General features: G+C 32.9%; 10 protein-coding genes and 1 long non-coding RNA gene across 18 annotated transcripts; 7 read left to right on the top strand and 4 right to left on the bottom strand.

Moving 5' to 3' along the window:
• Window positions 1–235: 235 nt before the first annotated feature.
• Window positions 236–1,219, top strand: DCTN6-p27 (dynactin subunit 6). The gene is made up of 4 exons (XM_069036908.1): window positions 236–418; window positions 471–641; window positions 696–966; window positions 1,015–1,219. Exons 1-4 carry the CDS (start codon window positions 405–407, stop codon window positions 1,093–1,095), a joined length of 537 nt encoding a protein of 178 aa, XP_068893009.1. The 5' UTR covers window positions 236–404; the 3' UTR covers window positions 1,096–1,219.
• Window positions 1,220–27,328: 26,109 nt separating this feature from the next.
• LOC138124699 (homeobox protein unplugged-like) lies at window positions 27,329–44,713 on the top strand. The gene is made up of 2 exons (XM_069039846.1): window positions 27,329–27,999; window positions 43,749–44,713. Exons 1-2 carry the CDS (start codon window positions 27,753–27,755, stop codon window positions 44,222–44,224), a joined length of 723 nt encoding a protein of 240 aa, XP_068895947.1. The 5' UTR covers window positions 27,329–27,752; the 3' UTR covers window positions 44,225–44,713.
• A 6,550-nt stretch (window positions 44,714–51,263) lies between these two features.
• On the top strand, window positions 51,264–52,058 carry LOC138125080 (uncharacterized). The gene is made up of 2 exons (XR_011157336.1): window positions 51,264–51,570; window positions 51,629–52,058. It is a non-coding gene; the product is annotated as an uncharacterized lncRNA (long non-coding RNA).
• Window positions 52,059–78,675: 26,617 nt separating this feature from the next.
• Window positions 78,676–83,622, top strand: LOC138122640 (proton-coupled zinc antiporter SLC30A2-like). Of its 2 annotated transcripts, none has more exons than XM_069036897.1 (5): window positions 78,676–79,445; window positions 79,508–79,609; window positions 79,665–79,981; window positions 80,034–80,443; window positions 80,502–83,622. In XM_069036897.1, exons 1-5 carry the CDS (start codon window positions 79,188–79,190, stop codon window positions 80,648–80,650), a joined length of 1,236 nt encoding a protein of 411 aa, XP_068892998.1. In that variant the 5' UTR covers window positions 78,676–79,187; the 3' UTR covers window positions 80,651–83,622. The 2 variants fall into 2 exon arrangements, with proteins under 2 accessions (XP_068892998.1, XP_068892997.1); XM_069036896.1 differs by having other exon boundaries at window positions 78,684–79,445; window positions 79,496–79,609.
• Window positions 80,682–82,574, bottom strand: Stlk (Ste20-like kinase). 2 transcript variants are annotated; one of them, XM_069036902.1, is made up of 7 exons: window positions 82,404–82,574; window positions 82,116–82,348; window positions 81,883–82,064; window positions 81,657–81,836; window positions 81,089–81,304; window positions 80,957–81,037; window positions 80,682–80,896 (listed from the first exon to the last, which is right to left on the bottom strand). In XM_069036902.1, exons 1-6 carry the CDS (start codon window positions 82,572–82,574, stop codon window positions 80,964–80,966), a joined length of 1,056 nt encoding a protein of 351 aa, XP_068893003.1. In that variant the 3' UTR covers window positions 80,682–80,896; window positions 80,957–80,963. The 2 variants fall into 2 exon arrangements, with proteins under 2 accessions (XP_068893003.1, XP_068893002.1); XM_069036901.1 differs by having other exon boundaries at window positions 80,682–81,037.
• sel (canopy family protein seele) lies at window positions 82,796–86,080 on the bottom strand. The gene is made up of 4 exons (XM_069036909.1): window positions 85,977–86,080; window positions 83,452–83,567; window positions 83,071–83,393; window positions 82,796–83,021 (listed from the first exon to the last, which is right to left on the bottom strand). The coding sequence occupies exons 2-4, from the start codon at window positions 83,540–83,542 to the stop codon at window positions 82,872–82,874; spliced, it is 564 nt and encodes a 187-aa protein (XP_068893010.1). The 5' UTR covers window positions 83,543–83,567; window positions 85,977–86,080; the 3' UTR covers window positions 82,796–82,871.
• Sin3A (SIN3 transcription regulator family member A) lies at window positions 84,091–99,023 on the top strand. Of its 2 annotated transcripts, none has more exons than XM_069036886.1 (8): window positions 84,091–84,519; window positions 87,599–88,614; window positions 93,191–93,670; window positions 94,981–95,856; window positions 95,918–96,155; window positions 97,201–97,385; window positions 97,442–98,497; window positions 98,683–99,023. In XM_069036886.1, the coding sequence occupies exons 2-8, from the start codon at window positions 87,619–87,621 to the stop codon at window positions 98,917–98,919; spliced, it is 4,068 nt and encodes a 1,355-aa protein (XP_068892987.1). In that variant the 5' UTR covers window positions 84,091–84,519; window positions 87,599–87,618; the 3' UTR covers window positions 98,920–99,023. The 2 variants fall into 2 exon arrangements, with proteins under 2 accessions (XP_068892987.1, XP_068892988.1); XM_069036887.1 differs by lacking the exon at window positions 84,091–84,519 and adding an exon at window positions 85,302–85,493.
• Window positions 99,024–99,690: 667 nt separating this feature from the next.
• LOC138122646 (methionine aminopeptidase 1D, mitochondrial) lies at window positions 99,691–103,723 on the bottom strand. Of its 4 annotated transcripts, none has more exons than XM_069036907.1 (7): window positions 102,750–103,723; window positions 102,572–102,687; window positions 102,448–102,519; window positions 102,185–102,401; window positions 100,608–100,799; window positions 100,296–100,557; window positions 99,691–100,243 (listed from the first exon to the last, which is right to left on the bottom strand). In XM_069036907.1, the coding sequence occupies exons 3-7, from the start codon at window positions 102,456–102,458 to the stop codon at window positions 100,044–100,046; spliced, it is 882 nt and encodes a 293-aa protein (XP_068893008.1). In that variant the 5' UTR covers window positions 102,459–102,519; window positions 102,572–102,687; window positions 102,750–103,723; the 3' UTR covers window positions 99,691–100,043. The 4 variants fall into 4 exon arrangements, with proteins under 4 accessions (XP_068893008.1, XP_068893006.1, XP_068893007.1 ...); XM_069036905.1 differs by having other exon boundaries at window positions 102,576–102,687; XM_069036906.1 differs by having other exon boundaries at window positions 102,572–103,723.
• A 261-nt stretch (window positions 103,724–103,984) lies between these two features.
• On the top strand, window positions 103,985–118,089 carry wit (wishful thinking). The gene is made up of 6 exons (XM_069036888.1): window positions 103,985–104,481; window positions 104,872–105,141; window positions 110,443–110,826; window positions 110,881–111,342; window positions 112,618–112,937; window positions 113,479–118,089. The coding sequence occupies exons 2-6, from the start codon at window positions 104,895–104,897 to the stop codon at window positions 114,496–114,498; spliced, it is 2,433 nt and encodes an 810-aa protein (XP_068892989.1). The 5' UTR covers window positions 103,985–104,481; window positions 104,872–104,894; the 3' UTR covers window positions 114,499–118,089.
• On the bottom strand, window positions 117,420–119,714 carry LOC138122639 (uncharacterized). Its single transcript, XM_069036895.1, has 5 exons — window positions 119,558–119,714; window positions 119,373–119,505; window positions 118,854–119,323; window positions 118,686–118,805; window positions 117,420–118,630 (listed from the first exon to the last, which is right to left on the bottom strand). The coding sequence occupies exons 1-5, from the start codon at window positions 119,605–119,607 to the stop codon at window positions 118,108–118,110; spliced, it is 1,296 nt and encodes a 431-aa protein (XP_068892996.1). The 5' UTR covers window positions 119,608–119,714; the 3' UTR covers window positions 117,420–118,107.
• Window positions 119,715–119,793: 79 nt separating this feature from the next.
• Window positions 119,794–141,039, top strand: vlc (vulcan). 2 transcript variants are annotated; one of them, XM_069036893.1, is made up of 6 exons: window positions 119,794–119,971; window positions 136,657–137,063; window positions 139,035–139,970; window positions 140,292–140,503; window positions 140,556–140,687; window positions 140,740–141,039. In XM_069036893.1, the coding sequence occupies exons 2-6, from the start codon at window positions 136,997–136,999 to the stop codon at window positions 140,947–140,949; spliced, it is 1,557 nt and encodes a 518-aa protein (XP_068892994.1). In that variant the 5' UTR covers window positions 119,794–119,971; window positions 136,657–136,996; the 3' UTR covers window positions 140,950–141,039. The 2 variants fall into 2 exon arrangements, with proteins under 2 accessions (XP_068892994.1, XP_068892993.1); XM_069036892.1 differs by lacking the exon at window positions 119,794–119,971 and adding an exon at window positions 133,690–133,913.
• The last annotated feature ends 3,140 nt before the right edge of the window (window positions 141,040–144,179 follow it).

Below are 144,179 nucleotides of genomic sequence, written 5' to 3'. Positions count from 1 at the left end.
CAAATAACTCAAAACAATTTATGCGAGTCCGGACCTGAACCTCGGGTTCACATGTTGTAAATGCGGACCTGATATTCTACTCTATAATAATGGCTGCCGCTGGCTGACTGAGATCAAAGGCGATTTTGCCGACTTTGCCTTCTGATTGATTCTATTCTGTGACCTTAGTTCCTTAGTTGGTGATTATGTCTATGGGTGGTTGGTGCCACTGCTCCCTCTACAGTTGTAAACCATAACTACTCACCGTCGCTTGTTCCCATATCTTGTTCCGCTCATCCGTAGCGCTTACAGCCAACAGCTGTCAAAAATCAAAATGACAGATAACTTATAAGACGCCTATAAGTGAAGTACGGTTATGTTTGTACTGAAACTCTCAAATAATTTTCTTACTTGCACAAGACGCAATGGCCAGAAACAGGTAAAGTTAGAAACATTTATTACTTTTGCAAATACATAACTGATGTCTGTAGCATAAAAATTTTACCTGGAGCCTTAGTATGTGAAGAATCGAAATTACGAGGTGATATTACCATAGGATCAGGTACAATTATTCACCCAAGCGCTACAATCTTGGCTGAGGCCGGACCCATTATCATTGGAGAATGTTGCCTAATTGAAGAACAAGTAAAAATAATTCATCGGTGTGCATTTTCAATTCAATGAAATGACCCGACATTTAATATTTTCTGTTACAGGCTGCCCTTTGACCAACAGGATAAAGAAAACACCCCTGTATTAATAATAGGCAATCATAATGTTTTTGAAGTTGACTGTCACATTGAATCACCAAAAATTGGGAATTGCAATGTTTTTGAATCAAAATGCTTTGTGGGAAACAAAGTAACAGTTACTAATGGCTGTATTATTGGTGCAGGTTGTAAAGTTACACAGGAACAAATATTAAAAGAAAATGTTATTATTTATGGTGAAAAATGTCAAATGAGAGAAGGACTGGATAGACCAGGGGTAAATTAAATTATTTAACCAATTAAAATATTAATTAAGGGCTTTCAGCTTCAAACTCTGCAAATGGAAACACTTTCAAAGATGTTACCAAATTATCATCATATTCGGAAACCAAATAAAAAAAATTAAATAATATAAGCTCTGAGGTATAATAACTGATAGATCAACATATATACCTATATATTAATATAATTAAATATAACTATAATATTATGCATTTGTATTTAATAAATTAAATGTACAAGCTTTAGAACTAGTAATGGGTGTTCAAACCTGGTATGTCTGAAGTTGTTTGTGATTGAGGTATTCTTATTGGTATTTGGTACATAACCTTGTGAATTAAACTTGCAAATATGAACAAAACCTCATCTGTGTCTTAAACAAGCATACCTTAATTAGTTCTGAACGCAAGTATTTAGATTGTTCAGCTATAATTTTATTATAGCGTAGGTATGATCAAAAAGTCTTTGGATCAGGGTTGCCGTGTAATTAACGAGCTATCTATGAAATTATTTATTTCATTATTTTTGACATTTACTTGGCAACTTTGAAGTTAGCAGGTTATAATTCAAAATGTTCCAAAAAAGAACAACAGATGTTTTCCAACAAAGAGGTATTTATTTATTAGACTGCAGTTGTAAATCTTGATCATTTTTCGTTACTAATGTTAAAATTGGAATAATTCAAAAACTAATCCTTTTCTTTTGATGCGAATTTCATAAATATGTTCTTTGAATCAATTGTGAATTATGAGTGTGCACGGATATTTTTTTTTTTTTGTCAAAATCGATTTTTTTAAATTTTATGGCTCTGAATGAAGTGATACGGGAAAATTGATTGCACACGTTTGAAGCTAATTACTAATTTTTTAATAGGGTTAATCGTGCGGGAGGTAAAACTTGAATCACCCTGTACAGGGTCATTATAAATGATTGTCCCATCGCAGTTGGCGTTGAAAACCCACACAAATTTGGGATGTGCCGCTAGCTTCGCAACGTTAGACAAATTAGTAGACAAATTTACACTACCGCCAGCAGCGCTACCTATCGGCGATGCTAGTCTCACTCATGTTATAAAGCTTGCGGCACATTCAAGTACGTCACCAGCGCCTACTGCGATGAGACAATCATTTATAATGACCCCGTATAAATGTTCCAACTGGGATTCCGCAAGGATCACATCTAGGCCCCATATTATTCTTACTATATGTTAATGACAGACGTAATTACTAATAATGAATAGTCTTATACTCTTGTTTGCAGATGATTTTAAACTTTACAGAGTGGTGATGAATAATGATGACACTATTTTATTACAAAACGATCTAAATGCCGTTGTATTCTGGCGTAAAAACAACGGATTAGAACTGAATGTTCTTGTTTCTTCTATTCGATATTATTCAATTAAACTAGGTACTTCTTAATGTTGATCGTATTTGAGGTTTAGATGTGACTCTTGACCGTCGGTTAACTTATAATTATCATATCGACGAAATTATTTGCAAAACTAATCGAATGTTTGGATTCGTCCCACGTCAGGCTTCCGAATTTTCAAACATTCGAGCTATGATGGTGTTATACTCTTCATTTGTATGTTCTGTCCTGGAATATGGTACAGTAGAGTTTGGTCTCCTTATTATATCACTCATATTAACAGATTAGAAAAAGTTCAAAGAAAATTTGTCAAGAGAATTTGTTTTAAATTTTACGCCGCACATTTTTTCATCTGTGCTTGTTTAAAATTTTGCCAAATGTTATTGACTGTGTTGACTTTTGTTATATACTAATCAAAACGAAAAAGGGGCCACTTTTATGAAGGTGAATATTTTTTTACTGGAATAATTTATTGTGATAAATTGTTGTTATTGCATTATAGGAGACTGTTTTCTAAAAATTGCTAATAATAATCTATTGTAGTCTGTTTGTGATGTACACTGTACCGTTTCTGGTAGGTAGGTAACGGTTGGTTCTATCTTCTTCGATATCTAATGAATTCTCATCTTCAGAGTACAAATTCATTTTGTGAATTAATTTTGTTGCAAATTTCAATTTAATGGGGTATAAAAACATTTCATTGTTCTTTAGATTTGACATCATTTGCATAGGAATCGACCGTAGGTAAGCTATTAAAGGAAATTAAACTTAAAATTAATAAAATATATTTTATGTTTGTAATGCTTCCGATCGTATCCTTGATACTTAATACTAAGTATATTTATTACACTACAAGGAGTACAAGGTGTAATATACCTACACATTACATACTAGAGGTCCAATTTTTTTTAATCGATCTATTATGAGCACTTTTTTTGAATTATCGATTTTACAACACAATACAGTGTTCATTGCATTTTAAACTTTTTTTCTCTTATAATTATTATTATTAATAAGAGGCCCTTGTACCTACCCGTTATAATCCATAACAGATCTGCTGTTATCAATAACAATTCTGTTATTTTGTTGTTCCCATAAGAGCCAGCACAGACTCGGTAAGTTGATCTTATTGTGTCTGTTAAGGAAGCTAGAAACGAGTGAAAATAGGTGGCTGGCGTAAAATAATTACTTACAGGTCGCAAAACGTAGCTTCATACTTGGGAAATGGATGCATAGTGAAATTGTGGGAAGTAATGGGGAGAGATCCGCTGTAAATGAAGCCGTCGGAGGATTTTCGGTCTTTCTTGCAAGTCGCATTTTTCATTCTATCTGCGCATCTCAAGTATCAAGCTACGTTTTGCGACCTGTACATTCCCAGATGCGTAACTAAACTTTTCAGCCAAGGATACAAGACAAGGCCGAGGCGGATGACCAAGGCCGTTAAAGGTCTCCGAAGCGAAGAAAAAGGCTTACGCATCATCGATTGTACCTATTAATTTTTTCCTTCTCTCTACGTATTAATATTTATTTGACAATACGAGTAATGAAAAATAAAACTAAAATCGCGGCTGAAAATTATACAAGGTGGCTGATTATAAGAACCTAGCCACCCGTTAAAATTTTTCAACAACAAACTTCCTATAATTTTGTGAAGAAACATTATTTTCATCGAAAATGAGGGCAATTGAAGAGGCTTATGTGTGGTTCGTTGTTGCCTACCAAATCGAAAGAACGATAATGATATTGCAAGATGGAATATTTAAAGGCGTCTATCAAGAGAAAAAATGATATTATTAATGTTATTAACTCCGAAAGTGACGCTTCTAATGAAATTTATTTGATAAAGAAAGTGGTAGCAATTTTTGGGGTGGTTGGAGCATGCCGATTTGATGAGCTTTATAATTTGGAGACACAGGACCTGGACTATAAGAATAATATCAGTGGTTCAGATCTTTTCGACAAAAAACAATGTAAGTACGAAGAAAATTCGTAATAATAACAAATGATCAAAAAATTGGACAACATTGGTTAACTTGCAACTTCGACCTAAACGTGTACAACTGTACAGGATTCACGGTTCTTCTATCAACGTGGCAGATGCGTAAACCAAGTATTTGGCAAGCACACAATCTCCAAGATTCCTTATGAAATAGCGAAATTTATACAATTTCCAAACCAAATTCAATACACTGGTCATTTGTTTTGAAGAACATCGTCTACATTATTGGCAAATGTACCAGGTGTGAATATATTGGACTTGGAGCGACATGGGGCTGGAAAGCATCTTCGTGTGCAGAAAGGTACATATCATATCTCTGAGCAATAAAATCGAAGTGGCTGATAAAATCCTACACGAAATTCCGTCCATATGATGTAGAAAACGAGAAAATTCCAAGAAACTGGTGCTATTGGCATCACTGTTGTAGAAACCGAAAAAGGAAGGAAAATATCAAGCCCAATTCAATTTATGGAGCAAGAAATAGTATATTAAAGAACGAGTTTTATAAGGGTTGATTTGGCGCACGAGTCCCAGGTGTAGAAAACGACCCGTAGGGGCCCCAATACCTTTATAAAACCAGTTTTTTATGTTATTTTTTAGAATTTGCACCCTTGTTTTAATTTTTAAATAAAAAATAAATTTCCAAATTCTAGGGAATTTCGTATTAATTGGTAATTCAAGGTAACGGATGCAACTATATCTGCAACAGATGTTAAAATAGTATATTAAAGAACGAGTTTTATAAGGGTTGATTTGGCGCACGAGTCCTAAGTGTAGAAAACGACCCGTAGGGGAGTTTTGTATGGGACGAGTGCGCCAATGCCCTTATAAAAACGAGTTTTTTATGTTATTTTTTAAAATTTGCACCCTTGTTTTAATTTTTAAATAAAAAAATTAAATTTTCAAATTCTAGGGAATTTTGTATTAATTGGTAATTCAAGGTAACAGATGCAACTACATCTGCAACAGATGTTAAAAAATAGAGTTTGAATATTAATATTGGAAGTTTTTTGGTGTAAATGACAATAATACACTGAAATATTAATAAAAATTTTCTTAGAGATCTATTAAACTACGAGTGCTTTAAGAGATAGCCATAAACGACTCCAAATTGAAATTGAACAATAATAGACCTATTAGAGACGCAGATTCTAAAAAGTAGTTTGAACATTAATATTGGAAGTTTTTTGGTGTAATACACTGAAATATTGATAAAAATTTCATTAAAGTACAGTGTATTTTTATAAAGCCATAAACGACTCCTACTGACTGACGTTTATAGACGTATTATAAACGCAAATTCTAAAAATAATGAAAATGCTCCCTTAAATATTTCCGGAAATTACACAAATTGTAATTTTAAATTCAATATGAATTTAAATAAGTACGAGCAATTTTTGCTAGAAAAAGATCTTTAGTTTCAAAATTGTGCAGAATTTCATTGCCACCATATTTTCATTTATAAAAATCGATATCTCTCGAATCATCACTCTCATATCTACATCGTGGTACAATCGCGGCCATCCAAAAGTGATTTTTTTTTTAATAGTTTGATTTTTACTTTAAATCATAGGCGTCCTAAAATGTTACAGTTTGACACTAGCGTTAAAAAAATTATTGAAAGTATTTTTTTAAAATGCAACGACATCTCACTCTGATTCAGATAGCTAGGGCCACTGCAAAGCTAGAATAAAATTGGTCGTTGGCTGCTGTGGCGTGAGATTCATTTTTATTAAAAATTAATTAGAACTTTTTATTATTAAAATAGCAACTCCTGCTGCACGAACGCCAATGAATACAGCCTAATTTAATCTAACGAAAAATACGGAAATTTTCGCAAGGTATCGTTCACTTTTGGATAGCCGCGATTGTACATTAGAATTTGATAATGTATCCAAATATGTATTCCAAATCTGCAAAAAAGTGGGAGACGCCATTTAAAAAAATTAACTAAAATTACCTGAAAATTTTTCTTTTAAAAAATTAAAAGCCACTGGTCTGAGCTTCTTTCAAAAAACAAACAGGACGAAAATATTTCCATTATTCCAAATTTTTGACGCGCGCTTTATATTTCATAATTTACTTATATGCACTTAAAATTTAATTTTAAAAGTATTAAAAGTCAATTTCACAGTTTCCAATAAACAAATTAGCTAAAACTACTGTTTAATGCTAAATCAAGCGAATCAAAAATTATACTGTTTATAGAGCGAAACAGTATGATTTTTGGTATATTGGTAGATTTTAGTAATTATTACACAAGTAAAATAACGTGCAAAATATTTTTTGATATTACATATTTATTTTATGTTCGACTGTACAGTGGCCAGCAAAAAAAGTTAGATCATTTAAATGTCAGTGTCACTAAAGCATTAACTACACATTTGGATTTTGATGTGACAGAAAAGTGATGGATGGTTTTTATTGCCCGCTATTGTATTATAATTCATGCTTTATGATATTGTTTATCGTCCGTAAACTAGCTCTTTATGGACGGTGTCCATAATGAAAGTAAAACAGACGCTTGTCAATTTTGGGTATTACTTCAAAATTAATGTCAAAATAACTAAATTTCATAATTTTATTTAAATCAGGAAAAAATAGAATTAATATAAAACTTTACAGTAAAGATTCTTTGGCTTTTGCTGCATTTTCACTTACTTTCACTTACAACCAGAAATAAAGACGATTTTAGCTCGTATTTCAAAAATAAACACTGTTATTTTTCAAATAAATAGTAATAAACAACTTCGTAACCACAGCAAAAAGAAATTTAACTTTACAATAGAAAATAAAGCTTCATATCTAATTCGTACATAATTAGGCTTTGTAAACTCGCCCTATTTACTGGCCTCGCTCGCAAGCTTGCTCAATTCGTCCACAAAGACCTATATTATGTATTTATTACATAAATAGCTATTATAAAATGCTGTTATTTTGAACGAATTCTGAAATAGTTATTGTTATTTTACTAAAGTTGCTCCCATATTATTATTGAGTCTTATTGATTTTCTACGTACCAACAAAGTGTTTAATAGGTAATAAACTAATAAAAGAAATGTTACGAACTTGTAGGTACAGTTTTGTGAGTATTAACTCTATTAAAATCATCTTAAAGTGCGGATTTCATTTATAATTATAACTGAAAAATCAAAATTGCAAATTAAGACATCAAGTTTCTTACACCTCAATAAACTCAGTTATTTTTACTAGGAATTGAATTTTCCCGGTATATTCGTTATTTTTATAAAGTTTATTACCACAGTAGGTACTGACCATGTTTAGAACTTTTTTTATCTTTCTGTTTCGAAATGCGATAAATTAAAATTCGTGATGTGCCCTCCATTAATCAAGTATTGAAACGTCGAATGTTGTCATGAATTAGCTGTCAGCAGTTTGTTTATTCCCCTCCTGGCGGACAATAAATAAAAGCGGACGTCTTCCGTGAGAAGTTGATTTTGAAAGTGAACAATAAAGGTGAAAAACCTCTGATATCATCCAACAAATTCCAGTGAAACCACTAGTTCACAAATTTGTCAATTAACTAAAGCACAGGCAAATTCGTTCTTATTTTTAAAACCGCCGCATTAAACTTGACAGTTTTTCGCGTGAGTTGCCACAAGCGGCGGCTCAAAGTGATCTCTTCTCAGCCGTGACTCCCGGAGCCGCCGTTTCGTCACATGTGTGCTGGAATTTTCTCCTAACTACTCTGATTTATAAGTCTACATTCTGTACAGGCGCAGACAAATGACACAATTTATGAACGTTACAGTAACCAACCGTATCCCGATCTCGACGTGATGCTTCAGGCTCACTTCAAAAGTTAACAGTTTAGTGGAACAATGGTATTCCTAGTCTTTATCGCTTAACCCGTTATTAACCTTAAATAATTGGAAATATGTTAGGTATGTTGCATACAGATTGACAATATGTAGTCTTTACAGGTTACAAAGTTATATTATGTAATGTATGTAACGCAGGCAACCACAAAGCGTAAATCCTAATTGGCGTTGAAGAGTCGATTGTGAACGCACCACGCATTACAACTCGGATAAATCTGTTTAAATCTAACCTCATTTTTGCGTTGTTTGTGTTTTTAATCTGCAAGTTGATGACAGACTGACGAATGATGCGTTCACAATCGACTTTTCAACGCCAACTTTGACGAGATATTTTAATAAACACCCGATATAACAGTACTCTGAAAATTTTTAAATCTTAAGACATATTTAGATATACTTAATGTATGTAGATATAATTATATGGCAAGGCACAAGGGACTAAAGTGCCTCTTTTCATTGAGTTTAAGTTTATTGTACAAATCTAAATAGGACAGAAAAGAAATCATTAACATACCTACTATTCCGGACACGGAATCTTGGCCAACATTTTTTTGACATGTCTAAAAAAAATTATGTAAACCTATCATTAGTGTCATTAAAAAATGACAATTATTAAAAATCACTTTGAAGTTTTTCTTGTGACATCAAAAAAGCATGGAAATGGCATTATCGAGTCAAAAGTTGGGTTATATTCAATAAAGACCAGTTTACACATATTTGACAGTTAAATGTCAGTTGTGGCCAAGATTCCATGTCCGGAATAGTACATAACAAAAAAAAAATCAAAGAATTTTATTACAATTCTAAAACAATTACTAAAAAAGTTGTCTTCTTTTGTGATTGAAATGTAGGGTGGTATTTAAATTTTTGAAGTGGGGGGGCTAGCTCTGCAGCCCACAAGCATGGTAAACCACGTCCTGAGCGAATCGAAAACGTTTACAACCCTAAGAACGTGTTTTGGAGTTGTACTAAAAGCACAACAATTGTATTTGTATTTGGAACCCGATAATTTATTGCACAAACCTCGATTTTGTGAACGGGTTCGCAAAAATAAACGAGTAGCATAATGTTTTATTAATTGTGTTAGCAACTGGTGACACTCAATTTACCAGAGAAGGAATTTTCAATATGTGCCACACAGATATCTAACCAACATCCTCAAGCTGTTAGGGAATGCAATTTTCATCACTACTTTTCACTTAATGTTTGGGCCGGAATTATAATGGGCGATTTTTTGAACCTCACATTATGCCACTTTTGAAGTGACTTTCAGAAGAACAGAAGAATGGCCATGAAAGCACTTTTTGGCCAAGGTGTACATTACATTTTTTAGGCAACCGCACGCAAAAAACGTCATTGGAAAAATTACAAATTTATTTTGTAAGTACATACATATCTACTTTTTCAAATAAATAACATTTATTAATACATATTAACAGTTTTTTTATAATATTTTTTATCAGCTTGCTAACAAAACGAGAAATTTACTATTTGCAATACAATTACCGAAAAAGTGCGTTCGAAAAAGAGTTACTTTTCGTCCGCATGGGAGTAGGTAAAATTACCTGTTTCATTAAGGATGCTTTAAAGGGTCTAGGCCAACTCGACACCAAACCTTAGAAGCAATAAACATTGACCGGCCAACTCGACACCAAAAAAAGCAGGTAGTTTTCAAAGACACCCCAAGAGATAGGCCAACTCGACACTAAGCGCCCACTCACTACCTATCTATGTGATGCCCCCTAGTAGAGGGTATTTCCTGAAGGGCAGGCGTCTTTTCCGCATCAACCATTGCTTATAACACCCTCATAACCGCAGGTACAATTTTGGTGTACTGTACACTAGGAGTTCGAGAAATTGCACTTAAGTTCTTAAGGGGTGCGTTAGCGGCTTTGGTTATAGACACTTCATAATTTTTGTTTGCTACGCACTATTTTATTTTAAATCGTTCTACCTTACGCACCCAAATATTAATATTTTTGTAAAAATTAGAGTATTAGAACGCAAATAATTGTAAAAACCAAAAAAGTAAAAGAAGCGGAGAAATTTGTATCTCAGAAAATATTTGAATATGATAATTGTCAAATATCAGAATATGATTATGTAAAATCTATTTCATATAGATAAATAGATATAAGATTAATAATTAATTAGTAGTCTTGTAGTTAATATTTAATTGTAAATGTCCTATAAAAATAACATTATATTTGTATATTATAAAAAAAAGTATTTCCTCATCTCATTTTATAATCACTGATATATTCCCGCAAGAACTCTGATCACTGGTTGGGATATTAAAGAGGGACCGTCCCAGGTAGACAGTGCCGAGTTGGCTTGACCGCGGTGCCGAGTTGGCCGGTTATCCATGGGCTACCGGTGCCGAGATGGCCTGTTGTACTTTATTGCAAATTTTACCTAGGTATAATAAAGTGCCGAGTTGGCGTCCGCCCCCTCAGGGTGGGGGGCGATGTTCCCATAAGGTCTGCGACATCTTAAAATAATGCTATGAGGTTTACTCTCTTGTTTTTGTAAAAAACCCTTAACACTAAGCACCCACTTACTACCTGTCTATATGATGCTTCCTAGTAGAGGGTATTTCCTGAAGGGCAGGCGTGTTTTCCGCATCAACCATTGCTTATAACACCCCTATAACCGTAAGTACAATTTTGGTGTACTGTTTTTCCGCACTAGGAGTTCGAGAAATTGCACTTTGTTTGCTATTTTATTTTAAATCGACTGGTTCATTTAAACTTTGTTTTTTTATACAGTGTGCCCACGAAAGTATTAGAACGCAAATAATTGTAAAAACAAAAAAGTAAAAGAAGCGGAGAAATTTGTATCTCAGAAAATATTTTAATATGATAATTGTCAAATATCAGAATATGATTATGTAAAATCTATTTCATATACTGGGTGCCCCAAAATTCGCGGAACAACTCAATGAGGCAATGTCAATTCATGTTAGAAAATAACGAGAAAAATTATTAAAAAATTCTATACCTCTTAGATTTGAAGATATAGGGGCCCAAAAGGTGCAGCTTTGATCTCATTTATTTTAAATAATAAAAAAGATTTTGACTATTTGTCTTTTACTAGCCAGTGGCCTAATAATTTTGAACGATTGTGATCAGGTTTGCAATTATTTTCTTCATTATTTCCAGCATTTCCAAGTAGTAATTTTATGTTCGTTTTACCTCAAATAGCGTACGGCAACACGGCTTTGATTTTTCCCTCTCATTTCCAAGGATACAACAAAAAATGAAATATTTGCAGACTATTGGGATGCATAGAATGTTTTTAAATGTTGCCACATTTAGTGTAACGAATAGGTCCATATCTTCTACAAAAAAGAAGATTGATTTTTTTAAACATTTTTACCTGTTCTCTTAATGATTACGTAACAACGTACTACTACGTTGTTCCGCGAATTTTGGGGCACCCAGTAGATATAAGATTAATAATAATTAGTAGTCTTGTAGTTAATATTTAATTGTAAATGTCCTATAAAAATAACATTATATTTGTATATTATAAAAAAAAGTATTTCCTCATCTCATTTTATAATCCCTGATATATTCCCCCAAGAACTCTAGTCCCAGGTAGACAGTGCCGAATTGGCTTGACCGCGGTGCCGAGTTGGCCGGTTATCCATGGGCTACCGGTGCCGAGATGGCCTGTTGTACTTTATTGCAAATTTTACCTAGGTATAATAAAGTGCCGAGTTGGCGTCCGCCCGCTTTAAAAATTATTTTTTTAACCTTTAGATTTTTACGGTGGATCCCATTGTTAGAATAATTTTAGGGAACTATTTCAACTAATGCTTGCAACACAGTTGCAGATTTTCCTTGCACTGAACAACTTGAGTCAACAGAATACAATTAAGACACTCAAGAATACTGAATTTCATATTGCCAACATATTATAATAATGTTGTCTAAAAACGTCACGAGCTTTCATTACTACAATAAGAGGATCTACAGTTAATTTCAAAATTATAGAGTACACCTCAAAAATCAAGAAGTCGATTTATTACAGTTTTTTCCCCATGTAAAGATGCCTTTTTGAAATTTGACGGTCATATTTTTTATATAGGTTAGGTAAAGTTTGACAACATAAAATGTCGCTGATATTTTTGAAGACCATAATATTGTCTGTTTTATCCCCTGCACGGGGCTCTTCGCGATGTTATAATACTGGGCTACCCTCTGGATCGACCACCCTTCCTTTAATTTGGAAAAAATGTGCACTTTCACGGTTTAGGTTAAATTAGGCATTTTGTTTGTCAAAATTGACACTGATCATTGACAAGAAATGTAAGTGTATTTTACATTGTAGAAAATTAGGTGTACAAAGTGCAAATTTCAATTATCATCCATCAGAACAATGCTTCTTTTACACGTGATGCTGACAAAGTAGGATCTTACACAGTACGAGTATAAAGTCTGGAACAAATTCCACACAATCGGAATTGTTTTTTTTTAATGGTTGGACAAATAAACCATTTTTTCTATTTCGATGTCACAATGAGCATTTTGTGACACTGAAAACAGTTTCACAATGATCAATTTTATAGCATCGTTTTTAGTAATTATTGAATATGGGGTTGGTATTGGTAGTAAATGTCAGTGTTAAATGTGATGTCATTTGAACCTGAATCCATGTTGTGGGATCAAAATAAATTATTAAGGGGGTAGATTATAACAACAACATTTGAGAGACAATGTGAAATATAATTTTCAATGAAATCAATACTAACCCAATTCCATTAAAATAAAAGTCATTAGATAATTATTTTATATTTTTTTAAATCAAATTAATGAAGCCATAATAGAAAAAATAGCATGTTACACTCGTTTCACAACACATTTTGTTGAACTAGTTCCTTTAGAGCACTCTTCGCTGCGCTCGCCATGCCCTAAACCCTTTCATTCGACAATGACTGTCTTGTGCAACACGTAGATATAACAATATATGTACATACTATTTTGAATGCAGCTTTTCTGCGTAGTTTTCCGCTTTTCTGCAGAATTAGAAAAATTGAATAATTTCTATTTTATCGAACTGATCCCAGATTCACACTCATACTATATCGTGATCTTAATTATAAATTTAGTTCTAAAATTTTGTAAATATTATAAGTTTCTAAGCAATATTTTAATACTGTATTAATTTCAATAAATAATCACCTTATGCAATATGCAAACGAAACGTCAAGTAACTGCAAGGGGTGGCGTCCTGGGATTAAAATACTTGCGGTTAAGCGATTTTCGGTGTAGTCATCAGCAGTGCATTGTGCCCTCAATTAGCTGCTGCTTAAATTCGCTATTTATTTTCACCCCAGTTTGCCTCTTTATCATAAATGCTGTCCCTAGTTTATACACTCTTTCAATTTCAAAGTGAATAGACATCACTTTCAAATGAAATAAACAATGAACTCATAAATAAATTACACAAAATGTACAACTGCACATCGTTATAACCTATTTTATAAATTGTTTATAAAGTGAGGTGATTTTCAGGTTCTGCATTTGCGTCACAATTAGAATTAGTAATAGTTTTTAGTCGATTCGTTGCACAAAGCTGCTGCTAATGCAATAAGCGTCGGTCTGATAGCGACATCAGCGCGTAGCATTGTGAAGCTGTCACTCTGTCAAGCTATTGTTGCTTTGTCAATCATATACGCCGCTCACTTGCCAGACACATCAAAAATGACTGCAGAATGCCCAAAGCAAAAATTATTGAAAATAATTGTAGCGTGATAAATTGCTTGCATGCTTTGTTTCAGTCATATAATTGTTTGTTCAAAGTTGTTCAACCCTTAAAAAATTACTGTTAAGATTTTGGTAAAAATTAACTAAATAAACACAATACATACTACATACACAGTGTGGAACAAAATGATTTTCATCAGTTTGCTTTGGAATTTTTGCACATGTAAATATTCCTGCACAGCTCTACTTTTTTTTCGAAGTGCCGAACTATTAATTGACAATTGTTACAACTTACAAAATTGAATTAACAAACGTTGGTGGCCACTTTCAACATTACCTGTGACTTGCTTTTATTAGCTCCTTTTTAATTTCAACCTCAACTTTGCATTCATATCATCCCTTCGCAATAAATCACATTTGGAACTTGGATATATATTTTGAGGTTAGGCTTTCTTTTTTTGTGGCATTTCGTAGTTTTACAAGGGTAACTAGATGAAAATCATTTTATTCCACACTGTATAAATATTGTATTACAGAATTTGTTTTTCAAATTAAAGCATGTAATTAAAAAGGATTTCATTTAGAAACTGAATACCAATGTATTCGTGTTCATTTGATTGGTATTGTTTATCTAAAGATAAGAAATGAAACATGCATACATTTATGAAATCAAATTTCTTTTATTAACAAAAAAATATATGATAATGTATATTCCATTCTTTATCTTAGTGAGTGGTCAATGCGATCAAGCAAGCCATGTGTAGCTTTGTAAATTTTACTTTTTCCACCAAATTTTTGTGTGGTGTAAATCAAATATTAACTGTCATCGTTGTCATTCAGATTCAGAATCTTCGTCAAGCATTCATGTCCAAATCTCGCGATCTTATGTCGCGAAAAGTAAATATAATATAAGTCGTACACATCGATTCTTAAATTTAACCGTTCCCGGTCTGAAAATCATCGCCGTCCTTCGTCGGTCAATCCGACCGAAAATTATGCCCGTGTCGGGTAGATAATATTGCAAAGAAGTTTAAGTTTGAAAAATTAACCTGATTCTTAAACTATACCTAAACCGGACCTAATTTGACCGGAAAGTGTGTGTTGAAATTCCCAAGTAAGTTATTAAAATTTTAGAGAAGGATGCGATGTGAAGATGACTCGGTGCATGTGAATCATGCGCATTTTAACTTGGAAAATAATAAATAGAAAGACTTTGCGGCGTCTCTGTAAGTACAATCGCGGCCATCCAAAAGTGAACGTTTTTATTTAATAGTTTAATTTTTACCTTAAATCATAATAGGCCTCCTAAAGTGTTACAGTTTGATACTAGCGTTAAAAAATTATTGAAAGTATTTTTTTTAAATCCCATGACATCTCACTCCGATTCAGACAGCTAGGGATATTGCAAAGTTAGAAGAAACTTGATCGTTCGGAAGCTATCGTTCACTTTTGGATGGCCGCGATAGTACATTATTTTAATATTCGAATATTTTTTAACAACTACCAACGCACTTTTCCATGGGAACTTTCAAAAATCCCTAAATTCAACTTGACGGCTGAAAATTTCCCTAAGACCACTCACCAAGATAAAGAATAGAGTTATGTAGATTTTTTAAAAATGTTTGTTGTTTCCGAACGAGTAATTTTCTTGTGCAATAATGCTGCTTCTGGTATTGCTAAACTCTAAAATAGTAATTTATTATACGAGTTTTATGAGACACCATTTTGTCGCACGCGTTTTTTAGAGCACGAGGAGCGCAGCGACGAGTGCTATAAAGCAAACAAGTGCAACAAAATGGCTTATAAAACGAGTATAATAAATTACTATTTTAGAGTTTAGCAATACCAGAATCAGCATTATTGCACAAGAAAATTAATTTTTTTCAAATCCTCTTCCACACTGTTTATCCATCTCCTCCCTGGTTTTCCTTTTCTTCTCATTCCTGCTGATTCTCTGTTTAGAACTAAGTTTGGCAATCTCTCTCTGGAAAATCTTTGTTATTCTTTCATTTCCTTAAATTTTTCTTAAACAATTCTCTAATTTTAAATTTATGTAAATTATTCGAACAAATATTACTAAATAATTGGTGTAAAAGGTAAAAGTGTTTTAATGGTATAGCATGTAATGTACCTAATAAAAAAAACGGTATTTATTTTAATCAAAATACATACATATTTTGAATATTTAAAATAATCTCTTTTTTCTGTGCTAAGTTTACTCTTACCAACTGCTCTACAATTTGCACTAAACTTAAGATTGTCACGTTATGAACTAAACTGTTGCCGTCATTGTTTATTGATAATAATAAGTTACAACTGACAGTAACAAAAACTAAATGTATGTCATCAAATCTGCATACCTGAAATAATTGCAAAATTATATGTAATGTAATAATATGTAAATCTCTTATTATGAAATAATATTTTATATTTTATGTTATTCTGTCCTCAACTCTCACGTTACTAATTACTCATTAACATAATGTAGGTACAACGAAAATATAATTTCATAATAAATCTCTTTACAGAAATTACAATGCCAGTAAAATCAATTCTTGAATAAAGAATACTAATCTAAAGCCGGCTTCACACATGTGCTGAAGAATATTCGTTTCACAAATGTTCATGTACATATACAAGGGCGTAGCAATGATTTTTTGCTGGGGTGGGCCAGATTTTAAACCACAGACAAATGATAGATAGATATTGCAGATGTATCTTGTTTTTAATGTGTTTTACTTTTATTCTGGGGTGGGCCAGAAGGATTCTGGGGTGGGCCGGGCCCACCTGGCCCCCCCCTTTGCTACGCCCTTGTACATATATATAATAATTATTTAAGTAGGTACGTCCAAACCCACTGATCGAGCAAAAGCGAACAAGAATGATCAGATTTGATCTTCAAGTTTTTAATGTGCATGGGGCCTTCAAAATTCCACGAGTTAAAAAGATAGTAATTCTACTTTCTAATTACTACATTTAAATTAATTAAAACATCAATTTAATTGAATACCTAAATGACTATCAGTGATATGGCATACAAATATTTTGGAATGATTTTATGTCAACTTGAACACCCTAAAATATTTCATAAACTGCAAATAAAAATCTATAGGTACTATCGGCGCCATCGAAATGTGAACGCCAAATTTTCCTAGTGTGTGTTGTAGCATCAATCATAGGCGTGCGTTAATGTGTCAGATTTGTGATAATTTTCACAAACATAATTTGTCAACAGATTTAATTTATTTTTAAACAATATACATGCCACGACACTTGACCGATATGGGAAAAGCGAGGGCTGTTGCCAAACTCGAGGAAAATTGTAAAATTGTAATAGAAAGTTATAGGTAATATGTAGAAATCTTTTCTTAACTTTCATACATATAGTACGCCACTGAACAAAGTTTTATTTAATGTAGAACAAAACAGAAGACGTTTCTATGGCACCAGAAATTCGTTCACATTTCGTTGGCGCCGATAGTACATATATATTTTTATTTGAACAAGCTATAAAATGTAGGTATAACTACCTATCGGTCCTAATAACTGTTATAAATAAATAACTGTTGAGTTATAAAAATTGAAATACATATTTGTTTCCTTATATTTTTAAGAAGTAGGTACATAGTACAGTGTTTCAAAAAATGTCCAGTCAAGCCGCTCTCTTAGAACCGCTTCTAAGTAATAAAAAACTTATGACTTAACTTGAATCATCCAACCGTAAATCTCATTATTAGGTACACACTGCCCCAAAAAAGTAAGGATATTCTCGATATGTGAATGATAACGCTCGTCTGGGGCAGGGCCGGATTGCGGCGATGGTCAACTTTTAAATCTCCCGTTTAAAATGTACCTGGAAAGGTGATGGCCGGATTGCAGCAGTGATGGCATTCGGGTAAAAGGGGCAGGGCCGGATTGCGGCGATGGACTCTTCCGTTTAAAATGCACCTCAAAAAGTGATAAAACTTTTCGCCTTGCGTTTACATAGATTTTGACATTGCAGCTCTTCAATGTGCAACATCAGTTCACATCTTGATTGGTAGTACTTTTTTCAGAGTATGTATTTAAAAGCCTCCAAAAGAAAGAACTCTTCACCACGTTTACTAAATATCACTTCCATCTTCACTTCCCCACTTGTGTGGTTAACTAATATCGTTTTTTTTTCACCTCATAGTAGGCGTTGAAGAGTCGATTGTGAACGCACTCTACAGGTTACGGATCACGGATTAGCTGTTTAAATCTTATGTTTTACACGAGTGGTGCGTCCACAATCGACTTTTCAACGCCTACTGTGAAGTGAAATTTAAAAAACACCCGATATAAGACTAACCATAGTTTTGAAAAGCTGGATATTTATAACAGGGCTTTTATGCTAAGTGATAGACGTTTTCGGATTAAATAAAAAGATGCATAGTAATTTCGCTGACCGGCCGCAATTCGGCCCCTACCTTTTCAGGTACAATTTCAAATCCGCCGCAAAACGGCCATCCATGTACAGGTAAGTATGACCATAGCCGCAATCCGGCCACACCGTTCGTCTGCACAGGTTACGATTGGTTTTGGAAACCTTAGATTTGCAGGAAATTCAACATTTTCAGCTACCTGCACCATCTCCGGACTTCAACCCCATTGAACCCGCCTGAGATCATGGAAACACTCTCGCAGACTATTTGCCTTATCCAGAGAATATTCGGGAATTGAGTGACTTGTTCCCTATTTTGTGGGAACAGATCCCCGAGAAAGAGATTGACAACTTAATTCGTCGTATTATTAGAGTTACACGGGTACGAGGACGAAATACCGATTATTTGAAATTAAAACAAACATTATTTAATTTAATTTTATTTAATTTCAAAGGTTTTACTTTTTTTTTAGTTCCATTCTGTATTGATTTGGCTGAAAATGAATGGAATTACACATATGTCTCGATTATGATCCCTGTTCTTCCTTTCTTGTTCACAAACATCATAGAATTTAAAAAATATTTATATATTTGGCAATATACTCTTATATTCATTATGAAAACGGCAACAGCATACCCTCTTCTTGTTGCAATCGTTTGTTCGAACAATAATGCCATTAATAGGCGTAGTCGGTCTGGAAAAGGGCCAATTTGAACTCGAGCACAGGATCAATTTGCATAGGAAATTAACTTAATAGCATGTCATTACGCTATAAACACCACGGAAACACACAACTGACATTGTTCCGTTGCCTTCAGCATAAAACTTACATTTAATATTTAACATATTTACCGAAAGACGCTCCTTACATATTTATCTTTAATACAAATTAACCGCTAAATATAATACACACTTTGTATTTTTTTATACGTATACAACAAACATATGTGTAAAATTACCCATTTACGTACCTTTTGTGCATACTGAAAAGGGAGAAGCCACAAATTCACCGTAAACAGGAAGGTTGCTATGAATTAAATGATGAATTATGACCCAGCTCTCAATCAAGAAAATATTATTGGAACGATTTTTATTTAGGTGTGTGATTAAGAAGTTCTTCCTGTTCTACTTTGAAGTTGAAGAATAACGTCTCTATATTTATACATGTATCACTGCAGTCAATTTGTTTTTTAATTACTCCGGTCAGTAAATTTTAAGTTTGAATTTATTTCTTTGAAGAATTTTTTTTTTATTGATGTTTCAACCACTCTAAGTTCAGAAAGAAGGGTTAAAAAAGTAATTAGCTCTAATTTGGAGTTCATGCGGTGACTTTCCTTTATTACGGCATCACTATCACGGGGGAATTTGATCTTAAGGTAGCTGAAACCTGGTCCTTTCAATTCATGGCCTTGACAAAGTTTTTAAAATTCTCAATTTTGTATTACACACAGAGAAGGTAACAGATTTTTTCTAACGTCATCATCTAAAGGATTATTTTGGACTTTTTTGACTCCAGGAGATAATTTTGCTGTTGACCAGTGTTGCAGTGTTATTATTATTAACTCACTTATCTAATCAAGATGTTTATTTCTGCTGCTAAATAATATTAATTAAATGTAATTAAGAGTAACTATTAATTTCTTGAGAGGAATTTATTGCATTAATCAGTTTGTCGGTATGGGAGTAACTTAACAGAAATTAACGTAATTAGAGTCTAGAAACAAAAAACGGTTTTTCACTTCGTTAATGGCCCTGTTAATCAAATAGCCGCAGACAAATTATAATTAGTGTCTACATGATGAGAGTGAGACCGCCCCCGAAGAGGATATAAATATCTTTAACATACGATGAGGCTTTTTGCACTTGGCGATGATCTGGCATGCTCTCATAATTCAGGGATTCCAGCCATGACGATGATGGAAAAAATATACCACAAATGTTTGGATTCGTACCTACGTGATTAACAAATCGGAAAAAATGTGCACCCATTACGTATTTATAATTTAAATTTCTTTTGCGAGTGGAAGTAATATTATCGGTTGAGTGCACATAAAAGTTTCAATAATTATTATTCGAGAAAAAATAGGGGCAGTGACGAGGGCGAAATTTGCTTCTCCCTCGTACGGTTCTAGAAAGATATACAATAATTACCATGAATGATTGATATCTGAAACGAGCATGCGATGTCATCAATTTACTATAAGTAAACTTGTAATTATTTCATTAATTGAACGCTCGTTTACAGAACAAACAACTAATTACCGTTGAAACCGGGAACAAGTATTTAATGATTATTAAATAAAGTGATTAAAACTGTAATAAGACGACGTGAGTTTTATGGGATAGTTTTCAAATATTAATGAATGGAAGTAATTTTCTTGTGTCGTTAGTGAACTACGAGTATATTTATTATATGTAGTAGAGTTCACCTTCGTAGTTAGGATTGTTAATTTAAAGATTCATAAAATCTTTTAATACTGTTGGTATTTATTTTTAAGTACGAAATTTTTATCCAACTTATTATTTTAAATAATAAATTGATGAGTTACTTATTGACGACTGTTGTTAGATACACCTAACAATGTGCTTTTTGAAGATCGTTATTTATTGAACTTTATAATTTAATGCTTTAGATCCAATTTTGTAATTAAACATTTTAGAATACTCACTAAATATTCTTGTACGAGTATGGTTTTGTATTTTTTATTTAGTAAGTATTTTTAAACACTTGAATATTTGCTATATTCTCTTCTCATTTCTTCATTCCTACTACGTGATTTACAATTTTTCCGATATGGCATTTCTTGTGAGCCGAAGTTATTTTGATGGAACCTCATTTCAATTTGTTCCTTTTTTTCTTCACTACATCGTGTAGGGAATTTGGAAATAAATTTAACCTAATAACTCTCTGCTGTATAATACCTAAATTTCACTCCGACGCGACGTGTCTATTATGGAGAAGGAGAACTATAGAATCGTACTCGTACATCAAATTAAACTTTTCTGGTACCTATTGCACCAGTTTTGGGGTATTCGGTACCTAATGTATGTTTACAAGATGCCCCGCTAAATTGAAAATTCCTGGACTAGTTCTGAGCAACTTTATAACGGGTGAATATTAAAATTTTCACTTAGGGTTGGCTATGATTCATTCTTTGTTTTCCGTTGCACCTTAGACACTGACAAGTTTGACAGTTCAATAAATGTTTTTTCTCTTAATTTGGTTATGTTTCAATCGTACTGACTGACATTTGTCGTTCGTTCTTGCGTGTGTCTAAAGTAACAGAAAAAATAAAAACTCGTTCAAAGCCAACTCCAAGTGAAAATTTTAATAGTCACGCGTTATTATGTGAAGTGGAGATTCGCTTAATACGAGGGCAGATGAAAAGTTGTGTTCCTCCGAACTGTCATTTATTAACATTAATACAGGCTGTTTGATAAAAAACGCCTCAACCCATAACTTTTTTATTTATTATCCGATTTCAATGAACAAAAAAACCGAAGATATGGTTTTTCATGTGCTACGAAGCAGGCATAAAATAATTATTTTTGGCGTTATTTTCAGTAACTTACGATAGTCAACTTTTTTTTTTTAATGGTCACATGTAGTTTTTTAGGCTCAGTCTGATAAAGTTTTTTTTTCTGAATCTAACGATGCATTAAAAGTAATCGTTTGGTCCATAGCTGACTGAAAAAAAAAATAAAACAATTTTTAATTGTGGTTCAGTTTATTATGAAATTTTCAAGTGTGCCGGGAAAAACAATTGGAATACAAATAGCAACAAATGTCAAGTGTGAGTTTGAATATTTTCAGGTGCAATCTTGAAGAGTTTTATTATTATTTTCTTGGAAAACATAAATAATAATAATAATAATTATTATTTTTTCTATTAACTTTTTGTTTTTGACTAATTACGATTTTTATTACACTCGAACATAAAATAATAGTCAAATGACTGCTATCCTGCATGACTGACAATGTTATTTTATACTTATTTATACTTACATAAAAAAATGTTAAAAAAGCAGATGAAAACTTCTAAGCTGACGTTTAGATGACATTTATCGTACTTTGTATTCCGATTGTTTTTCACGGCACTCTTAAAAATTTTATATTAAGCTGAACCACAAAAAAATGTTTTATTTTTTTTTCAGTTAGCTATGGACCAAATGATAACTTTTAATACATCATTAGATTCAGAAAAAAAAACTTTACCAGACTGAGCCAAAAAAACTACATGTGTCCATTTTAAAAAAAAAGTTGACTATCGTTAGCTATTAAAGATAACGCCAAAAAAAAACATTTTATGACTGTTTTGTAGCGCTTGAAAAACCATATCTTTGATTTTTTTGTTCATTGAAATCGGGTAATAAATAACAAAGTTATGGGTTGAGGCGTTTTTCATCAAACAGCCTGTTTACGTCAAGTTACGTTAATTTGTTAAAAACTGTTACAGTTAATTCCGTCGTAGTGTTCGCGATTTTTAAAAAATGAATAAAATTGAAACAAGAGCCTTAGCTCTTTATCTTAATAAAATACCTCTGTAAAAAGGACTTATCGCTCCAACATAATAATACATTAATATATATAATTATAAGGATACGTTGGAAGTGTTGGGTGACTCCACGCCTTCGTATAAACTTACAAAGAACTAGTCTCGAGATTTCAAATTGGAAAGAGAGTCTTGTGATCACGCACCAGTTGCTGGTGAGCCGAAAACAGTCGTTACGAAAGAAAATATGTATTGATTTAGTCTATGATATGGTTCTTACTGATCAAAGAGTTACTGTCAGCTTTATAGCGGAAAGATTGTGGTATTGTGGCACTTTGGGTACCACAAATGTTAACGGCGCGTCAGAGATGTCACCGTTGCGTTGAGACAAATTGGGCGTTAATTATTAATAGAGACCCAGATGAATTTTTGAAAACATTTTTCACGGTAAATGAAACTTGTGTCAATCACTATGATCCAGAATCAAAATGCCGAAGTATAGAATGAAAGCACAAAGGCTCAGTGCCCTCTCGAAAATTTCGCGTCACCACCTCAGCCAGCAAGATCATGGAAACACTTTTTGGGATTTTGAAGGAGTATTTCTTGTTGATTATTTACCACGTGGGCACACCATAACTGGTAAATATTTAAAAAATTAATACCAAAGGTTCGCTAGGCAATAGAGGAAAGAAAACGAGGAAAATTGAGACGCACAAAGTTTTAGATGACATGAATCGTTTCTGAAAATATCCTGCGATCGAAAAAAGATTGAGTAAATCATGAGTAGGTATTACTGTTGACAGTGCTAATTTAAATACATATTGCTGTTGTGGAAGAAACATATTTTTCTAATTTTGACATATAAAGTGACACTTTTCAAAATTAATTGACGTTGGGAAACGTCACTCTTTTCGTAACTGGTTACGAAAAGTAAAATCTTTCCTAACTGGTTAGGAAAAATTTATTGTATCATCAATTTGACACTGTCATATTTTTTGTTTTTAAACAAAGTAACCGTGCCTACTTACCTACTTGATATTTTAACACAATAATAATTTATTATTAATGAAATTCATTACTTCGTTTAACGTTTGAAGAAACTTTTTTTTGTCAAAATTAGAAAAAATCTTGTATGTAACACGTTAGGAAATGCAATTTTGTGTAACTCGTGTGATTTTGCGGGATCTCGCTGCGCTAGTCCCGCAAATATTCCACTCGTTACACAAAATAACGCATTTCCTAACTGGTTACATAAATAGCTATTAACTCCTCTTACCTAAAATAAAAAACGGTTATCAAATACAGCAGAGTTTAAACCAGAGCGGTCAACTGAATAATAATAATATGTAGTTAAGCTTATGACTCGATTAATTTTTTCGATCACACGTTCATTATGTAGTCTACACCTGTGTTTCTCGACCTTTTTCACGATTGAGTGTTTAGTGATGTGAAATAAGGTTTCTTTCAAAATAAATTAGACAATTGTTCAGGGTCTTCATTAAATTATTCGTCCATCAATTATAATAAATTTGTCCATCAAGGGTTTTTTACAAAAACAAGAGAGTAAACCTCATAGCATTATTTTAAGATGTCGCAGACCTTATGGGAACATCGTCCCCCACCCTGAGGGGGCGGACGCCAACTCGGCACTTTATTATACCTAGGTAAAATTTGCAATAAAGTACAACAGGCCATCTCGGCACCGGTAGCCCATGGATAACCGGCCAACTCGGCACCGCGGTCAAGCCAACTCGGCACTGTCTACCTGGGACGGTCCCTCTTTAATATCCCAACCAGTGATCAGAGTTCTTGCGGGAATATATAAGTGATTATAAAATGAGATGAGGAAATACTTTTTTTTATAATATACAAATATAATGTTATTTTTATAGGACATTTACAATTAAATATTAACTACAAGACTACTAATTAATTATTAATCTTATATCTATTTATCTATATGAAATAGATTTTACATAATCATATTCTGATATTTGACAATTATCATATTCAAATATTTTCTGAGATACAAATTTCTCCGCTTCTTTTACTTTTTTGGTTTTTACAATTATTTGCGTTCTAATACTCTAATTTTTACAAAAATATTAATATTTGGGTGCGTAAGGTAGAACGATTTAAAATAAAATAGTGCGTAGCAAACAAAAATTATGAAGTGTCTATAACCAAAGCCGCTAACGCACCCCTTAAGAACTTAAGTGCAATTTCCCGAACTCCTAGTGCGGAAAAGCAGTACACCAAAATTGTACCTGCGGTTATGAGGGTGTTATAAGCAATGGTTGATGCGGAAAAGACGCCTTCCCTTCAGGAAATACCCTCTACTAGGGGGCATCACATAGATAGGTAGTGAGTGGGCGCTTAGTGTCGAGTTGGCCTATCTCTTGGGGTGTCTTTGAAAACTACCTGCTTTTTTTGGTGTCGAGTTGGCCGGTCAATGTTTATTGCTTCTAAGGTTTGGTGTCGAGTTGGCCTAGACCCCTGAGGTGCGCGGACTATAGGTTAAAAACCGCTGGTCGATTCTTTAAAGGGGGGTTTGTTATTTGGTAATGAATGTAAGTCTTTTATGTGAAATTTAAAATTTGTGCAAATACACAACTTGATCAAAATAAGTTATATTAGCTAAGTAACGTCAAAATCATCAATATAGTAAGTATGTTGATCCTGTGTTTTGCTGAGATATTTTTATTTTTATTTTTATTATAAAATTCTACTGTATGTCCTATTATAGATACTTCAAATGAATGTTACATTCATTTGTTGTGATAAATGAGAAATTGAAGTTTCAGCTTGATTTTCTATTATGTACCTACATATTTCCCTAACTCCTTCAACTGCTCTTGGCGTAGGTAGATACGTATTAATGGTCGTCTGCTTCCAATTGTTCGTGCTATACTTCCTGCTTTAGAATAGTATATTAAAACATAAGTTTTATAAAACTTTATGTTAAGACACGAGTCAGATTTGCAGCACGACTGCCGCAGGCAGGAGTGCCTGTAAATGACGAGTGCTCTTATGTTTTATAAAACGAGTTTTTTATGCTATTTTTTCTAATTTGCATATTAAATACATATTTTTTACAAATAAAATCGATTTTGGTAATTTAGGAAATTTTGTGACAGTTGGTGACACATTTATTTCATGGTTAACATTTAAAGTAAAATTCTAAATTTGAATCTAGACTAAACATAATTGTCATTTTTCGCAAGTGAAATTGTAATTAAAGATGAATTAGCCAGAAATGGGGCAAATAGCAGAGTCAATTTGTTGCCGGCAATGTGTGTTATCAACTGAAAAATGTTCCTAGATTTCCGATGTGTTAATACATAGCTTATTAACGCATTCAAAACGAATGCGTTATAACAGCTTTGTTAAAACAGCAAATTAGAAAATAAATATTCGACAGCTAATGAAGTTACACCAATACTTACACTATTATACCGGGTGGGGCATCGTATACGCGCACGCGAGAAATCGTGACTTCTAATTAAATAAAATTGGGAAAATTTTATACACCTGACTAATTATTGATAAGGTATATTTGAGATTTTTTTTTTAAATTTTTGTTAATAAATAAGGCCGTAACAGTTTTATTAGTTATTCTGAAATTAACTATTAATTTACCTATAAAGTTTTTACACTAAATGAATCTGTATCTGCAAGCTCATCAAACCCTGGTGGCACAATTACAAATTTTGACTTGGTTAGCTAAATAATTCGCTTTTTTATTTAAACGTAAACCAGACGGGTGATTTACGGCACAATGGTATAATTTCCCAACAAAGGTATAGCCGACCGTTTTAAACCTTTTTGCCATAAAATTGACAGTTTCCATTGTCACCTAAATTTACGACAGCACAAGTAGCAGGTCATAAATAAAAATGATTTTGAAAGTTGAAATGTAAAACTGCGTTTAATTCAAAATCTAATTGGTATTTTTTTCCGTAGATTTCGTAAATAATTATAGGAAGTGAATCTGGGTAGGTTAGTATAAAAATCAGAATTTGACTTTTTGGTTGAAATTTACATTTTAATTTTTTTTGGCTTTGTTTATAAGTGAAAAATTATCAAAAAATTATGAAATGTACCTTACCAATAGCCAGGTAAGTCTGAAAAATTTCGACAATTTTATTTAATTAGAAGTCGCGATTTCTCGCGTGCGCGTATACGATGCCCCACCCGGTACGTTACTCACCTTTCCTTTTACCTACCTACCTAACAGTAATAATTATAATATGTAATAGATTTTTAGTTTTGATTATTATAGGTACAATATGTTTTATCATACCATACTTACTATTATTAATTATATTTAGTTACTTAAGTATAAAGTAATAAAATAAACATGACTTACTTATTTATAAAAAGTAAATTTTAGTATTAAGCCGTAGGTATCTACTAAATATCTAAGGAGAAGTAGCTACTTATCTGGAATGCAAAAAAATGTTAAAATGCATCCTCCAATTATTATTATATTAATTGATTTTAATAACAATAACTGTTGTCTGGAGTGATTAACCTACTTTCAATGTAGGCGAAGCGAAAATTCCAAGTAATGTTTCAACCAAAATACGTAAATTTAAATTTAATTTCAAGGAACCGTTAAATTAGAGCATAAAATATTCCCTCTTAACTTCCGTAATTAATATTGCTAACAGATCTAGTAGTTACATTGATTGAACAAACGCGATTGGACAAACTGGAACCAACAGACTAACTAGGGAGGAGTTTAACACAAGAATACGCCCAATTCATCTCTTCACCCCCTTAGAGGAGTTGGTAAACGTCGTAGTAGTTTCAGCGATCAGTGTTACTTTAACTTTTTATACGAGAGCACTGAAACGTCTTATGATCCTGCAATAATTTAAATTAAATAAACGGTGGTCGAAAGTTGTCTATCAGTTTAAATGGTTGTGATTTAAGAGATTCGATTAAAGTTTTTGGTTAATAATGGAACTGCCTTCAGACGAAGCAATGATTAAACCTATATCAACAATTAGTGAAACATTGACTAAACCAGTGCCCAGGCCTTTTTCAATAGAGGCTTTAATGAGTGATAGTGGTCCTAAAAGAAACAGTGGCATTGCTTGGAATTTAACCCTACCCCAGCAGTACCAAATTAACAGAGATACAGATTCCGATGGAAGTTTGGACATGGAACTTGCTCAGGATTTGTCTAGAAGAAGTCTAAAAGACGGTAAGTATATTTTTAACCATTTTAACATTACATACCTACTCGTAATTCTATTTTAGTTTTGCATAAAACTACTAGCTAGATACTTAGATGAAAACATATCTTAAAATTCTTATAAGTATTATTTATACCTACTTAGTTCCAGATATTTTTCAAAACTCACATATTTCGATTTTAAATTACATATTAAATACCTACCTGCTATTCAAGCGCTTTATTTGACAGATATTGTGCATAAGGTGCATTTACATTTAGATCATTTAAATTAGGTATAGTGGCAGATTTAAAAGTACCTAATACATACAGGGTGATTTACGAGGAATAATGAGCCCGATCGAATAGAAAATGCAACCCACAATACATTGGAATAAAAAGCCGGACCTCGAAGCGGTAAATGGCCGGGTTTTTCTCCTGATGAATTGCGGGTTGCATTTTCTATTCCATCGGGCTCATTATTCCTCGTAAATCACCCTGTATAGGTATAATAATATATTTAGTTTTATTAAATTTATAATCAGTAAAACATATTAGGTAGAGATATTTTCATATTTGATGGCGGAAACAAAAGACTGAGAAATGTCACAAATTTGTATTGTCAGTGTCAAATTTCTCAAAGATGTTCGTGATTTCGACAGAAATGCAGCAAATTGGCCATAAGAAAGTTATTCATCGTCGAATTAGAGAAAAAATGTGTAATCCGTTGATTATATGAGAATAACTTTTCCTTTTGAACCACTGACAAGAATTGGTTTCCTTAGAATTTATTTTTTCAATCAATTTAGCGAAAGTTTAAATTTACCTAGACATTCCTTTTTACGGCGTTTATGACAAATTTGACACTGACAATACATTTTTGTGACATTTCTCAATCTTTTGTTTCCGCCACCAAATATGAAAATACCTCTAAAGTCCATTCAATAAACATCTGGACTGTCAAAATCAAAATTGCAGTTGTTAGGTTGGTTAAATCACTAGTTATTTTCATATTGCCCAGTTGTTATCTATGATTTTTTAATTTTTCACACTATTCATTTGTTTAAATTGACATTGTCAAATAAATTGCAAAATTATTTAAGTGTATTTTGTAAAAAGGTTCAAATGGAAAGTTCAAAACGAACTAGGGTGGTTCTATTGGCGCGAGAGAAGAGGGCCATAAGAAATTATTATGAGGAACAAACAAAAAAGTGATACCTACCAACGGAAAGAAATTTGTGCCAAAGCCGCTCCAGTATTGTTAACTAAGAACTGGTGTTCGTTCTTGTGATTCACAAATCAAAATTTTGGAGAGATAAGTGTTAATCAAGTGTTAAATAGTTTTCTTCTGAATAAATGAAACAGGTTAGTTTATTTTGGATGATTTTGGTTGTTGTTTAATTTGTTACCTGTTTTCAGTCTGTCGCGTGTTTTTTATAAACTTTATTAAATTGTTCTAATTCATTTAGTTGCTGCATTTCACTTCAAGTGTTCGAAGCAATGAATGATTCAAAACATTTTTAGTTCAATGATTAAAAACATAACCTAAATATATTTTGTAACTAGATTTTGATGTCGGTACACTCTAGCGAAAATTTTTTATATCCAAATACAGTCAAAACAAGCATTTTATTTAAAATTTAATTTTGACAGTCCAGGAGTTTTTTGAATTTACTATATGTATCTATCAATTTATGTATAAATTAATATTATTGTGAATGAACGTAAAATTTATAACATCACTGTTGTAGGGGGTACATAATAAATCTATAGATAGATATTCACAATAATTTTATTATAGGTATAGTTTGTCCAGCGAGAGATTGGTTGGCATAAAAATCACTAAATTCTACGCAGAGAAAGTACTACCTAGCGTAAATGAAGTATTTATTTATTTACCTTCAAGCAGTAACATTTTTTGCCCTGAAGTTATGCTCTAATTAATGTATTGTAGTGCATTTTGTAGTGTTGGGGTTAGAAATCTACAATTTAAAATCTCCCAATCTCTCGCTGAACCAACTGAACCTACCTATCGTTGGTGTTTTGATTTTTCATATTAAGTCTCCTCGTGGTGATATCTCAAGAGATTTTAAGTTGACGTACATTTATTTTTCATATAGGCAACTACATTCCTAGTTTCTCCATATTTTCTTAATATTATTTTCACCTGACTAGATAAAAAAAAGTTAATACAACACGTGTACAATTTTTGCATGAATTTGCCAAAAATTGATAGATGTTTTTGTTAGTTCGAAATGAATCCACACCACCACACCTGTAACTATACGAATATAACATACATGCATAGGTATACGTGGCTTTTTAAGTAATAATCACATTGTTTATTTTTTTATTAGGTACATAACTTTTAATTGATTTATTTATTTATTTCTTCAAGATGTGTAACAAGGGTTATTTAGTTCATAATTTAAATAATAAAAAATACTCATTACTCACTAGAGCAAAATTCAAATCTGGTGGCGAAAAAAAAAATTATACATATCATAAAAATGAGTTACCAGTGTCAGTAAAAACATAGGTGTCGGAATAAGTTGGAGAAAGTCCAGAGAAAAAGATGATGATAATTAAATTTACAACTTTATTCTAAATACATCAATATCACTATACGTAATTGCAGACCTTATTGTAATACACACAGTGTGTCGCACTGTGGGGGAGCCACCCCGAGAGGTTTTCGTTATCAGTGCAGCTTTAAATTTTTGTACTGTCATAGAACTTTATGAGGTGCGTCCTTTTTATTAATTTATTTCATACTGTCCGGTAGATGCTCGATTGCATCATCAATTTGAGTCCGGTAGGTGAGTTATAATAGTTTCAGAGCCGGAAAGTGTCACTTAGCAACACCTACCGGACTGTTTTCCTTTTATACATCAAATCTAACATTGAAAAGTGAAAAAGTCAAAAAATATTCGATCTAGGAAAACAATAGCAACGGCCGTTGCCACAGGAAAAAAGGTGATGCTATTTTCACAATATAATGTGATTTTTTAATTTTTGAAATAAAATGATGATGCACAAGAAAGAGATTTCCAGTATGAAATAAAATACATTACGATATACATCCGTTTAGACATTCTAGACTCGGCTCCTAACGTCGCCTCGTCCATAATGTCTAACTCGTACTGTAAATTACTATTTCAATAGTTCATAGAGTTTTTGTGTTCCAATATGTGTTTGCATTTTCCTTGAATAAAGAATAGGTAAATGATCGCATCAAAGAAAATATCGAGAATTGGTACTATTTGCGCGATCGAAGTTGGTTGAGTTTAGTTGAAATTAACTGAAAAGATGCTACCCATGAAGTTCTACAATTGTGCAAAAATTCAAATCACTATTCCTGTAGATAACGACCGATGCGTTACTCTATACAACGACACACTGTTTTTCTTTTGGTTTTCCTCTTTTGTCAAGTGTATTTCACTATTTCTCAAAACTATTTCATATTTAACTTTAACTTTTGATAGAGATAGGAAATAGTTTTGAGAAATAGTGAAATACCAAACCAAACCAAAAGAAAAACACTGTAATAATTTAATTAATTTGAGATTTTTAACCTAAGTATATAATTATTAAGCAATATACAGGGTGTTTTCGAAGTTGAGGTCTTCCTTTTAACCTGTGATAGTATGCGTTGTTCTGAAGAGTTTTAGCCAAAGTCACCTTAGTAAAATGTGTACGGCAATGAAGATACAATAAGTTATTTTTTTTTGAAATTTTTGAAACCGCTCCTGCTCAAATTTGCGCTGATTTGTTAGAAATTAGAATTGACAAAAAAAAAATCAAAAGAGCATGGACGTTAATCAAAAATGCTGTCAGAGTAATTAGTCGGAATGGCTTTATCATTACGAAAATAATGAGCTCACAGATATGTTGCTAATGCATGGGCAATGTTATCACGTTATCAGAATGCAGCTGCGGCGTCCAGACAGTACGCAGAGCGATTTCCAGAAAGACACCATCCTGGGCCATGTCAGTTATTAATCTAGGACAGCGGAGAAATAGACAGGACCTAACTCAAAATTTTAGAAAACAATAAAAATAATCAATCAATTATCTCCCTTAATACAAACATTTTACTAAAAAGATTTAGGCTAAAATTCTTAAGAATAATGTATAGTATCTCGTGTTACAAGGATCCCCTCAACTTCGAAAACATATATTTTTATTCTTCGTGTGATTTTTCATTTGTAGGCACAAGTAGAAATAGGACAACATACTAATAGCAACCAATTTACATTTAAAATTTTGTTTTAAGTTATTTAATCTTAAAGATTACTCAAATTGTCATTTTATAGCTTATATAATTTTGGATTTTTTGGGGAGATTCTAGAAGAGAAATTCCATTGTTAACTAAAACTGAATCTTTTCGTCTCCTTAATATTCTTTCTCCGCGTTGACACTTTAGTGAAATTAGACACACGTTCCTTTACTTTAGTTAAATTTTAATTGGAAAGTATTGATAAATTATATCTATTATACAGGGTTATTCTAAATGATTGTAGTCGAAGTAGGCGTGAAAACTCAATGTAAAATTTATGGTTGCCGCTCCACATAAAAAAACATCAAAATGATGTGAATAAGTGAGTACACACAGTAGTTAAAACAACTCAATATTTCAGGATTCAATCGTTAATTTAACAAAAATAAATAAAAACCTCGTCAGAGCACTTTTCACCTAAAAAATGACAGTGATAGCGACAAAACTGACAGTTCACATGAAAGCGGCAAAAATGTAATAACATGGGTATGGCCTACTTCGACTACAATCATTTAGAATAACTCTGTATTAAACAAATGAACTTCACGTGTCTGATTGTAAACACTTCAGTTCTCAAATTGGTGGACATTGACAACTTAATAATTTTATGACATTAAACAACTTGTTTCGCCACCAAAATTTAATGAACTGAATTTTACTCTAATACCTTATACATATTATTTTTTTCTATATTCATACCTATTTTGATGTCACTTTTAAGAGTATCCATTAGACATTTTCTTGTTAAGACAATCTAGCTGGAAGTAGAAGTAGAACAGTAATAACTGTTTCCATGACACTTCATAATTTCAGTTTTTTTACTACTTACAAGTCGCGTTAACATGCTGAGTAAAATAATGATGTAAATGTCAGATTTCTTTTTGAATTTGATTTGTATCTTGAGGTGTGACAGCCAATGTTATAATTTATACAATGAACATGTACCTACATCATTTTTCGAATGTATCCCGAAAATGTTCAGTTTGTTGTTTAATCAATGTGAGAAATTAACGCAATAGGATTTTAGTGAAACTAAATTTCAACCGCTATATGTTCACTTTCATAATGTAAAATCAAATAACAATAAGATGGATGTAATTGACCTGCTTTTCATTTTATCATTAACAGACTGTCCACTCTTAATACTGAAATAATTTAACTACTGATTAACATTCAGGAGCTTTACGATATTGTTGCCATAAAATGTAGCGACACACAAACTAAGTGTTTGGAGAATGTTGAAACAAATTTTTAAAATTTAGAGAAAGTGTCTAGAAATCTACATAGATATGTATAAATAATTTGGCTATTATTCAAATGTTTCTTATTGAGAGTCCGAAGTTTTACGAATCCGTCAAAATAAATTTATGGTTTGATGAGAATAATAATAATAACTAATAGGCATGTGTCTACTGCGTAGTTATGCAATAGACAATACGTCCTACAATACCTATTACATATCTAGTTATCAAATCAAATTCAACTTCAACTTTAATAAAAACATTTTCTACTAAAACTAAACTGATATACTTTGTATTTTATAAATACAGTCAATGAACCATAGAGATTTACATGGTATAAACTTTATTTCTTCTGCTAATTTCAGAATTATTTTTCGCACACTTTTAGCTTACTTAATTTTTTCTGTTCTGATAGTTTTTTCAAATGTTATTACATTACACTAGTAACTTAATTATTTTAATCCATTTTAAAATTCCATTAAAGTTAGTAGGCTGTGTCCACTGACATTGAAATAAATTACCACACTCTAAAACTGAAAACCAAACATTTTAATCCTTATTATTAAAAGATTTCTCAATTCAAAAGATAAAAAAAGGACCCTGGAAAACAATTTTATTTAATGATACATTTACGACAATTAAAAATTATAGCTTTTCGATATACATTATCTTATTGTTTCTTTAACATTTCAACATAATTTTGCATTTGTGCTAGAAATAAAACCGTTACCGTTGTTTTATTACTATAGAATTTGAAAATTTTATTTTACCAAAGTGAACTGCTCATTAGAACCTATTTAAAATTAAATAAAATACAATACCAAACATATTTTGCTTGTTAGAATCATTAGCATAAATGATTCACTTTGCTGTATGTCAGTGTTCTGTTGTAACGGATAATGCTAAATTAATAATTTATTCTTTAGAGCGATTCAAAATGCATAAACGCGCGGTTCATGTGAACCATTCAAAATGCAGGATGTATCGTCCGCAAGGTACTAAGAATTGGTTCCTTTATAATTTCGTGTTTACAACGTTATTTCTATGTAAATTGAATAAACAGCCGTCGCGTAAACATCATTTTTGGCATATTTTCTAAAGGTGTCCACGCTATTTGTTTGTAAAGAGCGATCAAACGATCAAATTAATTTGTAATTGAGTTATCCATGAATCGGAATTCGTGTGTCGTTACTTGAACTCCAGGCTCCAATAAACACATCTGCAAAATTACACAATAAAAGAAAACCACAGAAGTTGATCTATGGTCTTAAAAACGTTTTATGTACCTACTTTATCCAATACTAGCTGTTGATGCTAAAATGCTACTGGAAAATATAATGATGATTCTAACCTCAACATCTTGTATTCACCTGCAGAAAGATGATTCGTTTTTACTAGGAAGTAGTGGTTCAGTACAAGACATTTTAATAATTTGCAACATTATTAACATAATTTATTTTGTAAAATTACAATTACAATACAGAAATTATTTGGTTACTGTCAGCTTTAGTACTTCCGAGTTGGACGTCAATATATTGTACTAGTGCTTCTGTTATGGTTATATTCGCTATTGGTGGTTATACTGGAAGTAACTGCTAAAAATTCAAGTAGGTGAAAACATTGTTGAAATTTGTGACAACTCACCAACTGTTTGAGCTGTGACTGCAACACAGTACATTTTTAATTAACTTTGTCCCATACCACTGTTTTTAATGGTTATTTAAGATATAAGTGTAGAAAGTTATCCTTTATTCCACGAACGGGTTTAAATACGACCGAGGTACGAGGGAGTATTTTAAAGGATGTGAGTGCAACAAAAGAACATTTTATACGTATGTCTTACAACATTTTATATACGATCGTGAGATCATCGGTGCAACGGTTTCAACATAAATTTGTATAAAATAATTGTTATTGATTCAATATTTTGCGAATAACCAAAGTCGTTTGAGAACCACATCGTTTAGTAACCTACTTCTAAACAATGTTTCCAACAAATTGTATTGTTGTATTCTGACAGTTCTGTACCATAAAAGCGTGCACTAAAAGTTTTGATTTTAAAAAAATTTAGTATTTTGGTTAGCCGAAAAGTCTAATACAAATGTCGTAGAGGAGGTATTTTCCGGCGTCCCAATTAATCAACCACTTGGCTGCGCCATCGTGGCTGAAACTAGATAGTTGTCGCGTCGGAAAATTCACCTCTCGTACTCTAATGTAAATAACTATTTTGCTCCTCATAACATAATATACTATTTTCCCATCATACTTTTCGAAAAGAATTTTGACACCAATAGTAACAACAAATTAAAAGAATGTCTAAAATGCACATTTTTGAAAGCAATAAAAATCCTAAGTGGCCGGCGCAGTCTCTCGATCTCATCCCATTAGATTTTTTATAGGATTATACCAAACGCAAAGTTTGAACGTTTACTTTGATTGTTTATTAGTTTATTACATATTAATTTTTATTATTATTTTTTTAAGATAAACAATTTAATAAACATAATTACATAACATTTTTAATTTACAATGCAAAAATTTCCGATAATAATGCGGAATCTGGAAAAGTGCCCCCAATACTTGCAACGTTTCCACGTTATTTTCTTATTAAATAATTTTGCCACAAATTTCCACGTAAACTTGGAATTTCACTGTCATCATCTTGTTTTTGCGTTTAAAAATTGATATCTAGGAACTGTGAGTTGAACGGTCATACTCGTACATTGTAAACTTGATTTCAAAAAAATAGCAATTTTCCTAGTGTAAATAGCCCGCTATAAACTGTTTTTAGGCAACATGAATTTCATACGCTACCTTCCTAGTACCGAGCGATCATTTAAAAAATAAATCGAGTTTGCTTTGGAGCCTATGCTATAGCATGGGTTGCCATAGGTAACACGCCGACTCGATTTATTTTTTAATTGATCGCACCGTAGATGATTTGGGCTTTTGTCATTTTAACGTAACCATGGAATCAAAGCTAACATTACATGGGGTCATGGGGATATATTAGGTGTACCCTATTTTTTTGGAATCAAGTGTACGTGGACATAAATCAGAATATGATAATCTAATTTATTCAAATCTGCAAAAATAATTTTAAAAATGCAGATGAGGTTGTTACGCTGAAATAGAAAATGTTTCTTTTAAAAAAAAAAGGAAATCGTCCTGTCCGAGTTCTTTTCGAAGAGCTTAACGCGAAAGAAAATATATCCATTATTACAAACTTTTGGCGCCCAGTGTATATAAACGTTGCTTTTCAAAAACAATATTTTCTCCTTTGAAACCACTGCCAAGTTATAACCGTAGTTTTTGCCAGCGATCTAAAATGACATGTTTATTTTGGCAACCAAATCTGATATTTTGGATAATTATCTTAATGTTTGTTTAGTAAGGCTTCATTTCAATGTAGACCATTATTTTCTAAACGATTTAATTTGTAATTCAGCTTGAGTAAACCTAAGTGATGGTACAATTAAAAATTGAGAAAAAAAATTATTTCATAGTAGGGGTTCTTCCCTCTATCAATGTGTAGGGAGATCAAGTATTGCGTCTTTTAATGCAATTCATTTGATATTCACCACTCCACAATAAACTGTTTAGATGATTTATACCCTAACTACATTTATTGTTCCTTCACTCCCTCCAATAAATACAGAGTAATTGATTTAACTGCAAGTTAAACTAATGAAATGAAGTCACTGTATAATTATAAGTACTGAAGCAGAGTCATTTTAATTTGATTTAAAGTGAAATGCGACGTTCATATTTTTATCCACAATCGGTCACAAAAGTATTCTGGCCTTCATTTGCGGACGCAAAATTAGGTATCTTTCTTATTGTGGGTGAAAAAACCCACAACTTTACCGCCTGCTTAAAAAGGAACACTACTTTTTATTAACAATTTTATTTCGCTTATAAAAAAAATATTACATATTTAACTTTAACATTAACGGACACAGTACAATGATTGCTGATGGAGTGATGGAATACTGTTAAATGTAGTCTGTCGGATAGTATTTTCTGGAGCACATAAAACCGAAATGGTCTTTATTGTTGTATGTATTGGGTAATTCAAAATGATTGTGGATAAGTATTGCAACTATGTACGAAAATTTGTGAGGGTGGGGTAGAGTTGACATTTGTATGAGATTTCATAAGCGTGCATTTGATTTTTTTATACATTGCACGTTAATTTCACAATTTTCAAAATTGCGGGACTATGAACTGTCAAAGAAATGTCAACTCTGTCCTACCCACACAGTTGCCACATAAATTTTCGTACATGGTTGCCATACTTATCCACACAATCATTTTGAATCACCCAATAGTACCTACTCTGCGATCCAAAAGTCTTTCTATCAAGTGGGCCATGACAGTGGAAACGAATGCCGTTGGGCTGCAGCATATTTGGCGCATATTTAAATGAAAATTAAAAACACATTTAGGTATTACATGTATTAATTTTTGGATAAATGTGTTTCTTCACAACTATTAAAGAATGAATGCATTCTAGTTGGATATTCAGTGAAAGAATGATATCAATTCTACATCCAGTGATAGAATAATAATATACTGAAACTCACTGCTGTCGGCCAATCACATCCTTCGTATTTTCACTCTATCTATAAAATACAAATATCGAGTTGGTAGCTCTGTAAGTTTAACATTTGTTATTTCATAAAAAATCTGCAAAAGTGCAAAATAAAACAGCAGGTCAGCCGAAAACTCTAATACAAATCTCGTACGATAGGTATTTTCCAGCGCTCAAACTAATCAGGCCCTCGGGGCTTCGCCTTGAACCGTAGGTGCTCTAATGTAAATAACTATTCATTAAACACAAACCAATTTTTTTTACAAATTGATGTCGTTATATTACTGTTTAGGTATATCGTTGCTACCCTGGTGTGATTATCAAATTTGAATGAAATTCAAAATTCTTTACTCCAAACTTACTGTAATATCCGATTGGGTGGTATATAAATAATCAACCAAAAAAGAGATACCCAAAACAGAACTTCTGGAAACGTGCGGCGTAGCACAACAAAGAGTGTTTTGTATGGTAAATCTAGTCACCATTTTCTTCTTTCCGATTTCGAAAATCGTATTCTGTCATGAACGTGTTGTGTTTTCTAGTGAAAATCATTAAAAAAAAAATTCAAATCTAAAAATTCACAAGTGACAGTTTATTAAGTTACACCGCACATCTCCTACGGGACGGAGGTACGGTCAAATGTTAGTAAAATGGGTCTGTCACAGTAGTGTTAATGTTAGTGGTAATGTTATAATGTTAGTGGAGATGGCAATGGTGATGTGAGTTCACAATAATATTAACGGAATGTTACTTTTAAAACCTGCGCCAATCCGTAGGTGGAGTCTTATAAACTGTCACTGCGCCTGCCCGTGCGTGAAATTGTCGATGTGATTGGTAGATGTTAACGAAAATGTTGAAATAACAAGAAAATTTCTGGATTTAATAACATCTCCTAACATCGTTTCTAACATTAACATCACCATCAACATTATTATGAACGGTTGGACGTTTCACTAATGTTCTTAAGATTAACATTCTGACTAACAGTAACATTAACATTACCATTAACACTATTATGACAGATACTTAATGGTGACTTATTCATAATCAGGACCATTCTCAAACCAAAACCAATTACAATCTTCCTAAAACTGTTGAAATATGCGCACACATCTGCACATTATTTTATGACAGTTCGGTTATGATGATTGATGACATCCTTCGCAATAGGTATGTATGTAATATGTAATATTTACGGTTGCATGATTTAAGTTGAGCCATCAGTTTTCAATTTTTTTGGTTTTCGCAGCTGCTCTTGACCAAAAATTCTTTAAAACATGCTGTTTATAAGAGCACTATTACTTGATAGTAATATCCGTAATAGTGTATGTACTCCGGCAAAATTGCCGTGCCGCCGGGTGGTGGAGGGTTAAGTTACAACAATATGTTTTAAATTACACTAGACCATGTGTTGAAAATGGTAGCCTTGAGCTTCGATAGACATTGTAAGACGGCTCTTCATGTTCTCAAAAACACCACCAATGTCTAAGCTCTAAGGAGTTACTCGCTTTTTTTTCCCTAATTCTGACTTTCAAATCATCAATTAATTATGTGGACAGGTTCCTTGAAAACGGTGTTTTTTAAATGAGGAAACAGTTAATAATCAAGCGGCGTAAGATCTGCCGTTCTTGCAGACCAGAGATCTCGACTGATCAACCTATCGTCAAAAAATTACCCCAAGTAACGAGGCCTCATACAGCTCCCGTGCTGTATGGGCTGTAGCCCCGTCTTGTTGAAAATATCCGTCATCGTGGAGTTGATTGATGAAAACATCAAAAATGTTGTTCCAGTACCTTTCAGCTGTTACTGAATCTTCAAGATAATTTCGAACAATTCTTTGACAAAGTTGACACTGATAGCTCAGTCTGCTGCGACAGTTGCCTGAGAGATAATTGGGGTTCGTCTTCCATTCGACGTTGGACAGTCTCAATATTTTCCTCAGTACGAACCTTAGGTCGACCACTTCCAGACTTCCACTTTCTCGAAATCTGTGAACTGTGTATCTCAAGGTCTCGGAAAAGTGTTCATAAAGAACAACATTTGAAATTTTTTCCGTCAGTTCTTGAAAAGCCGGTTCAATTTGGTATACCCACGACCCATTTTCATCTTGGGGACCATTGCGAAAAAGATTCAATCATTCAATCTTTTGTTCAGGAGTGAAAACCATATTCATAGATACAATTTTGCGAACAACATTAATATGGCGATTAATGGCGTTTCTGACAGTTCAGCCCTACGTTTTTAATGCTTTTGTTTTTCATAATCATGACCTACTTGACCAGAAATTTTTTGAAACGTGCGGTATATGTTACGCGTTCCAGACCATGCGGGTAAGGCTACGTCATACGTATAAAACGCAGAGAAGTAACGGGTGTTTTTTTAAATTTGGCGTCGAAGTAGGCGTTGAACTGTCGATTGTGAACGCACTATACAGGTTACGGATCACGGATCAGCTAGTTAAATCTTACACTTTTACACGAGTGGTGCGATCTCAATCGACTCTCCAACGCCTACTTCGACGCCAAATTTAAAAAAACACCCTTTACTACTGCACTATAAATGAAGCAGGTCGAATAGAATACTTTTCTGTTTCACCCCATATAATAAAACGGTTGCCATGGTTACCGTATGTCTTTACAGATTCTAAATGCAGCTTGTAGTAAGATGGCGAGCTGATGCATATTTTTAGCCTGCTTCTCGCTTCGCTTCAGGTTAAGTTTTGAGTTTAATAGGCGTTAGAGGCTGTCGTTGCTAGCATTCACACTACTTTTATTAATATTAATATACATATAGCATTATATAATTATTATATTTTTTACTACGTATGTTATTTATTGTACTATGTTTTGCAATTTTGAATTAAAATAGCACAAATCGAACCCACAATAATTTGAAATACTTTGGCATCTAGTAACCAACTAGTAAGTAACCATGAGAAGAAAATAAATGCTGTTTATTGATTTTCATAATTTTTCTAAAGCGCGTTATAGATTTTGACAATGAGTGACTCTGAAGACGTCTTACCAGAAGACGTGGAAGCAGCTGCACAAGCAGCAATTTCGACGCTGCTGCCTGAAAAGTCAAAACACTTGTATGAATCGGCTTACAAAAAATTCGACGAATGGTGTACACAGCAGAAGATGATGGTGATTAATGAGAAGACTCTGCTTGCGTATTTTTTGAGAACGTTCTAAAATAAGAAGACTCAATATTCCATGTTGAGGCCTATTCTAAATATGAAGAAGAATGTACAGGGTAGAATGTAAACAATGTCAAAGACTTTTCGATACTGTTTTCTTTTTGTGTAGGGTGAAAAAAAGAAGGCTGTTTCGAAATTCAAAAAGACAACTACATATAATGACACTATTTTCATTCAAAATTGCAAAATAGTAGTTTATTTAACGAGTTTCACTCGCGTTTTAAACTGACCCACTCATGCCATAAAAAGAGCCCAATTTACACACGAACGAGTTGAATACATACAACGTTTTTTTGTTGGACGAGCCGCTTAAAGACTTCAAATCGCTTAAAATCTTTAAAAATTACTCTTTCTCTATTCTGTTATAATGCACTTACGCGTACTAACTTTATATCCCAATATACTATTACGTTTTAAGTACCGTACGGTGTCGTCTTAGATACGAGCAGCGGAATACCTATGAAGCTACGATACGAATATATGTAGTATGTATGTACCTACATACTACATTATATTTACTATCAATTACTTTTTCTATTTTGCAGCTATAACACAGTCAGTATAACACTCAAACGGATTTTGAAAAGGAGCTCTTTTCGACACGCGTTTCAGGAACATTTACTTAAATTTTTAATGTTGGCTGTGACTCATAGTGGTTGGTTGGTTGCTACGTGATCACTTCATTTCACGACACTTTAAATTCAAAACTTATCTACAATCGTTCGTCTATTTACCAGCGTTACCAACCCTTATATTTCCCAAATATAATTTTCCTAGCATTATGTTTTGAACTTTTTTTAAATTTAAGGGCCAAAATAGAAAAAATAGTGTATGATACTCGTTTTATAAGCCATTTTGTCGCACTTGTTTGCTTTATAGCACTCGTCGCTGTGCTCCTCGTGCTCTAAAAAACGCGTGCGACAAAATGGTATCTTATAAAACTCGTATAATAAATAACTATATTGTAATCATAAGGAAAAAAATATAAAAACCAGTAGTGGTCTGGAGATATTTTTTATTTCTGCGAAGCTTCTGTCGCTACTACGAAAATACAGAACAAGAAAGTATTTCATCATATCGAGATTGTAATAAATGCACCTACTACAACTTTGACACTAGCGAAATTACGACAAAAATACAAAAAACGTACCTTGTACTTTATATTATCGTACTATAGTGTTATTGCGACATTCAAATTAACGTCATAAAATCTTACATTCTAGATTTATTCATAGTAGATAATAAAAATTATTTTCCTAACAATTGCTGGAATTTAGTAATTATGGCACCGAGTGTGCAATTTACCAGATGAGCCGAAAGTTAGTTTAGTAGAGCACACGAATCATTAAATCACCCTTCCCGGAGGTGTTATGAACAACGGTAATTTTACAAGCATATACCACCCGGCGGCACGGCAATTTTGCCGGAGTACATACACTATTACGGATATTACTATCAAGTACATAATAGTGCGGTGCTAATCAACATAATTACCGGCATCTCGCCTCCACATTTTGGAATTTCAACTACCAATGTGTTACCTAAATCCAGAATTTTTAAATTTTTAAAAAGAGATTGCGGTACTATTCCCGTTGCTGAAATTATAAGTGGTAAAATCGAAATTTTTTCTAAACACCAAAGATTTCTCATACCAACGGAGCGCTCTAAATATTTATTAATTTTTGTGTTATATTATGTGAATTTGGAATAGCTATATCTAAAAGATGTGCTTGCTTTTGTTGTTTATTTAAAATAATAATGTCTGGTCTGTTATGCTTAATATGAATGTCAGTTAAAACTATTCGATCAAAATATATATAATTTGTAATTGTCATTTTCCAAACAACTTTCTGGTGTATAACTATAATGTAGTTTTATTAAATTTACTTGATAAGTGTTAACACATTGTTATACAAAGGGATTGTTGATATTATAGAATCATTGGAAATTATGAATAGCGTGTTGTAATTATTCTTACCGAATAAGTTACTTCTCGCATCCTTTTACGAAAAAGCACTAATGTGTGTTTGTTATTAGTTGTTATCAATATATTATTTATTATTATACATACCTCGAAAGGTCTCGGTGAAATTTCTTCAGTGGCACATATGTATAATACAATTTTTCTTTTAAATTTTTCAGAATCTATTGTGGTTTAGTTCTGTACAATGCAGTTCTGTCAATGCCTTCACCCAATAATTAATAAGATAATTCATTAAGGATTAAATTATAACAACCCAAATGTGATTATTAAAAACGTTGTACAAAACGTATTTTTTTAGTTAAAGTTACTCTGTGGTCAGATTAATAATTTTAACAAAATTTGCACACTAGCCAAAGTCGCTCTTTCTATATTTCTAACTTAGTGTATTTAAGGTTAAAATTAAACAAATATTAAGTACTCTGTTAAAAATGTATTCTATATAAATTATTCATATATTGACAATTTTAATATTTATCTTCTAGGATCGGACCTTGACGAGGATATGGAGGAAACTCAAAACTCCGACAGCCCTTGTGAAGGTCCTGGCTCAACGAAAGCTCGTCGTCGTCGTACAGCCTTCACCAGCGAGCAACTCCTCGAACTGGAACGGGAATTCCACGCAAAAAAATACCTGTCATTAACAGAACGCAGTCAGATAGCATCAGCCTTACGTCTTAGCGAAGTTCAAGTGAAAATTTGGTTTCAAAATCGTCGTGCCAAATGGAAACGGGTTAAAGCCGGGTTAGGAGCGGGACCACATCAACCCAAAACCGGTCAACAAAAAAGCAAACTAGTGGTGCCAATTCCTGTACACGTGAACAGGTTTGCCGTTAGAAGCCAACACCAACAATTGGAGAGAGCTCTTGGGGACTTGGCCGGTAGAGTTCTAGCGAGTCATGCAGCACTAAGGGCCGGTTTGGACTTGCACGGTTACCATCCTCCAGCTCCACCACATTGAATGAGTGGAATCAAATTTTAAGTGACAGTTGTGATTTTATAACATATTTTATGGTGATTTGCTCATGGATGATGAGGCAAATGATATTTCAAATGTTTATATGGATATTTTAATAATACCACTCTCTAAAAATTATAATAGATTATTACAAAGTAACGTGCAATAGGTATAGTGTTAGTAGTTTGATAAAGACTTTTGATTACGGAATAACTCTAATTTTCCACTAAGCACCATTTATAAGTTGTGGAAGATGAATTGAACAGATTTTTAAATAAAATAAAAATGGGCATTAATCTTTTTTTATTTTATGTTATTCATGTCGTGAAAGTTTAGAGTATTTTAACAGAGTTCTTTATGCAGATTGTACTTGTATTCTAACTCAATTAAAATGCTTTAGCCTTTGTAAATTGTTAAGAACCCAATATCAAGAACAAATTGTAAATACCAGTGTACAAATTTAGGCTATTTGCAAATAAAACATATTACTAACACGTTGTTTTATTTAATATAGTCTTACCAGAAAAATGAACCACTTCTTCGTCCATTTTTAATAAGTTAAAAGACTGTCAATCGTACATATAAGAAAATAGATACCTACTTTGAAAATTGTCTTTATTTAGTGTCTCCGCCAAAAAGTCACATTCTAAATGAGGGATATTATTTCAGTTTCCAGCATTGAAAGTAAACGAACCGTGTGATTGCTGTGAATGTTGTGGAAGTTGTGAACTAATAGAAGGTGGGAATCCTAAGTTTGTCCTTAGAGTAGTGGCAGCTGCTGGAGTGACGCACCTGGCGCCCCCGACATATACAGGGGTGACAAATCTCTCCACGCCCACTTGATTCTTCACGCCGTGACTTTTCAAGCCGACACGGATTTAACACAATCTTTCTAAATAACAACTGACAAAATTTAAATAACAACGGCAACGAACACATTTCAATGTGATAATATTTCTGATGTACATATTTGCAGTAGTATTCTTTTGGGTTGTAGTAGATAATGAACAAAAACTACGACAATTGTTTAACCATAAACAAAACAGAAAATTTTCAATACTCTGGATTTATACTACGGTGTGATCAAGAATGACTGAATCTGTTGGTAACAATGAAATTTGGCAAATTTGAAATTTACCATCCAAGGTTCATTTTTGTATGTAATAGCATAACCGACATAACCGAAAATGTTTTTAATATCGTGTCAAGTTAAAACATCCATTTAGTGCCAATTACAAGACAAAAAACACCAACATTTTTCAATTGTTTCATTGCCAACAGACTCACTCATTGTTGATCACGCTGTATTTTGAGGTATCACCGTTCACGTTGGATTGAGCATTGCTGAATTCGCATTATGTTGGTCTCCTGCATGTTAATATATATTTACAAGACATAATCCCATAGCCAAAAAATAAGATTATTTGATCTTGAAATAACGAATTCATCCTGAATTTACTACGCTAAATTCGCATTATGTTGGTTCCCTGCATGTCACTATTTAAAGATATAATCGCATAGTTAAATTATTAAATTATTTGACCTTGAAATACCCAATCCATCCTGAATCTCTTTTATGTGTAAATGATAGTTATCTATACTTCATGAAAGAAAGAAATCGAATAATTTTTAATGTTGTAACACGATTTGTCATTTTGAATACCTACGTAATTAATAAAACTTTTACAATTGCAACAATATATACAGTGCGAGTGTAAAGTTTTAAACTAATTGCATAAAATGGATTTTATTTTCAAAATCCTCGACCAGATCAATCTCATTTTTTAACAGAACATCTTTCCTTTTCTATAGTTTTTTGTTTTCATAGTTTAGATAAAGTTTGTTATCGAGGAGCTCATAGTGGCAATCATCTGAGAAAAAAATCTTAATGCAGGTATGTCGAGACTCAAATCGTTGCAACCGGTACACGTTAAAGATCCACAAAACAATTAATTTTTACAAGGTTTGTGCTTGTGCTTTATTAAATTTATAGGTTGTCACTGGAAACAAAATTAGTCACGATCACCATACCGTGCGATCAAATAAAAAAAAAAATAGATTAGGCGAAAATGGTATTTTGAACCAATCAAAGCATCAGAATAGCACAATCCAGGTAACTAATTGATCGGACGTTACTTTATTTATTAACAACAAGTATCAAGTGGTTGTCAGTCATCTTGGCTTTTTTGCCATTATTAAGTTTCTTCATATCTCAATGAATTGTGTCTTGTATTGTTTCTAAATATCACAAAGGGTTTTGTGAAAGCTGTTGTGCAGTTAATAAAACGCATAACTGAAGATAACAATTTAAACAACTGTAACTAACAACTAACAACTACGAGTATGTACAACAACTACTCTTGCTGCTGGTGAACATTGAAGGGTGAACAAAACATAAAACTAAAAGTAACAAATGAAAGAAAAACCAACCCTCAGATATAAGGTCCAAGTACCACCCACTGTAAACGAAGCCGTTGGAGGATTTTCGATCTTTCTTGCAAGTCGGATTTCTCATTCTATCTGCGCATCTCAAGTATCAAGATACGTTTTGCGACCTGTAAAGACCTATAAGACGTAACAAATTACCTACATTTCAGCAGAATAATGTACTTTTAGTAAAATTCTGAATATGTCTGTTCTTAGTATAAAATCCAAGTGCAGAATTTTGGACGATCTTAGTAATCTTACGGTACACGATTTTGTACACATGTACATATAATGATAGCATGAAGTGTGTCATCTCTCATGTTCTGTTATGAAATGTTTGTAGTACCTGTGTAATCAATATTTGTGCCAAATCTCGTACAAAATCCGTTGGTTCTTCTTCAACATCAATGAGAGCATCTTCATTTCCTAACTACATTATTACACGAACGAATCAGGGTGCCGGTGTTTCTTGCACAATGTATCAGTTTTAAAAAACATTTTCTTTCAGATGTCTTCTATTTGGAAACCGAATCAGACAGATATTCCCGCTCAGTAACTTAATTACGTCCACATTTATGATAAATTATTATCATTTCGCAATTGTCTTTTGGCAGAAGTGAAAAAGTGACCGAGAGTCAATTAACATACGGGGTCATTATAAATGATTGTCTCATCGCAGCAGGCGTTGGTGACGTAGTTGAATGTGCCGCAAGCTTTATAACATGAGTGAGACTAGCATCGCCGATAGGTAGCGCTGCTGGCGGTAGTGTAAATTTGTCTACTAGTTTGTCTAACTTTACGAAGCTAGCGGCACATCCCAAATTTGTGTGGGTTTTCAACGCCAACTGCGATGGGACAATCATTTATAATGATCCTGTAGTAGTAAATTCACTACAGTTATCGTGATTTATTTTGTTTCCAGCGCCTACCTATAAGTGTAATAAACCACAACTAGCCTCGCAGAAGGGATCTTTTTTTGCAAAACTCTAATGGCGTCTCCCCTTGAAAAAGATTGATGTCTCGACGTAATAGTATTAAATCTTTGTCTTAAATTATTGTAAAGAATCCGTCATTACGAGCTTTTTCACTAATTTGAACACCCCACACAGGTGTGTTAATTTTAACCAGTGGAAGAGCTCGATTATACCTACCTAACACTGAACTTTTGACTGATTTTGATTAAGTATTGTTATTACCTTTTTTTATTATTCATCTATTTTTGTAAAGTTAATTAAATAAATTTATTGAATAGTAATATCATGTTTTACTAGTTAGTTTTAATTAAGTAATAAGTACTACCCACTCCAGGTAATAACCTTCTCGTAGGTTACACATACCTCTCGTGGGTAATATCTTAAATAACCCACTTATACCATAAATAACAATTAAAGTGGAATTAAAACATTATTTTATAAGCAAATCATTATTAAAAACTATAAAACGTTTGCTCATAATTCAGATTGATATGAGCAAGCTACGCTACATTAGTGAAACTGTGAAGCAGGCAACGCGAAGCCGTGGATAATGGGGATGACAAAGCTTGGGGTATAGTTTAGCATCGGCAAGCAGATCGTGGGACAAAACAGGGTGATGTATGAGTCGGACCTCCCACTGAACAATTTACCAACATTATAGCTGGACTAATGGTAGCATTGTGTCCCGTCCTCCTCTTTTTCGACTTTCAGGGTTTGGTCAAATGTTAAATGATACACTTTATTAAAACGGACAGATAGATTCTCAATTTTTCGAATTAACTTGGAGAGCAAAATTACAATTTCAGCAAATATATCTTATCTAGTTCTTTAAAACACATTTGTATTTTTTTGCTGAAAAGAAGTAATTTCCTTAGAGAACTTATAAATAGGGAATAGGCTTTTATGTAAAGTTGAAACTTGCAGTATTATTGTGTTATAAAAAGTCAAGAATTGGTTATCGAAATCAAATGGAATAAATGTGTATCAAACCTATATTAAATTACGGATTATCTGTTTAGGAGAGGTGAGACACCCCGTGGAGGAACACTTAAATGCCTAATGGGTTTGCGGTGACTTGCAATTTCGTCCTTGTTAGCTGTTGTTATTGAAACCAACCTAACCGATAATCGTTTACTATTCATTCCTTATTGAAAATTTAAATAAGCCGTACTAATTTCTTTTAATTTGTTATAATCCCTATGACACGGCATTATAAAATTATTATTTTATCATTTTTTCACCGCATTTAGTATTTAAATGGAAAAACTCGATGACGTGCATCGATGTATTCATATATTCCTATATATACATAATACTAAATTTATAGCAAGAACTATTCTTTGAATATTCTTTTGGAGCAAAACTTTGTCGAGCCAGCGTATGTCAGATTTCGTTTGGCTAACATCCAAGAAGGAAATATTCGCAGCTAAATTTTCCTAAACGCCGTTTAAGAAGAGCAGTGCGGACTGAAGCTTGATTTTATGATAATGGTCGATCCCACAGAGATTTCTCGGGTGCAAAACGCTTAGTCAGGCCCAACTATTCCAGAGACGTAATTTTCGAATTACCCTTCACCAAATACACTCTTTTAAAACATTTATTTCAACTCCACTTTCTTAGATTGAAATTTGTTGTATAAGTTCTTTAATAAGGACATTTATTAATATGTAATATTATAAAAAATATAATTATAAATAAATAGAAGGGTATACTATTGACAATATCTATTTCATTAACAAGAATACAACTTTCTATAACAAATAGTAACTGTGGATAAGAAAACAAATATTTTGTAATTTTTAAGTTTCTATCATTTTGTTAACTCAGTGTAGACATAACATATTATTTAAATAATAACTGAACTAGGTCATCACATAAGAATAAATCATGAAATCACATAATCAACAACCAGATTTGGGTTTAAAATTTTTACCAATATATTAACAAATCGCTTGATATTCCTAAAGAATAATTTTGAGGGTTACTAAGATAACAATCTTTATAAATAATGAAACAGCGATGTCTTTATATAACTATTGGAATATAGATGAGGCTACTTAAAAATAATGCGACGCAATGTGCTTCGAATGCAGTTTTGCGCTATGAAAGCTTTCTATCCTTTCTAATTTCAATAAACCACGTTCATTACCACAAAGTCATTAACTATTATAATGATTTAAATCAACGAAAACGGCCGAATTCCATCTCGACATAATCTAATGAGACTGTGAGATTTTTTATTTTATGAAACAGGTCTGCAATGTCCTGGCGTCGGTCCTGCTTCCAGTTCGTGCGTAGGCGGGGCCGCCACAAATTGCAACACTGCGGCCACCGATTTCGCCGCAGTTCCAACTTTTTACGACCCTCCAATTTGCGACGAAAAATGGACTTTCTAATGTTAGGCAGTTTTCCTTACGTCATCTTATGGTGATTGGTTTTTGAATTGTGTCGAGTACACTTTTCTTCCAGAAGCTTAACGGTCTAATGCGATTAAAAATTCGTGTTGTGAGCTTTCTTTTCGAAACCTGTCCATGACAGTGCAATATAGAGTGGCGATTGTTTCTAAAGTCACCGCGATCGTTGATAAGTTCCTGTTCATTGATTATTCATGACTCTTATTTGATTTACCGATAGTTTAATAGAATATATTGATTCAAAGGTGGTACTGGAATCTATAATAGCTTGTACAAATTCATGTAGGTAGCCAGGAACAAAACTGTCGGTTTTTAGATGCACAGTTTCCGCTATTAAGTGTTAATTTACGATGATAAAATTATGAAACTCCGTGATGTAAGAGCTGAACACGCGACGAGATCAACTTTTAGTTTCAAGAGGCGGAGTGATGCTGCCGCCGTTTATTTATTTATAGTCGGGTTATCAGTGTTCAGTAATCGTATATTTCATTTGTCAACAAGTGTAATGAGATGCGGGCACGCGGCGCGCCCAGGGCGGGGCTCTTAAGCAATTATCAGCACTGCAGGGGCCAGCCACCCCCAACCGCAATCAGGACAGCGACAGCCCGCAGAACTACTCCACCGCTTAAATGGTTTTCTTCTTTTGTCGTGGCACTTATGGCAAAGTATCGGAAATAGCAACTCAGCAAGCTAATCTTTATAGAAGAAACTCCTTCCTCCATTTATCTACACTCACTTCAACTTACAATAGAGCTTCAAAAGTAGTAAAAATTAATAGTATAATTTTTGTCTTATTTCAACTGATGAGAAAGATAAGTATAGAAAAGTTGACTCTGAATGAAGCTTTTTGTATGAAATTTTTCATCGATAAAGTTAAAATAACATTTAAAGAACATTTCCAAAAATTATATTAAATGACATAATTATTTGAATTTAAGATGCAAATAACTACTGCAATATTAAGTATGAAACAAAACTTGATAACTTGAAACCCATTATGACGTGACCATTAGAAATGTATGTAGGCTCTGGAGTTGTGACTATTGTTTTTTTTTTTTTGGAACTACTACTCCAAGAAAATCACGTGAAATGAGCAACTAATTTAACATTTTTAGATACACTAAATGTGGTTGTTAATATCTTCATCTTCTCCAAGAAAACAATAAAATAGAACACTTATTGAATAATAAGAAAAATCAGTAGATATCCATGTTGTCCAGTGTTACTATAGTCTATTTTTTCCTGGTAGGCGCGTGCGTGCGCATTTACAAAATCCTGCAACGAAATGCGACTTTCCTATTGGTTACTTTATTTTCCTACTTACACTAAAGAAATGTGCAATATTACAGTGTTCTGTACTGTCAATCAGGTCCAAGCTGCCATTTTTGTTTCATCGTGTCTTAGTTTTCCTTTCGTGTTTTGTGTGTATTTTGTGTTGTGTCCGTTTATTTATTAAAAAAACAGTTCTTAGTTCTTAGAGGTTAAGAAGTTTTTATATGTCAACAAGATGTCTTAATTTCGATCACCAAACGGCGTAAGTTTGAATTTATGCTAACATCAAGTAACAGTTTTTTATTAATGCATATTTATAGCAAATTTCTCACAAGCCGAGAAAGAAATGATCGTTTAAGTTATTCGTGGGATCTCCAAGGATTTTGCCGAGTTAACCAAGACGGCTCAAATGGAAAAAACTACAGATTATACTGGTATTGATTTCTGAGGTTTTTTTTGTTGTATCACAGCTTAATTACTTTGTGTTGACGGTTCAACACAATGATACTTGGCGGAAGAAAAGAAGTGTGGGCAATTACAGGCACTGAAGAAACCTGATAGGAAATGGATGAACATCAAAAATATCTCATTTGAAAAACAGTGCACTCATTTTTCTCTGCAAACAGAATTCCTACAATTGATGCTGTGTACAGGGAAGTGCAAAACAATGAAGAAATTCCAAACATCAGTCGTTCTAAGCTTTATAATGTTTTACACGAATTAAAATTCAAGTAAGTACTATCGCGGCCATCCAAAAGTGAACGTTTTTTTTATAGTTTGATATTTACTTTAAATCATAGGCGTCCTAAAATGTCAAAGTTTGACACTAGCGATAAAAAATTTATTGAAACTATTTTTTTTTAATGCCACATCTCTCTCCGATGCAGACAGCTAGGGCTATTGCAAAGCTAGAAGAAAATTGGTCGTTGGCTGCTGTGGCGAGAGAATTACATTGCAGTTGCACTAAGACTTGCATCTTCAATATAAAGAGGGGTTGGCAAGAAAACAGGCTTGAGGGGCCAATGCGAATAGGTGTTGGAAAGGTTTCTTTACTAAAGTTTACTTTCACTTTAATAATGTATTAATTACTTCTCAGTCTCAGTTTTATTATTACAACTTTTTATTATTAAAATAGTAACGCCTGTTAATAGAAAGAGAAGACATATCTTGGCGAAGAAGATATTTACGGGAAATAAAAAAAATACGCCAAGAAGGGAGACCTTTTCTGGTTATTAGAAATGATTGTAGTCGAAGCTGTTATGAAATTTTTGCCGCTTTCATGTGAACTGACAATTATTGTCGATGTCACTGTAATTTTTTTTAGGTGAACAGTGCGGTGTTGATTATTTTTTTTTTTTTTTTTTTAATTAACGATTGAATCCAAAAGTATCGAATTGTTTTGTACATAATTTAACTCCTGTGTGTATAAAATAAAAAATGTTGTACATATAATATTTGTTATCAATTTTTCCACGAGTTGATTCATAAACTTTTTTGTTTACATTTTACAAATTATACAAAAATTAAATCATAAACATGAGTTTTAATCTGCAACCACAAATACTGATCCCCCTAGATAATATGCAACCAAAAATACTAACAATTCCTGCATCCTGCTAAAAATCTTAGCTATGTGATTCTACCTTTCGGAGATGCGCACGCACGCGCCTACCAGGAAAAAATAGACTTTAGAGTCTATCATGGGATCAGGATACGAAGCTAATAGTTACTTCACCCTTTTTACGAGTACTATTACGGGCAAAAAAAGTGGGACATCAACGTCATTGTCTTGACTTTTAATTAATGTGAAATAACCCTTACCTGATTCTAACCCTACTTTGAATTGATTGACGTTGTCATTATGTATTGTAGGTTGTAGGGAATGATTGTAAATAAGCACGTAGTGAATATTTAATGCAAAATTCTAATCAAAATCTACCTTTATCAAAAGAAGAGGGCATTTGGAAAAGGAAAATAGGAGTATACAATAAATTTTTAAACTGGTACCTGGAATAGTGTCAAAAAAATGACAATAAAGCTTGAACTACATCGAATTTTTCAAAACTGACAGAAATTTGATGTCCCACTTTTTTTGCCCGCAATAGTACGGTGCGATCAATTAAAAAATAAATCGAGTCGGCGTGTTACATAGGTTGTTACAAAGATATAAATAATTTTGAACGAAAACAGTAGCATGTTCAAATAGTTAAGCAAAGTTATTGAAAAATGTCACCATCTCTCGAATACGAAGGTGAGATGTTTAGTTTTCCCAGAACATAAATAACAACTCAAAATTCAAAAAGTGACAAAAAAATGGTGCCGCAAATTTCGATTCTGCGACTCTATTTTATGATCATGGAAAAAATCAGATTCAACACACATGAGCAAACGTGCATTTAATCACTTGTACGGTTGAGGTCCTCGCCTTCGGCTCAGACGCCCAACTTCCGTACTTGTGATTAAATCCACTACTTTGCTCACTTGTATTGAAAATAGCTATTTTCAAAAGCTGGCTTCACCCGACAATCATTTATAACTTTATAAGATACCCTGTATTTAACTGACCTGGTGCCGCTGGGTGGTATCATTTGAAAAATTTAGTTTTTTTGCAAAAACGAATGGCGACAGATTTTAATGTTTCTACTGACTAAAATTCTTCTGTTATTGCTTACGTCGATTATGATGATTTAAAGTTATACGCAGCACTCGAGATATGAAACGAGAATTAATTCCAAAAATTCAAGTAAAAGTAAAAATTACTGTCATTTCCCGCAAAACCAAAAGTCCGAAAAAATCAGTCGGTATGTCAAAATTTGGCATCTTGCGTCTATAATAACTCTGCTGATTTTTGTTTTAATATCTTGAAAAATGGAGCGTAAAAGAGGGGTGAATATCTACTAATAATCTAGTTACTTGACACCTTATATCGGGTGTTCATTTAAATGTATCCTCAAAGTTGGCATTGAAGAGTCGATTGTGAACGCACCACGTAAGATTTAAACAGCTGATCCGTGATCCGTGATCCGTAATCCGTATAGTCGACTCTTCACTACATTTAAATGAACGCACGATATGGATACATTTTGATTGAGACTAATTATAGCGATGTTATTAATTTTTTTTGCTTATTTCTATTTGAATGAGTTAGGTTAGAGCAATGCAACATACAGGTGAGTAATAGTATATTATATTACATACCTAGGCGGAAAGTATTCCATTTCTGTCGAGAGAACAATAGTTTACCGAGAGGCTTGCCCTCGAGGTGAACTAATTCTCGAAACACAGGAATGGTACTTTCGCCGAGGTTTGTATGTATACTATTTTATTCACAATCAATCATTTAATAACACAAGCAACATTATAATAAAAGACCAGACATTATTATTTTAAATAAACAACAAAAGCAAGCATATGTCTTAGATAGAGCTGTTCCAAATTCACACAATATAACACAGACATATAACACAAAAATTAATAAATATTTAAAACTCTCCGTTGCTATGAGAAATCTTTGGTGTTTAGAAAAAAATTTCGATTTTACCACTTATAATTTCAGCAACGGGAATAGTACCATAATCTCTTTTTAAAAATTTAAACATTTTGGACTTAGAGAACACATTAGTGGTTGAAATTCAAAAAGGTATAGTATTATACTCATGTCATATCGTGAGGAAGTTCCTTAACATTGACACAGAACATAAAACACAAAAAAGTCAAAATGTGGAGGCGAGACGCCGGTAATTATGTTGATAAGCACTGCACTATTACTTGATAGTATTATCCGTAATAGGCAAAATTGCCGTGCCGCCGGGTGGTGGAGGGTTAAGACAAAAATAAATAAATAAAAACAAACCTCCATAATTCACTGCTCCCAGAAATTAACGCATCACTAACATTTTCTGTAATACCTAATCAAAAAGTCTACAAACATTTGCAAACATGGATGCTATGATATGTTAAAAAAGTACGTGCAGAAACTAAAATACTCGTAGATAGCTTGTCTCCGCTTATTACAGATAAGGAGTTAACAGCACGTACAGTAAACGGTTATTTTTTTTTTGGTGGAATTGTATCATAATTTGTATTGTCTTGCTAGCGATATACAGTGCATTTTTTTTAACTCTTGCCATAGGGAATTGCATGGTAAAACTTGTACCCCCTGTTAACTTTTGTTCTGATCAAAATATTCAAACCATTTTTGGAACAAAGTTGGAAGATTTTTTAAACTATCGGATAGATTACAATTCAATATCCTAAACTGTCGAAAAAGTTGTGAAAAAATATTTCTAGCGCGCCGGAATAATAGTACGTCGAGCGGCCGCCAGAATAGCGTTCCTGTCGGCTCAACAAGCACCTGAGACCTGACTATCTCCACTTTTGACTTTTGTCACTTTCATTTAAAAAATAAATAGCGAGATCTCCTCGAGGCTATGATTAAAATAAATAATAAATAAAAATATAAAACCTAATTTTTGTTCCCATATCGCCTACTACGTGTTTTGTCAAATTATTTACGTTCATTAATTTCAACTTTGAAGAGTAAAATTAGTAAAATAAAACTGCTTGTCGTTCGTTGTTCAAACAGTATGCATTACATAGTCTTATTAATGATTTATTAAAAAAAAATAAAAATTCGCATCAAATCTGCAGTGGATCATAAGTTAACAGAGGGTATAATTTTTACCATGCAATTCCCAACAGCAACAGTTAAAAAAACGCATAAGAGGTCAACCAGAAACTGGGGAGGAATTAAGGGCAAGAATAACACGCGAAGAAACTTTCAAAATCGCTTGGGACATTGTCTAGCAGTCGAAGGAAAACACTTTGAACATTTCTTTTAATAATTTCTGTTAATTTGTTGAGTTATTTGTGCGTTAACGTTTTATTTTTTTTAATAAATAAATGTTTACATGTTCTGCCTTCCAAAAGCTAATTAATTTAATCATAGCCTCCAGGAGATCTCGCTATTTTTTAAATGAAAGTGACAAAAGTCAAAACTGGAGATGGTCAGGTGCTGGTTGAGCCGACACGGACGCTATTCTGGCGGCCGCTCGACGTACTATTATTCCGGCGCGCTAGAAAATATGTTTTTCACAACTTTTTCCACAGTTTAGGATATTGAATTGTAATCTATCCGATAGTTTAAAAAATCTTCAAACTTTGTTCCAAAAATGGTTTGAATATTTTCATCAGAACAAAAGTTAACAGGGGGTATAAGTTTTACCATGCAATTCCCTATGGCAACAGTTAAAAAAAATGCACTGTATGTATAATAATCACAAGTTTTGGTCACAATGAACCGAGTTTCTCGCAATTTAAGCCGTGATGAATGCATTGAAATGACTACATTGATGGGCGAAGGACATTTCCATCGTGCGCTAGCGCAAAGGATTGGAGTTTCGCAATCTGCCATTTTTCGGGTCATGCAACATTATAGGGAGACTGGAGATTATGTTAGGCGTCCTGGACTGGACAAGGAAGATCTGAGAATGCTCGCTGTCAGGGAACGCTTCACCAATACCTGACGTCTGCAAATGCAGCTAGCCCGAGGAACTAACGTTCGAATTGGCCTCGAAACCATTCTCCAATTTCTTCTAGAAGACAACTTGCACATCCGACGCCGTGTTACTGGATCCTTATTAACAGCAGCTCATCGGGAATCACGTCTGCAGTTTGCCGAAAACCATGCCAGATGGCAGTGGCGGCTCGTGAATCCATAAATAGGGGAGGCATGTTTTGACAAGATTAAAAAATTGTACAATCAATAATTAATCTTTTAATTATATCGCGATTATGTTTAACGTAAAGATTCAATGTGAATTTTTCTCGCATCATCTAATGCTGTTGTTACATTTAATTTGCCTAGTAACTAAAACTTACACACTTGGATTAATGTGTTCTTTAATCTTTAGACTTTCCATGCTTTTCACTTGAAGGGAATACATTTTTTAAATAACTGTATCCTAATTTGGACCGTACTGAATTTTCTGATCTTGGTCAGCTGGGGGAGGTAAAGACACGGTCTGCCTCCGGCCACGTTTGCAGTGTTTACATGCAATGTAGAACGATACAATTGGACGCGTTTATACGTACCTACATCAGAAATTAAAAATTGTTTTAAACGTTGCAGTGTTTACAACATCAAGTTCGTGAAATATACGTACGAAAACGAATCAAGTAAATAATTTTTTCTACTTCCTTCTCTAAAGTGTCACATTTTGCACTGATAAATAGTGTACAAAACGTCACTTTAAAAACGATTGTTCATTAGTCACAACTTGGTGTCCATTCGGGCGTTTTCGGGATATTAAACACGCTCGAAGTTTCTTTAAACACGGCTTGAATTTTTTGGACATATTTAGCTCTAGATCAAGTTGGTATTTTGACGTTCATCAGTTTCGCATCCGGCGTGAAAGAAAACGTCATTGCAGTGGAATAATTCGTTGTATTTTTCAAAATATATATATTCCTATTTGGTATGTTCATTTAGTTTGTATGTTTAAATTAACGTTTAATAAAAAAGTTGCTTGTTTCGTTTGTGTGTTCCATTTGTTAATTTGGTCGTAGAAAAAGTATAGTATTCAACTCGTTTATAAACTTCTCTAGACACTTGTTTATTAAACACTCGCTCCGCTACGCTTCGCTCGTGCCTAACATAAAACGCGTGTCTAAAGTGCCGTTTATAAATCTTGTTGCATAATATACTATAATATAATAAATTATATGTTTAAGGAAATTTTTGTGCTGTTTTTTTTGGGGAGGCGCTGCCTCCCTTGCCTCCCCTGACAAGCCGCCACTGCCAGATGGAATGATAATGAATGGGCACGAGTACTGTTCTCAGATGTGTCCAGATTTTGCTTGGAGTCATCTGACAGACGTGTAAAAGTAATTCGACGACTAAATGAACGCTATGCCCAATGCAACATTCTTGTAAGGCAACCGTAAGGAGGTGGCTCGGTTATGGTTTGAGGTGGTTATATTCTACAGCTCATGCCGATTTGCATGTTTTTCCCAGAGGGACAATGAATACGTGGTACCATTTGCCCCATTTATCGGGGATGATTTCATCTTTCAGCATAATAATGCAAGACCGCACAGTGTCAGAATTGTGTCCGAGTAGTGCTTCTATACAATGGCCAACAAGCAGTCAGGACCTTAACCCGATAGAAAATGTGTGGGACATGATGGGGCGACGAGTCTGGGCTCTTCAGCGACCTCCAGCTACGTTGGGTGAACTTGGTGAGCAGATAATCGCTATTTGGGACAATCAGGATCATGTCCACTGTTAACAGCATGGGTAGACGGTGTGAAGCCTTCATTCATGCTAGAGGTGGAAATACATATACGCTACTGAGCCATTTTCTCTAGTTTATTTTGTAGAAGCAGTTGTGACAATTTTTCTTTTTTTTAATTATTAAATATATTTTATTTTTTTTATAAAATCCTTATTGCAATTTAAAACACTCCCGAATAATAACTGATTTGTTGTGATTTATTTACAACTATCAACTATTTTCACATTTTACAAAGTGATGCGTTAATTTCTGGGAGCAGTGTATTATCGTTTATTTCGGCAAAATATTAAAACCTAGTATTATAGACGCGCACGATTGAGATTGTATTAAATTTTATTCGGAACCGTATTGTAAATATTGTAATATTGTAATATGCACATTCCTAACCTTATACTAGGGCGGAAAGTTAACCATTCCTTTTTATCTTTACTTCCCTCTCTTGGTCAGTAATAGGCCACTTTCCGCCCTATTATAAGGTTTTTCCAGTGGCGTACTTACTGAAAGTCGAAAAACGGTAGAAATGAAACTGCATCAAATTAATTGTTTATTTACTAAAAATGTAATGATTCCGAATAAAATAGTATACAAACCTCGGTGGGAATGTGTTTAATTCCTGTCTCGAGCATTAGTTCACCTCGCCTCTGCCTTGGTAAACTATCTTAGCCCTCGACAGGAATGAAACACTTCCCACCTCGGTATGTAATCTACTATCGAGTAGTAACGTACAGCTTTTCGAACCCCGTAAAGGATTATACGTGTACATCAACCGGTCAGTAATAGTGAAAAAAGGAGTCAATAATGTAATGTACTTAATGTACTTAATTTGCTAGGTAAGTTATTCAAACCTAAATTTGACAATTTAATCTACGTAGAAATGTCACTTAAAACAGTGACTTAATAACATTTATAAACTCGTCTACTCTTGAAATTTATTGAAAATTGATTATCCAAATTGTTTCTTTGATTTAAAATTTTTTAAATACTTTCTGAACGTATACGAGTGGCGTATACTGAACTCAAAATAAAGAACTTTTTCAGATTTGATGAGAAAACAAGTATACACTTAAAAATAAAAAGTTGACAATCGCTGCTAAAATTTAGTGAGCCCTGAAAACAGTTTAATTGGGTGATAATAAACTATTTCGATTTATATATCGATTGTCGCAATGCAATCATTACACTGTCACTACCATGACAGCCACTAGAGTCGATTGAAATTTTCACTCGTGTTTGTGAAATCATGTATTGAGTAGGATAACCTTTCTTTCCATACAAAGTTAATTATGATTTCAGACAGTGCTGCGGCTCAGTCAAAGAGACACTCATTCAATTTCAATTATACGGGAGATATGTGGCAGTTATTCCCATGTAGGTAGGTGGGACCACATTTGAATGTTAACGAGGCCGAAATCTGTCAAAAGTACCGCTTCCGCTGCGGTGCCGCCCGACACTTACGGATTACTGCACGCTGTAGACGGCGAACTTATTGTTTTATTGCTTCAGTTTGTTACTTTGTCTTGTCGTCGGGATATATTTTTTATTTCCAGACGTGCCGCTGTTCCTGCAGCTTTTCAATTCAATTATTATTGTCGGAAATACGGTAACCGACAACGCGTTTTATTTATTATGCCGCCTAATGGCTTCTAAAACGTGTAACATCGAAATGTTGAATCATCCACGTGAACATTTTCATTAATTTTTCTGTAGATGCGTAATTACGTCTGAATAGAAGAAACATTAATTTAATAATCAAGTCTGCTTCAAATAACGTTCAAAAAAATGTACCCAGGTGCTTGCTATTGTTTCAACGAATGTATGGCCTAGCTGCGTCATCCATCAGTCAAATGATCGATGTCAAATGTTATTTATTCAACGATGTACAGTTAATTTCAAAATTATAGAGTAGCTACAGTCCTACACCTCAAAAATCAGGGAGTCGATTTATTAAAGTTTTTTTCCACATGTAAAGATGCCTTTTTGAATTTGAACGTCATATTTTTTATATAAGTAGGTTAGGTAAGTTTGATAACATAAAATGTCGCTGATATTTTAGAACACCATAATATTGTCTGTTTTATCCTCTGCACGGTGCTCTTCGCGATATTATAATAGTGGGCTACCCTCTGAATCCACCACCCTTCTTCTAATTTTCGGTTATATTAGGCATTTTGTTTGTCAAAATTGACATTGATCATTGACAAAAAATGTAAGTGCATTTCACACTGTAGAAAATGAGGTCTATCTATAATATTTTTGCTAGTGTGACACGATACTAAATTTCACAGAAAATTCTGCGAAAATGACAAAGACAGGCTATGATGCTGATCGTTCATTGGTCCTGATCGAGGGTCTCTCTCATTTTATAACAAATTTTCTACAAAATTTAGCATCGTGTCATACAGCCTTTAGTAGGTATAAAACTGAACTTATTATTTTAATTTATTTTGTTCGTTCCAATAGCTTTCTTATTACTTACTTTATTTTTTTATCGGTAATTATTTGAAAAACATCTAAAATAAATTATTAGTTCTTACGCTGTCATTAGAATCTATAACTTAGATATTTATTTTCCCCATGTGACATAAAAATGTACATAAACTTCCAAAAACCGAAGCAATAAATAACGTCTGTCCGAACAAGATAACTGTATTGTAAGAATAAGGAACCGTAATTCATATGACCAAAGTTGGCAGGATGCTTATGACAAATAGCAAATCGCCGCCCTCTGGAGATATACTATCTATTATCTGACAAAAACACATGTACTTTGCAACCTCTGACCAAAACACGCCCACGCTACTGTCCATTATCTCTTGACTATGATTAAATGCCGAAAACATTAAAAACTTCCACAGATAATCCACTGTATGTACTTACTACTTAGTGCTTAATGAAAATTTAAATGAGTTAAGTGTACAACTTAGATTAATTAATGCTATTTATGGGTATAACATGAGAAAGTCAAATGGTGAAAGAATGTTATACATATGTATTGATAATAGTATTGTGAACAGTCATTTGGTATGAGCCAAACAATGATTTTCATGAGAATATAATATGTACATTGAATATTGAGCCAATCGTTGCTTCTTAAATTTAAAATATTGACCAATAGGACTTTGTACCGTAGTGACAATAAGCGACTAACTATTATCGATTAGGTATTAGCTAACTTGTCAAATAAAATAATTTAGAAAAGTCAGATACATTTTTTAAGTGTGTTACGTGCATTTCCAGAAAGAAAAAGCACATAATGACTCGTTGGGGTGAAAGATCAATGAGTGGCATTAATTCTGCAATAAACAATAAATTAAATAAAGCTTTTTTGCTTAAATGTGCATTTGTGGTCCTTATTTTAATTTATCTCTCTTCCTAAATACAGGATGTCCCAAAATTGGCGTACAAACTACTTACTACCTTGTCGAGGATGTTTAAATGTACATGAAAAAAAGATGGAAAAAATGTTTCCGACAAAAAAAAAAATATTTTTATTATTATTATTAACGGTAATACAATGTAAACAAAGATATATTCGTAGAGATATTTTCATATTTGGTGGCGGAAACAAAAGACTGAGAAATGTCACAAATTGGTATTGTCAGTGTCAAATTTCTCAAAGACGTTCGTGATTTCGACAGAAATGCAGCAAATTTGCAATAAAAAAGTTATTCATCGTCGAACTAGAAAAATAATTTGTAATACCTTTGGTTATGTGAGAATAACTTTTCCTTTTGAAGCACTGACAAAAATTGGTTTCCTTAGAATTTGTTTTTTCAATCTATTTAGCGAAAATTTAAATTTACCTAGACATTCCTTTTTACGGCGTTTATGAGAAATTTGACACTGACAAAACATTTTTGTGACATTTCTCAGTCTTTTGTTTCCGACACCAAATATGAAAATACCTCTACATCATTACCTTGCCGTTACCGTAGTGGATTTAAAATATTTTTTTCGATTTCCAAAGCTTCTAAATTCTCTATTATGCAGGACTAGATATTGGTAGTGAGTGATTGTATTTTGTGATAATATGTACGATTAGACGTAGCTGTCTTGACAATTTCATACATATATTTCAAAATAATTGACCTGTTAAGACCGCCAAATCAACAAATAAGTCCAATAGAATTTTTTTAACATTTTTCTGACATTTACGGTAATCTCTTCTACACCGTAGTGCACCGTTAGTACGCCATTTTTGGGACACCCTGTATAATTCGTGGTACTCTTAAGAGTCGATAATTTTTTTACAAATGTCAAGTCATGCCAGCCCCATTCTCCGTCATTGGGACTGGCATTCGTAACATTTAAAAAAATTATCGATAATAAGCGTACCACTTATTATATGTACTTATTATAATACGATTAGTCACACTGGGTGTCAACATTTTTATTAATGTAACTGAACCTGCGCCCTGACGAGCGAGAATTTATTTCAGATTTGAAAAAAATTGTCCTGATTTCTCATTAAATTTGTTTTGAGAATGAATTCACGGAAGAAAGGTACGGGAAGTGAAGTGAACATAACCTCAAACTATGATTTGGTGTAAAATATGCGCACATTTTAGGGTGGTACAGTTTGGTTTATTTTCTTAATTGTGAAACTGACAATTGTTTATTTAAAACATGTCACTATACGAGTAGGTATACAGTGAGTTTTTTTTTAAGACTGGCCATAGGGTTTTACATGCTAATTTTTCAACCTCCTGTTAACTTTTATTTTTGTGAAAATTACAAAGCCTAGCTGGTTGTGATAGACAATTTACAAACAAAATGTTATCGGCAAAAATCCAAAAAATAGTCTGAATATTACTTTAATAAGGATAGATTCATTATTTATGTAATAACAACTCCATAGGCAGTTAAGCAATTACACAATCAATTACATATCAAAATTACAAATGTCAGGTGAAATTTTAGCCTACTGAAAAATTAAAATTGAACCAAACGGAATTCAAAAAACGTCTTTTTGCTATCTTATTTCTTGCTTCTGGTTATTAAATTGAAATTGCTTCAAGACATTATCGTATCCCACAACTTTACTACAAAACTGGGTTGAATATTTTCGTGAGGACAAAAGTTAACAGGGGGTTGAAAAATTAGCATGTAAAACCCTATGGCCAGTCTTAAAAAAACTCACTGTATACAGGTCTTTTTTTTGCAAACATATTTTAAACAATATCTGTAGTGTCATTAATATTTAAAAAAAAAACAAATGTTTGAACTTACAAATATTATGGAAATTTACCCCTCACTTATATGTCAAAGGAATTGTCTGTAATCGGCATCAATACATATATGAAATTAGACTGTATTAGGTACTGGAAGCTTTTATTCGCAACGTATTCGACTCCAAAACCATTATTACATTATTCATGACGAGGGGTGTAAATGGATCGGTACAATTAAATGTTCTTTTAAGTGAAGGAAGCTTGTTGGAAATTAAACCCTAATACTGATTCAATTTATTTCAATATAAAAAACATGTTTTTTTCTAAGCTACAAATTACAGTTTCATATCAGACACCTGATTTAAAAATTGATAATTTCCAGTAAATGTTTACAAATAACTACCGAACATAATTTCAATTTCAAATCATCAACTTGAAAACCATCAAATTTAAAATATTTTCTCTCAGTGTCGTTCCAGATGCTAGCATTTATGGATTGAAATGGCCGGAAACAGGAATTGCAAATCTGGTTTAGAATAGCGGTCGTGGTTGAGATTCTAATTCTAATTTTAATTTGCCAGCTCAAAGGCATTATGGCACATTTAACGGGCCTGTTATATAAACTCACCCTCGAGTGTCATAAATTAGTCAGGGAGTAAATTTCTCTGTCAAATTATGTAAATGTGACGGCTTCAGCAGTCCCACTCAAGCTTTGTATTGTTATTTCTACAGAAGTAACACGAAAGGAAAGCAAATACTAATCAGTCACTTATTTTTAAATTAGAATTTTAAATACAAAAAAAACTATTTCTTACTTTCATTCATGCAGATAAATAACTCATTTAATTTTTAATGATAATATAATTAAGTATTATAAGTTATAAAATAGAAAATAAGCCATGTACTACTAGTACTAGTAGTAATTGTTCAGTCACAAGTCTAATAGGAATTAAGTGTTTAATTAGATAGCAGACAATTTTTATCACTGTTTGGATAACGTTTTGTCATTCATTTGCATTGGGTAATAAAATTCATTATCACACTAGTGAGGTAATAGTTCATTACCTAACTCATTTTATTTATACAAATAATGAGAAAAAGTTATCAAAATTTATAGAAACTTAAATTATACAAAAAATGTAAACTGAAAACAACACAAAAAAACTGTCTTACGAAAAAAAAAAAAAATTTGTTCCACAGTCTAGGACTGGTTTACAAATCTATGAGGGGCATGATGACCAACTCAATAGACCGGGACCAATGGCTTAACGTGACTTCCGAATCACAAGACAGAATATAGCCTTTTTTTTTTAATTTCGCCCTGGGTCGGAATTGAACCCGCGACCCTCGCGTTCCTGAGCCGAAACGGACTCCCTTAGGCTATTTTCTGCCATTCTGTATTATTATAAATACACTGACCGGCACAAAAAACGACTCATTATGATTTCTTTATTAAATGATCTTGAAATTATATTTGTGCTTATTTTTCTTTATTATAGTTAAATTAGGATATTTTCAATGATCGGGAGTGCTGTCGTCACCATGGCAACTGTATTGTTTTGTTTAAATAAATTATTAGAAAAGTTGCGTTACTTCCGTGTTGTGTTTTTTCGGTTGATTTACGTGATGAAAGATTTAATTTGACAATACGAGATACTAATTCAATATGCTGTTCAAATTTTGGCAATTTTTCATAACATAACATTTTTTCTAAAAAATTATTTTTATTTTTGTTTCATTAAAATTTTATTTGCTGTGTTTAATGTTTTGTTTGTCGGATATTCTTTGGCAAAGAATAACTTAAATAACACTTATCAATACAACATAATATCAAAAAAAAAATTCTGAGACAATGAATTACTTAATTATATGTATTAATAAAATTCAAAGTTAGTCGTTTTTTGTCCCGATGATTGTATTAATTACATATTTTTTGCATTTAGACAAATTAATGCTGGAGGTCACCTCCAACAAATTTTTGCTAATAATTTCTAATTATTGAAGTTGAAGTTTTCATGTTTTTTTGCTTCTAAAATTCTACAAGCTGTTCCTTCCTAATTGTAATTGTAATTGGTGCAAGGCCGCCTTTACACCAAGGCAACAATTGGCAACATGTTGCCTGCAACATTTTTTAATAATGACCGGCAACATTACTAAAAAATGTTGCAGGCAACATGTTGCCAATTGTTACCTTGGTGTAAAGCGACTTCATGTTTGAAAAAAAAATTAAAGTAAACTTTTTACTTCCACAGAAAGTGGTCGGCCAAAAACGCCGAATTCTGCTCAGAAAATGTGGTGCTTGCATACTTTGTAGACTTATCGTTGAAATTGAACGCATCCTCGTTATTGTCTATTATTCAATGTTGAAGTCGACACTTGAATGTAAGAAAAATGTTGATATAGCAAAATATCACAAGTTGCGAATTTTATTAAAACGACAATCTAAGGGTTATAAAGCTAAAAAGTACAAAGTTTTAAGTGAGCAACAAATTGAGAAGTTTATTGTAAATGCTCCAGATAACACATTTCTATCAACAAAAGTAAGTACTTGCGTACCTAAAGTTTACTCCATATAATTAAACTGTGCGTTGCGTGTATATTTGGTATCTTTGGTGCCTATCGACGAGATGAGTTGGCTCGTATGACAATTAATGATATCGAAGATTTAAGCTCCAAGATTTTGGTTAATATTCCGGATAATAAGACAAACAAACCAAGATCGTTTGCTGTCAATGAGAGCTATTTGGAAGTATGCCGTTCTTCGTCCAACAAATTTTGACAATACTCGTTTTTTTTCCAGTATACTCCGTTTCTGAGTTCAATGCCGGTAAGTTGTAAAACCGGGTTGTCATAAATCAATAATAATAATCACCGCTTAACACACGTACATGCAAATTTCTTTTGTCGGGAAGATACTTGCGCTCGTCTCACGTTAACAAATTGGCCATCCTCGTTCTGAAAGCTGTGTGCGGGCGTAAGAGTGAGAAAACATAATATTTAGAAGATGCCAGGTAAGGGATAGTACTTTACAGCAGGAAATCCAAAAAGTTGAATTGTAACATTTTAATACCAGTAGAATGGCCACGCTGCTTATAGTTAATTATTCCTGAAATGTTTTGGACGCACTGGAATCTGTCAGCGCTTCGGTCGTTATATGGCTTAGCGGCATCAGGCTCAGAAACAGAGTAAGTATATCAGAATAGTAGAGGTTACAAGTAGTAGGCATCCATCAGTTCGGTAAAATGCCCGCGATTATTGCTACTTTATTGAATTTGATCTTCTGCAACTATTTTGGTTGATAGCGGTGCAAATTTAACATGTCTTAAAAGGCATGGGGGGTGGATATCTTCAACGGTCGCAGAGGGAGGGGGTTACATTGAGGAATCAATTAGTAATAAAATTAACATTGTAAATAAGATTTTTAACGTACAGAAGACCGAAACTGTTCATGCCAATGTTAATGCCAATAGTAGCATTACTTACACCAATAATAATGCAACCTCAGTAGTCAGTGTTACTGTTAACACACGCCACACATTGCACTACAGATAACACTAGTCTACAAATTTTGACTTTAAAAAAGTACTTTTTTTTTATTAATCTTTATATGCTGAATACAAAATTTATAATATATATGTAAAATTAGTTTCCGTTTTCTAGAAAAAAAAAATTACAAGATTTTTGCAAAAATTAACAGAAATCATACTGTTCTTCTATACATTATTCTGTATATATTGTATTCTGCTTCTGTAATATCTCGACAAACAGTTCAGCAATAATACTCGTCTACAGTGGAAAAATATTCGGAATAATTTTAACTAACTTTTGCTTGTTTACCCATGCTGAATACGAGTTGATAAGTAAAAGTAATTTATTAGTTTAAGTTTTCACGATACCTGATATCTTCCAAATTTAACGATCCTAACCTTCTTAAACTTGATAATATTGATATTTACTTAGTTAGTTGACATCAAATGCTCAAAATATTGTGTTTTAGTGCTCTGTTCTGTATTACTAAGTGATAAGAGTGTTAAAAGAGACATTCTGCTATAAAATATGATTATTTTTTTTACTTTTAACACTTTTATCACTTACTAATACAGAACAGAGCACTAAAACACAATATTTTCAAAATTTGATGCCAACTAGCTAGTAAATATCAGTATTATCAAGCTCAAGGAAGTTAGGATCGTTAAATTTGGAAGATATCATTGATATCAGGTATCGTGAAAACTTAAACTAATAAATGACTTTTACTTATCAACTCGTATTTAGCATGGGTAGACAAGCAAAAATTAGTTAAAATTATTCAGAATATTTTTTCACTGTAGACCAGATTATAATCCTTCAGTTTTTAATAATTTCACCAGTTGCACTATTACTGTAAATATCACAAATAATAATTAATTTTTAATTGTTATATGATGTATTGTTGCCTGTTAATTGTATTTTGAGTTAATAATACTAAATAAAGCAATAAATTTGGTTAATCTATTTTTTTTATAAAATACATAATTATAAATCATCGTACTGGAATGATATTCCAGACCTAGACCCAGAATCATTTTCTGGGACGGCTACTTCCCTATCAGGCATATATGCAACATACTAGAATTATATGCATTTTAGAGATGTGCGAGTAAGCCCAGAATGTGTAGTTTCTAGGCCTATAGGAGAAAAAAAAAAAACTATTATTATATTATTTTTTTCACTACTAGTCTCAGAAGGCGTCATTATTGACTCTCGAACCGACCCCAGAAGTAGAATTTCTCTCCCAAGGTTAATAATAATTTTCATTATTAACCAAGGTCAATAATGAACAGCCGTCACCTAGCAACGAAAGATTTTCTTTGATTTTATTGGTTAACGTAGACAGACGATTTTCAATTTTCATAGCAACCGATGAAAAATGAGAACTCGGATCGTCGCATCGGACAAACAAATTTAATTAATAATTATTATTAGAAAGGGTTTTAACGGATCTAGTAGTGAAAAAAATAATATATACACCACGCTAGAGAAGACAATTTTAAGCCTCGCTTCTTTATTATAAACTACCTCGGCTTAAAAAAATGTCTTCTCTACCTTGGCGTATAACATACTAATATTCCATCATATCCCAATGTCAATGAAATCTTTGCATGTTTATAATTCAATAGATTTATGATCCGTTTTGTAATTATTTCTACCCCTCGCCGCCTGTCATTCATTAATCATCTATTTCATCATTTTTTGCATTTACATTTATATCAAATTGTGGAAATTTTCTTCAATTTGCTTTAATTGTAAATGATTCACAATTATCAAATATGTACTTGAGTATGTATTTTTGAACATAAACGAAGATCAAAATTCATTAAAATAATTTCTAGATTTCTTTTGTGCAAATATCATTTTTTTAGAAGTTGACCAAAAATTACCTGTAGATATATGTATTTATTTCATGAAAAAAAGTTTAAATTCGCATTTAGGTATAGAACTTTGAACTCTTTTAACTCCGCAAAAATACATATTTCTTTCTTTCGTGGCTTATTTGTTTAATCTGTTTTTTATACGGGTACCATGGAAACAAGGAACTCGGAACATTTTTTTAACACCGTAGTCATTCATACTTCTTATTCCCTCCCTATGTTCAGTTTTAAAAAGCACAGATCAATGCATTGTGAATTGCTATGCAACCAATTATACACAAAGCTGTCAAAAATGGTCGAAAATGTCGAAATGTCATTCAAGATGATTCAAGCAAAGTATAGTTAATTAATAAACTAGTTTGTTAATGAAGGCGATTAATAATCGAAACTGTTTAAAGCACGAACGAGTGTAACGAGTAAGTGCCTTTAATTGTTGAGATTATTAATCGCCCATTAACAAACGAGTTGATTACAAAATTTTTTCGTTGACCGCAAACTTTTTTTTTTGTGACAAAATTTCAAATTAAAGCCAAATCAAAACCAATTATAACCTTATAAAATACCTTCATCCTTTTTTTGTCCTCAGGGTAGGCAATTTTTAAATTTTTCAACACTTTCTATTCACTTCTAGTTACATTACAAAAGTCACATTTATGACAGATTACAGATTCATTGTAGGTTATTCCCAATAAATCTTTTTTCGTGCCTCCGGCCGGAATTCGGTAATTTGTAGACCTCGAAATCGTCCAGATCCAGAAACACACGCGTTGCCGGCCTAGTCCGGCTAAAAATGGCTAAAAGTAGGGATTTTGAGTTGTCATTGGTTTCGGTTGGCATTTGTTATCAGAATTCTATCAAACGTCAATGTTTGTTCTGTGGATGGCTCGTTAAAAATGTTTTTCTATTTATAACAACGTACAAACTACAAAGAAGCAATATTTAACTAAAATTAATTAATTAAAATTACGTTTTAAGTGTTTTGACTGTTTTGAGCCACTTCTTGAATATGGGCTGGTGTATCTATTAGGTACACCAAATGTTTCAGGAAAATGTCACAAAAAAAACAAATTAATTAAATTTAATAAATGTCAGGAAACAAGAGCGATGTTGATTTTACATTTTAAATGCCAACACAAAAAAAGTCTGTAATACCAATTATTGAAATAAGTCCAGAATCTATTTTGCGAGCATTCGTACTATGGCGGGTTGGGTCTGAGAGACGGGAGAGACCCAAGATTGAATATTTTTTTTTTTTTTTTGCTAATTAGATCATGGTTTTTAAGTTCTGTTCCTGTTATGTTCTCCGTTAGTGTGTTTGTTTTTCGCATATCCATTTAATAATTACAAATTTTAATTTAAAAATAGGTATGCTTTGCGATTTGTGAAATAGTGTTATTAATTTTTTTCATGAGATAATACATGACAGCCTTCTCTGAAGTCTTCAAAAGGCATAAACAAAAATTTGTACAGAAATTTAAAAATTTCAAAAATCCTGTGTATAGTTCTCCCAGAGCTGCAGCGGTTTTATGGCAGGGCAATAGTAATTATTACGCCTGTCGAGATGCCGATACGCGACATAAACAGACCCCTGTCAATCATCATTTTCGTTCTATACCTGTCAGTTTACAGGGTAGTACTTGGACGAATTTACGATTAGGGGTTGTACTTGCGGTTTAAACCTATTGTCGGTGTTGTTAACGTTTATACAATGGTACCCTGCCATAAAACCGCTGCAGCTCTGGGAGAACTTTACAGTGTGTACCGTAAGTAAAAAGGCAATCTCTTGAGGAATGACAGAAACGACATCAGTAAACGATATCCTATTGTTTTTTCAAGTTCTTCGTTTATGAGCTAGAAGACGCTAAGATTAACCAATTACGAATCAGTAATCGAATGAATTTAAAGTCAATTCAAATTTGTCAAGCATGACCTTTATTCAGTGGCGTTCGATATAATTGTTCAAGGACGACACCACAGCTGGGAGTTTGTCCAAAAATGCTTCATTTTTATACACTACAAGACGCGATGTAGGCGTCTTCACGGTGAGGTGCATATAGTAGATAATTTTGCCCCTAATAGAAATATTGACTAAAATCATAAATCACACCAACAAAGAAACAGTTTACAATAATCCAGCAATCCACTTACAGGTACCTACTTACACTTACAGGTAAAAAATAAGAAACCGGTCATTTTTGCCCGTTGGGTGTCACCAAATACCTATATATAAACAAGTTTTAGATCTGGTGCATGAAGATCCAAAAATGTCGGACAGATCGCTCGACAAGTCGGAGCTTCAAAAAGCACAGTTTGGAGAATTTTGAATCGAGAACAAATGCATCCATCATCATGTACGAACGCAAGCCTTACCCTTACCCATACCCATGACGATATCATTTTTGCAAGTGGTTACATATTCATATTCATAATGAATGCACAAGATCCTGCATTTATTGAAAATACAGTTGGTCCCGATATAACCTGCCAGAAGAAATCCAGTAAAAGCGTGTTTACATTATATGATTTTACCACGACCTGCTGTATAATAACCGGCCTGTTCATTTCATTAAAAAAGCATTGCGAAAATGTTGCCGAGAAAGAGCCAATTTTCGCCGATGTACGGGCGCTTCTAAAGAATAAAAATGGGGAAAAATATATTTAGACTGAGTACAGTAAATTCATATTTTCTTTCTAAAACAATACCGAATACAACTGTATTTTTGTATTTCTGATTTTAAATTCGAATGTCATTTGAACGAGAAAAACTCGTACACTAGCGCTTTGCGGGGATCACGCAAATTACACTTTTGAACAGGCCGGTTATAGAGATATTTTCATATTTGATGGCGGAAACAAAAGACTGAGAAATGTCACAAATTTGTATTGTCAGTGTCAAATTTCTCAAAGACGTTCGTGATTTCGACAGAAATGCAGCAAATTGGCAATAAGAAAGTTATTAATCATCGAACTAGAGACATAATTTGTAATACGTTTGATTATATGAGAATAACTTTTCCTTTTGAAGCACTGACAAAAATTGGTTTCCCTAGAATTTATTTTTTCAATCTATTTAGCGAAAATTTAAATTTACCTAGACATTCCTTTTTACGGCGTTTATGAGAAATTTGACACTGACAATACAATTTTGTGACATTTCTCAGTCTTTTGTTTCCGTCACCAAACATGAAAATACCTCTAATACAGCAGGTCGTTGATTTTACTTATGATTTTTCACAGACAAAAATCATAACAAAGGCTTAGGAATACTTAAGAGAACCAAATTAGAAATACTTAATCAAGAGATATTCTATTTAGTAGGGAGTCGTACTCAAGTTTGTTTACAACAAAATGGCGGGTGCTTTAAGCATTTGCTTTAGACTAAGTTTATTGTTTACCAGTAATTTTCATTTTAAATGAATTATTGCTCTTTTCTCCTTGTACAGGGTTATTCATATATGGATTATTCACATATTATGTTATTCACGAGAGGGGTACTTCTGAATTTTTATTTTGCCGCAACCAACAATACCAATGGCAGTAACTATTATACCAAATCAAATGTTTTATTTCTTTTAAATTAGAAATCAAAGTAGGTTTGATAGATTTGTCAGAAATGTCAGATTGGCAGATAACCTGTAGGTATTTAATCAAAGTTCAACAAATAAATTAACAAATTAAGTTAATGTAAAAGGTGTTCGAAGTGTCTACTATCGGCTTGTAAACATCTGCAACGGCGACAGAATTCTTTCCACGCTCTCCATTAATGAGGAGCATATCAGTCTTTTCGTCATTATTGTAAAAACCATGGCCTCCTTGATCGAAAGAGACAAAGTCTCTTATAAGGCCAGCCGCATTAGCTAGTTTCAGGCCTTTTTCGTGTTTTTAAGAGGGCAGCACTATAAGGGATCTGGAGGGTTGCCTATCTTCAATAATATAACCTCAAATAATTGGCAGCGTAAGGTTAAATTGGTAAGAATCTATAAATTTTGGGATTCTGATATGAGAACGATAAAATCATCATAATTTTTTTTTAATTACAATAGATAAGCCTGTTATCAAAAATTATTTATTAAACAATAATCATGATTGTGTAATTCTAAATTATTTTCTTAATTAATTTAATTTCATAAGTTTCCTTTTTTTATATAAAGGTATGAAATTAAAATTTTGTTCAAAATATAATCGACTTTTTTATGTGGAAGATATGGCAAGATTTCTTGTATAATTTGGACCAAAAATTCTACTAATTTTATAAATCGTTCGTTTGGATAATTTAAATTTCCTCTATCTTGATTGTAAATTAATTCTAACAAGGGACTTTTCTTGTTAGGTGACGCATCACATAAAGTCGACAAACATAATATATCACAATTTACACCTTCTTTCAATTTCAAAATTAAATAGCCACATAGGAAAGCTGTGGCTGCTGATCCTATTTCCACATAATTTTTATTAAATGTATATCTAAACGCTTGTAATTTTTTTAACTTTTCAATAACGTTGTCGGGTAATACTACGATAATTTCATTAGGCTGAGCACTTAAATTTTGAATTTCTATTAATTTTGCATTGCTAGTGTATTCTAGACCAAATTTTAGATTAGATGTAGTCACACTCTTCATCAATCCATTCTTTAAAATTAGTCGAACTGCATGCTCAGCTGCTCTACAATCTGTGAGGTCATTGCTACCTCCTCGGAGTCTAATATTTGAAAATAAAGCTTCAACTGCATCCGAACTAAAAGATCTTGTCAAAACATAAAAAAAGTTAAGATCGTGGATTAAATATTTCACGCAAAGATATGTGCTTCTTGCTGTGAATATTAGTGCTTCAGCCGTTTCCTTTGTTAAACCTTTCATATTTGCTCCTGCTGAAGTTGTTTGAATATCGTTAAAAAATTTTGGAAAATCTTCATTTAACCAAATAAGTCTCGCATCATGAACGTCGGTATATGGGGCCGTGTTCGGATCTCTTTTATGAATATACTGTGTTCTATTGCTCACATCATGAATTTGGAAGTATTTATACATGTTTTCCATACATTTTTGTGGATTGATTAAATTTAGAAGATCTGAACCAGTATGAAAATTTGGGTCTGAAAACTACAAAAATATTACTAAACTAATTTTTGAAAATTCACTTTTAACAAACATTAAATAAGGAAGGAATTGCTCCCTTGCCTAGTCTACGCTGTTTTATTTTTGGTACAAAACTATCTGCAGTAAAATGTTGAATTGTTGAGTACATATAACTGCAGAGTCCGTTATCTGGTCCATGTCTACGAAATAGAGAAGTAAACTCTACACTTTTAAATTCATATTACATACCAGTGTTCTCTAGTAAAAAAATTTTCCACAGTAAATTTAAATTTGCGTCTGCAGGCATAGAATGAAAGGAAACATTATCATCAGGATTACTTGAATTACACGATTTTATGCAGCACTTTCTTACGTATGGCATTTTGTAAAAATAAATTGACAAATATTTTTGATTTTTCAAAATTAGCCGCCTATCGTAATGTACATGACTGAAGAATAGAGGGAGCTACTATAAGGGATGTCCATGGCCTACTAAATCTGACCTGCGCTGCGCTTATTACGGCCGTAACAAAGCTCAGATTTTCAATGGAGCAATTGATTCCGCTAACCTCAAAAAATCTACCCTTAACTAGCTCCATCTGTTAGCGAAATAGAAAAGGAAAATGTAACACTGAATTGCAATTATCCAATCACAATAATACGAGTATAACGTATTTATTTTGTTAGGTTAACACATTCCTAGTTTGACATTTTGACCCAAAATAAATTTTCACGAATACCTTTCATGAAAGTAAGAATAATACCTAATTACAATAGTCAAATTATGAAACATAATATTTATATATAAAATGGAACTACAAAATCTGAAAATGGATAGAACACAATAGAAAAAAGGAAGGTAAAACTAACTATCTGCAGGAAGACAATACCTTTCTTGTAAATTTATAATTTTAAAACCTTCCTGCTTATGGGTTTATTGTGAATGGATTTCGTTTTTATGTAATCCGTTTTTTCTAAACAAATGTTGTTTAAAATTGGTTTCATTAGTAATTGGAGAATAACTTTACAAAATTTATCTTTGTGTTTATCGCAGCTAAAAATAGAATTCTTTATTAAATGAGGATGCAAAGTAGTAAGCAATTGTTGACAAGGATTTTTTGAACTTAAGTGTGGTAAAATTTGTGTGGCAATATCAGCCAACTCTTTTAAAAGTCCCACAAATTTATTACTACTACTTTACTTTATTTTACCCTACGGGCTTTAAAGGATTCCTATACTTTACAGTTCTAAATAAACTTACAATTCCAAAATCATTCTTTTTTCTTTTTTAAATTAACCTACATTTTCTTTTATTCCCCACCCCTCTCCTTCTCTATCCTTTCCCTCCTCTTCCATACCTCTTTCATCCATCCTATCTCTCTTCCGTCTTCGTTCAGTATTTCTCCCCGTTCCTTTTCCTCCCTTTCTCTCATTTCACCGCATCCTCTCCACATGTGCTCGATCGTCTCTCTCTCCTCACGGCACATCCTGCACATTCTTTCCTCCTCCTCCATCCAGTACTTATTTTCTCTCTCTTCGTTCCCACATCTAAATCTCGCCATCATTTTCCTTTCTTTCGTGCTCTCTCTCCCCAGATACACCGGAACCTCCTCTGTCACGCACCTTTCATACTCCCTGTTGTACCTCGCTTCTCTGATTCTCTCCCTTCTCTCCTGCTTGTCCGTATCTCTGTCCCTCTCGCTCAGCTCTGCACACATCCATCTTCCTTCCGCTCTCATTCTTTCCACTTCCTCTCTGGCATACCCGTTCCTCCTACAGTACTTCTCTCTCTCCTTCTCATCCGCATTCTTTTTCTTTTCTCTATAGCACTCAGTCAGTATCCTGCATTCTTCCCTTCCGCCCATTCTGTCCTCAAACTTTGCCGCTCTCTTTCCCGCTTTTACTCTCAGCTTGCTCCTCTTGCACTCTTCCCTCACTATGTACCCTGGTGTTGTTGCGGTATTAGAAGACTTGGAGGCTTTTACAATGCCACAACGCAATATTTGTCTTAAAGCATATTCTGCAGTCCTGGCATCAATTGCATCATTTGAACCTCCCCTAAGTCTGACATGTGAAAACATGCCTTCAACAGCGTCAGAACTAAAAGACCTTGTTAAAACATAATAGAATCCAGATTGCTGCAGAAGAAATTTAACACAAAGAAAAGTACTTCTTGAAGTAAATATTAACGCGTGAGCAGTTTCTTTTGTTAGACCCTGTAAACCTGCTGAAAAAGAAGAATTTTGAATATCTTCAATATAATTTGGAAATGTAACATTTAACCAGTGTAACCGTTCATCTGAAATGTCAATATATGGAGCAACGGCACTGTTTAGCGATCGGATGTAGTAGTTTCTACTACTAACATTGTGTATCTGGAAAAAATTGTATAAGGTTTCAATATATTTAATTTTACCATTGACATTTTGAAATTGAGGATGTTTATTTTCTTGTAAAAATTTTAGTGAAGAACTAACGGCTGGCGAAAAGATATGAATTGCTCTTAAGACATTCATTTGTTCAAAATTTGTCGGATACAAATGTTTTTTTGTTAAATATCTAATGGGCTTTACAGGTAAATCCTTTTGAAGGGCATACATTTTTTTTAAATAGTCTGAAGAAATTAAACCTTCGCTGGAATACATTTCTCGATCTAAAAATAAATTCCTTGCATTTTTTAAAGCGTGACAGAAATCAAAACTTAAAAATAGGGGCAAGGGCGCCAAAAAGGGGTGTGGAATAGAATTTGTAAGATTGCCATTACAAAGTGTTTTAAAAAGCTTAACATTTGCAGAAAAATCATCTGTCACAATTCTCAATACAATAAACCCATGAGTAGTAAGGAGTTCCAAAATATTAAGAGTTATTTTGTGATAGGTTTCTGGTGTTAAAGACGCATGAAAGAAATAACCGGCAGGTATTGTATACCTTGCACTTAATCCATGGATCACATAACACAGCATTTTATTCGCAATATTTGGTTTTTTGCCAACAGTGTCCGTTTTACAACTGCTTAAACCATATATACAATCTTCGGATCGGCTGTAACACATTTTTTCTTTAATAGACATATCGTCAATAATTAAAGAGCAAATGCGTTCAACTGGATTTTTCAATTGAGCAATTTCGGCCGTTAGACGCTTTTTAGTCAGTTCAGTAGAACTGTTGAAAGGTCCTAAGTAACGAGATATGGTCATTTTTGATGGGAGTTTAACCAAATGTTTTCTGCAAAATTCGTACCCTTTTGGGGAACAAAATCTCCAAATTGTGCACAAACGAATTGATGTTTCCGACCATCAAGGATTCTTTCGACAAACATTTTTCATGACGTCCGTGAGAAAAACGGCCTTTTCATCATTGTTCTCGACGCCTTCGGATATATTCTCTGCCAATTTCAAAAATTTTGAGTTTTTTCCATTCTCAACTTCGAGATCTTTTAATTTACTTAAACAGTTGTTGTACTTTTCTGTCATTCTTTTCAATTTCAAATTTAGAACTTTGCAGTGATATCTTAAATTTTCTACTTCACATTGAGGTGTAAATTCTACTTGTGTAGACTTGGAATTGGAATTTTGTATAGACATTCGATTGGATTCCATATCAACTGCATTACTTGTGCGTGGGCTAGGATCAAAAATGACCTAAGAACCATAACTATTTTATAAGGTGCAAAGATTATAAATATCTTTACATACAAATTCAGAGGGTACTGCTCCTTCAATTAATCGATTTCTTTTACCTGATATATTTATGCAGTCTTCTTTAAAATGTTTTTGGCATATAACGCTGTAGTCGTTAATTTTTGAGATATCTAGTAAAGAATTAAAACTAAATAAATAATACTCTTTTTTTGTGTCATAAGTTTGTTTAGAATTACCACAAAATTGATGAATAGCTTTTATCCATTTTGCACGCGTTTGGAGTTTGCTGGGAATTTGAAAATAATTGCTGTCATGTTGGTTCAACTTTGATGAAATTCAACGAAATTTAAATGATAGTTGATTTGCCGCCAAAGTGACAATTCATCAAGTAGTTTAATATCTTTAAAGAGATGGCGCTAGTTAAGGGTAGATTTTTTAAGGTTAGCCGAATCAATCATTCAGCTAGTTTGTTACGGCCGTAATAAGCGCAGCGCAGTTCAGATTTAGTAGGCCATGGGATGTCAATGAGAGACATTTAAAAACAGACATTTCTACGATGCGACTGGCCTTATAAGAGACTTTGTCTCTTTTGATCTAGGAGGCCATGGTAAAAACAAATCTTTCGAATTGACAAAGACTTTTTGCTTTAACGTAAAAAAGACAGGACCAACAAGACTAAGAGCCGTCGTGGATTCAGTTATTAATTAACTGTTTCATTATTTTCAAATTTTGAAATCAAGATATTGTTGCAATGTGTATAATGGGTTGCGGCAAAAAGAAATTCAGAAAGACCCCTCTCCTGACCTGAATAACCCATGTCGAAAGATTCTTTGTCGAAAGTGTGTTCGCTTTGGTTTCGAGTTTCGTCTTTTGGTTTGCTTATCGCTCAAGTTCGCGCATGTTTGTTTATCTATGATCATAACCTAAGTTTTATCTGTCATACAAGATTTGTTTGCGAAGTAAAGTAAAATCTCATTAAACGAACAATTTCATTTTTATTCCAAATTTTTAACGGGGTGTGAACGTCTATTGAAGTTTCTTTTATGGAAATAGTGTTCTGATAATTTTTAATAGTAATTACTTATTGGTGATGTGATGTGTAAACATAAAAATAGTATTTGAATTCTTTTAATTTGAGAATATTTAAATAACTAGGTATTACGGAATGTTAAAACTGATAGCAATGAATTCATTGTCAGTCGTTAATTAACAATATGCCAATAAAACTGTCTAATGTAATTGAAATAACAAAAAAATCGTAAATACTGTTATGATTTTGTTCAATGGAAGCATACTGTGAGCATTATGTTGATGGTGATGATGAAAATTTCCTTCTCGATGACCAGAATAGTTGTGTTAAAAAATGCATTAGATGTCGAAAACAAATTAATCAGTGGGCAGAAGGGGAAAGTGACAACACTTGGACCATAAGTAGTTCTCATAATATTAATGTTTTAAATGTAAATGGAGATAGAACAAGAGGCATATCTAATATGGATGACAACATTGATACCCTTGAAGACTCACCTCTTCTAATTAATGTAAGTTTTACCCCTTATTAATGATGTTAATAGTTATCCAATTATTTAAGGATTGTTACCAGCCTAATGACGAATTCCATTGTCATAGTTTTCTTGTTCAAAATGAGGATCACAAAGCTTGGAGAAAACTTTTAGTTGCATCAGTTTTATGCTTTTTATTTATGGTAACCAGAACAAATATTGTTAAAGTTAGATAATCACTTTCTTCTATTATTGCAGGTTACAGAATTAATTGGTGGTTTTATTGCTGGTAGTCTTGCAATAATGACAGATGCAGCACATCTGTTCTCAGATTTTATAGGCTTTCTTATTTCTCTTTTGTCAATATGGGTTGCTCGTAAGTCCCCTACAAAAGATATGACTTTTGGATATTATAGAGCTGAAGTTCTTGGTGCTTTTTTGAGTGTTTTAACTGTTTGGTTGTTAGCTGCAGTTTTTGCAGTTCTTGCTATGAACCGACTTTGGAAAAAAGAATATGATATCGATGCAAATACAATGATGATTGTAGCTTCCTTAGGCCTGATTGTTAACATTGTGTAAGTTCATAATAAAAATTGTATAAACATACCACATTATAAAATATTCAAGGATGGGAGCTGTACTTTATGGTTTTTGCCACAACCACAGTCATGGCTTAAGCCCAACAAATAATGTAGACCAAAGCAGTTCAAATATTAATGTAAGAGCAGCAGCTGCCCATGTTCTAGGAGACCTCTTACAAAGTTTTGGGGTGCTCATAGCAGCTATAATTATTAAATTGTTTCCCAATGCCAAATTAGCAGATCCTATTTGTACTCTTATATTTTCAGCAGTTGTCATTTGTACAACTGCAAAAGTAGCGCGGGATTCTATTTGGTTATTATTAGAAGGTAGTCCAAGACATACTAGTGAGTTGGCACTTGAACTGCAAAGTATTTCAAGTGTTCGTCATTTTCATAATTTACATATCTGGACATTGGCTCCTGGAAAGGATGCTGTGTCTGTTCATTTATGTGTTGGTAAGTTATTTGACAAGTTACAGTTTCTGTATATTCATTTGTCTCAATTTTGTTTCAGATAAGTACTGTGATCGAGATTCCATTCTTAAAAAGGCCACATCTGTTATTAAAAGCAAATTAAATGTGATAAGTTGCACCATCCAGATTGAAACATATAATTCAGACATAGTTAATTCATGTAAAAACTGTCAGTCAGTTCAGTGCTGACAGTATTTTTTAAAAACACAGTTTTACAAAATTGTTCAGATAAAAATGGAATTTGGGTGTTTATTATAATGGTATCAAATTACAAAGATGAAGTGTCATAAGATTATGAATCTGGAAGAGCAATTGCTTTTTTAGAACTGCTAGTAGCACTTTTTCTTAATTTAACGCTATTACAGATTTAGGGTCATGTATAATTACATTGTCAATTATGACTGTTCTTCATGTTTCTACTTCCTGATAATATACCTATAGAAGTTTTTTTTTGTATTATAATACTGAATTAAAACTATATACAACACTACAAACATCTTTTTCAAAAGTCCCATTCACAGGAATAGACTTCCATATCAGCAAATTGTTGGGCAACATCTAAATTTGTAACTTCATCTAAAAAAACTTTTCCTACAGTAAATTCTAAAGATTTTTAAAAATAAATACCTGTATTAACTGCAACTCTGCTACTCAGTGGCATGGCAGGCTTAAGTAAGTCAGGTAAAAATATCCCTCTTTTTATTGATTTAAAAATGGGGTGGGTAAGAAGTTGACTAGCAGTTGGACGGATGACTGATTCCTTTTGTAAACAAAGTGTAGCAAACTCGTGAAGATCATCAGAAAATCGTCTGCTAACTACATTATTACTTATATCACAATCACCTGAAACAAAGGGCGGATGCTTAACAATTTCTGAATGTGTCACAAACAGTTCTTTGACTTCAAAATAATTATTTAAGTCAAAAAAAAATTTGCAATCATGTAGAGTAATTCTAATAAATAATAATTACAATTAGATATTTTAAAATAAACCTTGTGCAGAAACACATTCAAAATACTATTAAGCCCCAAATTTTGGTTATTGCCAGTGTTGTTAATTTTGTATTAAATTATTTGGGATCTAAAATTTATTTTCCAGAGATGTAATCTGCTTCCAAATTATTACTCGCTACTCTTAAAATTAACAACAATGTAAATAACATTTGCCATTATAATATTGATATAAAAAAATTACCATAACATTCATTATTTTCATTAGTAGGTACTGTGGTGCAATCAAACAGTTGAGGAACACATCCACGGACTTTTTCAGTTAACATTAAAGTTGTTGAAACTCCAGCAAATGGTTCTGCTCCATTAGCAAGTTCACATATTACCATACCTACACTATAAATGTCTGACTTTTGATTATAGCCTGTAACTATGTGTTAATTTTAAATTAAACAAACAATTGATATTACCCTGTAAATTTTGCTCTAAAAGCTCTGGACTTAGCCAATTCAAATTTCTTGCTGTGCTAGAGGGAAAAGAATGAATATGTTTTTGCCATTTACCATTAAAAATAATTGGACAAGCATAACGGAGTCCTGCTAAACAAGCTTTTCCAGAAGCGGTAATCAATATGTGACCTGCCCTGATTGACCTAAAATAAAATGTATTCAGGCAATAGTTTGTTTTCATACTGTACAAAAACCTATGAATAAATCCTTTTTTATGTATGTAATTTAATGCATCAAGCAAATCTCTTAATATTAATATTATTGCTTGCTCTGGAAGTCCATCATTAAAATGTGCATTTAAAAGATCTCGACAGGATCCAAAGGCCATTAAAGGGCTTACTACACAAACTTCCTGCAAATGTACAAAAGCTGCATAATATGTAATGATGTTTGGATGCTGAAGTTGCTTTGTCAATATTATTTCTCTCTAAAATATAAGTACTTGATTAAATATGAAATTTTTATAATTTTCATGGTTATACCTCAACTAAATGTGCCTCATGTTTTATTCTATCCATATTAAAACGCTTGAGTGCTACCATGGTACCTGATTTTTTGTGCTGTGCTAGATGAACAACAGCCTTGCCTTCAAAACACTGACCCAAAGTTGATATTGTTTCATATGCTGATATATTTGCTTCATAATTAATCATTTTTATCTCTGTACCTAGTGTTGTGTTGTGATTTATTAAATTTCAACGATTTTATATAAATTTTATAATCGACATTTCAAACTTTGAAAGGATAACAGAGACAACTTAACCTCAAAACTCAAGTAGAGTGACATTTCAATAATTCAAGATTTCGAGGATCAACGCAAAATTATACTACAAGTTTTAAAACAAAACGAAAAATACATTTAAAACAAAATCAGTTATTAGAAAAAAATAGGTTTATTTTATTTATATAAATATACATATTAACCTGTGGAAGACAAATTTTTAAAATAATCACAATTCATCACTATCATGCTTAGCACTGGTTTTCAAATTTTGGCAAATAGCAGACTCTTCCACACATATCTTAGTATGTATATCTGTTGAATCTCCTTGAAAATGCTTGATAATATTGTCCTCTAAGTCTTCCATGATTCCTTCACACTGAAAAAATTATTTGTGTATAAAAGTTAAATATGTTTAATTAACATACATAGTATTTAAGGCTCTTATTTAAATCATCATCTTGAATTAAATCCACATCTGACATGGCATTATTCATTTGACCCTCATCAGTAATAAGTTTTAATAATGTTAATGTACCATTAGATTTCCATGTGGCTCTCACATAATCATCCATTTTTGGACAAATTTCTTCTATAAGTTCAGATAAATGGACCTCAGACTTTGCTTGTGAAATAGATTTGTGTATATAGTTTCCATTTGAATCAAGCCGATACCCTCCAACATCTACTGTTTTTGTGGGATCAATTTTGTTAACTGCTTTGCTTAGTTCATCTAAAGAAACTTTACAAACTGGAAAGAAGATATTTTGTATAACAATCTTATAACAATAAAATGATGTATTACTTACCTAAACATCTTAATTCTTGTACATTAATTTTTGTTTGTGCAACATGAATACAGTAGTAGCAAAGTAGAATTATGGCAGCCACAAATTTCATTTTATTGCAAAAAACTGTCGTGTTTCTAAGTAGAAATAAGAACAAGTATACCTTTGTGGCTCAAATTCTTGAAAATAAAATTGGTTGACGTTCATAATTTCTAGTGACACGTTCGTACTTTGTGATTGGTTAAATTAATGCAGCTTGATAAGTCACCACCAATTGAATGCTTTAAAAAGCTATTCAGTTTCGAAAGATTCCATGTGGATTTAATATTCTAATACAATATATGATGTAGGATATTGATAGGATATTTATCATCATAATTTTTTACTGTGAGATCAATAAAACTCTTAACCTCAATGATTAAAGTTAATTTTCTTATTTTATTGAACGGTTATAAAACAACACCGGCAAATAATCAGATTCAACTGTCAACCTTTATTACATCACAGTATGAATAATTTAACTTAAACTTGATGATAACATCTGTTTTTGGATGATTCTATCTGTTTGATTTTTATTTGTTGGCGGGTATTTTTAAACAAGAACACAAGCGCCACGGTTATGTTTGCATAGAACTAAAACCAAAGCATCAAACAAACCTTTTTATGGACCAGACAATTCGATCGAGGGGTGGTAGGTAGTTACCTTAATTTTTTTAATTTCAGGAAAAGCTATTTTGAGGACTGTGCTAATTGATGGGGGTATATTTCCTCGTAACTAATATCTTTCGTAAATTTACACACTTTTTTTGTTATTACCAACCATAACTGATTCAACTGCTGATGACGACCGACCACACCAAAATTATGGACTCTCCCAAACAAGCTCTGAGATTTGAAGAGCCAGTCAGTCGACACTCGGTCAGCGTATAGGAAGGTTCGAAACAGAATGTGTCAGAATTTTCTTTTGATGAATTCTAGTGTAAAACTGTTATTTCTCGGCAAAAACATTAAGGATCGGTTGCAGTTAGTTGGTGCATCTCAAGATCCCCAGAGAACGGAAAAAATTTCCGCAAAAGAGGCTTTTGTAAGGTGAGTGACATATTTTTAACTTTTAGACTTCACGGGTCGGTTGTGTAATTGTAAAAACGCAAAGAATGTTGTTTTATCGATCGTTGCGAAGGAGTTTCTGATTTTTCGGCGTTTTTCTAAAATTTGTAAATTATTTTGGTCGTGGCGTTCCAAAATTAGCATTGGTTGTTACAATGTGGGAGGTGTACGGGGTGAGTAAATTTTACACTTGCGATTTTATTTTTAAAATTAAAGCGTTTTTATACCAAATTTAGTTGATGTTTGTTGTCGGCGACGTTGCGGACACTTGACCTGGCAACCACGGAAAGCGTGTTATAAAAGATAGCTAGGCTACACAGTTAAATAATCGGAATCGGGGATTCATGGGGGAATTTTGACAGTTTCAATGCTGACGGAATTTCAAACAAAGTTTGATTCGACTTTTGTATTGGCAACCTTTCGGCCGGTCCGTTGCAATTACGAAATTTCGATGCAACATTTTGTATTTGTTTACTGACAAAGAGCGACAAGCGATTTTCATCTTTATGAAAGTTTACGTTTAGGAAATTAATGGCAATAGCGCTCTGCACGTCCGGTTCCCTGCCCTTCCACTCTCCTATCGATTCCAACGATAGCCAATGGGGAGCTAGCCTTGTAGATCGCGGGAGCGAAGTCAACGGGCGACGTTGCCAATACACAGATTACTCATGCACAAAGGTGCTTTGAAGATGTGTTTTATTCTGCGTCGCGGAGGAGGCAACGTTGTTGCGATATTGGAGGGCAGCAGCGTTGCCAAGATTGAAATACGCATACAATGCACGAAGCTCAAACCCTATCGCGAACACACAAATATTTATTAACAAAACTCGGAAAACTTGACGTTGACGCCGAAATGAGTATTCGCTGGTGCTACGACGTTTATAAAATTGGGTGTTGCAAAGTATATTCGATGCGTAACGCGGACTTCTATCATTTAACTGGTACATGACGTAAATGTAAGTCTTTATAACAGCCATAACATGTAATTGACGTTAGAGCGTATCGTTGACGCCCAAGACGCATCTTTCCATTGAGTTCGTGTCGTTTCTCAAAATCCAACTCGACAGACAGATCTTTCTGGCTTTCTAAACTGACGCGTAATTTTTCTTGGTGGGTTGAACAGCTTCAAGGTCACTTGTGAAAGTTGTACAAAGATGCCAATGGAGTAAAAGAGCGTTTTTTCGTCATTTTGAACGCGTGCGTTTGTCAGTGTCGGATCTAATTATTGCAGTTTATTACGTAACTGGGGTGAATTTGGGATTCGGGGTATGCTGATTGCCGCCAGTATTCTTGTAGGCGCGCATGCGTTGAAATTAAATTAAAAAAGAAAGATCACAGATCTCTATCTGTTTATGTAATATGATTGTTTTATCTCCGAAAGTGGAGTCGAGTTTAAAGTGCCAAATTTTAATAAACGTCCATAGTAGTCGTATTTGTACCTTTTTTTGGTTAAACTTTCACGAAGTTGCACAGTATTCTTCTTGGGGGCCCTACTTTTCAACAACGGTTTTCGTATATTCAATTCGGATGCATTTTTGACATTTGTCTACAGTTGCAACGATGAAAATTTGTCGAATACGAGTTTTAACCAATCGAATAATTTAATATAGATTACTATGCGAAATGGCGCGCACTCAGTTTCATCCATGCTCCAGACCGGCAACCAACTGCGTAGCAGTCTTCATAAACGCTACCGGTTTTGTTTATGCCAGAAATAAATAAGTGGGCGTGTCATTTTGCGGATCAGCTGAATTGACTGTTTCAACATGGCATCTGACGACGTAATCTACCAAAGCCACCTCTGATATGTGTTGAAAACAAATTACGAATCGTGCAATGAATTTTTGGTTGTTTTGAAATTGATTCCTTTAATTTCAGGAACATTATTATGTTAATTTGGTGTGAAAAAAATTAAGTATTTCTATTACCTTAAAACAGCTTGTGGCTCAAGTGTTGATTCAAGAAATTACAAATTAATTTTTGATCAAAAGCAATTGCGTTCGTTTCGTACGGACAATTGAAAGTTCGCTGTGTCAAAAAGGAGTTTCATTGCAGTGATAATTTCATTTTGTTTTTCAATTTGTGTTATGAACTTACATCCAATAATAATTTTTTTTGTTCGACACTTGTCAGAATTTGAGAATTTTCTCCAATGTGAACGGATTTTGAGTAGAATAGTGTTTGTCACCGCTGAAACGTAAATTTTTCCAACAATTTTATGATTGACGTAAAGTATGTGTCGAAATTATAAAATTATATTACATATATTAATTATAAAAATTTAGAGAAAGACTTTCCTGGCCTATTCCCTCAATCCAGTAATAGAAATTTCCGTATTCCCCTTGATAAATGAATGTAACTATTTAAAATTACTGTTGGAATACAAAAGGACGACGTCTTGCCCAACAAGCTAAAGTTTGTTCATCTTGAAAGAAAAAAAAAATGAATAAAAAAAAACTTTAAACAGTTTGCTTCTTTCTTATATACATTTTATTTAATCTGATTTGGAGTAACATGAATTGCAGTGTTTTTATTTTACATCATTTGAAAATAAAAATCAATTTTTGTCCAGTATGAGATGCAGGTAATTTTGTATCTGATTTAATCATTATCTGATATCCATTATTTTGATTCAGTTATGTTGAAATGACAGTGCAGTGCATACTTTATTTGAAGGTTTCATGGCATGTTATTTAATTTTATTTACAATTTTACATGTGTTCTTACCCATCGTCGTTTGGTATGATAGGAAAATAATGTTTTATTACTTCAGGTCAGTAGTTGATGTTAATGATTTAGAAATTATAATGTACCCAAAACAAATTTTTACTTTATTTTACTATATGTATTTTACAAGTAAAATTTTTTTTTTATCGTGCATTATTTTTTGTGCGCGTTATTGCCATCAACCAATAAATTGATGTTCGATGTAAACTAAAAATACATTGTGTAACATCGTCTTACTTTAGTAGACCCCAAACGTCGTTTTTTTTTTTTTAATTTTAATTAAGATAAATGCTTGTACTACGCAAGAATAATTTACAAAACATCATTTTTACAGCCGCCTCGATGTAATTTGAAATGAAACGTCTGCGAGTGGATGAGACGCTGAAAGAAGGAAGTGGATCTCCTGCAACTGCTGCTTTATACAATCAGTCATTGCAGAATACATCATCCTCTTTGGCCTACTCAAATACGAGTACCGTCAAGGTGGTCAGTGAAGGAATGCAGTCTGGACTTTATCCTCCACCTCCGGTGAGTTACGGTGCAATGCCGGCTGCAACGGTTCCCCATTCCGGAAAAACTTCGGCAATGCAACCCTTATCAGTGAGTGGTCATTCTCAATTAAGAACAGCCGGCTCGTCACCTCCAACAGCTCCAATGCAGGATATGCAGCAACAACAGCAACAACAACCTCAGCAATCTCAACAGCAGCAATCTCCAGGCAGCAATTTTCAACGCCTAAAAGTTGAGGATGCTCTTTCTTACTTGGACCTTGTGAAATTTAAATTTGGCTCAAAGCCTCAAGTGTATAATGACTTTTTGGACATTATGAAAGAATTTAAAAGTCAAAGTATCGATACTCCGGGAGTCATACAACGAGTGTCTAATTTGTTCAAGGGTTTTCCCGATTTAATTGTTGGTTTTAACACATTTCTACCGCCGGGTTATAAAATTGAAGTGCAGAAAAGCGATCAGGGATATGCATTTCAAGTGTCAGTCAGCATGCCTAGTCCAACTGGTAATATGCCTTCCGATCCTCAACAACAGAAGATGATTATGAGAGGTTCGGGTACCATAAATATGTCGAATTCGGTACCGCTGACTACAATGCCCCCGTGTCAACCACTCTCGTTGACGCAGCATGTTCCGCCAGTAGCCCCACAGGCAACACCGTCTATTCCTGTGGTACATCATTCTTCCAGTTATGGAAGTGGAGCTCCTACTTACAATAACTCCATGTCGCTGTCGGCAGCCCAAGTAGCAGTAAGTCAGGCACTGCAGGGACATACTGATACACCTCAGAATCAACCGGTGCAGTTCAATCATGCGATCAATTACGTTAATAAGATTAAGGTAATAAATTTTAAATGTGTTTAATATTCAAACTATTTTACTCTTTAATAATTTTATTGCAAGTGTGTAGTACATGTAGATACAAAAAAGAGTTTTAGGTTGAAACGAATATTTAATGTGTACGAATGTCAAATCCGGAATCGATTCGATAAAATCGAAATTGTATTTTTTTTTTAACTCTGGACAGGTCTACCTTATTTTTTAAAATCCATCTTTTCAGGTCATTGTCATTTCTCGATCGATTTTTGTTTTTATACTATGACGTAGACAGATTTTTTTAAATAGCACGTCATACGTTTTTCATCATATTCAGATAGAGGTTAGAATTACGAACTCGGTCACATGTCAAAACATGACATGATATTGAGAGTGTTCGTAACAATCTTTAACGTGATTCAATAGCAAATAAAAAAAAAAAATAATAAAATGTTCATCCATTCGTCTTCACAGTATCCAAGCCGAAATCCGAAATTTTGGAAAACATTTGACAGGGGGTCTGGTTTTAATGAGAAATTCGATCTATGAATATCTATCAATATTTTATGGCCAACTCAATTCTCTGTACATTTTTGTTTTTTTTTTTTTTACTTTAGACTTGATTATACTGAAAACTATCAATATCGTACGTTGTTATATCGGGTGTTTTTTTTTTTTATTTCACCTCAGTAGGCTTTGGAGAGTCGATTGTTAACGCACTATACAGGTTACGGATCACGGATCAGCTGTCTAAGGCCCGGTTTATTCACCTTCAAGTAAATTTATCTGGCCAGTAGTTGCTATGATTTAGAATCTGCTATTGGTAGATCCATGGTAATTACCGTTCAAATAAAGTTACTTGGAAGGTGAATAAACCGGGCCTAAATCTTACGTTTTACACGAGTGGTGCGTTCACAATCGATTCTTGAATGCCTACTACGAGGTGAAATTTAAAAAAACACCCGTTATGACCGAATTCAGAACTCCAACCACTACACAAATATGAATGCAAAATATGACATGCCATTAAAAAAATTGTTGATGGCGGCGTAGTATGAAAACAAAAGAAAATTATTGAAAAATGACAAAGATCTGAAAAGATGCACATTTAAAAATGAAAAAGATACCTCTCCAAGAACTTACAATTTCGACTTTATCGAATTAGTTCCCCATTTTACACCGACATTGTAATAATGTAATGTATAATGTTATAATAAGATGCTAATTGTTACATTACATTGTCTTTTTAAGACTACTGGGTGTATGTGGAACGAAGGATAAATCTGAACGGGCGAGATAAACCAACTAAGACAAAGTAAGATTATTAAAAGGAACAAACTATATAAAAAAACTGTTTCCTTTCAAACTTGCACCTAAAAGTTATTTATAAACTATTGTGTGGAATAAAATGATTTTTCATCTAGTTACCTTTGCATTACCCTGGTAAAAATACGAAATGCCGCTCTACAAAAAAAAAAAAAAATAGAAAGCCTAACTTCAAAATATATATCCAAATTCCAAATGTGATTTATTGCGAAGGGATGATATGAATGCAAAGTTGAGATTGAAATTAAAAAGGAGCTAACAAAAGCAAGTCACAGCTAGTGTTGAAAGTGGCCACCAAGGTTTGTTAATTAATTTTGTGAATTGTAACAATAGTCAATTCGATTGATGACATTTATTGACAGATCTAATAGTTCGGCACTTAAAAAAAAAGTAGAGCGGTGCAGGAATATTTACATGTGCAAAAATTCCAAAGCAAACTAGATGAAAATCATTTTGTTACACACTGTATTTCACTGCATTAGTTCTCATTTTTTATAAATTTGATTCAGTGGTCAAATTCTGTGGAAAAGAAAAAATGTTTTGTAATGTACTTTGGAAGTGTAATAGTATTTAACATTACTAGCATGGTAAAAGGGTTTTTACTGGCGACAGAAGGATATGACTGGAGAGCCGAAGGCGAACCAGTCACCTTCTGGAGCCAGTAAAACCCGTTACCTTGCGTGTATTGTTGAACATTTTATTTGTTCCACACTTTCAAATAGTTATACAAACTATAATAAAATTCCAATATTTGAAAAAAAAATCGTATGAGCTTTACGTATTGCTTTGGAAACGCACGACACTCATATGAACACGGGTGTAAAATTTTACTGACTAGCCAGTTAAGAGACATTTTCAAGGCGAATACAGTGACTTGTAAAACTGACGTTTACAAGTGCGGAACAAATAAATTTTGTATACTATATTTCAATACATTTATTTTGACAACCCATCTCTTAACTAGTTTTTTCCACATTCATGCAAGTTTCCACTTCTAATTCTAACCACTTTGATAAACATCCTATTTGTTACTGCACCGGTGCGGCAAACTTTACTTCCACCGCCGAAATCACTAAAATTGACTAAAACCGGTACACATAATTGTATAATAATAAAGCAGCTAATTATTTGTTAAATTTTTCATTAATGCATTTATGGCAGAAGCAATTTTTGTGATATTTTAGTAGAATCTGTTAATGTGTATTCAATTTTATCCAAGGTGAATCAAAATCACAAAAATGTATTTAGTTTGCGTTTTTATATTGGACAATAACAAAAGGATCATTTACTTTTTTAAGCCTCTTATTTACAGCTTTATTATAAATGTGAACCGAGTCAGCTTGATCCTCATACATCAGTCTAAAAATCAGAAATTGAAAATTTGGTGTTAAATGAGTGTCTTTTTAAATTTTTATAGCTTTGTTTAATAACCCTAGTAATGGAAAATTTCGGGAAATTTATAATTTGGAAATATGTATTTCCGGAAACGTAAGAAACATTGTAATTTTTCAAATGTGTGCTCCATCATATTGGGGTTCTTTTTTTCTTCAAGAAAACACCAAATAATAATAAAGTATGTTCTCAATGTTTTAAGATTCACTAAATCATTTTTTGATCAGCGAAGCTTAAATTAACCGGTTCAGACAGAATTCTGACCTATTCTAGGGTTTTTGGTTGTGCATAAGTTAATCGTAATCAAATGCGAGATTAACTGAACACGTGATCAGATTGAACCAATCCAAGTTTCGGATTCATGGGTTAATCGGGCATTAAAATTTAATTCGAATGAAATATTTAATTCTCTTTCTATAAACTGGCCCCTGGACTTTAGATTAGAGGTTATATTTCTGAGATGTGGTGGTAAAATTTCAAGCTCGGAAACTTATGGAAATATGTAACTATTCTGTTTCTGAAATATTTCCAATTGGAAATGTTCTCATTGCCCATCACTAAATAACCCTTAATGATAAACCTATTACATGTACCAAATTTGATTACGTTTGTTTAATTATTGTAAGTTGCGATTTTGGAAGATGGAAGTAAAATTTACGATACCCGGTATTGTCTTGTGAAAACTTTTAGATTTCTTATCTTTTATATCTTTCTTTTTACCATTAAACCAGGACAATGTTGATTATAAATTTAAATATTAAATTTTTCTAAGTACATAATATATTATTTCTTTAAAGTAAAAATTATTTCATACAAAGTAGCGTCATTTTGAAAAAATCGTTTCTTTAGTGGAAGAAAGTTTTTGTGTGTTCGATTTTTAAGGATCTCCTAAAAGAGTGGAAAATTACAGATTTAGACTTCATCAAAAATTTTATTACAGATTTACCAAAGAACTGGTTATAATTCATCTAAAACTTCGCAAAAAGAAATTTTTTACAAAAGAATGATAAACAGTTACGATAAACTTGCAATAAAAATATTACCCCATAAAACTTTCGTTAAATTTGTGGAATACATGTGATTAAAACTTGCAACAAAAAATTGTTATGTATTATGACATTTACCATTCTCTTGTGACAAGGGCGATATGAAATACACATACTTACTTTGGTTTTTTAAGACACAACTTGTGTCGACTTGCTCTCTAAAATAGAGACACATTTTTCAATGTACCTACATTAATTTTGTTTGTAATCTGTTGGGGTTAACCACAAGTTTGACACACCTGTATGAAATGCAGGATGTTCACTGCTTGTAAAGTATGTATAGGCTTATAATAATTCTTGATACGTTCATGAACTTCTTCTCTATATTTTAACGAATAATTAGATTGTTTCGATTTCTTATTACAATGAGCAAACAATTTTTGATAATTTTTTAAACGAATTAAATCGTCGCATATGTATTACAAAAATTTAATAATGTTAGAGTTAAACACAGAAACAAACAAGTAATGTAAGGACTAATTGTTAATTTTGATTTCATTCAGTTGAACCACATTGTTTCAAAATACACTAAAATAATGTTTCACTTAAATCCATATCTACTACTATGCACATGACATGTATAATTTAAAATAAGTAGAAAAATTAACAACAATATTTTGTATTACGCAAGAATATAGATACACTCGTATTCCATTTCTGTGAATTCAAAAGATCATCACAGACTGTATTGTTTTCTGCATTTGATAAATGTTTAATAAAATTGTCAACCAAGTGGCTTTTTTTTTAAACATAACTTATCTGTTCATATTTAAAATCTTAGGTAATTTATAGATAGTATACTATTAATACAGTGATTTTTAATATTTTTATTACAGAATCGTTTTCAAGATCAACCAGAAAAGTACAAGAGGTTTCTGGATATCTTACATATTTATCAGAAAGAACAACGAACAATGAAAGAATCGTCTAGCGGAGGTTCTGGTGGGAAGCACCTAACTGAGCAAGAAGTATACAGTCAAGTAGCAAAACTTTTTGAAAATCAGAGCGATCTTCTAGCCGAATTCGGTCAGTTTTTACCTGACGCTACCAGTCATATTAATCCAGCACCAGCGTCCGACCATTCCGTTGTGAAAAAACCGCCAACAAAACAGCCCTACAGAGAAAATATAATGGAAAGACCTTCCCATAAGCCAAGTCATATTTCAGGGCAATTAAAACGCTCTCCAACATATACCCCTATGATGCATAGAGATGCACCGCCACCTAAGAAGCATAAAATGTCATCATGCAGAGATGTCACATTGGCAGAAGCGGGAAAGTACGGCACGTTAAACGATTATGCATTCTTCGATAAGGTAATCTTAAAAGTTTTCAATGAATCAACAGAGACAATGAAAAATCTGCTATATTTTTTTTAATTATCTTGTTTTATGTTTAGTACGCCCAACTAAAAATCGCTGAAACTATATTCTACTTAAAATTCAGTTTTTGAAAAAAAAAAATGTCAGAAGATCTACATAGGATGTATGTTGTATACCTAAGCAGTAAATTGATTATTTTCCGGGTTGAGAGAAAATATTTCTTGAGACCCGGAAAACCACTTTACCGCTTTGGTTTACAATTTTTTTTAATCCTACACAATCATTGTAGAACGAACAAACTTTATTAGTCCATAAAAGAACTGTAAAAATTGCAGGGCCTACTATACGTAGATAAGTATAATTCTGGCAAAAATCTTTCAGATTATTATCTTGATTTAATTGTTAATAAAAGTCTATTGCTGAAATCAATGGATGATTTTGTAAAAGTAGAATAGCTGTTGCCTACAAGGGAAAAACAAATTTTCAAGGTACATATTTTTTTCATGACAATTGGAAAAGTTATATCTTTTTAAATTGTATTCATTTTTATAATTGTCCAATAACTAGATTTTGTTATTTGATTGTTAACAAACTTTTAAACAAAAAATTAGATTTTTTTGATATCGAATTAAATGTTCTAATTAACATAGGCTAAATAATATTAAAAGTTTATGCAAGGTATATTTTCTAGTTTACGATAATAGATAAAAAAAAATACTATTGCGTCCGTTTCTTATTGCAAAAAAAAACCTAGTTACATATTTTTTTTTTACATTTTCCGCCTTAAATGTATATTCTAATGGAGGTACTCCGTGATCATTACCGTTATATAATTAATAAAACAAAATTGTTTACCTTCAAATTTTGATGTTGAGAGAAGACAAACTACTTACAAATTTTGTAACAATTTGTATAGAAATTGTGTTAGTTTCATGATAATATTTTAGTGAATGTGTAAGTATTATGCTGATTTAATTCCTTTTTACCATCATTTTGGTGATATTGGTAGTTGTGGTCAAATTACATCTATAAATTAAAAAAAAAAATTAGTCTAAGTTGCAACAGACTAACAAAGTGTCTCTCTGAAACAAATTTGCACTGAACGATCTAAACATATCTCTATTTTGGTTTGAGTTGTGTAAAGGAAACAGTGCAATATAAATGCAAGTTAGAGTGAAGGATGTTTAATATTCAGTAGACATACCTTCTCATTACTCTGCAACATTATTCTTTATGGAAAATAAACTCTTTGTTTATTCTTATTTAATTCATCAAGAACTCTCAAAATTATATTTTTTTTACAGGTTCGAAAAGCAGTGCGCTCACAAGAAGTATATAACAACTTTTTACGTTGTCTTATTCTATTTAATCAAGAAATTATTTCAAAAAGCGAACTGATAATGGTAGTGAGCCCTTTTTTGGGTAGATTTCCAGAATTAATGAGGTGGTTTCGCGAATTCCTGGGTCAAAACGAAGTCGAATCGCTGCCTTACAATGCATCGCGTACAGAAAGACCACAGGGTGAAACTGCCTTGGAAATCGACCTCACAACAGCTAAGCGTCTGGGTGCCAGTTATTGTGTAATACCTCCAGCACAGGAAGGTTTAAGTTGTTCGGGTCGAACACAGTTATGCAAGGAGGTGTTGAATGATCAGTGGGTATCTTTTCCTACTTGGTCTGAAGATAGTACGTTTGTTAGTTCTCGAAAAACGCAATATGAAGAGTACATGTATCGTTGTGAAGATGAAAGGTTCGAGTTGGATGTTGTGATCGAAACGAATGCATCAACCATTAGAGTGTTGGAAGGTGTTAACAAAAAATTGAGCAGGATGAACGCGGAAGACGTTGCCAAGTATCGTTTGGACGATTGTTTAGGTGGTTCATCCCCAACATTGCACCAACGAGCGCTCAAAAGAATTTATGGAGATAAAGCTCAAGATATAATCGACGGCTTAAAAAGAAATCCGCAAACAGCTGTTCCTGTAGTACTTCGAAGGCTTAAGGCAAAAGAAGAAGAATGGCGAGAAGCGCAAAAAGGATTCAATAAAATTTGGCGAGAACAAAATGAAAAATACTACTTGAAAAGTCTTGATCATCAAGGTATAAATTTCAAACAAACCGATGTAAAAGCTCTAAGGTCTAAAAGTTTGTTTAATGAAATTGAAACATTATTTGATGAGGTAAATATATTTGTTGTATGTTCTTGTCATAATTATATAAATAATTGTTTTATATCGATAGAGACATGAACAAAATGAAGAGGGTGCAGAACCAGTCATGGGTCCTCATTTGATTTTGCCATATCGAGATCGGACAATTCTTGACGACGCTGCAAATCTTCTGATTCATCATGTTAAGAGACAAACAGGAATTCAAAAGGGCGAAAAAAGGCGTATAAAGCATTTATTACGTCAGTTCATACCTGAACTATTTTTCCATCCCAAACAACAGCTAACAGATGACGAACGTGAAGATGATGGTAATATTCTTTTTATTTGTGCAATGTTCTATGTCGTCTGACGTAATAACGAAGTAGTTTTCATCTTAAATTTTCATAAGACAATGATTATAATAACATTTTGCTTATTTTTATATACAGCGTGATCAACAATGACTGAGTCTGTTGGCAATGAAACAATTGAAAAATATTGGTGTTTTTCTGTTTCGTAATTGGCACTGACCAGATGTTTTAACTTGACACGACATTTAAAAAAAAATTTGGTTATGTCGGGTATGTTCATGCTATTGTATTTAGAAAAATGACCCTTCGATGGTAAACGTCAAATTCGCCTGTCAACTCTGTCAAAGCTGACAACTGGAAATGCGTTTAGATCCACAGTGGTACCAAAATCATTCAAATTTTCATTGTTACCAACAGATTCAGTCATTCTTGATCACGTTTTATTTTTTTCACACTGAAACTTAAGGATTGTTGTGCGTCCCAAGCGTTGTTTACTCCGCCAGTTATGTGCTTTCAACGAAGCGGAAACTATCCTCGCATTTTTTCGGACTCCGGGAATGAAGCGCCGAAGTGAGGGGCTTTCTTCCAGTCAAGTTGAAGCATTCGCCTAAAATGTCATAATAACAACGAAAGAGAATAATTGATTTGTTGCCCATCTTTATTTAAAAAAAAAATTCAAGACAAAAGAGCAGAGCAGATTATTTACTGACTCAGTAGAACGGTTTTTTTTTTTTTTTTTTAAATTTGCCGTCGAAATTGGCGTTGACGAGTCGATTGTGAATGTACCGCCGGATTACAACTCTTATCAGCTGTTTAAATGTAACCTCACTTTTTGCGTTGTTTGTGTTTTTAATCTGCAATTTGAAAAATCAGTGTTTTTAAGATGAGTGGTTCATTCATAATTGACTCTTCAACGCCAACTTCGACGGTAGTAGTCGATTAGGTGTTACTTGTAAGTGAAATTACATATACCTTTAACATAATTTTAATGTTCTGCGCTGGTTCACGAGATAATGGAAGACCTCTACCGTGTTTTAAAAATTAGCAATATGCTTTTTCGTAGATGAAAAAGAAGACGGAGATGACAGTCCTATAAGCAGTCCGAATGCAATAAACCCCAAAGGAAAAAGCGATGCCAGTCCAGGAAAATCTCCAGGGCGACTCGACGGTGAAATGGATATTAAAACTGATGCTGATTACAAAGAAGAAGATATTAAAGTTCCTCTACACGCGCAAGTGTCAGATCCGGTAAGTTTTCATCAGTCAACTTGGAGTCCAAATCTAACATATGTTTTTAACTTTAGGATGAAGCGTACACTTTATTCATGGCTAATAACAATTGGTACATATTTTTAAGATTACATGCCGTATTATGTGAACGTTTGGCAAAAATTTACGAACGTGCAGTAATTTTGGCTGCTGAAGAAGCAAAATCGCGAACAGGTCGCAAGGAAAGTACAGCTGTAGCACTTAGATTAAAACCAAAGCCCCAAATCGAAGTAGAAGATTATTACGTTGCGTTTTTAGACATGGTTAAAAATTTGTTAGATGGCAACATGGACGCGAACACCTATGAGGATACATTGAGAGAAATGTTTGGTATTCATGCATACATTGCTTTCACTTTAGACAAAGTGGTCTCATACGCTGTCCGACAATTGCAACACTGTGTAACGGAAAGAACGGCTATAGCATGTACCGATCTATTTTCTAAGGAACAAAAACGCGGTGCTACTGGAGGGCCGTGTGCAACTGCCCATAAAAGAGCACACTTAGAATTAGCTTACCAGAGATCTGGCGAAAAGGCTGTTCAAGATGAAAATTGTTTCAAAATATACATTTATAAAAGAGATTGTCGAATGACGATCGAATTACTGGATACAGATTCAGAAGATCCAAAGAAAGTGGATGACGCGAAGAAGTGGAGTGCCTACAAAGAATGTTATTCTGATATTGCAAATGTTGATAATAAACCACGTTCACCTGTATATTTAAATAGGAATTTGCGAATATATAAAAAGCGAATGGGACATCATAATAAAACCGGCGATAAAAAGAATTCGGTTAATAATCAAGGAGAATCATCAAGTGATGACCAGAACAAAAAGACTCAAGATAATGAGGAGAACAAAAAATCGAGTAGGCTTGATGATGGCGATAAAAAATTCGGCATTTTAGACGAGTTAGAGAGAAAATTAATAGAGCGTCCTCCGCCTGAAAGAAATCAAACTGATCATCCTGGCTATGAAGTGTCTGATGAAACGCAATGTAAATTCAATTCTCAAGATTCCAAAATCATGTTTACCGTCAATAAAGATAGTTTTCTTTATAAAATAAGTGCCTTTTCCAAAGCAAGAAAGGTATGTGTATATAAATGTTTTTAAAAAATTATGCAGGGCATATCAGAGACGAAAGTTAAAACCACAAAATTTAAGAACCATTAGAAATGGACATCTTTTTTTATTTATTTAGTCCGCCGAATGAAATTTTATTGAAAAATTACATTAACGTAACGGTATCATCAGTTATTGTTATGTTGTTACAGACTCATCCTGAAATTACAAAGAGGCTATCGTCGAAGTTCCGTGCGTGGCTGAAGAAATGGGCTAGTGCGAATGTTAGTGATGTGCAGCATAAACAGTGTACAGATTGGTTGATGGGCCGTGGAGAAGGTGTTGTGCCCAATCGAACGCGGGTGCTAACGGACAATGATCTTTCACGAACTCCATATGTATCTTATAATAGGTATCGAGTAGAAAGGCTGAATGAAGATGCTACATGATGAGGGAAATCAATAATTAAAATTCATCGTATATGACAGATTGTTTAATTTTTTTGTAATATTTCAGTTTCTTAAATAGAATCACAACGTTATCTTTTTTCTAACTCTGCTTCTAATGTATTTCTGACTGTTTTTTTTTTTTTAAGTTATTCGAGTTAAATTTCGTGGTGCGTTGTTTTTTTAAAGTTTAATGTGTTTGCGCACAATCGTTTAATGTTGTGAAATTATTTATTGATTTATTTATAACGTTGAAAAAGCCCTCGAAGTGATACTTTTTTTTTGTAAGTTAAGAGCTAAACGTACTTGTTTTGTACAGATATTTTAAAAGCGCAATTTTTCCCACTTATAATCAGATTCGTGGTTTTGTGGTGTTTTAGTTTAAAAGTTTATTAATGGTGCAATAATCGTTTTTAAACTAAAACGGCAACATCCTCTTTGTTTTGTTATCTTTTTTCGCAAGATATTCTTTGTCTATCATAGTACAAAAAAAAATAGGTTACGTTTTTGTATTGCTCTAATTATCGTTTCTTCTCCTTAAATTATTTCGTTTTTATAGCCCCTTGTTAACCAATCCACTTTTAATATTTTTTAATGTTGACATATCCTTGGTGAACCTTTCTGTTATTTTATGAAATTCAAAGTAACAATTTAATTGTTCAGACTGCCTAATTTTGGGTGGCATTTGTTAACAAGTTAAGTGCTTCCAAACTGTTTGCACTGCATATTGTAAAAATATGTACTGAAAACATAGGCAGTCTAAAATATAGCTGCTAAGTGAAAAACAAATATATTTTTATATAAAGTCTAAGATGATGTTACAGAGATATGTCAGCATATTCACATCGCCATCCATGTATATATTATAAAAAAAAAGAAAAATAACCAAATATTTGAAAAGTATAAAACATTCCATTTTATACACAATTCTGTCGTTCATCCCATCACAATATGTATTGTTATACTTGGTTATTTTTCTATTAATCTCACTTTTAATAGTTGTAAATTTTAAGTGTATAGGATTAAAAGTGGGAGCAATATGTACACAGCTAAAATTTTAAAACTAAAAACGATACTACACTGTACATACCATTTATAAAAAAAGTATTTCTATACAAGCGTTTTATTTAGTCAGAAGGTATCGTCAAAACGTCGACACCCGTGTCTGTAATGAGTACTGTATGTTCAAATTGTGCAGTTCTTGCAAAATCAAGAGTTACTGCTGTCCATCCATCCTCAAGAATAACAATTTCTTTTCCTCCGTATGAAAGTGCAGGTTCTATAGTAAATGTCATTCCTGATCTCATTTCTCCAGGATAATTATTGTCTAAAAATGCTTAATATTAATATACTTGAAAAAACTTTTATTGTATTTTTACAGATATGAAAAATATCAGGTGGTCCATGAAAATAGTGACCAATGCCGTGACCAATAAACGCTGGAACTACAGTAAATCCTAAGTTGGCTGCTGTTTTTTCAATTAAATTTCCAATATCGCAAAATTTACGCCCAGGTTTACAGATAGAGATGGCTTCATTTAAACAAATTTCTGTAGTACTGACTAGATTCCTACCAAAATCGTCTACATTTCCTATTAAAAAAGTTTTAGAACAATCACCGTGATATCCATTGTAAAAAACCTAGAATTACCACATGAACTTTGTAAAGCAACTGAGTTGAAATTACATACTGTAATATCAATGTTGATAATGTCACCATCTTGTAATGCCCGATCATCAGGAATTCCATGACATGCTACATTATTTACAGAAGTACAGATTGACTTTGGAAAATTCTTGTAATTTAATGGTGATGGATAGGCGCCACTGTTTATAATTAAATCATGAGTGAAAATATCAAGATCATCTGTGGTAAGTCCTACCTAAATATATAATTTCAAAAATCAATTTATGAAGATTTATAGATATGTTAGTATTGTTTACAAATGTTAATATCTATAAAAAAAATATATCGGGTGTGTCAAAAAGGACGGACAGGCGTTTTAGTAGCATAACGCCTAATAACATTCACACTGGGATGCCTTCCATTAGGAAAACGCATGATGTATGTCTGTGCAACTAAATGTCGCGTTACTTTCTGCGCCACCAAGAGCTAAATACAATATTCATCTGCGGTAGAACTCATTTTGAAAACTGTCACAATTTCATTGGCATTTTTTTTTTTTGTTATATGTTATTCTAGCAATGTTGCCGCGTTTGAAAACCACTCCCTCACACCAAATTTCATCATATTTAACACCATATACAGGGTCTCCCAGAACTGGCGGACCAAAATAACACGGTGAAATCATTATCTTCTGGCAATAATAGGAAAAATATTTAAAAAAATCTATCCTCATTGGATTTTAAAATAAGAACGTTTTTAATTGACCAATCGCGTGTAGATATAAAATTACCTTAAAAAATTATATTGGTAACTATCGAAATAAATTTGATTGTTGCAAAGACATTATAATTGAATATTATGTCATAATAAATTATTTCTGACAATTCTGACAAGTCATTAAAAACGCGTAATGTTTACCGCTTCAGAATATTTTGATATGCTTGTCTTATATGAACAGTGTGATGAGAGTGCCACAGTTGCTCCTCAGGAGTACGCAATTCGTTTTCCCAATAGGGAACATCCTAGCAGAAATACTATAACCTGAAAAATACTATAACCTAAAAACGTCCGTCATTGCACAAACAATGCGGATACCCAACAATGCATGTGCATCATTTGAAATGTATCCATAGTTACAAATAAAGCAGGAAAACTAATTAATATGTAACTTAACATCAACAACAGGATTGGTCAGTTTAAATTGCTACTTTCCTAATCACTATTTAAGATAGATTTTTTTGAACATTTTTCCTATTATTCCCAGAAGATGATGAATTCACCATATTATTTTGGTCCGCCAGTTCTGGGAGACCCCTGTATAACACTGACGAAAAAACGGATTTCAAACGTATTTGTGAAAGGAATTTTTGGATATCTGTTAAGGGCACCTTTGAGAGTGGACACATACAATTTTATGTTCCCACATCAATAACAGGATCATTTATGTAGTTTTACACTTTTACAGGTAGTTTTATTGTAACTTCCAAAAGCTCTTGCGCGTTAACAAAAGGCCAAAACAAACAAAAAAATGTTCTATGATTACCTACCCTATATTTTGTATCTTCTTTAGTGTCTTGTGTCTGATCTTTTTGTCATGCCAGATATATCGAGATTAACATTAGTAACATTACTGAACTTTACCTTTACATAATTTCCAACTCTTTTAAGAATGTTTGCAGCTAATTTGCATGATTCTCTCATTCCTAAAATTTGTCTGTGATTTTTTATTTCTGGGGCTTCCATAACTTCACTGGGTTCACCTGTCACATAATAGCTTGGTTTAGGTATGTAATCAGGGACTTGTTTTTGTGGTGATACACTTCCTGGTTCAACAATGTTAAATTTGCCATAATCTACCCTTCAAACTTATTGTTAAAAGAAATTAAGTATTAATTATTACGAACTTTTTTCTCATCCAAAAGTTTTTCACAGCCCACAATTGCCGAAAGTGGAGGAGAATATTTGTTTTAAAATACCTACAAATGTTAATACAAATAAAATACTTAAGACATTAATTATTTAAAATACCTACATAACTGGATCTTGCTTCACTTATTATTTAAGCAAATACTTCTCATTGCAGTAAATTTAATAGATTACAAGGTTATGTTTAGCTACTATTTGACACTATTTTTGTTGTATAACTTAATGCACATATAGAACTTAAACCAACTTAAAACACATTATATTGAATAAAAAACTAAACTAAAACTGGCAGCCGACGTAATTTAACCCGTGATTATTTAACTACTTCTATCGTTACAACCACAGGTTAGAATACAACTTTTTGATTACCAGTCATCAACACTTCAACAGCACAAAGAGCAAATGAGAAATGACATTTTTGGTATTTTGTATTTTCTTTCTATTTTTACCATCGGCTAATCCTGTGGTATGGTTTGTCCAGCGAGAGATTGGTTGACATAAAAGTAACTAAATTCTATGTAGAGAAAGGAGTAGCTAGTGCACGTAAAATTTGAAATATATCCTTCAAGCAGTAACATTTTTGCCCTGAAATTATGCTATAATTAATGTATTCTAGTGCATTTTGTAGTGTTGGGCTAATTTAATACAATTTAAAATCTCCCAATCTCGCTGGCAGAAGTTTAGTATTGCAGATTAGCACAATAACATATTTTCCGTTTAGTTTTTTTTCACAAAAAAAAAACAGAATCCTGGGTTTTGTAATATTTTTCATTTCCTAATCGCACTGCATCGATTCGAATTCATGGGCACTTTTCTCTGATTTATTTAGGTAGGTATAGTCATAGATATTATTTCTCATTTACGATTTTATTTGGTGTTCAACACTGTCAGAATTTGAGAATTTTCTCCTGTGTCAACGGATTTTGATAAATGTCAACTTGTCAAAGCGAAACGTCAAGCGATTTGAAAGTCCAATTTATTCACGAACGAGTTTGAATACAACATTTTTTTGTTCGACGAGCTCCTTAAAGGCTCCAAATCGCTTAGAAATCTTTAAAATTATCTTGACGTTTCATTTTGACAAGTTGTGATATTCTGACAGTGTCGAATAAAAAACTACTATTAGATATGGAGGGAGCACTGCCTATGCTGGCAATGTACTCAATATTTCTAGATTCAATCGTTAATTTCACAAAAATAAATAAAAATCTCATCACCGCACTTTTCACCTAAAAAATAACAGTGACAGCGACAAAACTGACAGTTCACATATGAAAGCCGCAAAAATGTAATAACATGGGCATGGCCTACTTCGACTACAATCATTTAGATTTTAGAATAACCCTGTATCAAATTTTTAGCAACTATTAAATGACATAACTTTAGATACCACAATTAAGCATATCAGTCGAAGAAGACAGAATGCGGGGTTATTGGGGTTTCATCTCCAAGGCTAAAGCATTACGATTACGCGAAACAAATTTTCATGGTCACACGTGACACGACAAATCATCTAAATGTAGACGATAAAATTCACATAAAGTGTTAATTTCAAATTTTTAATTTAATTAAATAAAATTAAGAGTTCGTTTTATACGAATTGTGAAGAGTGTTGTGTGGCCAGCTTTAGAATATAGACAAGTAGACGAAACTACGAAAGACGAGTAGGAGTAGAGTAGAAGCAGAGTAGAGAGAGACGCAACGGTTGAACATAATAAGGGGAGGGGATATTATTTTTCACTGGGAGCATTTTTTAGTCACGTGACGTAACATAAGGCGGTGACTACAGCGGCGACATGACTGATTGTTGTGATAAAAACTAAACATTAGAGAATGTTATTAAAGCGATTCCGTAGGAGCATAGTTCAGACATCGTCTGCGGCTGATAACAAAATATGTGCGTGGTTCTATGTTTTGCCTGACGGAAAGTGTACAACACTCTGCTTAAGTTTGGCTGTGTAAATCAAGTTGTGCCTGTCTCAACACTCCCGTAACACTTTAATACCCATTTGGTAAGTAATATCAATTGTATTTACTAAAATTCTTGTATTTTCGTCAATAATCGAATTATATCGGGAAACTTCATGTATACCCTAAACAACGCCGAAATCGATCCGAATTAGGTACCCACATACGTACCATGCAATTATTTGATCAATACGTCGCATTTATAGTTTGTTTTTTTTTTTTAATTTAAATCTAGAGGTTATTCTTGTATTTACAACTGATTATTTTCTTACCTCTTTGTCAAACGTATTTATTATTCCCGTTAGATACAAAATACAAATAGTTTGCAAATGTCATGACAGCCATTTACCTACTGGTGGTATTTTTTATACTTAATTATTATAAAGATTAGTTATTTATTTGTCGACCATTACCAGTGTTGAAATTTGTTACAGACTATGACAAAGAATCCGAAGAAATGAAACTGGTGGGAACGTATATTATAATTTTTTTTACGTTTTTGCAATTTGTCAGTGCAATTAAAGATAACTCCAAAGATTTTATATTGTGCGCAAAGGCAGTTGGTTTAATTACACACATCACTGAAGATGGGGGCCCCGAAGAAATTTCAACAGAATCCCCTGATGAGAAGTGTATCAAAAATTACTGTTACACCCTGTGGCGGGAAGATCCACATGAGGGAACCAAAACCATCATGGGTCAAGGTAAGATTGAATTTAGTTTTGAAATGCATATTTGAAGACATGATATATTTTTATGGTACATATAATGATTCAATAATTATCAAAAGAAATTATGTATTCGAATTCCATAGGACTCTTGATATACGTTCTTTTAGACACTTTGTATGCAATACTGACTAATGCAAAATACAACAGACATATTAGAAATAAATATTATGTCCCCACCACAAATTTGTTCGTGTTAAAAGGGTTTTTTAGCCTCAATGTTCTAAAATTTAGTTCGTAGTTCCTTATAACGAAAATTTCGTACTAACCCAAAAAAGTCTCATAAAACCCTATACTGGTCGGGGCAACATTTTTATTCGTATTATCTGGGTGTTCGTATAATCCGAGTGCGTCTTATCGAGGGTTTACTGTATCTTGAATTAAAACATTTGTTTTACACTAGCTAGTTTCATTAGTCTGCAGCTAGGAGACATGTAGTACAAACATATTTTCCCAAAATTATAAATTGTAAACATTTTCTGAAAACAACAATGAAATACTCTTAAATGTAAGCTTAATATAACCAACAAAGGCTTAGCGAAGAATAAAAGTGAGAACTAATACTCGCCTAACAATAAATCCTGAACCATGATACGAAATTTTCCTTCATAATTACAGCAAAATTTGTTGTTGACAAAAACGGATATTATTCAATGTTTATCGTATCGTATCGTATTTTATTATATTTACCTGACTATCCACAGCACTGAATCTGCACCTGGAAAGCTTCTTTGTGCAGTAATTCACATTAATTTCTGTAGCAATACGTATAACGCTTTGGTGGTACTGCGTTGTTTTAATATCAACTCTAGGTTCTGATGTTAAATTGCAGTGGAGCTTCAATCAAGATTTTTCCAGTGAAATCAGATCGGCTCGTACAGCATGATTGTCTCACTTTTGCATCTTATAACCAAAATATAAATTTGGACTCCATATTTTATTTGTTGGAATTTGTCAGCAATCATTCTTCAGTAATCAGTAGTCTTCCGCTTTTTAACTTCTTACAGTTTTTGTGAACAATGTGGTGGTTTAACACTTCGTCATGCAGTTCTATGAACATCAAATTCAGTTCTGGTTCAGCAGTAGTGGGTGTGCAACAATATTTAATCGAAAAACATTATTTTGGGGGCGGGTTATTGTATTGGGTGTTTTTTTTTTTTTTAATTTCACTTCAAAGTTGGCGTTGAAGAGTCGATTGTGGACGCACCACTCGTCAGTCTGCACAAAGTGAGGTTAGATTTAAACAGCTGATCCGTGATCTGTAATCCGTGGTACGTTCATAATAGACTCTTCAACGCCTACTTTGAGGTGAAATTTAAAAAAACATGATAGTTTGATCAGCAACGATGCAGAGAGGTTTTGCCGAAAGTCCAAACAAGATTGTGTATGGTAAATCCAATCACCATTTTGGTCCTTCCCATTTCGAAAATATAAGGTCATCGCGAATATTTTGTGTTCTCGAGTTATAGTTGTTCCCGAATGGTTTTTTTTTTTCGAAAACGATAGTCTTTTTTTTATCCGAGTAAGTGAAAGGGGTTTTATTTTTATTGTCTTGAATTAGTGCAAAAATCATTGTACATCGACATTGTGTAATACTTCTAATAAATAATAAAATCCCTAAAATTAATACAGAACTTGTTATGTTAACAAATTTCCAACTCGAGGTACCTAATTGTTGAAAAAATATGGTATTATAAGGAAGTCAACTTTTTGATTACCAGATATCCGTCAGTCGAGTGCGAAATTCTATATACAAGTGTCCCACAGTTGCGAAAAAACTCCACAACTTGTTTATTATTAAAGATATCAATTTTTCATTTTTTCTAGATGATAGTTATGCTTCTACTGCACATTCGGAAAATATTGCGGTATACCTATATACAGAATGTCCCAATATTATAAAAACACCAAAGTTATGTTTTTTTTTAAATGGAACCTACCCAGTTTGATTTCATTTTTGGATTCTTTGCTAAATTATCGATCAAATCTATAGAGGTCGTTTTTACTTATCTGCCATCATGGTTTTATTAGTTCTGGATACCCCAACACCCTATATAAAATTATAAACGTATGTCGACTCTGAAAAAACATAACTATCACAGACTTCGGTACCTTCCCCCATCTCATTCTAATCTGCATTGAAATATGTTTCTCTCTGTTATTACGTACAGTCGATGGACAAATAAAACTGGGACAAAAATGACAATCACATAAGTCAAAATTTACAAATTTGCATGGTTTAATTACGGCTTTATCACAAATAGGTTAACTTTGGTATGACATATTATATAGACACTGACAAATACATTGACAATTCAATGGTCTGATTTACATAGATTAAATTTTAAGTCTCCCAGTTTTATTTGTCCACCGACCGTACGTATGTCGTTGTGATTTTTTGCAAATGTCAATTTTGAAATTTGAAATTAATTCAAAAGTCTGAAGTGTCATAAAACTTGATGTTTTAATTTCCAACATTATTCCTGCATTCGTAAAATAGAATAATTGCAATAATGAGAACGTGCATAATTTGTTCTACTCCTTATTGTTCTTCAAGACAAGACCGGTATGTAAAATAGACGATTCTTTACAAAGACCTACATGAAAAAATGATTTCAGTTTTCCAAAAGAAACCTTCTTAAGAAACAAATGGATGTCAGCATAGAGTGGCAAGAGACAATCAAAGTTTTAAAAGATGGGGTTAACTATTTGTTCAAAACATTTTCGGAATTCTAATTAGGATGAATGTAAAAAAACACGAAAAATTTTAAACCAATACCTGAATTTTCCTACCATACCTAATGAATAAGCCTCTTAATCTCAATTTTGCAAAAGAACATTGTAGTGGCAACAAAGGTTTAGCGTATAAAACTGAAATATTTAATTTCTCTTGCATGACTTACCTATTTTTAAAAATTCTTAGAAAATGAAACGACGACTGCTCAATCAGCAGATGCTACATATAACAGCAGAGCATTTTAATAGCCCTCGAAGAGCAAAACGACATGTAAATATGATCCAAGAATAGGGAATAAGGGCAAGCAAAGGGAAACACACTACGAACATAAGAAAACTGCAGAAGCTCTAAATAAAAACAAGACAAGAACAATGTTGTATTATTTAATAATGAATAAATTTAAGAATCTATTACGACTAATATTTATTCTGGCCTGAATTTGAATTTACGCACAAATTAAAGTTAAGTGGTTAACAAAACTACAGTTGTTGAAGGCAGACAACTCTCTTCACCTTTGCAGTCCAAACCTGGATTTCCTTTTGTGAAATCTTTCTCAATATTGGGACAGCCTGTATATACAGGGTCTATCAGAACTGGCGGACCAAAATAATACGGTGAATTCATCATCTTCTGGGAATAATAGGAAAAATGTTCAAAAAAAATCTATCTTAAATAGTAATTAGGAAAGAAGCAATTTAAACTGACCAATCCTGTTGTTGATGTTAAGTTACCTATTAATTAGTTTTCCTGCTTTATTTGTAACTATGGATGCATTTCAAATGATGCAGATGCATTGTTGGGTATCTGCATTGTTTGTGCAATGACGGACGTTTTTAGGTTATAGTATTTTTCAGGTTATAGTATTTCTGCTAGGATGTTTCCTATTGGGAAAACGAACTGTGTACCCCTGAGCAGCAACTGTGGCACTTTCATCACACTGTCCATATAAGACAAGCATATCAAAATATTCTGAAGAAGTAAAGATTAAGCGTTTTTAATGACTTTTGTAATTGTCAGAAATAATTTATTATGACATAATATTCAATTATTATGTATTTGCAACAATCAAATTTGTTTCGATAGTTACTAATATAATTTTTTAAGGTAATTTTATATCTACACGCGATTGGTCAATTAAAAAGGTTCTTATTTTAAAATCCAATGAGGATGTTTTTTTTTAAATATTTTTCCTATTATTCCCCGAAGATGATGATTTCACCGTATTATTTTGGTCCGCCAGTTCTGATAGACCCTGTATCTATGTCAAATGTACTTCACCTACACAGTTGCCACATAAATTTTCGTACATAGTTGCCATACTTATGCACAATCATTTTGAATCACCTATATGTCAGACCGAAAGTTTTCAAAACCCGCGCTTATATTATTTTTACATCATTATAAGTTTGAGCTCAAGTGCATTCAAAAAAACTTTAATACGAAACAGAGAAATCCATTAGAGAAAATGTTTGGATTTTTTTCGAGTGTGTATTTATTTGACTATAAATATTTTTTTCTCACAAATGAGAATGTTAGACAATAACAAAATAATTCAAAATAGATTTCAGTGGGTTTTTTTTTAAGCAAGAACTTAAGTTTCTACATTAGTCACAGCTATTGGCAAAAAGTCATTTACTAATTAATTGTTTCCTTAAGATCGTCTCCCTTTTTTGACTTTATAATTGTTAATGTTAAGAAATCAAACATTAAAAGTTAATATATGGTCTAGATTGGTAAATGAAGGAATTAATTGACCTGTTAATAAATGAGCACTACTGAAAGAGTTCTGGTATGTTTTTTGTCGTTTATTTTACTAATCTAAAAACAACCATATGTTACAGTTTAAAAGCCACTTATGTTTGAATCATGTTGTAATGAAAGAAACATTTTACTACAGTTTAATACCCACGTTTTCGAATTTATTAGATCCATATTTTGTTTTAATGAACGATAGTAGAAGGAATCTCGATAACTCAAAATCAAATATGGAATCATAGTGATGCGAATTTTCAAGATTTTGTAACTTTTGAAACAATAGGTTGGACTTACGTCGAATGACAATGCTTCAACGTAGTTAAACATTTTACTTACGATTTGAGTTGTTCACACAAATCTGCTCTCAAGAAACTATGTATTTATGTGAAGAATTCTTATTGTACGTGTGACTCATAACTACAATATAATCAACAAAAAAATTTATAAGTAACTATGGAAAACAAAATGTCTCCAAACGTGTGGCATGGCTTCAACCATACTAAGATGATGAAGGAAGTTTTTGCCTAAATCCAACAAGCAATGTTGTGTATGGTAAACCCAGTCACGTTACCATGTCGAAAATAGAATTCTAACATGAATATTTTGTGTTCTCGAGTGAAAATCATGTTTAAATGAAATTGGCTTAAATGTTACAATAATTAACAACTGACATATTTATTTGATTTCCATAACCGTCTTTTTTGTTGATAATATGATAATTTTTAGAGGTTCGTCTAACGCACACAGGTACTGAGGTTTTTATTAAAAAAAAATATTTTTTCCAGGTTGTTGGGACACCTCGGGAAAACCAAACGAATGTGACAGGCCACAGTGCCTTGCTGAGAATAAACCTCCAAAGGCAATGAACAATACAAAATTTTGTTGTTGTTCAGAGGATATGTGCAATGTAAATTTCACTGACGCCTATGTACCTGCCGAAGATTTCCCTCCATCAACTACAGAACTAGCACCCAAGAAATCTGTAAAGTCATTTATTTGGATAGGGGCAGTTGTATCGTTCATAATCATCACAATAATCGCGTTACCTACGTCGTATTACCTCTGGAAAAAGAAACCCAAAAAGAGTGATGTAGAAAGCTGTCAACAGCATCCTGTGCCATCTTCAGCAGACTACAGTTTAGACAAATTAAAACTTTTGAATGTTATAGGTACGTTTTTAAACTGATTTTTGTTAAGCAACTAATTACGCGAACTAATTCTAGGTCAAGGCAGATATGGTTGTGTTTGGCAGGGAGTGATCGACGATCAGGAAGTTGCCGTTAAAGTGTTTGCGGCACATCATCGCAATTATTTTCTCAACGAAGATGAAATGTACAAGCTCTCGGGTGAAAATTCAGCCTTGTTAAAATGCTTTGGAGGAGGTGAATACATGGTGGCTCCAGGAGGGCTAGCAGATTACCTTCTTCTACTCAGCTTAGAACAAGAATGCCTACAGGAATATTTAAAAAATCATACCCTTGACTTAGTTACTCTAAGTAAAATGAGTCTTGGAGTGGCCAGAGGTCTTGCACATCTACATTCAGATTTAGGCAAACCTTGTATAGCTCACAGGGACATCAACAGTAGAAATATCCTAGTTAGATCTGATCTGACCTGCTGTATATGTGATTTGGGACTTGCGGTGGTACCAAGACTCGCCGAAAATAAATCTATTAGTGAAGCTGGTGAGTTTGTTTTATACTTTATATTTTTGAAACTAAATACTCCTTGAAAGTGAAACTACATTCGCGGAACATTAAATTTTGGTACAATGACATTCTTTGACATACTCGTAGTAACAGGTAATCTATTATGAAATGGTGTAACCTGTAGCATCTTGTACGACATTAATTGTCATATTCTCTCTGACATCATTTTACTGATTAAATGAATTGTAAAGTGTATTGGGACAAAATTAATTAATGAAATGATTCTTCTTTTATTAAATTTTGATATTGGGGCATGATTTTGACTAATTAAAAAAAACTTTGACAATTCAATAAATTATTCCCGTTTTGTTGACATTGAACGTAGTCAAGCAGGGAAAAATTTTAATTTCTCACAAAGTTTTAAAATGGCTTCACAATGGCTTATCAGGTTACCACATATTGCAATCGAAACTCCCTGATTACTAAGGAGTTCGTTTTTGAAAATAATTTCCATATTTTTGTTAAATAAATAACCCAAAATAGAAAAGCATGCTAATTAATTATACCCGTTTAATAAGAACCATTGTATGTAGCACTCGTTCTATATCCCACTCGTGCAGTAATATCTAATCTTATTAAACCAGTGTAATAAATAATAAGTGAAATATACGGGGTATCAAGAAGGACTGTTTAAGTTGGTAACACTGGATCATATTTTAAATCGTATAACAGGAGTAACTTCCGGTTGTTGGTGGCTTGTCGTTGTTAATGCTATACCTATATCAGATATTTGTCAAATAAACCAACAAAACATATCCAGTTGCAGTGTTATAAATAAACGAATAAAAAAATTTTCTTAATTGTACTGCCAACTTAAACAGTCCTTCTTGCTCACCCGGTAAAATAAAATAAATTTTTATTTTATATTTCACTTCTGGAAAAAGGGCATTTTAGACACATAATATGAAAAAAATATTTTTACGATGCAACATCTATTAAAATTTGATAGGATACCAACGGTAACAGTTACTTCAATCAAATTATAACTGTTAATGTGAAAAACAAGAATTTGTTTTATAGTTTAATTAATTCTGTAGATGCAGTTGACAAGTTAAATGGCAGACATTTTCGGTGCAAACTCCGTACTCTTCAATCCACCTACTCTTGCAAACTTATTCTCAAAAATACTAAACTTGGCTGATTTTTTGTGGTCCAGTTCATAAATAGAGAACTGTGGCTTCAGACCAACTATGTTCTTGATTTTATGACCAAGGTTTTTCTTTACTTCACTATATTGTAATCGTTTTTAAGGTACCCTTAGGTATATGGCTCCTGAGGTTCTAGAAGGAGCGGTTAACCTACGAGATTGTGAAAGTGCTTTGAAGCAGATAGATATATATGCATTGGGATTGGTGCTGTGGGAGTTAGGAATCAGATGTACGGACATGCAGAACTCTGAACCACCATCATATTCGCCGCCATTTTATAAAGAAGCAGGTGAAAATCCGACCTTGGAACAAATGCAAACTTTAGTTAGTCGACACAAAGCTAGACCACTATGGCCACCATCTTGGAAAGACACTGCTGCTGCTCGTTTATTATGTGAAACTGCAGAAGATTGTTGGGACCAGGTAATTTTTTTAATATACTTTCAAAATGAGATAAAATCTTTATAAACCACAAAGAAAAAAAGAAAAACAAAATTTCGTTATCTACTGTACAAAATAGTAACGTCGAAGCAACAACGATTTGATAGCAGACATTTACGAGGGTTTTGGATACCGTATTCTCCTTGTGTAGTATTTCACTTCTTCCAAATTTAAAATGGAGAAAAGTCTAGTTGAAATAGAGCATATTACAACAGCCTAACTACAAACAAATAAACCTAAAAGTTTAAACCCTTTTTTAATATAATACATTTTTTTATACTAATGTTCAGTTTTTTTATTTATTTAAAAAAATTTGTAGTGCAAATAACGATTTTCTAAATCGCTTTCTTTCGATTTTCTATTGTATAGTTATTAATTATGATCACAAATAAAAAAAATAACGATATGTATATTAAGATATTACAATCACTTAATACTAGGTAATTGTTGTCGGTCAAACTCGTATTGTTTTGATGTAAAGAATGTTGAAAATAATTTTCATAGTTTTTATTTTGTTTTGTAGGACGCTGAAGCACGGTTGACATCTCTTTGTGTGGTGGAACGTCTCCTAGAATTACCGTTACTAAAGGGTCGCGTGCTACATTCTATGCATCCTCCAGCGAGCCCCACACCGTTAATAAACAATAATCATCTCCACGATCACCAGATCGATATGTCAGTAGGCACTGTAGAGACTCTTTTATCGCCTAGTGAAGAACATTGTAAAAATTCTAATCAGTTAGTGGCTTGTGTGACTCCACTTCAACCTTACCAGGGACGCAATCCTTGCCTCGAAAGAAATTTGCTTTCTGGATCGAGCGACAGTCTCTTAATTGATAAATCATCAAAACATTGTACTAGTTCCGAATTTCAAAATTTAATCACAAATGACTTTCTCAACTATCAAATAAACTATCGAGCTATGCCCATTCCGTATCTTCAGAACGCTGTACACGGTAGTCCGAAACAGTCCAATACTAGCAGTGAAACTTCTAAAAGCAAATTTAAGTGGAATAGTTTTATGAAATTATTTCCGAATAAGAAATTTAATTCCGATGATAATTCAAGTAAAGCAACCCAAGTGAAACTTAATGCGAAATTAGTCAATGGATTTGGCCAAAATGGAGTAACGACTTCTTTGTTAGCTGAAAGCGAAACAAAACGGCCTTCAACTTTGCCCCTGACACTCAAATCTCAAGAAAACGCCTTAAATTCTTGTGGTGTAACGCAGATATTAAAACGAAAAAATAGTTTGTCTCGTCAGCGATCTTTGGAGCAGTTTAACGAAGTTTTTTCTTCAATTAGTGATTTGTCCAGACTGAAAGATCCTTCACAAAGAATTAAAACACCAGGTGACGTCCCACCTTCTGTTCGCAGAACTAGAGGTAAAGCTGCCAAAGAGTCCGCAAGGTTTTCATTATATGATGACAGAATGATGTGTCGTGGACAGTGGGGTAGTGCACCAGATCTGGAACCTCCTGTACCTCCAAAACTACCACAATTAAATGATTTACAAGACAGAGATAGTGTAAGTAGTTTCTAAGTTACAACTTTGATTTATAAAATTATCCTACTCGAGCAGCAATCTCGACATACATATTAAAGAGCTGTTATGTTATAAAACCAGCAATTTATATATTTTTTTAAATTAGGTATTTCGAAATATGAAAAACAGAATAGCAATGTGACAGATTCGTATTGTATTTTAATTATAAATAAATTGTTGCTTAGCAATGGGAAATAATGTTATTTAAAAAAAAAAATTAAATATCATTTTCTTCAAATAATTATATAACATTTTTTTCTTTAAATTAAAACCAATGACAAGAGGTTACGTTTCGAGATAAACTTGAATGACGCCTTTTCAGCGTTTCGTAACTATTTTTTGTCAAATTAAAATTTCATTTTTTTATGTTGTACAAATCGCCAGTAATGATTTATTTTGATATAATAGATACAAATACAGAATCAAATTACGAAATGTATATAATAATTTACTTAACAAGAAATCGTATTAATAGCTTAATTACACAGCTACGGACCATTGAAGTCTCACATTGGAATACGTAATCGTATGATAGTTCTAGAGAGTATTCTTGAAAAATGAAGGAATAAATTCGAATGCCCTAATGACCTTAAGCCGTTTACAGTGTATTTTTAAAAACTATGTCGTAAAATATATAAACAGGTTTACGTATAGGTAAGAAAAAGAAAATTCAAATGAGATACAAAAATAGCTAGTTAAGGCATAAATTACAAGTAAGAAGTTTTGCTTTAATGTGTCACGTTCGGTTTAGAATTTTACCGTAAATAGTAAACACAAAAAATAACTTTTTAAACATGACAAGAGTAAACACGTGTCTTGAAATAAATTATGACTAACACAGGTTAATTTCAACAAATATTACAGTGATTCATTTAATCTATATGGATAGTTAATCTTGTATTAAATAAAGACAATAATTTAACACTTGATTGCACATTTACATTTTAATCATATTAAAAAATTACCAATGAAAACGGAGGTATAACTCATTTTAAAACTGCCGTACTTTTCTATTTGCTATTAAGTCAATAATGAGGTCTAACAAATAATTTACGACTATCTAATAGAATGTTTTAAATATTGTTTTTTTTTTTTTAATAATATATGAACTATCTTTTTCTTTTGTCAGGGTAATTTAAATATTTAGTCTTTTCATGGTTTCAAATATTTTGGATTTCTAAGTGCAATCATAAAAGTAAACATGTTCTTTCAACTATATGAGGTCTCACTTGCCACAAAAGCATTTACTGTCTTTTCTAGATTTAAGCATCGTATACCATATTCTATGCGAATGTGATAACTTTTATTATTCAACCATGCACTTTTACTGCTATAATATTCGTATGTACATACGTACATATTTACTGTACAGTAGTCCCCCTTTATCTGCTGTTTGAAAATATAAAAAAAAAATACATATTTGAAAAGCATAAATTTATAAATCCACACAATTCATTAGATAATCATTTATAATACCACGAGTAGTCCAAATTATGTCGATTATTTTTCAAACTGGTCACGAATTATCAATTGTGCTTGGGAATGAATCCCGAGTGCATGTAAAATTATCGACAATTTGACATGCACGAGAGGATATTTTGGCAGACTATTTCCTGAGAAAAATTTACATGATAAGTAAGTACAAATAAACGTAATTCTTTTTAAAATATAAAATTAATACCAAATGATTTTTTAATTAGGACTACGCGAAAATTTGGCACTAGTGCAATTAATAATAAATAATTAATAAATAATACTGATTATCGCTGTAATTCGATCGCTATTGGCTAAAATTCAAATATTCGAGCTTTTTGATTGGCTTAAATTTTTCGAAGGAAATAGTCTACGTTATCACTTCGCCTCGTTTCATCATACAGGCAAATCTTCTGCATTACTAGAACGAAGAAAGATCTACATTTTGATATCTTAATGTGTGTCATTTTTAAATCAAACTGGATTATAAGTATATGTGGGGTTTCTGTATTAGCCGCGGAAGGGCTTGGGACCTATTCTCACCGATAGAGAGGGACTATCGTATAAGCTTTCGTTCTATTTTAGTGTTCTTGTGCTGATGTGTTAATATAAAATGTAGATATTCTATATTAACTAAAGCACTAAGAGAAATTACAAAAACATGTTTGTAATATTATTCTTTTAAGCGTTGAGACAGCAATTAATATTTATTGTCAGTTTTTAACAATTGGAAAAATGGGAATAGTTCCGTGTAAATTTTTTCTATACGCCATAGATAGATGTTTGAATATTTTTTTTTCAATAAAGATATGGCCTCAGTGGACCATTTTGTTAGACTGATGATTTTTTTTAATGAAGTAAACATCTGATAGACCAATATTTCAAATATAACTGGTTTCGTATACATTTTTTAAATTTGAAAATTAAAACGAGCAGTTGTTTCAGTACATTTAATTTGTGTAGAAGAACACCAGAAATTGTGTTTATTAAAAATCAACTGTTCACACCTTATGAGACGTATGAATGCCTTTGATGGAAAATCAAAAAAAAAGCCTAACAATTTGCTTAACGAAACTCGTATAATTACAAGTTATCGCTAGCCCTTACTTGTGGACTGAATTGTGTGTGCGAGAGAAGTACATACATTGTCGATTTAATTAAAGACTCAAATCTAAATAAATCCATTTGAAACATTTTGCATGACAAGTATGTTATCGTATTTCCATTATAAATAGTGTTCAATCAATAACTCTAATTTTCCTGCATTTCATATGGATTTATTAGTCAAGAAAAATACGAAAAACCTGAATGCCTACTCAGCTTAAAAGTATTTAAAAATCTTTTATGCTGTAATGTAAAGTAAATTTATGTTTTTTGCTAGTATCTGTATATCATATATCATATTATGAAGAATTTAATTGTATCTTTCTTGGGTATTTTGTTAAGTTCACACGGTCGCCTGTGGAATGTTAAAAACAAAAGTGTATAGCTCAAAGTATTATTTTTGTAGTTACACTAAAAAGAGGTTGAATGGTACAATTCAATGTTACTCAAATATTTTCTAAGCAAAAAATATAAAACGAACAAACCTTTATATTTACTTTAAGTAACCACTTTCTTTAAGTCATTAGTAGATGTAGTCATATAATATAGATGCATAAATTGTAGATTAAATTAAAAGTTATGCAACATACTCCAAAAAATTTTCTGTGATTATATTAGAAATTTTATTTTAGAAAATATTGTATAATTTTTTTATTTGGCTGTGTAATTGTGTTAACCGCGCATTCCTTATTATTTTATGAGAATTTGAGATGAGGTACTCAGAATTGTTTAAATTGCAAAAAGATAGTGTCAAGTTATTCATTATTTCATTTTTTTTTCATAAATTGTTTTTATTTCAGATTTGAGTATCTTACTCAATATTTTTCATAGATAATGAATAATAATACCATCTGCAGATTTAAATCACAGCAAATTTTCAAAAAGTACTACATATAATCGAAAGCAACTTGCAAAGTTGCCTATTTATTGATTTTTTTCTTATGTGTACATACAGTTGTCAAGATATGCATAAATGATGAAGATTTAAGATTAATATATTAAATAAACAAATTTCAACTGGTATTTATTCTAAATCCCACAAAAACGTTCGTATTTTTTAACGTCACTTTGAGTTACTGTGCGCATAACAGTGTCAACAGCATTAAGGAGGTCGTTCATTTGAAGTTTTCTTGCTTTCACAGAATTAGGAGGTAAGTCGCTTAACTCAGAGCAAATCACATTCGAAAAGTCTTGTTCTCCCAAAACAGGTTCGTAAAACCCTTCTTCAGTGTGTTTCCAAATTTTTGTATCTTCCAATTCATGAAGGGGAATGTTCAAAGCATTCTGAATTAAATCCAATAAATCGGAACCTGAATATCCCTCAGTTTTTTTTAGTAATGGAGTCCAGTCAACAAAGCCGTCATGAAACTGCACATTTTTTGTGAAAAATTCAAAACGCTCATTTTCATTAGGAAGGGGAATGTATATACGTTTCTGAAATCTCCTTAGAATTGCTGTGTCCAAATCCCATGGACAGTTAGTAGCGCAAACTGTATACATATTTTTACACTCTTCTGTACTGGACATTTGGCACATAAATTCAGTTTTGATCCTAGATTTTTATAAAAATTTGCAAATAAAGTTATTTTACTCAACATTTTAAATACCTTCTAGTATGTTCTTGTTCACTTGCAGTTCTTTTTCTACAAAATGCATCTATTTCATCAATGAATAAAATGGTAAAATGGCAACTTCTCTTTAAATATTGAAAAAACATTTTAATAGTTCTAAAAAATATGAGATATTATTTGCAGTTCACTAAGGTACCTAAATACTTTTCAGTCTGCCCTACATAGTGAGAAAGTACATCACTAGCGGAGATGCAATAAAAAGTTGCTTTAGCTTCTGCTGCTAAAGCATGAGCAAGCCGCGTTTTACCTGTGCCTGGTGGACCATAGAATAAAATACTATTACATATTCGATGATTATAAAATAATTGTGGTTGAGTTTTTGGTAATATAACCAGAGATCTTAATATCATTTTAACACCAAGCAATCCAATAATTTCACTTAAACCACTCACTTTTGGTATTTCCATACTACTTTGTACAATATGTAATAATTTATCATTTTTGTCTAATTTCCCTATTTCACTTTCTACAATCTGAGGTTGGATAAAACTTGTTTGGCAATTTATTGGTGATGCTATGTTGAAGCATTTATTAATTAAAACTTCTTCTTGCATTACGTTTTCAATTAGATTAATCAACATAGTGAGCTGTTGTTTTTGTTGAAATAATGCTACCTAAAAAACTTGCTTCAGTTTGTGAAAAATATCTTACGACAAAACAAACAAGAAAATCACAATGTTCTGTTTCCCAAGCAATAATAATATCAATTTTATCACAACAACTCTTCAATTCCTTTTGAATTGTTGAATAATGTATTTGTTCACTTCCACAAAAAAGGCTTTCCACATGTTCAACACTAAAATTTTACAAGAATGATAACACTGTATTTGCAAAATATTTGATGGTACATTTCTATTGCTGACAAGTAAGTGTTTATAATGTTATGTTCAAGATTCATTTTTAAACATTAGTGATTCCATTAACTGAATAACTTTATTTTTCAAATTTCTTAGCCAACAAAAGTAACTTTTAATTTGCTGTGTTGGTAAGTGAAACAGTGAAATTGGTCATTCACCATCTATGAGCAAAAAAGGTAATCTTGTACATGCTTGTACAGCTATCTGCAACACCGGTAGTTTTGTAGCTGTCAATGCTGTCATTTTAAATCGACATGGTTGCTTGTTTTTGACGTGTGGGCAGAACATTTAGAATTTTGCATTTGAGTGTTATTTAGGTCACACCCTGTTAAATTGAGATAATAAAATTTGTGTGAAAATACTTGTATGTTTAATGTAAAAGTGACAGTGTTAACATTTTTGAGGGTAAGTCATCAGATTCATAACGATAATGGAACATCTGACGTACATCATGTTTTTTCAATAAACTCATGATTTATTTGGGTGATAAGTTCTTGGGTATTTAAAAAACTAGATAAAAGCTTTTCTTACTCTAGTTTTTAATGTACATATACCTATTACATTTTTTAGTGGGCATGTTGGTAAAAAAATCGCTTTTGCATGCATTCCGGTATGTAGGACATTATTTGCATTGACTATTGTCTTTTAATTTTATGTGCTTGAACAAAATATTGATATTGCATTAAATAAAAAAAAATAAAATTTGTGAAAAAATACTTTTGTAACTGGTAAAAATTGCATTAGGTAATATCCAAGGAAAGTCAAAACACTAAAAAAATTTCCTATACATACATATTACCTATTTGAAAGTGTAAATATTTATTGAATTTTGTTTTGGTGGGCACAATTGAAAAATTACTTTTGTATGTACTCCTGTGGGTATTATATAAATTGCTCGTTAATTTTATTCATTCAACAAAATGAAAATGTTCTTTTAGCCATATTCTAATTAGAATACTATCTTTTTTGAAAGTTTCATGCCTGATAAACTTCAAACGGCAAGTACAATATTTCACCCTGGTGTGCCAATACCTAAGTAGGACATTATTACGTATAATGCCGAATGCATCCAATGAACAGATCATAATTATGTTCATCCTATAAATCACTGCGTTGATTCAGTCATTATCACTGAAATCAAGGTTATTAATGTATGCCTCTACGCAAACATTACAGGTGTAAAAAGGAGTAAAACACAATGAGACTGACAACCCAATTTAAAAAGCATAATACATTAACAGCATAATACAATACAAATTTAAACTATATTCTTCGTAAACCTTCACATACTTAATTGACTGTCTTTACAAAGTATTTATGTATTTATACTATAGACAACAAATAGAGGTTTATACTTAGTAGTTCATCCATCTTCCTAATATTGTAAACTTGGTTAGTGAAATAAATCGATTTAGTTAGAATTACCACGTATGTTTTCGTCATTTGAGGTATAACCATAAAACTTGATAACCGTTTAAATTTAATGAATTCGATATTTTCATGTATTCGTTTTCATTGCACTACCCTTGAATGAGGAGAGATTTACACAATCTCCTACACAATTAAATCTAGAAACTTTACTGACTATAACTAAGAGGTGCTACTGTTTTGTATTTTTGTACTTGAAAATGTTTAGTATAAAGATCTGGTACCGATTAAAGTAATTTGTAGAAATTATCTTGACATGGTGTTTTTAAAATCTCAAGAGCTTAAGATCTGACACAACCCTCCCATAGTAAAATATTTATTTACAAGTATGTACAAAAATTGAACCTTAATTCATAATTCCTAATCGGTTCCTCCTCAGTATGCACAAGGTTATTCGACATGTCTTATAATTTGAAAACACTACATACTTAGGCATTGCATTCATTATCTAGATTGAAATTTGCAAGTTGAATAAATTTTAACCTAAATGTAAAGTTATAATTTTTTTTTTCATAGTGGTGATTTAATATTGAAAAATTCAAGAAATTCTACGACTGTGAAAAAATTCAAATCTATTCCTACTGATAACGAAAATATCTTTATTGACAAGTATTTACGACACACTGTAGACTCAATTACTGAAAAATGTCATAAAATAATACTATGAAAGCACCATCATCACTCAATCAGTGAACTTAGCACCTCGAGCGCAGTCATTGTGTGGAAGGGTGACCGCCGGGTAAATGGGCGTTTCGTTGTAACTTCATAGCTTCATTACTTTATTTCACTGTTGTCTGTAATGCAAAATGTCGTATGAACAAACTCCGACGTAGATAGCACGTAAAAATAGGCGTACAGCAAAAATAAAAGATAATACGGGGTGATCAATAAGGACTGTTTAAGTTGGTAACACTGAATCGAATTTTAAATCGTATAACAGAAGTAACTTCCGGTTGTTGGTGGCTTGTCGTTGTTAATGCTATACCTATATCAGATATTTGTCAAATAAACCAACAAAACATATCCAGTTACAGTGTTATAAATAAAAATTTTCTTAATTGTATTGCCAACTTAAACAGTCCTTCTTGATCACCCGGTATATGTAATAGTGCTTTCAAAGGAATTACTATTATATCCGTAATGATAAATAAATCCGGCCTTGATGCAATGCCCCTTTTTTAGTTAACTACAAAACTTGTATGCATACTTACAAAAATACAGAACAAAACCTACAATCAATTAATAAAACTTAATCAAATGCCAAAACCGAACCGTGTTTTGTTTCATATTTTTTAAGGAGTCAAAGTGGCTAAAATATCACTGATCGTATTAAATACTGGGCCGTATGATTTCCCATTCGTTAAGCCTTTCATTAGCTAAATAATTGATTAGACAAAGTGAGAGTATATGCCAAGCTCAATGTTGGACAGAGACAAAACAATTTAACGACGTTCTTTAACTTTAATGAAAGGCAAATCATACGGCCCATTACAATCGGAGATTTAACGAAGGCACCGGTCTTACAATAAAAAGTTGTCTTTCCAGTGCAGCAATACTGGGCATTTCATTCAATGAAATTTATCTACCACCTAATTCAGTCAGAATTTAAAAAATAGTTATTTATGCAACACGTGAGTAAAGTAAAACTTTTTTTTACGAGAAGGAAAATTTACCGCTCGCGCGAAGCGAGTGCGCATATCCGCTGAGTAAAAAAAATACTTTACTAACGAGTTGCATACAAAAAAAATTTGGCGCCCGTAAGTTTAGATGCTCTCAAAATTTGAAAATTTTCTCCTGTGTGAACCCGTGGACCTTTAAAATGCGAGTAAAACGAGCGTTTTAAATAGGCCCACGCATGCCAAAAAAATCCCAATTTACATACGAACTCGTTAAAAAAACTACCTACTAATTATGAATGAAAAATTTTATAATTGCGTTAAAAAATGATACGCTACGGCACTTTTTTTAACGCAAAATGCGTGCAGAATCGATCTCAGAATTAATTTTGGGGTCATCAAGAACAGAACGGATTATAAAGTACGGTAATACAAAAAAGTATTGATCTAATGTTATGAAAGTCGGAAGTCCATCTTCTTGGACATCCCAGCATTTTTCTACTCAACAACTCTCAACGTAATCGTTCTGATGTGTAAATGAAACTTGGATAATCTAAAAATATCGAGCTACGAAATTAATTTGTAATCGAGTTATCCATGAATCCGAAATCGTATGTCGTTTTTTGAACAAAAAACACAGCTTAAAACACAGGTTAGGTCTGGGCATATCAATCGAAAAGACATACGGATTCAAATCCATGGATAACTCGATTACAAATTAATTTGATCGCTCTTTACATTCAAATCTGTAATGAAATCCACTACTTCCATCATATTATGTATTAGAATTTAAGAGATATTTGGAAAATTGGAATACATTTAACACTTCTGAAAGTTTACTCCATGTCATTATCTACAATACATGAGCCTTCGAGAGCGTAATAACTTCATGAATCAATAGGTCATCAACATATTAGATTTTCCAGCAGTGCCGATGTCGTTGATAAAATATTGAAGAACAAAGCACCTATTATTACCCCGAGGCACACCTAAAATTACATAATAGTATATTATGATACAAGTTTATAAGGAAGCCTTTAAAGCACGCGCAACGAGTTTAACATCGCAAGTGCTTTAAAGGCCCTTATAAACGTGTATCATACGCTATTTTTTTATTATACCTGCACTACAGTCTGAAAATTATAACAACAAAAAAAGTAAATTGAAATACCTTTTCCGAAGTAATTTGTGTCATTAATCGTTGATATGGAAATGGTCAATTGTTGTTGTTTCGTTGCTATCATAAATTGTGTATAAATGTCTATTTATCATTGTTAAAAATGTAGGTGAATTTGTTGTTACCTAAGCAACCCTTAAAGCTTTAGTGTTTTAAAGGCCCGTTTTCGCACGCATTTTAGTGTCAAAAACAGGGATTATGATCCAGGTATAATAAAATAGTATATTATGATACAAGTTTATAAGGAAGGCTTTAAAGCACGCGCGATGAGTTTAAGAGCACGACGCGTAGCGGAGTGCTTTTAACGCCGCAAGTGCTTTAAAGGCCCTTATAAACGTGTATCATACGCTATTTTTTATTATACCTGCACTACAGTGTGAAAATTGTAACAAAAAAAGTAAATTGAGAGACCTTTTCCGAAGTAATCTGTGTCATTAATCGTTGATATAGAAATGGTCAATTGTTGTTGTTTCGTTGTTATTATAAATTTTCTATAAATGTCTATTTATCACTGTTCAAAATGTAGGTGAATTTATTGTTACCTAGGCAACCCTTAAAGCTTTAGTGTTTTAAAGTACCTTTTTGGCACGCATTTTAGTGTCAAAAACAGGGATTATGTTTCAGGTATAATAAAAAATATATTACTTTAATCCATTTAGACCCGGTTGTATAAAGCGATGTCAAGTTCTTGTTAAAGTTAACATAATGTCAGCGATCTGATTGGGGGATATTTAAAATTGGATTTAAATTAGCCAATCAAATGGGCGGATTTCCGACTTGATGCGTTGTTTAGCTGACACGATGTTAAGTAAGCTTCATACAACCGGGCTTTAATGAAACGGTCTGCGTTGAACCGTTTAAATACCGACTGAACCATATTAATATGGATGTCTTACAACCATACAACATATATACACATAACCAAATAGAGGATGAACAAAGTCAAAGACTTTTCTGAAGTCGATGTAATTCCAACTTCGAATGCCAACCCAAAAGTTTTCAGTACATCAGTGACAAGTACAAAAAAGTTAGTCGAATAGGATAAAAACCCTGTTGCGATAAATGCATGATAAAATTTCCATACAATATTCTCAAATAAATTGCCTGCTACTGATTACAGACTTATTATGTTTATGACCAGATTTAAATATTGGAATAACACACCGCACTTTTCACATATCAGAAAAAATACCTAATCTATAATCTGTTTCAAAATAAAAAATCCACCACCTGTTGAATTATGTTGGCAGAAAAAAAGAAATCCCTAGAAAAAGTGTATTTTTTTTATATATCAAAGTTGCCAATACTTGTTCAGAAGTACTTGATTAATATTCTAGCTATGTTGTACTTCCCTTTTGAACAAAAATTGGAAAAATAATACTTTTATTTTTTCGAAATAAAGCTGTTTTTTCAAGAAATGTCTTTTCATTTATATTTTAATATTTTACATAATCATCCTTACCATATTTCAAAATGAATGTCAACCATTTATATTTTTTATTTGAAGAAAACATGATGAAAAGTTTGAACCTTCAGACCCATATATCTTTGTAAAGACCCCCCCTATGTTTTTTATTTGATTTTTTCGAGATTCCTGAGATTTTTAACTACAAAACCCTAGACTTGGAATACGTTAATTTTGCGACACCCTGTATACACCATTCACGTTGTTTCGGCATAAGGGGAGGCTATGGAAAATTGGCATTTAAGTTGGTAGTAAAGCTGTCTGTTCAATTAGGTTATGTTTTTATAAGTTTGAGGTTATAAATAGTGTTATATTTTAGTGCATTCTTGTCAGTTTTACTAGTCTGCAATAGAAGAATACAAACAGGACACTGACTTGAATAAACTACAGAATAGTAGAGACTGGAACCGAAGCACGAAGTGGCTGCTGTTAATTTATGCACCACTTAGATCATCCCCCTACAACCAACAAACCAACCAGCTTGTAACTTCTCAGTGAATTTCTAATTTTAGCCAAAACATTCCTAGAACTAGATTGTATAAAATCTTGTACCTACTTATTAAACCCTACTTTATTCGAATCTTACTGCAAAATTTGTACACACCCATCATCCTTGACAAAAAGGGACAAAACTTTTAACTTATCACCTTCCATAATTTCATTAGAACATTCTTAATCATTACCTACATCAAAATTGCAATCAATTTCTCCTAATGAAATTATTAAAGGAGGAACGTTTGAAAGATTTTCCATTAATTTTGCCGAATCTTCCGAAATATGTTCTTCAGAATATCTGTAAGTAATACAGGGTTATTCTAAATGATTGTACTCGAAGTAGGCCATGCCCATGTTATTACATTTTTGCCGCTTTCATGTGAACTGTCAGTTTTGTCGCTGTCACTGTAATTTTTTAGGTGAAAAGTGCGGTGATGAGATTTTTATTTATTTTTGTTGAATTAACAATTGAATCCAGAAATATTGAGTTGTTTTGCACCGAATATAAGTCCCGTGTGAGAACGGTGTGTACTCACTTATTCACATCATTTTGATGTTTTTTTATGTGGAGCGGCAACCATAAATTTTACATTCAGTTTTGACGCCTACTTCGACTACAATCATGTAGAATAACCCTGTATACTGGGTGCCCAAAAATTCGCGGAACAACGTAGTAGTACGTTGTTAAGTAGTCATTAAGATATCAGGTAAAAATGTCTGAAAAAAAAATCTTTTTTGTAGAAGATATGGACCTATTCATTACACTAAATGTGGCAACATTTAAAAACATTCTATGCATCCCAATAGTCTGCAAATATTTCATTTTTGTTGTATCCATGGAAATCAGAGGGAAAAATCAAAGCCATGTTGCCGCACGCTATTTGAGGTAAAACGAACATAAAATTACTACTTGGAAATGCTGGAAATAATGAACAAAATCATTGCAAACCTGATCACAATCGTTCAGAATTATTAGATCACTGGCTAGTAAAAGACAGATATGTAGTTAAAATCTTTTTTAATATTTAAAATAAATTGAGCCCCCATATCTTAAATCTAAGAGGTATAGAATTTTTAAATTATTTTTCTCATAGTGTGAAACCTTCTTGCGAGAGATAGGTTACAATTATTGTCAAAATTCAGTAACATTTAAAAAAATTATTTGATAGATATTGTCAAGTAGACAATTAATTGACAAATGGACAACCGTTTTTTTTTGCAACCAACTGTACAAGTGTCCACGGATGGGTTTATGTTTGATGTCTTTAACTTTATACAAATTTGAAATTTTATGATATGACTGATTGAATTAATTAGCAAAATCAGGGATCTTATACCCCTAAGGGTACAATTATGTTGGAGCTGCGATGAGCGATAAGAGCGAACTGCCATTTGAAAACAATGGTATATACAGCTTCCCCATTGTAGCTTGAGCTGTGAGAGCCGGATGCGCAGTGGTCTAACCCTATTTTTGTCGCATTTCTTTCCTGCTTCCAGGACCTCTTTATCGGACCTCTTTATTCAACTTTGCGCATCCCTCACGGCTCAAGTTACAATGGGTAAGCTGTACTTTGCTCTTATCGCTCATCGCAGCTCCAACATAATCGTACCCTTAGGCCCGGTTGCATAATAGTATCATAAGACCAGTCTTGAAGCACGAATTCAAGATTAAAAAACGAGTGGCGTAGCCACGAGTTATTTTAAAGAATGAGTGCTTCAAAGTCTTATGAAACGAATTTTTTATACTATTTTTTGTAATTTGCCCTTTTTAAACAAAAATGTTTACTTTCCTCGATTTAGGGATTTTCGTGGTGGTGGGTAATGTCTTAATAATAAAAGTGAAAATATGATCAAGTCTTCAAAGTCGCCTTTTGTTTTATCCAAATTCTGTCACAAAACACGAATATGAAAGATAATCTTTCATGCACGCCCGCTGAAATACGTGAAATTGCCAAAAATATGGTCGCGAATTTGTTGCTTGATAAATCCTGATAAATAATTCTTTGCACATTTTGTAATTTAAACTGACACGCATGACGAATCAAGCTTTGCCAACCTAAAAAATTTCGTAAAATGTTCCGTGAAATAATGGCTATAAGGACATCTCAGATGATGACGTCGCGTTCGTTAATATGTCTATTAGAGAATCAAAATGGAGGCAAATTACAAAAAGCTTATTAGCCATTCGCGATCTTTTTGGGACAGAGTTGGCTATGTCCATCTAGTAATTTTGCTGGCAGTACCTCGGTGATAACTAAATTCCCTAAAGGAAATTGACACTTTTTGTGTTAGGTTAGGTTGTTTTCAGTTTAAGGTTATATTTTCTGAATAGGTACATTGTTGCCGGATCTCTTAATTCTAGTCTGTCCTTTTTAAATTGGAAGTAGCGTCGTTTAATGGAAATTTTTTGGCGAAACAAAATTGTTTTGCCAATTTTGTCTATTCCTTTGACGGAAATTAAAATTATTTTTACACACTTAATAAATCATGTACTTTTTTACGAATATTAAAATAATACCATGCGGTGGCAACAAAATGTCGAACAAACACTGACAGAAAAAAAAAGTTGCATCTGTTGCATCACTGAATCAGTTAGTCCAACATGAAAAGAAAAAGTCATAGCCAACTCGGTCCCAAAAACATCGCGCATGCCTAATATTTAACATCGTGTCAGCTAATAACGCGTCAAGTCGAAAATCCGTCCATTTGATTGGCTAATTCAAATTCAATGTTAAATATCCTTCAATCAGATCGCTTGACAGTGTTAACTTTAACAACGAATTGACATTGCTTTATACAACCGGGCGTATGTCTACAAATTGGTAAAAACACTTTTTGTTGAAAACAATAAAGTTGCTTATAAACCAAACTTCTTTTCTTAACTTAATTTTATTCTTCTTTAATCTGAAAAAGCTGCCATCAGTTGTATCAATTTTTAATTTTCCACTAATATAAAAACACGTCACGCGAATTGAGTGTCATTTGCCATTTTTACTGTTTACATATTTGATACTGTATACAATATACCTAGTGACATTCTGTACACATTTTATTATTCATTTTCAATTTTCTACTTTGCCGAATATTCTGTTCATTATTATTATTTTTTTTTAATATGCAAGAACTAATACATTATAAAAGCCATTCATTAATTATTAATCAAAACAACTTTTATTCAAGACAAGAAATTATATCCATAGAACGGGTTGGACGTAAAGCCAAAAATCTACTCTCAGGAAACTATTTGTGTGAAGAATTTGTTTCGGCGGATCGAAAGACCAAAATTGAATATTGAGTAGTTCAATTACAAAGATATGTGTGATTATGTCTTGTCGTGGTTGACGGTTGCAAGACGAGTTGTGTTCTCAGTTGAGGGTTGAGCGTTGATTCTGCTTCTTCTGGACGTCCTCATCCCTTCGACAGAGGGGGTGTTCCGAAAGTGGTTCGACGAAGTTCTAACAGAATTCTTAAGTGGGATTTATAAACTCTTCCGCAGCCGCAACAGTTGCTGTAGCGGTTGAGGTACCCGCAGCCGCAGCAGTGGTGGCAAGAATACCAATTTATAAACTCCATGCCGTTGCAGTTGGTACCATACTGATATGCCACCTGTCAACACATAATGTAACAAACCTATATTTCTTTGTTGTTACACGTTAATATCCGTTTCTTTACAATGATTGACGAAAAAGTGCTTTTGGGAACTTTTGGGTTGTTACTGTGTTCTTATGTAATACTAAAAACGAATCGTGGAAGGAGAAGATATAAAACAAGGCCAATTAATAGACAAAGGAAAACTCAAGGCAGTTAGAATTATTTTCTGAAAATGAGAGCTGCAGATCCGGAACAACGTTTTAAATACACCCGTTTATTGGTTTATTATGCTGTCAACAACCAACACCTGTTTTATCGGCACAATTTCTTACACCTGATTGGTCGAGCGTTACTGAATTCGCAGCAGTTGCCGCAGAAGATAAAAATTGGTTATATCCAACGGCATAGCTGCGGCTGCCCAACTGCAACCGTGGCTGATACCGAACTTTATAAAAGACAGTACCCAATGCGCATCTTTTATCTTCTTGCCGTTGCGTCAACAGCAACTGCTGCGGCTGCAGAAGAGTTTATAAATTCAGCTTTATTGTACGTGTAACTCATAACTACAATGTAATCAACAGAAAAAGAGATAAATGGAAAACTAAATTTCTGAAAACGTGCGGCGTAACACATTTATACATTTATAAAAATGTATGTACTGTCACTTGTCAGTTTTGAGATTTATGTGAATTTTATTTAAAAAATGGTTTTCACTGGATACCACGAATCACTCATTTACTTTCGAAATTGAAACGAAGAAAATGAATACTGTGTTTACCACACACAACTATGTTGGAGTTTCGGCAAAACCTCTCTTCGTCACAGATGTTAGTGTAGTTGAAGCTACGCCGTACGTTGTCAGAGGTTTTGCTTTAGCTTTACATAGCCGCCTCTTATCTTTTTTTTTGTTTTTTATATTATACAGGTGTCTGAAAAATGGCGCCCAATCTCTTGAGGGGTTAAACTATTTGAAGAGTTGAGTTCAATTTCGTTGTGAATTTTTTTCCTTTGACTATTTTCTAAGTTATACACATTTTAAAATAAGCAAATTTGACAACATCGGTTGGTATGCACAATCAACTAAACCAATTCTCCTTTGAGGTCAATGTTGCCACTGTTATTTTAGCGTATTTTGGTAGGTCATTACTCTAAAAAGAATTACTTCGGTGTTGTTTCACTACCTAAAGGGGTCTTGGAAAAAGTAACATTGTAAAGTAATTTATAATTCAGCTGTAAAATTTGTTAATAAAGGAGATACATCTCTTTGAAATTACCATATTTAAGAGCAAGTTATGCAAAATCTGTTGGTCCGATCAAATTTTGTATTGAGATTTACCTTCCTAGACTTCTATTCTTTAAGACCCTTAGGAGATTGGGCGCCATTTTTGAGACACCCTGTATAATCATGGATAACTATTTGGTTATGAGGCATATAATTTCTCGCTAAGTCCTTCCACTGTAAACATCGTTATCTTTTTATTTTAAAGTAGGTATATATACTGTTTTCTCAATTTGGTTGTAGGTCGTACAATTTTATGGTACTTGAAGTTAAAGATCTTGCGGGGTTTATAAATCCTAGTTTACCACTACCAGGTAATATTTTAAACAGGGTAGTATTGTACCGGGTGGGGCATCGTATACGCGCACGCGAGAAACCTATTAAACCTTTAGAGTTACATTCCCTTCATGTAAGGCTTCAAACGAGTGCAGTCAATTTTCCCATATCACTTCATTCGGAGCCATAAAATTTTAAAAATCGATTTTGACCAAAAAAAAAAAAATTTTGCCGTGCACGCTCATAATTCACACTTAATTCAAAGAACATATTTATGAAATTCGCATCAAAAGAAAAGGATTATTTTTTGAATTATTCCAATTTTAACATTAGCAGCGAAAAATGATCAAGATTTACAACTGCAGTGTCATAAATAAATATAAATATGTACGGTCGGTAGACAAATAAAACTGGGACACTTAAAATTTAATCTATGTAAATCACATCATTGAATTGTCAATATATTTGTCAGTGTCTATATAATATGTCATACCAAAGTTAACCTATTTGTGATAAAGCCGTAATTAAACGATGCAAATTTGTAAATTTTGACTTATGTGATTGTCATTTTTGTCCCAGTTTTATTTGTCCATCGACTGTACCTCCTTGTTGGGAAACAGCTGTTGAGAATTTTTCTAGTAATTCTTTAGTCCCTTAAGGGTACCATAAATAACCCATGTAAACCTCTATTGTTGAAGTGACCGCCCAATTTAATAATAAATCATAGCTAAATTTTGCACTTTAATATCGAATTCCATCTATTTAAAAAACCGGTGATGCTTTCATGATTTCAATGACATCAAATTTTTCCTAAATGTTTGAAAGGACTCTCAGTGAAAAATTATGTAAATCAATGTAGCGGTTATTGAATTAAAACGAAATATTTATTCGTTTCATTAAAAAATTTGAAATTTTTACAGAATGTTCTACTGCGTCACAATCATTCCTGAATTTTTTGAGAATTTTAAGTCGAAGTGTGTGTTTTCGCTCGGGCGGTAAAACTTGAATCACCCTTTACATTTTGCATACGACAAATGGCACGCGCCGCTTTCCAACCTTTTCAAACCCAACCATTGTGCCCGTTAATCGCTCATAATATGCAATAAAACTTTACGACCTTCAACGAAATCGAGAAAACATACATATACCGGGTGGGGCATCGTATACGCGCACGCGAGAAATCCCGACTTCTAATTAAATAAAATTGGCGAAATTTTATATACCTGGCTAATTATTGATAAGGTATATTTGAGAATTTTTAAAAAAAATTTTGTTAATAAATAAGGCCGTAACGGTTTTATTAGTTTTCTGAAATTAACTGTTAATTTACCTATAAAGTTTTTACACTAAATGAATCTGTATCTGCTAGCCCATCAAACCCTGGTGGCACAATTACAAATTTTGACTTGGTTAGCTAAATAATTCGATTTTTTATTTAAACGTAAACCAGACGGGTGATTTACGGCACAATGGTATAATTTCCCAACAAAGGTATAGCCGACCGTTTTAAACCTTTTTGCCATAAAATTGACAGTTTCCATTGTCACCTAAATTTACGACAGCACAAGTAGCAGGTCATAAATAAAAATGATTTTGAAAGTTGAAATGTAAAACTGCGTTTAATTCAAAATCTAATTGGTATTTTTTTCCGTAGATTTCGTAAATAATTATAGGAAGTGAATCTGGGTAGGTTAGTATAAAAATCAGAATTTGACTTTTTGGTTGAAATTTACATTTTAATTTTTTTTGGCTTTGTAAGTGAAAAATTATCAAAAAATTATGAAATGTACCTTACCAATAGCCAGGTAAGTCTGAAAAATTTCGACAATTTTATTTAATTAGAAGTTGCGATTTCTCGCGTGCGCGTATACGATGCCCCACCCGGTATACTTGACGCAACCCTTTTCTTGATGAGTGTATTTTTGCAATTAAACGAAGTTTAATTTTGTGTTGACTGGTGATTTGTGTAGATTACTTTTGTTAGTGTTCGCATTGTGTTTCTGTAAAATCATTTTAATGTAAAGAAGTTTATATGGTTTTTTATATTTTTATTTAACATATCGTCACTGACCCGCTTCATGATTAACCAAACCCATTTGTGACCTTTCAGTAAAGTGTGTTATTAATGGCAACAAGGTATCATCCCCTCGTTGAACTTATCGGGTTTTGTATTGGCTTCCTCTTACAGAGACACCGTGAAAACCACTGGACTATGCGTATTGAATAGTCTGATCCCAATTTTTACATGAGCTAGATTAGATAGCTTGGAATAGTATCATATAATATGAATTTTAAGTGAATAGTTCAACAAGTATCGATAAAATATGAAAAATATATATTAATAAGAAACAAATTACTTTCTGATTCTGTCTGCATGTCGGCATTTTCAGATATTCCTCCTAGGTAAGTGCAGTTTTGAATGGCAGACACGTTTTTTATATTTTTCTTATAATAATTAAATTATTTAAGAAACCTCTATAAAACCGCATGAATTTATACTTTAGATTATTTTGCCTGTTTTGTGTAAAAGTAAAAAAATAGATGTGGCAATTTTCTACCAATTACACAAAACTTAGTTTTTAATCGTTGTTCAACTCATACTGTAGAACTTCCCGAATGTTAAATTCATGTACAATAATTTTACCTTGTCCGCCCACTTTTATATCATAAATGGGTACGTTGCCATTGATTTAACCTCATTTTCGCCAACTTGATTTTTCATTTCTGCATTTTGCGAAGGACCTGAGTGTTAAAAACTCTTGTAGCAACAGCGGTTAAAAAAAAAATCTCTTAGCAGTTGCACATTCACTATCTGAATAGTTTAAGGGGCTGCTATAAATAAACACGAAAGGGAATTCCTGAAGTCTAGCGTTCTAAAATCAGTTCAACCTGAATCATGCTTTGAAATGTGCACACATTTTCATTATACAAATGAATCGTCAGTTCTGCAGTTTCAATTTTCGGTTAAAAATGGGAAAACGACGACGCTTAAATAAATTCATCAATAAATGGATTAAGAGGTATTTTGTCTGCAATTTTTGTGCATGAATAATCCATGTTACAAACACTTATTGTTAGTAACTTTGCGTCATAATTTATTTCACATTTTTAAATAAGAATTCCTAAAAATCTCTAATCTATAATGCATCCAAATTACTCCATAAGGGTCCATTTTTATTTAAATTACATACATACTTTATGTGTTTTAAAAATATATTAGTATTAATAGTAGTATCGACCGTATTGTAGAAACAGCTGAGTGTGTTGAGAGAAAAATATCAAAAATAAATCGATTGCGTATCTTTTACAGAAAAATAGTAACATTACGAAAGGTGTACAGACACACACGGGAAACATTAATTACCAACATAGTGAACAAACCCGTCAGTTTCAGCGATTCGAATAATGTTTTTTAGCTAATATAAATCTTAATTTTAAAAGCCTTCTTGTAGAATGTTGAATGTGACCATAAATTTACACACATAAATAACCGCCTTCAGGTTTTTAAAAATGTTTTGGTGTGTGCTTTTCTAAAGAAACGAACTAATTTACTGTCAGTTAGTATTGCAACTTGTAACAACAAATGCACCTAAAAATAATTCTACAAATACATATTTGTAGCAAATATGAAATTTTTGATGTTTTTAACGTCACATCCCAAATTTGTTCCACTTTTGAATTGTTCTTACGATAAAATAATTGTACACCACCAGAGTATTCATTTAAATCTTTCGTGTTCGTTTCCCGAGATACATAACATGAAAACTGGTATATAACTAAATATATAAACTTTTATGTTTATATACCTAACTTGACATCTGTCAAAGACAACCTCAGAATTTAGAATTAATTAATGTTTTTTAAAATTTTGCCAAACGAACACGAAAAGCGTTATTCAATACTCGTGCCCTGTAATTTTTCATGCATTCGGCCTGTTTTGCAACAACACTCGGCTACCGCCTCGTGCTTCAAATTTCGGCCCCATACCTGAAAAGTAATCTGATGCGAGCGCTACTCATATGAAAATAACTATTTTCAACTTTCCAATTATCATATTGCAGTACCTATCTATATCTATGACATATGTACCGTTTTTTAAAACAGGTAATACTATACGAGAATTTTTAATCGATGAATTATGATTAAAACTAATAGTATTACAATTTACACTCACGAGATATTTCACATGTTACATATTATTAAGATTTTCACGAAGGCGACCCCGATTAACATAATTTGTTAGTCTAATGATTTTATCCCAAGAGATGGAGGTTTTTTTTATTAATTAAATAAATGCCACTTACGGATTTAATATTTCAATGAAAGCGAAACAACTTTCGCATTTTTACATAATCTAACATTTTTTAGCTGTGATGTCTATTAAAGTCTTTTCGTTGCTGCAATAATTATTTCAAATCGTTTAATGCGTCAGAGTTATATTTACCTTTGCCAGCAATTTCCATCAGTAGATTGCCTTGAATTAAAAATGTTACCGAAGAAATATTAAATGGGATCATAATTTTTAAAATTCTTACAATTCGAATGTTGTCCAAACTTGTTCAAGAACTGGCAAAGACAGTTTTTGTAGAAGTTGTTTCAGGAACGTATCCAAGATATTATCCAGAATAATCGACAAAAAAAAAACAAAAGCGAAACCCAAAAACAAGCTTATGTATGGTAAACCTAGTCACAATTTTTTTCATTCTCATTTCGAAAATAGTAAATATTTTGTATTCTCAAACGAAAACATATTTTTAAATAAAAGTCACGTAAACATCACAATTATCAAGCGCAACTTCATTAAGTTACGCCTCACGTTTTACTTTGCTCGGAAGAAAAAACTAAAGGTTTATAAGAACATAGATCAAAATTATTCATTAATTGGGTTAGCCACTCAACTGCAAGTACTGGCCAAGAAACGGTAAAGCGATATTCTCCAGTAGAATTTTTTTTACTCTTAAGGTAGCTACGACTGCTTCAGACAAAGCTTTAAAAAGGGCATTATCGAAAGGAATGTTTAACGTAAATAAATGTCATATATGTAATATAAAATTGTTAATATTGATTGACAGTGTTCTAAATAATGTTTAAGTTTTATCCGAATCAATTAATCAAAAGAAGAATACGAATAGGTATCTTATTCGTATTATGTATAATTTGCACAAATAAGGAGTGGGACTTTTTACATCATTGTCTCCGGTGATGACATCATTCTATCCAATTTTTTAAATGTTCTGTCTCATATACCCATGTATAGACTAGTATTCACGTTAAAAAACTGAAAAGGTGCGCTTTGTCTTTTTATTTTCACCGCTGAATGACTTCAGCATCATTTTGCTGTTCAGGTATAAATTAAAATTTTGATTTTTCTATAAACCCCTTAAAGAAGCTCTACTCAACTCTTTCACTGTTAATTAACCACAACGTTGATAATAATGAATTACTCTCCGGTATGTAGTCCGTTCTAATTTAGGTGTTCTGTAATGACAACTCAAATGCAAAATACAGATATGACTTTGAAATCCAGTCAGAAATCATTGAGACCTGTACGTATTTTTGTAAATATTCGTAACCGTTGTTATGGTTGAATTTTTTTGGTAGTATAAATGCACACTTCTGCGGATTTCTGTAGCACGCTTACATGGCTGTCTGTGCACCTAGATCCCGCTTACTACGATCCCCCAATCGTTACCGCTTCCCATCTGTTTGCACGTCATCGTAGTGTTTTAGTAATTTATAAGATTGACGGTATGTTGAGTGCAGTGACCTGCCGGAGGATCGCTCTACGGTACTGCTGCTCGGCGTCACCAGGATACCGACCTCACCGTTGCCAGCTCGCCGTCCCTGCACCCTTCCTCTTGATCCTAACCTCCCCTTTTCACCACCACCGGACAATTCCCAAAAGTCGTCCGCACAGGCCCGTCGAACCTCGTTTTCGACTAGGCGTCAACAAATTGCTCGAAGAAGTTCGTCTGTCAGACGACGAACTGAAAAGACCGACAGTAGCGACGATTTGGGGAAATGCTCCGGGGAAAACCCTGTCGCTGCTACGGTCATACCTTCTAATTGCGCTTCTTGTAATGAAAACGCTTCCGAAACGGTGATGGACCGATCTGTGGACTCCATCGGGACTTGCTCTCTCGACGTAGAGGCCTCCGCTGACCTGTCAGGTAGAATAAACCTTGTGTGTGATCGATGTTGGCCCTTCGTTTGATAAGTTACAGTTTTTATTTAAAGTAACGAATTGTTGATATTTGAACGCTTATTTTGTCTTGTAGTTGTGAAGTTGTGCTCTACCAAAGCGACAATCCCAATCAAATATGTGCTCGAAATAACTCGGAAAAATGTTTCACTTAAAAGTTACGTAAAAACTGAAAAGGTAATGCAGCCAAACGTAAAGTTACAATTTATCCTTTAACGTTATGCGCAACATAACAGTAATATAAAAGTTTTAGATAATAATTAGACAATAACATCTGTGCTTAAAACATTTGTATTTTCGATTTGTTTCGAATAGAAAATGGGATCTTAAGTATTAAGAAAAAAAGCCTAAAAGCTGAAGTACTAATTTGATCTGTTTTATTGTTAATAAGAACTAACCGTTTGCTTTTCAGTATTTTTGTTGCAATTTTGTATTGAATAAATAAACATGGCAAAAAGTATACTCACCACTTGCCTGTATTGAAATATTGGTGCACGCTTTACGGTTTCATATTTATTTAGTCAATTTTCCAGTAGTGCTGAGTAGTACGATTTATTAATTTGTATTTAGATTAGAACGCAACAGTTATTGTCGTTATGATTTTGTCCTACACGCAAGGAAAAATAATAAATAAATTAATATTATAGTGTTTGAGGTGTTCCGGAAGATAACACTAAAAGCACGCCCCAAACGAACATCTTGTAAATTCTTATTCAGAAAAGATAGACTAAAATGCATTCACGTTGTTTTGGCATAATGGGAGGCCATGGAAATTTTGCATTTAATTTGCTAGTCAAGCCAAATTAGGTTATATTTTTGTTTGAGGTTATAAATAACGTCAATGTTTAGTGCATTGTTGTCAGTTTTACTAGTTTGCAACAGAAGAATAGTCGGACATCGCGGGAAATTCAGCAACATGTTATGTTCATTTTGAGAGGTCCGCGTGTCAGGCACTTTAGTGACGGAAATCAAAGTGTATCCAACGTTAAAAAAATAAATCATGGGCTCCCATTATGCCAAAACAACATGCATGAACGGTGTTTATTAGTCATCGTTTTTGGCACCCAACTTGTGTGCATTGCATTAACAATTGACAAAATCAATATGTGAGTACTCATCCCGATATCGATTTTCTCCTCAGTAGGAAAAAGTAACCCGTTCTCAAAACTCATTGTCTTCATGCTCTTTATGGAGACAATTCGTGTCAGTAGCGCTAATGCAGTGTTAGATGCGCAGATGGAAAGTGCCAATGCCGCAGTTCGACGACAAAAAAAAGAGAAATTACCTGCGGATTTAAAAGAAACAAGATTGACGCATAAAATTTGATCTTATAATTTCTTACCCTAACAGGGTGCTCGTAAGAAGGCACGCGTTTAAGCTTCATTGTGAAATTTTCCATGTGTGTATAATGTAAATAAACATAAAGCCGTAAACTTTTTACACGAAAGTACTGTTGAATTGAAGAGATCGTAACATTATGTTGGTTTGAATACATTTCTTATTTAATTTAAACAAATTGGTGTCCGAAACACGTTCAAAATGTTATCGAAGTTTTTACGTTTGTGATTTAATTTCATAAAACGTAGATCAGCATATCAATTTTAAATTGTGACCAGTGTTGTTCAACCAAAATTAAACCGGAACCTTTTAATTTAGAATTTTAATTCATACATTTTTAAACAGTTAAGCAGTCATGCTTCAACAAATTTCTTTAATGTAATTTTCTCACAGCCAAGTTCATTGCTTACAATTCAATCTCACTGCTCACAACTGAATTATTTACGCCTGACAAGCATTCCAATAACAAAAACTGACTAATATGTATGTCATTTGAATATTTATTATTTCTTAAATAAACTTCCGAACTGCAACAATAATAGCAATGTTTGATTTCACAAATTAATAAGTAAACCTTTCTAATTGATGTTAACTTTTGTAGATTGGTCAGAAGCTTCATCTGGAGGAACTTTACGCAGCGCAAGTCTAAAAACTCCCTCAACAGAACCTCATTTACCGTCTTATCTCAGTTTAGCCTGTACTGTCAACGGTTATTCGACAACAACAAACTACGATCCCGTTCGTCTAGCAAGATCTAGAGATACTTCACCCCATCGTCTAGACCATGACAATTTAACACCGAAAAACGTTCCAACCTATTGCATCCAAAACAACTTACTTTCACCCCCAAATCTTGTCCCGTTACCTACTCATATAAAACCTAAGATGTCTGAGAACACTCTGACCCAACAGTATCAATCCGCAAAAACGATGACTTTTCAGAAGCACACGGAATCTCACTTTACATCTAATTTATTTGGAAAAGACGCAATCGACGCATGTTATGATCATACCCCCTTAAAAACTAAGTGTGTGAGTTTTGAATCTAAGAGTTTTACATCAACTGTTAACGGGCAGAGCAAATGCAGCATAGAATCTACAGTCAGAGAGTACTCCAGCAAAACGGAAACTAAATCATTTATTCAGCAGAGGGTTGAACGCTTATATGGACCAGGAGCCCTAGCTCAAGGATTTTTTGTAACAAAACGACAAAAAAATCGTGATTCGGAATCAGAAAATGACAATTCTTTCGACACCAGTAATGAAGTTAACAACAGTAAAAATGAAAACGGGACAAGCGAATCAATAATGAAACAAAGCAATAGCAGTCCAGCTCTGCCAGTTTTGAGGCACTTGAGACCAGAATTTAGGGCCCAGCTTCCCATAATATCTCCAAGAAAAGGTGTTGAGACTTCCATGCAGAAAAGTAGTACTGTACCGACTTTAACTGATGAAACCAAAATTAATGGGCACTCTAAACAGATCACTGCAAGTGAAGGTGGCAATATTGCTAAAACAACTATTGCTGAAGAATCAGGTAAGACTGCACAAGATCAATATGTCGTACATCTCAAATTAGTGTTACATACTTGATTGAAAAATTTAATTTAAAAAAAATGACAATGTCAAATTAATCGAACCTATCAATCTCGATCATTTTTAATCTTATCTTAATAATTTGTGTGTGTTTTTGTATTACATTATCGAATGATGTAGATAGAGTAAATTTTTGCAATGAGTGTATTATTGAAAATCATCGTTTTGCCACTTGATGGATTTAAATACTCTATTTATTTTTTAATAAAGAAACTAATTGGTTTTCTCGGCTTGATCTTTAAACGGCATTCTTTGCACACAGGTGAAAAGGATGGTCACTATTTTTTGAAAATACTCCAGAACGAAACAAATCGCCTTCTGAAATTGGCGGACAATGTGGAAATTGAGTTGTCTAACGATGATTTGCCGGAGGAAATTGTAGGAAAGATTCATTCAGCGGCAGGAAAAGCACGCTTGTTGGTTTCACAAAAAATGCAGCAGTTCAAAGGTTTATGTACGAATAACATCACTCAGGTGAGCTATTAAGATTGAGAAAATGTGTGTCATAAAATAACTTTTTTGACAGAGTGAGACAGAAGCTTTTCCAACTACCAACGAAGATTTACAAGGGTTTTGGGACATGGTAATGCTTCAGGTTGACCAAGTAGATGCGTTATTTAAAGAAATTGACACAATAAAAGCCAATAATTGGAAAGAGGTATGTTTAATTTTGATCTTCCTTCAAAAATTAAAAATAAAAACAATTCTAGGTAAAACCGGAAATTGTAACTAAAGCTAGCGCTAATGGAAAATCAAAAAAAGTGGTAAATAGAATAAAACCAGTCTCAGCAGCAAATGAAGAAGCTCGGAAAAAGCGTGAAGCACAAAGAAAACAAATGATTGAAGAACGAAGAAGAGCTATGAAAGCCCAAAACAGAGCAGTAGAAAGTATTGAAATATTTGTGCCTGAATGTAGCTGAGATTCAGATAATTTTTAGAATATATTATAAAAATATGAAAGAATAAATTATATACGGGGTCCTTAATATCAATAATATTTTGTAAAATTCCTCTGAAGTTCACTTATTTCGTTTTGTGTTTTTATTTTCTTCATACTTCATCATTTTCTCTTATACATTTAAATATTTGTTGCATTTTATGTATGTTTGACTTGCACTGATTAATGTCAAGACTGAATTTAAAATTTATAAACTCACTAAAAATAATAACCAAATAATTATAATACCTACAATAATATACATTCCCAGTGCTTTTTAGAAAATCTTTGTAACAGTTCTACATAATTTTGTTTCCTTTGAATAATTCAAATCGTAAAAATATATAGAAGTAATAAAAATTGTCATATTCCGTTGTTGCAATAAAATGTTACATTGTTTATCATTTTTAAGCTAAATCTACAAGTTAGTTTAAATGTGGTAAACGACACCTATAATCCTTTTTATGTCTTAGAAATAACGATCGCTGTAATACTGAGATTATATTTAAAAAATTATTACTGGTTTATTTCATTAAAACTTGTGTTAAAGAAGTTGTTTGATTAAACCGCTAGGTTGCAACTTTACTGTTTTAAAATTTTTAGTTACATATTTTTGAAAAAGCTTTGTAGCTCCTAAATTGAAGAACGTTTTCTGTATATAGTCCATTTTTTTATTATAGTCCGATGAGCTTAGTCCGAATCAAGAAGTCGACATGACCTGCGTCTGCTTTCGACATTTGACAGCAGTGCATGGTTCTACCAATATTTGAAAATTTATTTAAGCAACATGAGACAGATATTGTGTACTTTCGTGCTTTCTTGGTATTTCTGCAAATTCATTCCTCCGTTTTAATTTTATCTTTCAAAAAACCGCGCCCTTCAGAACGCTTTTGATAACTATTTACATATCAACTAATAGGTCAGATATATTAAAAATTGTTGAAAACAGCACTAAACAACCACGTTTAGACTGTCTTTCTTTCTTCCTAGATTTCGTTTCGGCAACGCCATGAACACAAAACAACTCTCTATGAATTAGTTTACCCCCTTACCTGTTAACTTCCAGTCTTGCAAGTTTCCGCGCAATTTCAATATTATTTTTGCAATTTACAAATTCTGTAAAAGGATTTGTCCACATGCTTTTCGTTGGCATCATACGGAGGACATTTCAAGCAAAATTAAACAAAATTATTACAAATAACGTGGTTAAAACGTAACCTAAAAATTTGACGTCGCTGTGGAATAAACGTACAATTCGCGTCTTGGTCTAATCGCATATGCTAAAGCGAGATGCATAGTGGGACACGCTTAATACAATACGTACAAGAATTCAATAGTTTCTTTACATTATGTTGAAAAGAGATAGCAATATGACAGTTGTTCTGCTTTTTAATTGATACATCGGACTATAATTAAAAAATGGACTATAGTTAGTTTTATAGTTATATCTGTTCAATGTTCACAAACTTTAAGAAGCGACAAACGGTTTTAGACCGACTTCTACTGATTCAGATGCAGAAATAATTTGCAGGATTATTTACAATGTAAGAAGTGTTTTAGAATGACTCGCTATTGCTCCATAAATTTACGGACGTGACCCGCCTTTAGGTATAACATAACCAATGGAATAACTACACGACTTGCTCCCCAGTAATTTAAATGAAAAGTACCATAGTATGGCCACGTAGCTATATTCTAAAATAAAAAACCTTAAGAACAATTGAATAATAGTATTGGATGATTCAAAATGATTGTGGCCAAGTATGGCAACTATGTACGAAAATTTATGTGGCAACTGTGTGGATGAGGTAGAGTTGTCATTTGTATGACATTTCATATGCGTGCATTTGATTTTTTTGATATCATTACACATTGATTTGACAGTTTTCAAAATTGCGCGACTATGAACTGTCAAATAAATATCAACTCTACCCTACCCACACAGTTGCCACATACATGTTCGTACATAGTTGCCATACTTGGCCACAATCATTTTGAATCACCCAATATGTAATAACATTTTATTCGGAATCGTATTGTAATATGCACATTCCTAACCTTATACGAGGGCGGAAAGTTAACCATTCCTGAATGATTCCGAATAAAATAGTATACAAACCTCGGTGGGAATGTGTTTCATTCCTGTCTGGAGCATTAGTTCACCTCGGCTACGCCTTAGTAAACTATCTTAGCTCTCGACAGGAATGAAACACTTTCCACCTCGGTATGTAATCTACTATTAAATACGCATATGTGGCACAAGTAAAAAGAATACAGGTGAATAAAATATTAAGCTAAGGCCCGGTTGCATAAAGCTTAGTTAACATCATGTCAGCTAACAACGCGTCAAGTCGGAAATCCGCCCATTTGATTGGCTGATTCAAATAAAATGTTAAATTTCCTCCAATCAGATCGCTTGACATGTTAACTTTAACAACGACTTGACATCACTTTATGCAACCGGGCCTAAGTGCACTAAAAAAGTACTATTTTAACATAATTCTGGTAGTCAGCGTAGAAAGCAGAAAGCTATATTATAATTCAGAATAAGTGGCATCGCGGTAGGCGTTGGAAATTCAAATTTACGTTGACAGCAAGACCCTTGCTAATAATACCCTAGTTTCGATGCTGTTGGTAATCTTCGCTTTTAATTTGGCCCTGATATTATCATTGGAATCGTTTTGTGTTTATTTTCTTGTCATAAGTATTTGGAATTTCCGTTTCATTTAAAGTCCATTCACGTTGGATTTTCCCTGCCAAATTGTCGTCACGTTGCAAGCCTGCGCCTCCTTTCCTAGTAATTTTTACATTATCGTGTTTTATTCGTGATAGAGCGATTGAGAGCGATTTGACGTCTTTAATTTTGAATGTTAGTTTGACGTGTGAAATAAAGTCACAGATTTTTTAATAAAATTCTATTCCTGGGTGATTTTACCATGGCGAAAAGACAAAAGGTTAATTTTAAAATTGCGTTAACCTTCCACAACTGACGTAATGTAACGAAACCCGCAAGCTAATACGGACTCAAGAAAAAATAGCTTCAGTTCGAAAATTAATTAGTCAGAATCCTTTAATATTTAATGTATTGTATGTATTAACATGATTATAATCTATTTACGACCTTTATTGAGCAGTTTTAACGTTATTTTAAAGGTAATGTGTACATCGAAAACTTAAATTAGAAAAAAATCATTAAAAATCAAAATACACCTT

Source organism: Tenebrio molitor, chromosome 2, assembly GCF_963966145.1.
Source record: "Tenebrio molitor chromosome 2, icTenMoli1.1, whole genome shotgun sequence".
Lineage (NCBI taxonomy): Eukaryota > Metazoa > Arthropoda > Insecta > Coleoptera > Tenebrionidae > Tenebrio > Tenebrio molitor.
This window is presented reverse-complemented; position numbering and strand designations above follow the sequence as displayed.

Excerpts from the sequence above, each read along its gene's own strand:
- Sin3A (XM_069036886.1), top strand. The coding sequence starts at position 87,619 with ATGAAACGTCTGCGAGTGGATGAGACGCTGAAAGAAGGAAGTGGATCT. Across the intron at positions 88,615-93,190 it reads ATTACGTTAATAAGATTAAG|AATCGTTTTCAAGATCAACC; the intron begins GTAATAAATTTT and ends TTTTTATTACAG. Across the intron at positions 95,857-95,917 it reads TTGAAACATTATTTGATGAG|AGACATGAACAAAATGAAGA; the intron begins GTAAATATATTT and ends TTATATCGATAG.
- vlc (XM_069036892.1), top strand. The coding sequence starts at position 133,825 with ATGAATCGTCAGTTCTGCAGTTTCAATTTTCGGTTAAAAATGGGAAAA. Across the intron at positions 133,914-136,656 it reads ATCAATAAATGGATTAAGAG|TGACCTGCCGGAGGATCGCT; the intron begins GTATTTTGTCTG and ends TGTTGAGTGCAG. Across the intron at positions 140,688-140,739 it reads AAGCCAATAATTGGAAAGAG|GTAAAACCGGAAATTGTAAC; the intron begins GTATGTTTAATT and ends AAACAATTCTAG.
- LOC138122640 (XM_069036896.1), top strand. The coding sequence starts at position 79,188 with ATGGAAGCATACTGTGAGCATTATGTTGATGGTGATGATGAAAATTTC. Across the intron at positions 79,610-79,664 it reads TTTTATGCTTTTTATTTATG|GTTACAGAATTAATTGGTGG; the intron begins GTAACCAGAACA and ends CTATTATTGCAG. Across the intron at positions 80,444-80,501 it reads GTCTGTTCATTTATGTGTTG|ATAAGTACTGTGATCGAGAT; the intron begins GTAAGTTATTTG and ends ATTTTGTTTCAG.
- DCTN6-p27 (XM_069036908.1), top strand. Across the intron at positions 642-695 it reads CAAGTAAAAATAATTCATCG|GCTGCCCTTTGACCAACAGG; the intron begins GTGTGCATTTTC and ends TTTCTGTTACAG. Across the intron at positions 967-1,014 it reads AAGGACTGGATAGACCAGGG|CTTCAAACTCTGCAAATGGA; the intron begins GTAAATTAAATT and ends AAGGGCTTTCAG.
- Stlk (XM_069036901.1), bottom strand. The coding sequence starts at position 82,574 with ATGATTAATTATGAAGCAAATATATCAGCATATGAAACAATATCAACT. Across the intron at positions 82,065-82,115 it reads AAAAAAGGATTTATTCATAG|GTCAATCAGGGCAGGTCACA; the intron begins GTTTTTGTACAG and ends ATTTTATTTTAG. Across the intron at positions 81,038-81,088 it reads CAGAGTTGCAGTTAATACAG|ATGAAGTTACAAATTTAGAT; the intron begins GTATTTATTTTT and ends AAGTTTTTTTAG.
- sel (XM_069036909.1), bottom strand. The coding sequence starts at position 83,542 with ATGAAATTTGTGGCTGCCATAATTCTACTTTGCTACTACTGTATTCAT. Across the intron at positions 83,394-83,451 it reads ACAAGAATTAAGATGTTTAG|TTTGTAAAGTTTCTTTAGAT; the intron begins GTAAGTAATACA and ends TCTTCTTTCCAG. Across the intron at positions 83,022-83,070 it reads ATAAGAGCCTTAAATACTAT|TGTGAAGGAATCATGGAAGA; the intron begins GTATGTTAATTA and ends TAATTTTTTCAG.
- LOC138122646 (XM_069036904.1), bottom strand. Across the intron at positions 100,800-102,184 it reads GAGTTGGAAATTATGTAAAG|GTAGGACTTACCACAGATGA; the intron begins GTAAAGTTCAGT and ends TTATATATTTAG. Across the intron at positions 100,244-100,295 it reads ACCTGATATTTTTCATATCT|ACAATAATTATCCTGGAGAA; the intron begins GTAAAAATACAA and ends AAGCATTTTTAG.
- LOC138124699 (XM_069039846.1), top strand. The coding sequence starts at position 27,753 with ATGGAACTGCCTTCAGACGAAGCAATGATTAAACCTATATCAACAATT. Across the intron at positions 28,000-43,748 it reads TAGAAGAAGTCTAAAAGACG|GATCGGACCTTGACGAGGAT; the intron begins GTAAGTATATTT and ends TTTATCTTCTAG.
- wit (XM_069036888.1), top strand. The coding sequence starts at position 104,895 with ATGAAACTGGTGGGAACGTATATTATAATTTTTTTTACGTTTTTGCAA. Across the intron at positions 111,343-112,617 it reads TAAATCTATTAGTGAAGCTG|GTACCCTTAGGTATATGGCT; the intron begins GTGAGTTTGTTT and ends ATCGTTTTTAAG. Across the intron at positions 112,938-113,478 it reads CAGAAGATTGTTGGGACCAG|GACGCTGAAGCACGGTTGAC; the intron begins GTAATTTTTTTA and ends TTTGTTTTGTAG.
- LOC138122639 (XM_069036895.1), bottom strand. The coding sequence starts at position 119,607 with ATGAATCTTGAACATAACATTATAAACACTTACTTGTCAGCAATAGAA. Across the intron at positions 119,506-119,557 it reads TACTTGTCAGCAATAGAAAT|TGTTGAACATGTGGAAAGCC; the intron begins GTACCATCAAAT and ends GTAAAATTTTAG. Across the intron at positions 118,631-118,685 it reads GAACAAGAACATACTAGAAG|GATCAAAACTGAATTTATGT; the intron begins GTATTTAAAATG and ends ATAAAAATCTAG.